Source organism: Melospiza georgiana, chromosome 15 (genome assembly GCF_028018845.1).
Source record: "Melospiza georgiana isolate bMelGeo1 chromosome 15, bMelGeo1.pri, whole genome shotgun sequence".
In the NCBI taxonomy this organism is placed as follows: domain Eukaryota; kingdom Metazoa; phylum Chordata; class Aves; order Passeriformes; family Passerellidae; genus Melospiza; species Melospiza georgiana.
Window position 1 is genome coordinate 8,054,512 of NC_080444.1, and position 124,612 is coordinate 8,179,123.

General features: G+C 45.8%; 4 protein-coding genes across 6 annotated transcripts in view; 2 read left to right on the forward strand and 2 right to left on the reverse strand.

Moving 5' to 3' along the window:
• MYOT (myotilin) overlaps window positions 1–2,938 on the reverse strand; it is a 12,962-nt gene extending 10,024 nt beyond the window's left edge. Inside the window, exons 1-2 of the mRNA XM_058034729.1 lie at window positions 2,841–2,938; window positions 506–1,111 (exon numbers count right to left, since the gene is read on the reverse strand). Coding sequence (XP_057890712.1) covers window positions 506–1,111; window positions 2,841–2,893 — 659 coding nt within the window. The 5' untranslated portion in view covers window positions 2,894–2,938. The remainder of the gene's footprint in view (window positions 1–505; window positions 1,112–2,840) is intronic.
• Window positions 2,939–42,468: 39,530 nt separating this feature from the next.
• Window positions 42,469–43,587, reverse strand: LOC131089953 (neuropeptide Y receptor type 6-like). Its single transcript, XM_058034984.1, has one exon. The coding sequence runs from the start codon at window positions 43,585–43,587 to the stop codon at window positions 42,469–42,471; it is 1,119 nt and encodes a 372-aa protein (XP_057890967.1).
• Window positions 43,588–57,611: 14,024 nt separating this feature from the next.
• On the forward strand, window positions 57,612–70,164 carry HNRNPA0 (heterogeneous nuclear ribonucleoprotein A0). The gene is made up of 3 exons (XM_058034821.1): window positions 57,612–58,701; window positions 66,655–66,720; window positions 68,932–70,164. Exons 1-3 carry the CDS (start codon window positions 57,932–57,934, stop codon window positions 68,969–68,971), a joined length of 876 nt encoding a protein of 291 aa, XP_057890804.1. The 5' UTR covers window positions 57,612–57,931; the 3' UTR covers window positions 68,972–70,164.
• Window positions 70,165–71,641: 1,477 nt separating this feature from the next.
• On the forward strand, window positions 71,642–120,741 carry KLHL3 (kelch like family member 3). 3 transcript variants are annotated; one of them, XR_009115263.1, is made up of 16 exons: window positions 71,642–71,717; window positions 79,324–79,440; window positions 82,463–82,569; window positions 87,555–87,676; window positions 95,312–95,474; window positions 97,999–98,108; window positions 102,913–103,029; window positions 104,020–104,169; window positions 106,679–106,796; window positions 107,498–107,695; window positions 108,587–108,688; window positions 111,516–111,644; window positions 115,317–115,457; window positions 115,668–115,811; window positions 116,054–118,043; window positions 118,078–120,741. XR_009115263.1 is itself a non-coding variant. In XM_058034515.1 (15 exons), exons 1-15 carry the CDS (start codon window positions 71,704–71,706, stop codon window positions 116,080–116,082), a joined length of 1,761 nt encoding a protein of 586 aa, XP_057890498.1. In that variant the 5' UTR covers window positions 71,642–71,703; the 3' UTR covers window positions 116,083–120,741. The 3 variants fall into 3 exon arrangements, 1 of the variants encoding a protein (XP_057890498.1); XR_009115264.1 differs by having other exon boundaries at window positions 116,054–118,025; XM_058034515.1 differs by having other exon boundaries at window positions 116,054–120,741.
• The last annotated feature ends 3,871 nt before the right edge of the window (window positions 120,742–124,612 follow it).

The window sequence follows — 124,612 nt, forward strand, 5'->3', positions numbered from 1 at the left end:
TTTAGGAAAGAATTTATTCTTTGCTCTAAAGGGGTGAAATTTTCAAGGGGCTGCCTTTCTTTTGCATGCATGATTAATAAAAGGGGTTTTGTCGGCGAGTTTAGACCCACATCATGATGTGGAACATGAAAATATTGCTGAGACTTACTAGGACTCTCTAAGTTGTGTTGGGGATATCACTGTCTTTCCCTGTTGGAAAGAAATTAATTTGAGATAGGTGCCTGTCTTCTGTTCTAAATAACCTTAAGAAATTTCTGTCAAATCCAACTAAACAACTCAAACCAGCTCCAGCAAACTCAGCCAGCAGCCTGTGCCATGCCCGTGGTGCAGTTTGACTCCCACGCGAGGGCGAGCACTCCTACCCTGACCTGCGCAGCTCTGCCTGGCACAGCGCAGTCAGTGGGAGCTGTGCAGGGCCACAGCTTTGCCAGGGCGTTGTTTTGGGGTGGGCAGCGCTGGGGCAGGCCGGGGGAAGCAGGCAGGGTTAGCAGCTGTGTGTACTTACGGAGCTTCCACGGGAGAAGGAGCCGGGCTGCTGTAGCCGGGCTGCGAGGGGAGCACGGAGCACAGGAAGGCTGCGGGGGATTGGTTAGGCATGGGCAGCAGCCTCTGGCCGGGTGATGAGCTAGCAGGAGACTGTGCAGATGCAGGAGTGATGGGATAGGTGGATTCCTTAGGGGCGCTACAGGAAGGCGAGGAGAGCGTGATTGAAGAGCTCAGCGATGACGAGGAGGAGAATTTCTGCCCGCTGGGGTTACGAGGCTGGATGAGGATGGAGGACTGTTTGATTTCTCTGCTTGGCTCTGTGGAGGCTGCTGCAGGTCCTGGAGGCTGCTGTTGCCCTTGGCACACGGTCTTAGACTGGATAAAGTGTTTTGGACGTTCGTAGTTAAACATGGTTGGTTGGCACATAGAGGAAACGGATGGGAGATTAGGGACACTCATAGGAGAGGTTTCACGGCTGTCCTGGGTTTTAGTTGGTGGTAACTGGCTTTGGATAGGTGGCTGGTAAAAGCTAGGTGACAGGCCACAAAAGTTTTCCTGGCTGGGCTCCTGGATAGAATGGAACCCTTGCCTTGCAGAATAGAGGCTTTCTTGGAGTGGATTTTCCCTTAAGGAAGACAATACAGATAAAATAAATTGTACGTCACAAGCTGAATCACCAAAATGCTCTGTTCTGAGCAGCCACTAGCAATCCAAACACACTATGAAGTTAAAGTTCAACTAGATTAAAGCTTGAACTTAAAATAAAGTTATTTAGGATTTATTAGAACTGTACCATGACTGTATGAGCATTTTGGGTCACAGAAACAAGCCACACAGTCTGCCTGCCTCAGGTGCAATGATCACCAGGCTTGTCTTATGTGCCAGAGCCCAGTAAATGCTAAAGGAAACAGCAATTGGTTACCACCTGCCTAAATCTATAGATAAACAGAGATACTACTGCTAAGCCAGGTAATTTCCCATGTATCATCTTAACTAAAGATCCCTGGATCCTGCTGCTTTGTGCCCTGTCAAAATGCTAAATGTACTATTTCCCAGAACCAGCTATCTCTGCCAAGAAATTCCTTGTACCATAGGGAAGCACAAAAGTTTCACTTTCAAGTCTAAAACGAAACTTTTGAAACCAAATCTGATTTCTTCTCTAATGGGTTTTGAATTCAGAGTTTTAATATCCAGCTGAGATTTGGGATTAGAATGCCAAGGACTTTGTGTCTCTGAGGTGATTTCCTGATATTTGCTATTAAGGCTGCTAATTGCCAGAAGGACATGAGCTGCAAGATAAGGTAGGGCAAGCTGAGCTGCTCAGAGTCCTGATTTATTTTGCAGGTAGGTGCTTGATATCTAAAAACCCAGGCTTTCCATCAGCTCAAAACCTGGGAGAGTTTCATTTCGCAAGCTTTTTAAAATGGACAAATTACTCCAGCTCCAGGATGAAAAAAATAATCCCCCAAAATAAGCATAAAGCCACTAATAAAAAAAAAAAGAAGAAGAAGAAGAAAAAAAAGGAATATAAATCCCCACAGTTACATGTGCTGGAAAAAATTGTAATCTTGCCCCACTGAGATCAGCTGTTTCACTGCTATATATACACCCAGTGTATTGTATTCCTCTCGTTGGAGAGCCCAGAGAAGGGCTCCACGAGGTCATAAATTCCCATGGGGGGAGATAAGTGGAGACGTTGTTCGACATTAAGGACTCAAGGCTTTCATTTCCTGCAGGTAATCATCAATATTAGTTGTGAATTAGCTGTAAGTAAACAGAGGCCTTATAGTAAAAATTCCCTAACTTTTCCCGTGTCATACTCTTGGAATTTGAAGCTGGCTCAAACTTCTGGAGCATGTCCACACTATGTCCCCATTCACTAGTGCAGAAAACTCGTTCAGTCTTGTCTTTATCCCGTTTTTATATCACTACCAGTGCACGGATTTGTGCGTTCACTGTACCACAGGCTGTGGACAGCAACCAGCGTTTGCTCCGTTTTTTTTTTAGAACGCTGCCCTTAACCAAGCTCTGGTGTGCAGCGTCACTTCTCACAGCAAGGGATAAGCCATGTTTTCCTCAAATCGTTCCACCTTGATTTGGGAGGGAAAAAAAATAAATCCCAAGAGATATTCGACCTTACAAGGTAAAAACAGTAAGTAATAACAGGGACAGTTTTCCTGCTGAAACTCAAACCCGTGTTTTGGCTGTGTTGCTGCCCACGTTCCCGGTGACACCGCCGCACCGTCCAGGTGCGGTTCCACCTTAGCGCTCCCAGCAGTCCCTCTCGCCACCTCCCTGGCCAGCCTCCGAGTGGAAAGTGACGTGGAGAAAAGCCCAACAAGCGCCTTACCTACCGCCTAGGAGCTGCCACCTGGGCCGAGGCCGGTATTTTGGGAAGGACGGTCATTCACTGTCATAGCCGCCCTCTGCGCGGCGGGACGAGCCCGGAGGCTTTAATGTGCTGCCAGCGGTGACACCGCGGGCCCGGCCTGTCCCCGGCCCCCGCCAATGTCACAATAAGAGTCTCCTTACACAGCCGGGGACCGGGCAAGGACCGGGGCTTGGGCAGGTGCCCGCGGGCAGCGGATCCGCGACGGCGGCGCTGGCGCTGCCCGGCTCCGAGCCCCGGCTGCGGCTGCTGCTGCTGCTGCTCTGGACCGGCTCTGTCCCGGCTCTGCCTCTGCTCTGCCCCCGCTCTGTCCCGGTTCTTCCCGGCCGGCACGGCTCTGTCCCGGCTCTGACCCTGCTCCACCGCGGTTCTGTCCCTACTCTGTCTCCGTTCTATCCTGGCCAGCCTGGCTCTGTCCCTGCTGTGTCCCGGCTCTGTCCCGTCTCTGTCCCTGCTCTGCCCCGGCCAGCCCGACTCTGTCCCTGCTCTATCCCGGCTTTGTCCCGGCTCTGCTCCGGCCACCCCGGCTCTGTCTGCTCTGTCCCTGCTCTATCCCTGCTCTGTCCCTGCTCCGTCCCGGCTCTATCCCGGCTCCATCCCTGCTCTGTCCCTGCTCTATCCCGGCTCTGTCCCGGCTCCATCCCTGCTGTGTCCCGGCTCTGTCCCGGCTCCATCCCTGCTCTGTCCCGGCTCTGTCCCTTCTCTATCCCAGCCCTGTCCCTGCTCTGTCCCGGCCCCGAGGGGCAGCGGTCGCTGCTCAGCGCTGCCGGGAGCGTCCCTAGCTCAGCAGAAGGCACAGAACCGCAGAAATGGGCAGCTTTAGAACAGAAAAGCGGCTGTTCTGCCCATTGCACCGCCAGGGAGCAGCAGCAAGGACTGCCACAGTATGCTCGAAAGTCCCGGAATCCCACTCTGTCATCCCAAGGAAATTCTTGTCCAGAGAAGCTGTGACTGAACCGCCACTGGTGTTCAAGGCCAGGTTGGATGGGGTCCTGAACAGCCCGGTCTAGGGAAATGTGTTCCTGCCCATGGCAGAATAAAGGTCATCTCTAAGGTCCTTTCCAGCCCAAACCATTCTGTGGCTCTAAATTCCTTGTTTAATTCATTTACTAATTTGTAGCTAATTACCTCTGTAGTGCTAAAGCTCTGGTACCGATTTTAAGGCTGTGCACATAGCACACACCCTAGAGCCAGGTTCAAACGTGGATTAAATCCCCGCAGCCGCGGACCCGAGCGAGCCCTCCCTCCCTCCGTGCCCAGGGCAGCTCCGCCAGCCCCGGGGCCACCCAAACCCCGCTCACACCCGGTCAGGAGCGGCGGCACCGCTCGTGGATGTGTCCGAACAGCCATAAACTGAGTAACACAACCAGCCTTGTGGGAAGAATACGATAAAAATACGGAAATATAAATATTTTGCTATTTGTGTTTGTTATTACACCTATTTTGCATCTATTTTGTTATTACATCTATTTAATATTTTGCTGTTTGTGTTTGTTATTACATCTGCACTTTTTCATCTGTTTAAATGGATGAAAAAAACGCAGCTGTGGTGTTTTCACCAGAACAGCAGCAGGTCCTGCTAGCAGGTTAGGTGATTCATATCCCTTTCATTACCAGCTTCAATGCCTAATTACATCTGAAACTGACATTATAGCGTTTTAAATATCTTAATTATACTTCGGCATAAGTATATGCCAAATATACTTTTGGCGTATAAATTTATTGCCTATTGTTTAAAACCACCCCAAGCCCGAAAGTTCCGCTGCGTGCGGGCTCTCAGCTGCTCGCATCTCCTTCTCTTGGGTCTGTCAGCACAGAGATCTTCGCGAGGTTGATCCACCTCTGGTGTTGGTGTTTAAACATCGTTTGTGAACGAAAACTACAGAGCAGGTGTTAATTGAGTGCTAATTTATATAAATTCCGCGCATGAAACTGATAAAGGGAGGGAATGCGTCCCTACTTGTCTGAGAGGTTGTTTGCTCGCAAGTGAAAAAGAAAAAAAAAAACAAAAAACCGGAAAATAATGAAAAAGAGGTGGTTTGCACAGAGAGGGGCGAGTACTTGAGGAAAGGTAGCCGGGTCACGATCACGGCCCTGCAGGCAGCTGTAAAGGGCAGGCTCCGTGCTCAGGCTCCCTGGCTTCCCACCAGCCTCAACTTAGCACTAAAATCAGCTGCGAGGCATCACTTCAAGGAGAGTTTTACACACTTACAAGAGTGGACACGGCCGGGACAGCTCGTGTGAAAGAGAAGGAACAGGAAACCGTGACATCCAGAAGGTAGGAGAAAAGGTGAGAGAACTGGAAGCTGAACTGCTGAAGGCAGAGGAATAAATCTCATCTCTGTGCCAAGTAACTCAATAGCACCGCGGCCAGCGCTGCGAGGTGTCAGAAATCAGATTTTCTGTCCTGCTTCAGTTTACTCTCTAAGAATGGTGCCCTGCTGCTTCTGATTGGGTTCTCTCTCCTCACTGCCTGAGTCATATAGCAAAAAATGTCTAGAAAAAGAGTTAAGGATCTTTTGCTTATTAATTAAGACACTTAAAAGCTGAATACTAAAATACCTGGCAGTATATTAGTGCCTGAAGCCTCTTCTTTGGCTTGGATTGAGTTTCTTTAATGAAGTTAGTAATCAGCAATGGTTTTATTCTGCTTCAAGGCTGTTGGGGACACTGCAAGCTGCAGGTGTAAAAGGCTCAGAAAGAAGTAGCTGGTAGTGACAGGCTTGAATTGCATTTTCTGGCTTTTGTAGAGTTCCTGTTGCTAGGCAATAATTGGGAGAATATGGGTACAAGGATTTCATTCATTTTACAGCTATTCCCAGTAATGGCTTTGTTCTGTCATCACTGCCTTTGTTGGTATCTGCCTTTGGTAATACAGTTGCAACCACACTCACTACATGAGGGAATTATATGCTAAATCTGACTAACAAGACAGTTATTTTACAGCCAGCCATTAGCCATGATTGCTGAGTTTGAGGTAGCAGCAACATTTACAATACTGAGTCACATTCATAATGATGTTTCAAAGCACCTGGCAGTGTGTCTGTGGGATTTAAAGGTATTTAAATTCTCATAGATGGGTATATCTAGAAATTTTAATAGTTTCTCGTTGTATTTTGAGATGTGTCCAAAGCCTGGACTAGTTAATATTTTTGTTTACATATATATATATACACACACACATATGTTACCTACATTCTAAAAAGCTATTACATAGCTGATTTTGGTGGCAAAGTAAATCCTTTTATGCATTAGGGTCTGCTTAGAGTCCCAGATGATTTTCCTGGAGCAAGCCGGGATTTCACAGAAGGGCTTGAAGCTAAACTGAGAGCTTCCTCTTAATGATCTGCATGCTGGTTATTGAAGAAAACTCATTTTTACTCAGTGATTTAGCAAAAAAGTAACTCTCCTGCATGGAGACATCTATACTGAAATATGATCTCTCCCATGCTAAAATTTGAAGGAGGCTGCTGAGAATTGTTAAAATAACTGGTTTAGTTAAAATGGCTGAGCACATCCAAAAATAATCTCTCATGCAGGGAATGGTGTGTGTCAGGGACAGCCTTTGCACAGCCTGTAACAGGATCCCTGCAGCTGCAGGCTGGCACTCAGCTGGGGGAGCAGGCACACCTCTGCCCCCACACAGCTCTCCCTGTCCCTGACACACTGAGGTAATCCTCCTCTGCTGGGCTTGGATGGCTGAGCTGTCACCATTCCAGGCCATCATTACGTCTATAACCCCTGAGAAGCCCTCCAGAGATGGGGATGATGTCACCAATCCATGCTTTCCAACCTGATTTGCTTCTCTGGAGCAATCAAACGGGATAACTGGTAGTTCAGTAAGTGCACAGTGACTTGAGAGCTGCATTTGGGATGGAAATTGGATCAAGTCTTGTTATAAAATGGAATACTGATTTACTGGGGGAAGATCTCCATCTCCTGAGGGGGGAATGTCCTGCCCTGGCATGGGACAGTTTTCCTTCCATGCAGTGGGTCACTGGCTCAGTGCTTTTCCTCCACAGAGCGCTTTGCAAGTCCTGTCTGCACCATGCTTACAGGATCTCAGGTTTTATTGCTGTCTTCCAGAATAGGAAACAGAAACATGAGGTGATGCCACTTGGCCAAGGCCACCAAGGAAGGCACCTTGAGATTCCCCAGGTACTGTGATCTCTGCCTCATGCCCTGCTGTGGAGCCAAAGGTCTCCTAGAGGACGACTATTTGGAGTGATGCTTTTAGGTTACACACAGACATAACTCCTGCAAACAACTCCAGGCCCTCCCCTGATGCTTTAGGGGGTCACACCCTTGGTCAAGTGGGGCCTGGGCTGTGACTGCCAGGCTGGTGCTGCACATTGTCATTGTCACCAGGCAAACAGCTCATGCTGCTGCCTGTGCCTGGTCCCTGTCAGGCTCACTGGGGTGTGCAGCTGGGATCCCTGGGCATTCATGCCCCAAGTGCTACACACAGCTGGCCCAGGGCTGTGAATTTCTCCCTCTCTTACCTCAGAGGCGAAGCCCGAGGTGAGTTCTCGTAAGCCCCGTGGAGCTCCTCAGCCTGGCTCTTGGAGCTCTTCTGGCCCAGGCTGGAGGCTGCAGGGCCCAGCCCGGGGCTCTCGGGGCTGTAGGAGGGCACAGCAGCTGCCCCACGCTCCTTGGCCCCTGCCTGGCTGCTCCTGGGGAAGCTGGGCCTCTTCATGGTGACCTGCACAGCTGGCCTGGGGGCAGCACTGCCAAAGCTGTCCAGCTCCTTGGCTCCTGCAAGTGGAATTGTCCCAGGTCAGGTGGGAGCAGTGATGGCTCACCAGGGCAGTGGAATTGTCCCCAGGTCAGGTGGGAGCAGTGGTGGCTCACCAGGGCAGTGGAATTGTCCCCAGGTCAGGTATGAGCAGTGGTGGCTCACCAGGGCAGTGGAATTGTCCCCAGGTCAGGCAGGGAGCAGTGGTGGCTCACCAGGGCAGTGGAATTGTCCCCAGGTCAGGTATGAGCAGTGGTGGCTCACCAGGGCAGCAGTGGGATGGGAAGCTGGAATGTCTGAGCAGGAGGATGGGGCTCATTGTGCTCTGCACTGACTGAAACCTCCATGAGCCAAACCTGGCTCTGGCAGGGCTGGGGAGCTCTGGGCACATGCCAGGGGCTGTGCTGGTTGCAGATGGCTTCCAGCACGAGCCAAACAGCTCAGGTGGAACCATAAACAAAGTATGGACACAGCCAATGTGTTGGCCAAGCTGGAATCCCTGGAGGGAGGAAGCTCAGGGATGAGAGTCCTCTGAGAGAGGGAACAGCAGCTCCACCTTGTCATCCTTGAGCCAGGAAGGAGGGGGACCAAAAGCACAAACACAGAACAATCTGCATCCAGCTCTAAGAGCTACCCAAGCAGAATGCTTTTTTTGGGGGGCATTTCTCTTCTCTTGAGCCTACAAAATTGTTTGGGTCTGGCTTCTGCTTGGGAGATATCTGTGATTCTGCCTGATGCTGGGCAGCAGCACAAATCCTTTTGTGCTTAGCTGCTCAACACAGAAGACCATGTGCTTACCTGGGGAAACAGAGAGATGTGCACTGGATGCTGCAGACCCAAATTCATTTTCAGCTACACATTTAAATATTCCAGAGTCTTCTGGGAAAGCTTCTGTAATAACCAGGGTGCAGACTTCCTCTGAAATAAGAGATTCAGGCATGATATCGTAGCACAAGAGGCAAATGTTAACCTGTGGGAGCTGCTCTTTACAGGACTCTACTTAGAGGTGGGGATTGGCACTAATAAAGTGCAAAAAATGATGTAGAGGGCATGGGAAGTCAAGGGGTTTAGAAGGAGAAAGATTAAAGAAAAGTCTTCCTGTGACATTAATGAAACAAAGCATATTTTTGTGGTGTATTGGTTTTGATTTTTTTTAGTTGGTTATGTTTGTTTGTTGGTGGTTTTGTTTTGGTTTTGTTTTTTTTTTTTTTTTTTCCTAAATTCTGTCATTTCTTGCACAAGTTTAAAATATTATAGGTCAGAATGGTAGATATGCTTTCTCTTAGCACAAGGTATTCTTCGTTGGCTGAATGTAAAAGGATTGATACCTTTTTCCAAGTGTTGTGTAAAAAATCAGGGTGCTTGCAGCAAAAATAAGAATTTGAATGCTCTTGGCCTGACTGACTTTTGTCTTCTGGCTACCTTTGGACATTGTTATTTTATTTTGGATGAGGTGGGAAATACTGAGTGTGGTGAGGAGTCTAACAAAAAATGCACAGTGTACTTACCAGGAACTGCTGATGAACAAGCCTCTGCTCAAGATAAGAGAGAAAGAACTTCAATTATTATAATGTCAGCATGGAAAAAACCCCAAACCCTTCATGCCTCACTCCCTTCCCCACCTCAGCTGTCACCCTGGTCACAAGGGAACCCTCTCCTTTCTGTCCATCACAAGGAATGGCATGTGCGTAGGGAAGGCTCAGGTGTGGCTGGGGAACCTGGTGGTACAAACAGCTCTCCACTGAGGTGATGCACAAAGAGCTACACTGAATTTGGAGCTGGTTCCTGTGTGTCACAGACAACTTTTATGGCAAATCCTTTCCTTAGGATTTCTTCCTCCTGAGAAGCTGAGAGGCCTCAGGAACAAAACGTAAACAATGGTTATCTGCTGCTGTGGAATGCAACAGGTGCATCTGTGATTGGTCTCATGTTGGATGTTTGTAATCAATGGCCAATCACAGTCAGCTGGCTCGGCTCTCTGTCCGAGCCACAAGCCTTTGTTATTCATTCTTTCCTATGCTATTCTTAGCTAGCCTTCTGGTGAAACTTTTTCTTCTATTCTTTTAGTATAGTTTTAATGTAACATATATCATAAAATAATAAATCAAGCCTTCTGAAATATGGAGTCAGATGCTCGTCTCTTCCCTCATCGTGAGGCCCCTGTGAATACCATCACAGCTGTGGGTTGGGCCCTCTGGAGCTCTGACCTTGTGCTTGGGAGTATAAGAAATGGTTTGAAATGAGGTTATGCCTTTTTCCCCTTAGTTCATCAGCAGTTCTAGCACATGGCAGCAGTGCCCCCATGGCTCAGCAGGGCTGTCATCAATAACCAACAGCCTGGAATCTGCCCCTGCTGTGCCTGACCCACTCAGGCAGTGCCAGGGAAGGGCAGATTGTGCAGCATCCTGTGGCTTGGGGCCATCTGATACTGTAAATGCTGCTCCTATGAACGTCTCCAGGGTTTATAGCAGTTCTCATTCCCATCCTGCCCCTGTCCCAGAACAATATCTGTGCCCAGGAGCTGCAGCTGCACCTACTTTTCCTCAGGGTTCGGAAATCAGCAGAGTCCAGGATCTGGTCGTACTCCCTGTACCAGTGAACCTGCAGGGGGGGAGTGGAGTGGACACGGCACTCAAACACCACCAGCTGGCCCTTGCTGGCCCTTATGTTTTGTAGACCCTGGAGGAGAAAATATTTGTGTTATATGGGGAAATACTTATATCAGGCGTTTAAATATTTCCCCACTGAGGCATTTATTAGGACATGATACACCCTTCAGGGAGGAAGATGGTCTCCCCTGTATTTTCATTTTTCTTGCAACAGTTGTCTGCATTCTAAATGCATTTGCAGTGGGTTGTGAGTGGAAAATTTTTTTTCCAACACTCATTAAAGCCTTGCTTGTGCATTTAAATAAGATACAAATACAGGAAAAGCTTCTATTCCACTGGATGCAACATGATAAGGGTGGTTACAATGTGAGGTTCCCACTTCAGCCTCCTTTGCAGGAAGTAAATGAGATTAATTCCTGTGAGTGTCTCTGTCTGGATCGTTTATCAATTAAGATGTTAGTTTGATAACACCACTGAGCAAGCATGCTAGCTTTTTTGAATTGTAAATGAACCAATATTCCAGCCTAGCAATACCTTCTGATGGAACAAGAAAATGCAAAATCTAGTGCTGGAAGTTGCAGGATGGGCTGTGTTGTTCTTGTGCTCTTTACCTTTGTAAACACAGGTGTGGTTCCATAGGCAGACCCAGACAGGATCAGCGAGGGACTCTGCATCTAGATGGCAAAGAAAAGAGATTTTTATAGATTGAATTTTTCACATGCAGAAACCTGGCTGCGTTGTTGGCACTTTCCTTTGAAGGAGAAGAAGATTCAGGGTGTTTTATCTGCTGTTCATGTTCTGGGCTAATAAATACCCCATGGAGAGTTTCCTCCACTCAGGTGCTTTAAAGGAAACAACTCCCTGGCCTGCAGACACCAAGTGAGTGGGAAGAGGAGCTGATAACCAGTAAATGCTGCTCAGAGCTTTAAGCCAATTAATTGCCCACATCTTGCAGGCTCTGTGTACAGATCAGTGCTGCTGCCAGAGCTGTTCCCTTCCACAGAGAGCCTGGCCTGGTTTAGCTGGTCCCAGGTCTGGGTCCCTGGCTTGGGTAGTGTCTGTGGTTGCTACAGTGAGGCTGAACATAAAGAGATGAACAGGATTTTTCTACTCTGTTCTGACATCCTCTGTTAAAGCTCAGCTGCCAGAGAAGCTCCAGTAAGGCCTCTGATTAAGCACGAAAGGCAGTTTTGAGGTAATTAAATATTTGCAGTGCCAGGTATGTCCTTGTTCCATGGTGGAGTGTTGATGTGCACTCATCTCTGTCTCATTCAGCTTTGGAACCATGTGTCTTGCATATGAATGTGCAACTGAAGTGCTTGGGTTTGTTTTGCTGTGACACTGGCCTTTTTTTACAGCCTTGTTTTTGAAACAACCCATGTTTTCATCTCTTTCCCTCCCAGCCTGGGTTAAGATGTGAATGTGTCTCTAGGTGCTCTGGCTTCCCCAGCTCTTGGCCACATTTGTGCTCTAACTCTCTGTTCTGAAGTGAATCTTTGAAGTGTAACTGTGGCAGCCCCTTGGGCATTTCCAGCCCTGTCACCTGCTCCATCAGTTCCTGGCAATTCTGACCAGGAAATGTTCTAAACCAGAAAACTCTTTTCCAGGGCTTAGGGTACAGACCTTGGTATTAATGCTGACATTTGCCTCTTACACTCTTGCTGAAGAAGAGCCTGAGCTGATCCTTGCAAAATATTTCTAGGATGCTGTAAATAATAATTTAAAACATGTGTAACTGCTCTTTGAGTGTCAGTAGATAAGGCTGAGTTAAATTGGTGTAACTCTGGTCAACTGAATGGTTGTGAGAGACTGCCTTGGCTGAGGAACCAATGGACAGAAAAACACTGGTGGCTCTCTGCTCTTACCTAGTGTGTGGGGAAAAAAACCAGGGCAGGACAGAGACAGAGGCTTTAGGAGGCTGAGAATACTTGATCCAATAATATTTGGATCACTTACTGTGACATTCCTCTGGCCCCGACAGGATGCTGGGACTTGCAAGGAGGCTTAGCCTTTGGATTGACCCTGAGAACCTGCAGAGACAAACAGAAAGCACTGTGTGTTTAGAGCCATCTCCTTTTCCTTACAGCGCAGCACTGACTGTTTTGTGAACTGGACATGGGCTGGTTGGGGTCACACAGAGGAAATAGAAGTGTCCTGACTATTTTAGAGTAGGCTCAGGTCACCTCCAGAACATGGAGACACCGCAACAAAATTATTGATACAGACCTCTATAAAAGACCCAAGTTGCATGGATGGCTCCTGTCCAAGGTTATAGCACGAGGCCATCAACAGGGCTGAGCTGTGATGCAAGGGCTGCTGGATAATCCCAAACCCTTGGATGTGGGAGCAGGGCCTGGGAATGTTTTTGAGTTGCCCTGGGTTCCCACTGCAAACCAATCCTGGCTGGACTCCACCACAGATTCCCGTGGTGCTGCTTCCCAGTCTATCAGGTAACACTTGGTATAGCCAGTGTTCATGACCTGGAATACTGGATGATTTGGGCTTTCTCTGTTTTGCCTCCAAAGAAAAGGGGTGATGAAAAATCAGATATGTTCAGATTGTGAAAGGAGTTCCTGGACTGATATATCTGTTTTAAAGAGTGTCCCATGCACCTGAGACACCATTAACAAAACTGCATTGGAGAATCATTGCCCCTTCCTTTTCTGCACAACAAAATACTTCATTATCCTCAGAACTGGCACCACTCTTCATGTTCCACTCTGTTTCCAAGTCCATGATCAGTCTGGGCTCACACAAAACATGCAGAGAGGCAGAGGGCACAGAGGTTTCCCTGTCAGAGGGGACTGTGGCCATCTGTGGTGTGGGACCAGAGCACAGGGAGGTGCTGCAGGAGGCATTGCACACACTGTGTCTGGGGCAAGGTCTTGGAGAGAGGCTGCTCTACTGAACTGGATAAGAGCAGCTCCTGACAAGTTTCCAGTATGATGAAAGAGGCACTGAACTTTAGCACCAAGCAGGAATAGCAGCAGCTCATGAGTTTGTGCTCAAGACAGTTCCTCGATGATCGCTCCTGCTAAGAGCTCCTGACGTGGCAGAGACCCTGGCCAAGGGATGGTGGCTGTCAGGGCTGCAAGGGTGCCTGGCCTGATGCCCTGTGACACACCAGGCAGCCTGTGTTCCCACAGCAAATGCAGGCAGCTCTGCGTGGGCTGCTGCAGCTGCCAGAGCTTGAGAAAGGCTGGGGTAACTCCTCATCAGGGCAGATCCTGTCAGTTCAGCTGAGTGAAGACCCCATCACTGGGAATTCTGCTTGTTCTTGGCTGCTGCAGGTGTGTACCAAAAAGCAGAGGCCATCCTTGAAATCCACGTTGCTGGCAGCACCTCTGTTTGTAGATAAGCTCATCCTTCACACGCATGGCTCACGTTGGATGCTCTGTTCTCACCTCCTCTTGTGTGGTCCCTCTGTTTCACAGTTTGCTTCCCATGAGTGTGTTGGATCTCACTGTTAATATTAGGTTTAGGTAAAGGAGAGTTCATGGGAACAGATAAAAGGCTTATGAGCTTCAGTGCTGGGACAGCCACTGCTTTAGTCTGAATTCCCTGATTTTGATTGAGACCTGAGGGCTGAGGATATTCAGTAAACCAGGAGACTCTCAAGCCTGCTGAACGTGATGGCTGGTGCTGCTTTAAAGGGCAGAGTGTATTTGGGAGAGTAAATGTCCTGAGAGCATTTGGGCACTGGCTGCAATGCTGACAAGCTCTGCCACTGCTAATTGGTTTCACGTGGTTGAAATAGTGGGCTTCTGTGGGAGCCCTCTGTGTGTGGCTCTCCAACTCAGCAGTACAAATGAGAGGAGGTCATTCAGCTTCCAAGAAAACACTGGAAGGTCACTCTGAGGGATCTGTTTTCTCTCTGGCACACGTCCTTTTCCTTATGAGTGATGCTCCAAGCTTCTGTAGCTGTCAGTTTTCAGATTCTGAGCTCCTGATCCCACATCTGAGGAGCTCTGTGTGTGACCTGCCCCTCTGCCTGCGTTTGCCTTGCTAAGCAGAGAGGTTTTCTACAGCAGGTTAGCAGACCTTGCTCCCTGTGAGGGTGATGAGGTCCTGCCACAGGCTTCCCAGAGAAACTGTGGTTGCTCCATCCCTGAAATTGTCCAAGGCCAGGCTGGATGAAGCTTGGAGCAACCTGGGATAGTGGAAGGAGTCCCTGCCCATGGCAAGGGAGTTGAGATGGTCTTCACAACCCTTCCCAACCCAAACCATTCTGTGATGTTACGAGTCTGTGAAGAGTCATCACCCTACAATTTACGCCCTTGAAAGAATATCTAGCCAAGGTTTTACCTTGGTGAGTCACTCTAGCAGTCCTGGTGTCTCATGTAAATGTCAACCTTTACTTAGTGTAACTCTAGATCTTTGTGAAGGGGACAGAATTAGAGTCAGCCAAATGAAGAGTCCAAGGACCTTTGCAACCCAACACCAGGATGATTACAAGGTACATCCAGATCATGCTGTTGACACAAACCGTGACGACGACGCTCTGGCATTACCTGAATAGCTGACATGGCTGCAGAATTATGCTATGGGCAACACTGGGACAAATTTAACACGGGGCCAGGAAAGTATTAAATCTGCACAGAGCCCCTTTGCCAGGTGTTTAGATCATGGAAAACACATCAGGTCTGTTTTAGGAACAAGACGAGCATCTGCTGGATCTGAAATACACTGCATTGCAAAGAGTGTGTGCAGAGGGGAGGAGCACATTGAAAATTTACACTTAGGAGTGAGGCAGAGTTAGACTGCAACCATCACACTGATGTACCAGCTTGTCTTCTATTTAAAAAACAACCTTGAATAGATACACGGGATAACAACTTCCAATCACTTTGGAAATGCTGCATTTTGCAAACCATCTGCACGTACCTGATGGTGCTACTCATTTTTACAGAGGTGTTCAAGCTTTGGGAGGGTGTGCCAGACACTTGGGTGTCTTGTGGCACTACTCTAGGGCTTAACAGAGATATGAATAGGTCTGCAGAGAACGAGGCTGTCCCAGTGGCAGTGGGCTGCAGAAAGCTCTGTCTGGAGCTGTATTTCTTCTGTGCCATATGGCTAAACAGGGAAATTGTCACCACTGAGCAGTGAGCTCCCTAGTTGTGAGCTCCTCAGTGGTGTGAATGTGTGATTATAAAGTGGCTTCTCTGTTGCTCCTGGGGTGTGAATAATGAGACTTCAGTAGGAAGTGAGAAAAGAGTGATTTTATTTGCTTCTCTTTCGACGCTCCAAGAATCCTGAGAGGATCAGTTGGACTGCAGAGACTGCTGTGATTTGTGGAACAATTTCTTAAAATCACTGCTCTTCAGGTGGGGAGTGGGGCAGGTTTGTGTCAGCTGGGATATTCAGAAAATAATCAAATAGCTGAAAGAGGTTATTGTAGCCATGGATGAGTTATTCACAGAAACTGCAGAATCCTGGTTGGACGTGAAGCTTGCTGAGAATCTTTCTAAATTGTGGAAATGCAGCTGAGTATGTCTCAAAGACCTCTTTTATTTTTGGCATATTTTCAGAACAGTTAGCACTGAAGAGCACAATGTCAGAGGCTCGTTTTCTGTGAATTCAGCTTTTAATGCCTGCCATGAAACAGGTTGGGGATTTGCATCTCAAAGTTGTGTCTGGCACTCCTGTGGACATTTCCATACACGTTTGGGAAGGGCAGAAAGGTGTGCTGGCTTTCAAGGACAGGCTCCCTCTGGAATTAGCAAGGACTGGCAAGCACGGACACCAGCATGGCAGCTGGAATGAGCGTCCTGTGCTTCATGCTTCAAAGCCACTGCTAAGTTTAAGCTGGGTCTGTCCATATTACAGAGCAAGTGATGCAAAGAAAAGAGCATCAGCTCTCAGAATGTAGTGGCATTTGAACAATAACTGCAATATAGGAAAGAGCACAGTGGAAAGCTTAATTTTGGAACTAGTTAGGGCGGATCCCCGATGAGATGGAGAACAAACGCGCCCAGTGTGTGGCTGACGTGGTGCTGTATTGCATGTGGGTGCAGGTGTGCACATACCCAGGGTGCTTGTGCTCACAGGCACGTGTCCCACTCCAAGAAGAGTGTGAAGAGATGGAGCCTCAATATCTGCCCACTCAAATCTCCTTTTGTTTGCCTGGAGGTGCCTGGGGCAGAGCAGGGCCCTGGCAGGGCTCGGGGGCCGCCTAGCGAGAGCTCACACCCCAGGGCCTCATCCAGCACCTGGGACAGGCTCACACCCCAGGGCTGGGGGGGAATTAATTTTATCCCTCGTGCTGCATGCCTCCTCTGAGCACAGCTGTTTCTCAGGGCTGGAAAATCCTGGCTTTCCCTCCCTTTATTTGGATAACAGCTGAACTGCCGACAGATATTGGACACTTGAGCCAAACTGGAGTTCCTAGAACCAAGTGACTAAATCCCCTTTTAAGCACCGACATTAAAAGACGCCTCGAGCTTATTTTAAGAGATGCTAAGCTTCCACTTGAAGTCATGAGGCTCCATACTTGTTAAAGTATATTCGTGTCAAACAAAAATCCTGCTAATTTCCTTCCTTTCTTCCCTGTAAGAAAACCCAGCCCTGCCCTACTTCATTGCATGCCAGAGCATTACAGAGCTGTAGGAGGATTTTGAGCCCAGACTGCCTGACATGTGAAGCTGCAGGCCCTGGGGTGAAGGCTCTGTGCCCGTGGCTGTGACCTGCAGAGGATGTGCAGGTGTGAATGCAGGCAGCAGCACTTGGGCAGTCTCTGGGCATCCTGTGCCTGCTGCTCTGTGCTGCATCTTTGGCATTCCCATGGCACAGGCACATCCCAGAGGTGGTGTTGGTGGAAGCTGAGGGTCCCTTATGTGAATCCCATGTGCCAAGAATGTTGTTTCAAGAACTTGTGAATGCTGTCTCTGCAGTTAGGATGCTGTAGCAAAGCTAGATGGAATTCTTTCCTGAAAGCTGCAAGGGAACACCCCCAGTGTCTCAGTCTCCAGGATTCCTGCTCCCTAAGACCTCAGAGTTAGTGTGAGTGGGTGCCCCGGGGCAGGGCAGGGCTGGCACAGCTCTGAGCCATCCACCCGGTGCTGTGAGCATCCATTGGCTCCTGCTGCACAGCCTGCCTGTGCTGGAGGGCATCAATCCCATCCCAGCCCTGCTCTCCCTGCACACTGCTGCAGGGTGTCATTCCCATTCCCACAGGATGCTGATGCAGCAGAGCCTTGTGGCCACGTTTCTCTTCACAGAGAAAAGCAAGGCGCAACTTCCCAAGGATATTTTATGGGAATAGCAGTGAGGAACCTCAGAGAAAGAAAACCCCAGTTCTTATCTCATTTGCTGTGCCTGTGTTTGTGCACAAATTGAATGCATTGTGGAAGATTGTTTACCTGAAGGGAATTGGTGATTGGATTCTGGTGTGAGAGTTTTGATTCACTGGCCACTTGGATCCAGGTGTGTGTGTTGGGACTGACAGTCACGAGATTCTAGGCAATTGAGTGCTTGGCAGATTCATTTTAGATGTAATGTAGTATAGTATAGAATAATATAGTATAATACAGTATTAATTAGCATTCTGATGTCAATGGAGTCCACCTCATCTTTCTCCCCTTTGTTGGCGTTGCCTTGCACTTACTATAGATCCTCAGCCATAAAAAAAAGCTCACAGTGTTTTATTTTAAGGTCGAAGTTGTGCCATGCACTGTTCAGGCAGGGAGTGGGTGACCTCCCCAGCCCAGTCTGACACCCTGCTGCATGTCAGAGGGAGGATCAGGTTAGCAGGGCCAGAGAGGAGGGAAGGAGCCTGTCCTGCCCCATGCTCCATGTGGGGCACACCTTCCAAGGAGGTGGCTCTCATTGCAGCAGGCTGAGGAGATGGGAATTGTGTGACCAGTGCAGTAAGTGTGACTCATGTCTTTGCTATCCAGAGCCCAGGGATGACTCTGCTGCCCCGGCTGTACCCTTACTTTGCATTTTCTGCAGCGAGTTCTGATCTCCACTGGCCCCAGACCACACCTGTTACATGTCCCTCCTTCAGGAAGAAGGAATTTTTGTGAGCAGCACTGCAGGAATTGCAACTGCTACAGCATCCTGTAGCACAGGATGTCTTTGCTATAGTAGTAATTACCAAAATGGAGAAAAAGCCTTTTCTGTCCCCAAACATCATGATTTTACTTAGCTGATTTCATTTGCATGGGAATAAAAGGAAAGTGTGTCCTCAGATGGGAACACATTCAAATGGGATGTCTCCAGAGTGACAGCAGCAGCTCTGTTGCACTCAGATGCAAATAGGAATGTGGGGTAGCTTTTGCAGAGCCTGCATAACATTTTTCTCCCCAGTGCTATGCAAAGCAGCACGTGCCTGCTGTAGCTGCTGTCATCTCCTGTCACACAGGTGTCCCTCGAGTGGTTACTGACTGGTGCTCTGATGCTGCTGCCTGTAAACCTGAAATCATCAAAGCTGGCAGATCCAGAGATGAGCAAAGCTCCTGAGCCTGCTGAAATGTCAGCTCTGCTGTCCCAGGGCACGCCAGGCTCCTGAGCTGCTGCAGGGAGGGCAGGCAGTGACAGTGCTGGTCCATGGGAGCTGCTCCCAGACAATACCCCAGGCAGGGGAGCTGTGCACAGAGCCCTCCATCACCTCTCTGCAGGGGGATGCAGTGTGGGTAAATGAAGGTGCAGTAGAATGTAATGTTGTCCCCTGAAGGGTTGCTGCTGAACCAATTCCTAAAAGATTAGGAGCAGGCCTGACGTTAATGGGCCACAGCAGTAGCAAATAAGAACAGTGTTATAAAAGAGGGGATTGGTGGGAGCTGTAGTTTCTGGTTGTGCTCTGAGGAAGAATGAGTCAGTGCTCAGAGGAGCAGCCTATGAGAAACATTGAGGAGGTATGATACTCTGGAGATATGGAACCTTTGCATAGAACTCTTGATATATAAGACATCACCTCTCAGCTGTGCCCTCAGTGAATTCTGGCCCAGAGATCCTGTCCCAGCTCAGCTCCATCAGCCCTGCTTGTCCTGGGACAGGCAGTGCCAGCCTCTCCAAAGCAGAGCAGAGTCAGGGGTGAGATCTGAGCCAGCACAGATAGCCAGGAACCCAGAGCCCCCTGGAGCCTGGGTGCTGAGAGGGGTGATATTTAAACCTCTCTGGTTTCCCTGACCCTCCAGGAGATGTTTTTAGCCCACTGGTCAGAGAATTGTCTGTCTGGGCTGCTGAGAGGTGGTGCCATGTCCCCATGGTGGTGGCGCAGGGTTCTGGCCAGAGGTGCCTTTCCAGAGGCACTCAGCAGTGTTGGGGTTCCCCCAGGAGCTGGGGGGTTTGTGCTGAGCCTGTGAGCCCCAGGAGCAGCTGCTGGGCCTCAGGGATGTGTAACCTGGCTCCCTCCATGCAGTGCAGCGCTGTGGGGAGTGGGATGAGAGCACAGGGTTGGGGTCTCTGGCCAGATCCTGCCCAAGCTCTTTCCTCTGCTCCCCCCTGAGCAGCAGAGCAACCTCAAGCCCCTCTCAGATGGTGCTGGAGCAGGCTGTGCTGGCGCAGGCTGTGGGTGCTGTGCAGTGATGCCGACACAAGGAGGATATTTTCTGTAATTTTTTCCTCTGCATGGGCTGTGTGTGGCTGCTGTGCAGTGGGGCAGAGCTGGGGCCTCTTAAATACTTGTTCTCAGGTCCTACCCCTGATTTCTTCACAAGAGGAGCTGGGGCAGCTTCAGCATCCAAAAGAGGATTTGAGTCTACACCAAATTTGGATCTGATTCAGCAGCAGGGCTTGTGGTAACTATCCAAAACTGCTGGGAGCCAGAATGCACCATATAACCCAGTCAGAGAGAACAGCCTGCTGCACGTGCTGCAGCATCACCACAAAACTCAGAGCAGGACATACCTCTTGCACTGGAAAATGGGGTAAAGAAAACGATTCTTGTCTGGAGGCTTTTGCACAGAGCATGAATTGTGCATTTAAAAAGTGTAAATAACCAGGATATTGCAAGCACTGTAGTTTGGAAGCCTGTGTGTAGAGCTGAGGTGCAGACTATGAAGCAGTTAAAGGTGCCAATTCCCCAAAACATCATTGTTCAAATTGCCTAAATTAACCTGTCACTGTACAATCAAAGGCAGCCTTTTATAGGGAAATAACTTTACAAACCCCAAGCCATTTCACAGAAAATTGAGCTGGCAGAAAGGATTGCATAAAATTAAATAACTTGTGCAGATGTTTCTTGTATGAAAAATGAGTTCTAATGGTTATTGTCTGTGCCCAGCAGGCATCAAGACTGCCATCCAAGCTCTCCAAACACCTCCTGTGACAGTGCCACGTGCCCAAGGAGGAGCAAAGGTTGGTTTCAATGAATTCTGTGGGATTTGGGCTCCCACAGACCCCCAGTGCCCAGCTGGTGCCAGGCAGTGGCTGCTCACAGCCAGCAGCCCATGGGCAGTGTCTGCACAGCCAAACCCCCCCAGAAATAGGAGCAGGCTAATTTTAGCTCCAGGGACAGCATTTGATATGGAAGCAGCTGGTGTCATACAAAACTCTGGGGCTGTGAGCAACCCGAGTGCTCTGCTGCAGCAAATCTGTTCATTTCCACCCAAAGGCCACCAGCAGCCAGGCCTGATTTTAGCCTGCACTTGGCTCATTATAAATCAGAGCTGTACATTCGTAACCATAGACATGCTGTGCCCAAACTCACAGATTTTAATGCCATTTCTTTAGAAAAGTGAGGCATGGAAAGAATGTCTCACTTTTTCTAAAGAAATGGAATTAAAATGGAATTAAACACCTGTTTCGGTCACCCTGTAATCATTTATGTTTTACCTGTTTGTGTTTGCCACTGCTGAAAAGGTTTCCTGGTCACACTCCCCTCTTGTGAAAAGGTGTTCTACAGTGAAAAGTTGATTTGCTAGACATCATGCTAATTGCCAAGAGCACATCTAGGCAGTGATCTCAGTGTGTGCTTGGATTGCCTTCTTTTTGGCAGCTAACACAAACTTTCTGGGTAGAAAACTCCTAAAATACAGAAGGGCTTTAATTTCCCTTCTTCTGGAGAGTGGCAGAGGTAGCATATGTGCCAACATTCAGCTCAGGTGTCCCACAAGCAATTGAAATTGCTTAATTATTGGAAAGTCTCTCAAAACCAAAAAATGCCTGATTTAATGTGTACCCAGCTGCATTGGGAAGTTGTCACAAGTATGGCCATGTCAGGGTGGCTTTGTGCTGCAGGCCTGGCACCCAGCAAGGGGCTGTCCCTGCCCTGTGCAACCTTTGGAAATTAGGAAATGCCAACAAAACGCATGTGAGGCACAGGAGAGCTTTGTGTCTGCCTGCCCTCCCTGCTACAAATGAGAAGTTTGCTTCTGCTTAGAGAGCTGGTCAGTAAATGAGTTTGAAATGTTAAAAGGTAAATTAGCAGCAGAGGTAGAGGAGAGTTACAGTTCTTGTTAATTGTGTTTGTGGGAAGTGGACAAAGTTCCTCTCTCAGGCAGTGAGGATGCACCACTCAGTTTTTTTGCTGCCTTTTGCAACAACAGAGATTAATTTCTCTAGGAGATAACAGTGTTAGGGATAAAGTTCTTGGATACAACAAACCTACTAATTAATGCAACCAAAAAGAAAAACATGAAAAGGAGGATACTTAGAAAACAAAGGGAATTAAGTTCATTTCAAGGGGCAAAATTTGTCTCACACCCTGATCTGCTGAGGAAATCCTTGACCCAACAGCTCCTTTGGAGGCTCCACACTCCCATCCACACTTGGCCACTGTCACAACCCTCTGGATTAAGCAGGGGGATAGAATATAAGAAAATAAAGATAGTGTAGAAAGCAATCTCACCCCTAAGGAGTTGCAGCTGGGTTAATTATCAAAGATTAGGAACAGGCCTGACTTTAACAGGCCACAGCTGTGAGCAATGAGAAGAAGAGTGCTGTAAAAGAGTGGTGTGGCTGGGTGAGAGGGGAACTGGAGTCAGTGGCTGCTTTGTGAGCAAGAGTCAGTGCTCTGAGCAGCTTCCCATGAGAAACACCAAGGAGGTTTGGAACTTTTGTGGTAGGAGACAACAGCATGGATCCCCTGCAATGAGATGGCAACATCCAGACCTGGGCTAGGTGTTGATTGTGCCCTGGGGCTGGGCTGTGGCTCCTGGAGGGCCCTGCCCAGCCCTGCCCATGGCTGAGATCGCCCTGTGCTGCTGCAGGGGCACAGACAGGCTGTCCCCCCCTGGCTGTGGCACAGGAACAGTGAACAGCCAGTGATGAGTTCTGGTGGCACAGCGCTGGACAGGGAACTCCTGAACTTCTGTGGCTGTAAATGATGCACTGGCAGAGAATCAGAGCAGCCTGAGCTGCTGCAGGGTGGAGCACAGGGGGAAAGGCTAAATCCACATCCCACCTCTGTGGTTCTGGTTACCTGCATTGCCTACAGCTCTCAGTGCTCTGAAAAGGCACCACTGAGAAGCTGTATTATAATATCTGGCCACTTTCTTCCCTGTAGCTCTTTTCTCTTTCCCTGTCCCCAAGCCACGTTTAGGAGCAGGCTGTGGAGCCCTGTGGGTGCTCTGCTGCCCAGCCCATATCACAGCTGAGGGTCCTGGGGACCATTTCATCTGCTCTCAGGGCACTGAATGGAGCACTGGTGGCTTGGCTGCTTGCAGAGTACCCCAAGAATGAAGTGAGACATTTGAGGGGGCAGAGCTCATTGTGGCTTCACCCCTTGTGCCCCTGCTGGGGTGCCCTGGTGGGAAGTGGAGTCCTCTCCTGCTCTGAAATCTTCCTGGGTGCCAGGCTGAGAGAGGCTGATGCAGGCAGCAGGACTGAGTCAAGGATGCTGCGGGCTTGGAGCTCCTGGCTTGCCTGGATGCTCAAATCCCCACCCTTGATGAGCCCAAAGGTAAGAGCAGAGCTTGGTGTGCCAGCGAGGGGAATGCTGCTCTCTGAAAAGGAAAATCATATCCCTGCTTCTGTTCCCCACCTCTGAAAAGCATCAAACATCCTGAGAACATGGTTAATATGAAAATAGAAATTAAAGTGTTACTCACCTCTGTAAGCCATCAATTTGGGTTTGGGGCTCCTGCTGCCAGCAGTTTGTGTCAGTGCTGAGCCTTGCAGTGGAATGTCTCCTCTCCAGCAGCTCCCTCTGAGGTCTGAGGCTGTCTGGGGTGGTGGGTTACATTTCTAATGTTCACATCCCTGCTTGTGAGTGATGGCACGGCGGGAATGTCAGCTGTATGGGAATAAACTGCAGCAATTTATTCCCTCCAGCCTGCTTGAAAGTCAACAGGGTGGCACCATTAGCTGAACAAAACAGGTCCAGTGTTGAGAGATACAAAGGTGGCCAGATCCATAATCGCCTGTAATTTGAAATGCTAATAGCCCTGAGTGCTGGAAAGGTGCCAGCTCAGGTCGATTGTGTCTCTCCACATTGAAAGGGAAGTGCAGAAAAACTTCATTAGAAGCAGGACTCTCTTATGCAGATCTGGAATGTCAAGAATTCCCCATTCACTTGGGATGGAAAGAAAACCTGAGCTTCTTCCCAGATGCTGAGGAATGCAGGGAGGTGTCTTGGTGGAGCCAGCAGGTGTCTGGCTGGCTGGAGCAGCCTCAGAGCCGTGGGGTGGAGTTTGTAGGGGCTGAGGGGATGTGGTGATGGTGGCAGAGCTGCAGGGCACTGCACACCTGTATCTCACACCAGGCGCTCTGAGGAATCCTGGGGAGGGAGGTTGGTTATCTCTGAAGGGGAGGGTTTTGTCCCTCAGTGTCACTGCAGCAGCTGTTGGGGGTTCCTGTGCCCCAAACCCTTGGAGGAATTGCTTTGTGTGATGATGCACAAAGGGCAGGATGCCCAAACAAAGCTGACATTGCTCTCTATCTATAAACAAATTGGTTCCTGTCTGCCCCCCCAGCAGTGCCCTTGCATGGCTGGGCTGGGTTCTCCTGCCTAGGCTTGGCTTGGCCAGCCTTCAGCAGCTCTGTGGCCATGGAAATAACCCAGCTGCTTTGCAAAACCCTGCCCAGCAGGTGAGGTACTGATAATTATTTACCTTTTGTGGGATTCCCCAGATTCCCAGTTTGAAACATGACTTGTGGTTTGCTTTCCTGCAAGCACAAACCCTCAGAGTTTTCCTGTTGCCTTCCCTTGCTTTATTCACACTGAGGCCCAGAAGCTGTGCAAAAAGGTAGAAATGACTTTTGGCTAAAGCATCACTCCTGGCACGGTTATTAATGGTGGTTTTTATGTTTTTTGTGTATCAAGACCATTTGGGCTCAAGGATGGGATGGGTCCTGCCTGTACCACTGGTTATGGTGTAGGGGTGCTCTCCCCTTCTTCTGGAAATTCTGCCACAAGCCAATGGGATTTACTTGGATCCCCTCACCAGACAATCCAGCCTGAGGAATTTAAACTATTATTCACCTCTTGGGGGAGTGATTCCCAGATGAACTTTTGGAGCTTTTTGAATGCAGGGGTGATGGGAAGAGACTGGCTATTCCAGCCATCTTAAACCTTTCCCAAAATGGAAAAGCAGCAGGTGCAAAGGCCACAAATGCTGGGGCCCTCCTTCCTGAATGGCTTTGTCAAGGGCCTCTGAAGTGACATTTCAATTTATACATCAGATTCTGAGGCAGATGAATAGGGACTTCTTTTTATTTTATTTTATTTTTTCAGAGAGCTTTCTGAATGAGGAATGCAGGTAACAAAAATCTTCTTATGGAAATGAAGAGATGTGCCCGTGGAGAGACTGGGTATCTGCAGTGGCAAGTTGGTGCCTGGGGTAGTTTTAACAGTAAAAATTGAATTAATTCTATTGTATTCAGAGTTCAAACAGAAACTCCTCACTTCCTGAGGAAACCCAGCTCATCTTTCACCCCTGTGTGTAGGAGCTGGGCACAAGCTGGTGTTTGTGTCACAAGGGATGTGGGGATGTGGCAGTGCTGGGAATTTTTGGAGAGAGGAGCTCCAGGTAGGCTGGCAGGTCCCAGCAGTGTTTCCCAAAGAGCTCCAGGTTACCTGTGGCAGTGACAGGCTGGGTGTGCCAGGACAGCTTCTGCACCCACTGCAGGGCTGGGCAGGGTGGGGACATTGCTGGGGACAGCCTGGGCTCTGCCTCCAGGACAGGGCAGAGAACGTGATTGCAAGTTGGACATCACCATTCGAGAGAGAGGAGAGCCTCTGGGAGGTTTCAGTGCATGGAGGTGTCATTGTCACAGCCTGGCTGATGGCCCAAGGCAGCAGAGGGGCTGTGAGGGGGTCCTGGCAGTTCTCCCAAGCCTCCCCTCCTGCCTTCCTACCCAGGGGACTCCTCGTGGTTGGCAAGCTCTGTGGGCTCTGCCAGGTTTGGCTGGTTGCACTCCATCAAACCTGTCTGAAACTGGAGTCGCCAGTGGACTCAGCCAAGCCTGGTTAAACTGAGCCAAGGCTGAGACCAAGGCTGGGCTGCCTTCACCTGCACCAGCACACTGCTCCAACCCCAAATTTGGGCTGGTGCTCTGGTCTCTGTCCTTGGGTTCCTCAGAGGAGCAGTGCAGGTTCCTGTGAGGGCTCTGTTTGGACAGCAGGGACACATTTGACCTTTCTGCTGACATTGTTGTTCCATTTAAGATCTGATGTTCTCAGTGAGCCAAACAGATCAGTAGTTTTAGCCTAGGTGCTTATCATGGGCATCTTGTAAATTCAGATTATCTCTGACCACATTGGCCAAATACTCTTCTAAATTATGCTGGTGCATATTGAGCAAGTGTGGTGGAAAAGGAGTGCAGAGGAGGAGGAGCAGTTTGGAACTTTGCTGTGGCATTGCTGGCAGATATCCTCAGTCATCTGTCAGTATTAACTTTTGAAAGCAACTTAGCAGAGGTGCCTGCTTGCCCTCCACATGCTGAATCCCAGGAACAATATTTCAGTGGGGAGACTGGCTAGGCTCAGATTAAAAGTGTTGCAATAAAGGCATTACTGGATGCTGCCTGGAGGCACTGCTTTATTGGGTGCTCTTTCAGCTCTCTTAGTGCTGCTTTCTGGCAGCATTCCCTGGGGTTTCATTTCATGTATTTTGATGTATCTAATGTATTTTCCACTGTAATTTAAGCCTGTGCCAGTCTGGGCTATACAGATTTGTCCATAGGCAGCTTGAGGAGGGGGGAACATTGTTGGGTGCTTGCCAGCCCTGGGCAAGCCCTGATATCTATATCTGATATCTATATCTATATCTGTGCTGATGTGTCCCCAGCTGGGTTCTCTGCAGGCTGCATCAAAAAACAGCTCTGTAAAACATGTCTGCGGCAGACAACTTTTATGGAAAATCCTTTCCGTAGGATTTTTTCCTCCTGAGAAGCTGAGAGGACTCAGGAACAAAATGTAAACAATGGTTATCTGCTGCTGTGGAATGCAACAGGCGCATCTGGGATTGGCCCATGTTGGTTGTTTCTCATTAATGGCCAATCACAGTCACCTGGCTCGGACTCTCTATCCAAGACAGAAGCTTTGTTTTCATTCTTTCTGATTCTATTCTTAGCTTAGCTAGCCTTCTGATGAAACCTTTTCTTCTATTCTTTTAGTATAGTTTTAATGTAATATATATCATAAAATAATAAATCAAGCCTTCTGAAACATGGAGTCAGATCCTCATCTCTTCCCTCAACCTGAGACCCCTGTGAACACCGTCACACATGTCAGTTTTATGTGAATTTCCTCTGTGGGTGTGGGTCTAGGTTTTGCAGCTGAGATATTTCCAGAGAGGAATCTTTTATCCTGGCCTTTCCCTAAGCAACACACTCGCTAAAGGAGACAGGGCCGCACTCACCACCATCTCCATTTCCCGTTGTGACAGTGGTTCCTACAGCTGGGTTTTCCCCTTGGTGCTTAGGAGATGGAGTTCAATTATTGTGGCAGAGAAGGCAGAGCCTTTCCCCGGGCTGCCTGGGCAGGGATGGTCGGGACACAGGACACTGCAGAGCAGGGACCGCGGCGCCGCCCGCGCCCGCTGCTTTTAGCCCTGGCAGGAGCTCCCAGCGTGCTCGGGATGCCAAACCAACAGCTGCAGCTCTCTTGATGGACACACAAGAACCTCTGGCCCCCGAATTTTCAGGTTTTCATGGCCATAAACAAGGACATTTGAAAGTTACATTGCCTGTGCTTTGGCAGAAATATTCCTCCTGACTCCTGTGTGGCACAGCACCTTTTATCAGCATTTGGAGACCAGCAGGTGTCGGAAGGCATGGAGGTTGGTGGGAAGCCTTTTTCTGGCTAGACAGCAGGCTTAAGTGCTTAAGGCAGAGCCCAATGGTCAGTATAAATAGCTGTCTGTAAGAACAGTGAAAATGGTTCTCATACAAAGCAGCTGAACTGGGACCAGCAAAATAATATCCCTGGTGAAACTCACACCGATGTCCTGAGACCTGCTGTCTGTGTCAGGCTGGGTGCAAACTGGGTATTCTGGAAAGGCATTTTCCAGGTGGGGACCGAGAGCCTCTGCAAGTGCCTTCAGTGGAGGAGCTGGATCAGAGGCTGGGATTGTCTCTGGTTTTTTATATGGAGATGGTTCTGTTTATCCTAAACAGAACATAATTTTTAGGAAACCAGCTTGGTGCTCTTCTCCTTGGATGGATTTTTGAGCTGCAGGTGTTAAACTCCTGCCTGAGGAGCTAAAAGTAACTGACTAAGCTAAAGCTAAAAGTAATTTCACCCTAAAATTGTCTATCTCTGTTTCTATGTCATTCTTTGCTTCTAGAAGGGCATTGTGTCTAATTTCATGCAGCATCAAGGATTATGTCAGCAAGGATTTGCTAGTGATGTTTCCCATGTCAGCAAATTTTGCCTAAAACCTCGTTGATCCCTAAATTGCCACAGGAGACCCTCAGGCATCGGAAGGATTTTCATTTATGCCGGACACGAATTAGCCAAGTCTTAATGTTCGGTGCTGCAGTTCCCGATGTGCTGTGGCTCCGGAGCAGCAGATGGCAGCAGCCGCCTGTGCTGCTCACAGCGCTCGGGCTCCTCAGCACGGCCTCGGCTGTCACCAGGCTGCTGAAACAGGACAGGGATTTCACCTCGGAAATCCAGCTCAGAGCAGAGGTGCGGTTTTTGCTTGCTTGGTTTTTATGTGTTTTTTTGTTTTTTTTTGTTTTTTTTTTTTTTTTTTCTTGCTGTTTTGTTTTTGGGGTTTTTATTTGGTTGATTGTTTTTTTTTTCCCATTTCTTCTGGTTGCTTTTTTTCGTTTTGTTTTGGTGTTTTTTGATGGTTTTTGTTTTGTTTTGGTTTTTTTGTTTTGGTTTTTTTTATTTTGTTTTATTTTTTTTTGTTTTGTTGGTTTTTTGTTTAGTTTTTTGGAGGTTTTTTGTTTGGTTTTTTTTTTTGTCTTATTTGTTTTGTGTTTGTTTTGTTTGTTGTTTTTTGTTTTGGGGGTTTTGTTTGTTTTTTGTTTTTGTCTTGTTTTTTGGTTTGTTTTGGTTTTTAGTTTTGGGTTTTTTTGGGTTCTTTTGTTTTGTTTTTTTTTGTTGTTTTTTTTGTTCTGTTTTGTTTTTTGGATTTTTGCGGGTTTTTTTGTTTTGCTTTTTGTTTTGCTTTTTGTTTTGCTTTTTGTTTTGCTTTTTGTTTTGCTTTTTGTTTGTTTCTTTTTTTGGTTTTTTTTGTTTTTTTGGTTTTTTGTTTGGGGTTTTTTTTTGATTTTTTTTTGGGTTTTTTTGTTTCTTTTTTTGTTTCTTTTTTTGTTTCAGTTATTTTTTTGTTTTGGTTTGGTTTTTTGGTGGGTTTGTTTTGTTTTTTTGGGTGTTTTTTGTTTTTTTTTTGTTTTTTTAATCGGTTTTTGTTTCGTTTTTTGGTTTTTCTGTGTTTTTTGTTTGTTTGTTTTGGGATTTTTTGTTTTGCTTTTGTTTTTCTTTAATCTAAGCATCTTCATAGACAGCTGGAGACTGTAGTTTTACCTGTAATTTCCCTTCCCCTCGCGGGTGCCTCACTGCAGTGGTCTGAGTGGTTTGCAGCAGAAGTGGCAAAGCTCTGAGCACAGCTCTGCCTTGTTGTCTAACAAACACTTCTGTACATGAGCTTTACCTGGGGCAAGCTTGTGGCACTATCAGTGAAAGCTTTTAAGCTGTCGGGTCAAATCAGAGTTGTTGGGGCCATGTGGCCTGGTTTTGTAGCTGGTCCTTGCCTCCCCGTGAGTGTTTTCCCAAAGCCATGGACACTGTCTGGAGCCTCTCCTTGGTGTCTTCCTGTGCATCTCTCATTGTGGCCTCGCCTGGGACCTTCCCCATGGCCTTGCTCCTGAGCTGGGTAAACATCTGGGATGCAGGTGATGGTGAGGATGAGATGCTATGCCTGGTGAGGATGCAGGGCTTGGTCAGGACTTGGTCCCCGTGGGCTGTGGGCACCGTCCTGGGTCCAAGGGGAGCAGCTCTGCCCAGAGCACATGGGGGAAGGACAGTGTTTGCAGCAGCACATGGGAGAGAAGATTGATCTTCTGAGGGATTCGAATACCCAAGGCCATTAGAGCTCCCTGGGAAATAACTCGGATTCATGCTGGCAAACCTTGGAAATCGTTTTAAATTAAGTACCAAAACCCAATGCACTGCAAGACTCCCAGCATGTAATTCTGAACCCATTAGGAGATTTGTGCTAATTTTGAAAATAATCTTCCTATTTTAAATATTGCTTTGAATGTATTTTGAACTTGACTATTTGGCAGAAGCGGAGCAATTAAATCAAAGGGAAGATTATATTGTGTTACTTTAATTGTGATGGATTGAGTCATTTGCTGAAGGAAAATATCTACAAAGCATGTCTAAGTGCAGAAGCAAAACTGAAAACTGGTCTTGGCTGTTCCCTGTGATGAATATGTATTTATGTAATGCATTCCTTCTCATACCTTGATAACCCCAGGGGCCCACAGTGATGAATGAACTCCACTGAGAGCTGCAGGGAGATTGTCTCTGAGCCAGTGCGAGCACGAGGCACCAACATCCAGGTCCTGCATGTATTCATTTGTGATTTACGGCTTTAAAGCTGCATTAGGGAGAGGAGGAACATCCCTGACTATGCATTGAACCGCTATCTATGCCATTTGGGGTCCAGAGGACTGTCCCATGGCTGTTGCCAGTGCTTGCTCCTGATGCCTGTGCCAAAGGCTGGCAAAGGAAGGTTGGGGCTTGTGGGATTTTGTGAGAGCCCTGCATTAGACAATGGGTTCCTCTTCAAGAGCAACTGGTGAACCCTGCCTGATTTCCCCCTTCAGAAAATTAGGCAACAAATGGTAGATAAGTGATGGTTTTATTGAAACTGTCCTTTTTGGAGGTTTAAATTAAATGTAGTTATTAATCTGTGACAGTGTTCACAAGGGTCTCAGGTTGAGGGAAGAGATGAGGATCTGACTCCATGTTTCAGAAGGCTTGATTTATTATTTTATTATATATATTACATTAAAACTATACTAAAAGAATAGAAGAAAGGATTTCATCAGAAGGCTAGCTAAGAATAGAATAGGAAAGAATGATAACAAAAGCTTGTGGCTCAGACAGAGTTCAAGCCAGCTGGACTGTGATTGGCCATTAATAACAAACATCCAACATGGACCAATCAAAGTTCCACTGGTTGCATTCCACAGCAGCAGATAATCAATGTTTACATTTTGTTCCTGAGGCCTCTCAGCTTCTCAGGAGGAAAAATCCTAAGGAAAGGATTTTCCATAAAAGATGTCTGCCACAATTAATCCATACAGCAGACTGTGGTTTTGGTGGCTCGTGTTTGGTGAGTGCTGGGCACTCAGTGCTCCCAGTGCCAGCAGCAGCCAGCTGTGAGTGCTGGACACCTGGGGGACCAGCACAGGAGGAGCAGGGCCAGCTCAGAGGCTGTGTGACCTGTCTGATGCCACCACGCTCACTGTGAGCTCCCCTCAGGGCGTATCATCTGTCTGAGCCTTTCCCATTCCTATTTCTGCCCACAGGCTGCTGGCAGCTGCTGTCATTAGAGCTTCTAACTCGAGCAGAAATGGTGCTAAATGCTGCTGGGGACAGGGAATGGCTTGGGCCAAGCTGGGGGGAGTTTTGTCCAGCAAGTGATGTCTTGTCATGAAAGGATCCTATGTGCAAAGTTACAGGAGCTTTTGCTTCTAATTAAGCTGCACCTGTGGAGCTCCTGGGGTTAAGGGAACAGAGCTGCACTAGAGGTTTTTAAATCTGTGTGCTGTGATAATAAAGCCATCAGTATTTGAGGATCGTGTTGGCTGTTAACTGTCCCTCTCTGACCCTTCCTTGGGTAATGAAAATAGCAGTTGGATAAAAAATGCAAAGATTTTGAGTTGTGAAAATGTGTGTTTGCACCACTAATCACTTGAAAAATCAATCTCCAGACCTTCATTTGTTAAGAGCAGCTGATTAGCTGCTCTCTATGCTTTTTCCCTTTTAATAAAACCCCTGAGTGGAACAACAGAAGGGCTATAATTAAGGAGCAGTTTTCCCCTTTCTGTGTGACATTCTGTCAAATGTTAGCCAGTGGGTAGCTGGCATACACAGGACAGAAATGCCTTTGCCCTGTTGGGGCTTCACCTGTGACAGGGAGATGGGGCTTTGCTCCTCTCTGCAAAGGCAAACTTGGGGCTGGAATGTGGCTGTGCTGGGTTTGGCAGCACTCTCTGTCCCTTGCTCAGCTGCCCTGGTGGGGATGATCCTCCTTTGCCACCAAACTGTGCCTTGGAGGGGACAAAAGGAGCTACAGCACACCCAGGCTCTTGGCTTCCATGTGCTTCTGTCTCGAGGGCCCAGGTTAGATGATGATGATGGTGACACAAAGATCTTTTGACATAGCAAAAGAAAACTCTAAGGTTAATACTCTGTCCTCCCTGTGTTTTACTCTGGAGAGTGATGGCTTTGAATGAAAAAGAATTATTCTGAATTGTAAAGATTTGTGTGTCTCTTAAATGACTTCCCTGCTCAAAGGCACACAGTACAATTTTTCTATCCAGGCTGCAGGTTAAAAGGAACTCAGTGAACAAAGCTGAGGTCTTTGTTTTCTGACTGGTACCTTCTGGTTTCTAAATGGCCACATATCAGCCATCTGGCAACAGGAAGGGTTTAGTATGAAAAATTAATTAGATACAATCTAAGCATAATTCTGCCTTGATTTTCTGCAACACAATAATAGTTTGTACCCATAAAAGACTAGTAGGAAATATGGTGATAAAATGACCACACCTCTTAAATTTTTGTTGATTTGCTTCTTTTTCAAAAAAAAGTGAAGAATTGTCCCAGCTGAAGATATGCCCTGTGCAGGTTCTTGCTGTGCTGGCCAACCCAGCTGTACTGCAGGTGTGCCCACCACAGCTGCTGCCTTGGCCAAACAAGGGTGGCAGATAATGACAATAATGACAATATATGGCAATAATGACAGACTGTGCCATGATGGGTTTATGGTGTGGATGAGTAATTATTATGGACTGAAGCAATTCCACAAGCCTTGTGACTGAGGCTCCAGAGATAACAAGATAAAATGTCAATACAATAAAAGAGTGAGATGGGGAGAGACTTTCGGTTTTCTTCCTTCTTTTCAAGACTGAGCCAAGAAAAAATCTGATTGTTGCATAAATTCAGGCTCTTCATATTTACATGGGAGCCACTAGGAGAAAAATACAATTTCAGCTTTACTCACAGGATAGTGAGCATGATGTGGAACTCAGAGCTCAGGGAGCTCAGGTACAAAGCTGGTCTGGATTCTCTCCCCTTAGACAAGGGTTTTGTCTAAATGCAGCTGTATCAATTAATTGATAATGCCCACTGTCTGGAGCAGCGTTGGTGGAAGGTGTGGCAATTTAGCAAACAGAGCTCTGGGTTTCTTGGGAAGCAGGGCTGGTGCAGGAAGAGCTGCAGGTACTCCAAGAAAATGCAGAAAGGGACTGCTGGGAGAGAAAGCAGAATGAGCAAACCTGGGCAAGGATCTAGAGCTGAGTTTGTCCTGACCTTTGGTTACACTTAAAATGAGTGAGCTGATCTGCAAATGTGTGTTCTTTGTGATATCCAACACCTTCACATTTTGGAAGTGTTTAAAGAGCAAAATTCATGCATGGGGAGAGTTGTCTGACCACGTTGGCAGGACACTGATTTCGCTAGGAAAGTTCAAGCTGATGTTGAGCTGGAGATCCCAAGGATGCTGATGCAAACTTCCAGCTGGTGCAGTTGTGCTGACCCAGCCCCTGTGCCAGGGAAGGTGGATGTGGGGTCTGAACCTGTTGGTAATGGTGGGAGGGGAGATTCCTTGGCTGGTGTGTGCCTCACCTCTCAGAGGTGAATAGGGTAGAAAATGTCTTTTGAGGAATTCCTGTGCTGCACTGCAGGCCCAGTGTTTCTCGAGAGTCTCAGGTGTGCTGTGGAAAGCACAGTGCTGCCAAAATCTCTGGGAAGGAAAAGGATGAGTCTGGTATTTGGCTGTTTAGTGTGCAGGAATTCTGCTGCCAAAAATCCCATTACTTGCTTAATAGTGCCAAAAATTGATCTTTGATTCCTGATGCTTTGTACTAGTGATTTTTTTAATTTTAAAAATTACCTAAGTGAATGGAAAAAACTTTTTCATGTATACATAATGGCTGGTACAAGTTCCAGAGTGTGTTGGTGCTTTGCTGTGGTTTTTGTCTGTGGGATTTATTATTGTGTTTTGTGGTTTTTTTTGTTCTTGTTGTTGTGATTTTTTTTTTGGTGGGTTTCATTGGGTTTTTTGTCATTGGGGTTTTTTTTGTTTGTTTGTTTGTTTTTGTTTGGTTTGGGAATTTTTGGGGTTTTTGAGGGATTTTTGGTTGCTTTTGTTCCCCCTGCAAATCAAACCTTCAATTTTCACTGTCTTTGAGAAGGAGTAATCCATTTCTCATATAAATTTCAGAATATATATATATATGCATGAATACATATGTATATATGACTACATATGTATATATATGAATACATGGGGGGATATATATATATATATATATGAAACATATATATATGTATTTTGGAAACTCAGCCCAGGAGAAACCTTCCTCTCTGTGTAACCATCCCAGATAATAACACATTTCCCACCTCTGGCACCAAAGTGGCTCATATTTGATGTACTCAGGGCTGTGTGAGCCAGATTTCTGTCTTGGCTGCCGCTGGGGACATTTAAGAGGGTTCCTTGCTGTGTGAAGGAGAAATCCATTGTACCTCTGTCACCCCCTGGGAATTCTGGAGCCTTTCAAGGCTTTTTGATTAGGACTGCAGAGTGCTCATTTTTGCAGGAGGATGACTGCTGAGATGTTAAAACTAGATGGGAGATTAACCTAAACGCTGAACAGTAGGGTTAAAAGAATGGGTTTTATACAGCCTGAATCATTTGATTTGAGAGGAATGTTTGGTCTACCAAAAATTCTTTAGAACAATTTATCTAGAAATGGATGCTCGTAGGGGAACTGTTATTTTATATTTAGTGCTGCCTAAAGCTGGCACTGGGATGTGGGCAACTTTTGATAAGAAGGAGCTGTCAGTACCTGATTTTCCACCTGACTTTATGTGGAAGCTGTGCCCAGAGGGCTGGGCAGGGGCTGGGGAGCACAGGGTGGCCAGGTCTGCCTGTGCTGGCAGAATGGGCTGTTCAAGGAGTGAAGGACTCATTTCATTGCCTAGAGTGTAAGTTAGCTTTCTTTCCATCTGGTTAAATAATGTCAGAGCCAAAGCAAGTTTAAATCCAGACACACAGGTTTGCAAGAAGAGCAGGAGAGAAAGCAAAGTGGGTAAAAGTAGGTCTGAGAACTTGGGTAAAGGAAGAGCAGGGGGCGTGAAACTGTGCTGTAATAGCACAGTGCTGATTCAACTACCTGCAAGGGAGGTTTATGGTGTGCTGAGCAGACATCTTGGCACCAAAGCCTTATTTCTAAATCTCTCCATCACAATTCCAATAGAGTTGGGAGCTAGAAATAGCGGAGGTGTAGCAGGAGCACCATATGGTGAGCAAGGCCCTCTCCAAGACAGGGCTGGAGCTGGGGCCAGGCTGTGAGCTGTGTTCACATCTCATTTCCATGCTGAGCACCAGGCTCCAGCTTCTGGAGCAAACAGGTGCTGATCTGACTGTTAAAGGTGGCATGTGAGTAATGCCTGCCTTGGGGACCCGCTGATTGCTCTCCTGGTAAAGCAAGTGAAGTCAGTATAAAAGGTTGACAGATATTCATGGAGATCAAATTTGACAAGCATCCTCTAGATATATGTAATATAAAATGCAGATGGCAGTAATTTGCAGGATTTCTGGATTCTGCTTGTCTAAGGTGGTTCTGCTGGTGTCTGTTTCTCTGTTGAAATATCAACTTCCAAACTCATCAGGATCCCAGAGATGAAGTGGGCAGGAAATTAATTTCTATTGATTTCAGCCCTGCTTTGGTCTCTTGCATGACAAAAAAAAAAAGGAAAACAAAATTATTTTTTTGCTTGGTACATCTGCCCAGATGTACCAAGCTCATTCCTCCTCCACCAGCAGCTCCTCTTCATGAATATCTGTCCACCTCTTACACTGATCTCTGCTCACCTCTGCCTTTGTGCTGCCACGTGAAGTGGTCTCCACTGAGAGATTTTGGTTTTTCTGAGAGAATTCAGCTCCCAGTTTGTCAGCAGCATGAACTGGGACAGAGGAAAAACCCCAATCCTTCAGAGTGGGGAGACCCTGAAGCAGAGCAGCACCAAACATCTGGTGGGGTCAGTGGTGGTTCAGCTACACCCACCCAGAGCAGCTTCCTGGTGAAGTTTTAATTATGTGAATTGATGATTATACTTCAGAAAAAGCATTTTATCTAACTGAGCATGGGGGTTAGATTAGATGATATCAAGAGGCCCCTTCACATCCTTAACAGTTCAGTCATTCTGCATATTTTAAAATTCTACTTAATTGTTAAACTAGCAGCTGACTTTTTTTAGCTTTTCCAAGAAAACAAGAGGCAGCTATTATTTCTTAGCAGCAGATGTACAGTAACCCTTGATTAAATTAATTTGACTGTTCATAGTTTTTCTTTGTTCATAATTTGTTTTTGCTCATAACTTGCTGCTGCTATTCTCAGATGCTTTTTGTACAGCTGCTGCAGATCCCCTCCATGCAGAAACACACTGAAAATATTTTAACACTCACCTCAGCCTTTTAGCATGGCTTGACTACTCCTAAAATCTTAATACACTGTATTTTTCTTTAGAAAGAGGCAAGAGCTCAAAGCAAAAGCTAATCAACTCTGTAAATTGATAAGTCACCAAAGTAAATTAGGCTAACAAAAAAACCCCAAAATCAACTTTTCCCTTGAAATAGTTGATTTTTGTGTATCTCAATGAATAGTTTAACAGGATACTTGGACTTCCATGATTGTTGGGTTTTTCTTGCATAATGCCCTCAGTATGTCTCTGTCTGGTCTCTTTGCATGATGGGGATGGGAAGAAAGAAAGTTTTTGTTATCATTCATCAAAGGCTTTCTTTTTAAATTTAGTGTCAGAGCTTGGGTTTCCTGGAACATCAAGCAGCAATTATCCCCCTGTGTTTGCTGACCTTCCAGTCAACTCAGATTTTGCTTTTGGATTCAATGCTAATTCTGGGGCAAATTTTGAAAGGAGTCTCAAGTTCATCTTTAATGGGAAGCCAGGAATCTTGTTCCCAGTCAGTCACAGGATTTCCCTTCCTTCAGCCAACGACTCAGTGCAGTATGCCAGTGGTTTTCTTTGAATGCTTAAGTGCAAGGGAAGTTTTAGCAGGTTTTAGTTGATAAAGAACATTTCAAAAAGATGGTTATGCCCTCAGTGTGGGTCAGGTTTTGGGGGCTCTGTCTGCCAAGCATTGGAGTTGTGGAGAAACTGTTCTGGGATCTCCTTTCTTCTATTTACACAAAGATTTTTGACTTTTGCCTAGGTTTACTTCTCACGTGTAAGGATTTATGCAACACGTGATTGCATTTGTCTGAAAAGCAAACAAAACCCCAATACAACTCCCACCCCCAAACCCAATAATCTGATGGAGACTGAACAGCTTCCACTGGCCAAATTTGGGGATTTGATCAGGCTACAGTCATGGGTTGGCTTTTAATAGTTTTCATTTTGGCAATTCCTGAGGTGGCTTCAAAGTAGAATTAACACATGGACTCATCTGACACAACTCTACCACCCAAATAAGTGCAGTCCCAAAATAAATAATTTTGTAACTTGTTAGTAGACAAGTCTGTTGGCCCTTACTGAGGACAGGAGAGATTTGGGTGCCCTGGGAGATCTGTGCCTCTGTACTGCAGGTCTGAGTCCATGCAATTAAACACTGCAGGAGTCTCCAACCAAAAATGGAGCTGCCAAGGGGGGTTGAGAGATTCTCTTTAGAAGGAACTCGAATTTTCAGAGTTTCTTGTGGCTCTAGTAGCCATTCCTGGCTGGAAGAACTAATTCACGGAGTGTTACAACCCTGACACCTACGTGAATTAGCAGGTTTTCCTCACCAGGTGTGAGGGTGAAGTGAATTCTGCAGAGAGCAGCTCCACACGTGCCAATTCCATCACATTATGTAAATAGCCTGTGACTAATGGAGAAATCTATGAAATGAAATGAAAGAAATGAAATGAAGTGAAATGAAATGGAAGTTAAATAAAAGGCATCAGTCAGTGCATTTGCATGGAAACCAAAGGAACCTTGTTTAAAAATGAGTGATAGTAGACAAGATAATTCTACAGTTGCCATTGTGGAATATTTCTAAGAGTCTTATTAGCATAGAATTGAAGGGACAATGTTGTTTATGGAGTCTGTGAGGTTCCACTCAGTTCTGCAGCTGTCTGACCCTTCCTTCATTGTGAGGTTTCTCAAAGCTTTGCTACAGATTCATTCTCCTCTCCTTTTTAAAATTGCTTTTCTGTGTCTACTTTTATCTATTTTTCTGTCCCTGTTCTCATTTTTTTTCCTTCCTCTGCCTTGTACCTTTTAGCTTTTAAAAGTTTTCTTTCTGTCTCCTTTAATTGAGCTGGCTTTTCCTATTTTTTAAGGTTTTTTCTTATTTGTCACATACCCTGTTGCTTTTTAATTTTATTATGTGTCTTTTTTTTTCCCCCCTTTTCTCTCATCCTGATGCTTTAGAGGATCACCTTAGCACACTGCTATCTTTGGAGTGTGCTTTGTACCCCTCTGGGTTTGTCAGGACATCTCTGGAGGTCACCCCTTCTCCTCAGAGCAGTCTTTGTGTCCTCTCCTCCTCCTCATTTGTCTCCTCTGGGTCAGCAGCTCCCTCACACACCTGAAGTCTGCTCTGGTCCCTTCCTGAGTACCTTTGTGCCCTCCAGGGCCATCCCTTTGATCTGCAGCAGGCTCTGCTTCTCTCTTGGAACTCTGGATCTTCCTTTGGACCTTTTGGTGATTCTTGGTGCTCTGGTGCCCTGTTTGAATGAGAAATGTCCTACCCCAGTTACAGACAGTACAATTCACAATTCACCAGCTGGCCAGGGGGATGGTTTTACACAGGGCAATATTTATTTGTCAGTCAATGGGAGAAATCAAAGTCTTTAAATCACACACAGCACTGGCACTGCCTTTGTCCACAGACAGGATTACAGTCAATAATCAACTGAGCTCTTTGCTCAATGGAATAATCTCCACAGTGAATGGCAGTTCCCAAGTATCTAACCCTAGTTATAAGGTTATAGGTGCTTAACGTGAAACCAATCCACCATAAAATACAAAGACATATAAGGACACAGTTCATTTACAAAGATGTTTATAAATACATTGGTCTGGTCTGCATGACCAAACCACTCAAACAAAGCTCTGACACAGTTTTTATTTTTTAAAAAACAAAGACTTTCTATGCTGGAATAGCATTGGGAGTTCAGGCTCCCCCTCTAGGTTTCTGTAGTTAGTTCCAGGGTGCTGCTTCTCCAAGGCAGCTCACGGTTCTCCAGCTGGTTGCATCAGGGAACAACTTTCTGCTGAGAAATGCTGTTAGTATATTTTCTACTTGGCTATACCAATAAAACAAAGGAAAATAAAGTCATCAGCATTACCCAAGACAGGGCAACATTTGCCAGTTTAGCTTGAGCAATCTTTAGTATCAGGTATTGCAGTTCCATTTACTGCTGTCACACACCATGTTGGAGTCCATAATACTTATGCTTTAAAAACAAGTGATTCCTCTTTGTTCCTATTCCTGTCACAGTCAATTGGCTCCTCCTGACTGGCTTGGAAGCTCAGGACCAGGATGCAGAGGAAGGCAGTGGATGAGGGAGAGAATGTGCAGCACTGAGAGCGGCGTCTAGGACAGTGAGGATCCTCTGCTCTGTTAACAATGACTGCTGCAAGTGCAGCTCTGAGGAGAGATGCTTGATGATTGAATGCTCAGGACAGAAATGGAGCATCCATCAGCACTTGAGTCAAGTGAAATTGTGAGAAAGAAATGAGAAGGAGAAATCAAGGCACAAGTATTATTGTTCACTTTTGATTCTGAAGCAGTGTCATTGCTCAGAGAGCTCCCACCTGCTAATGAAGAACCCTCTTATGCCAAGCATTTCAGACTGGAAGGAAAAATTGAGTGCTTAACTCTGATCAGGATGTCAGGAGTAGACAATTGCTACTACAAAAAGTGATGGCAATCTCCTTTTTTTTGCCTGTCTAATACATACTGCCCAAGCACTTCCATGGAGAGACAGCAGAGAGACCATCCATCAGCATCACATTATCTGAACCAGAATTCATTTCATGGCTGCTTTAAAACCACTTGGAACATGACACTGAAACCACCTCTGCTGTAAAAGTAAGCACACCTGGGCTTGGGGACGGGATGGGAGCCACTCAGGCCAAGCTCACACATGGGAATCTCAGCTGGGCCTGATTCAAACTTTAAATACTGTCTGAGACATTTGCCAATGAGAGTAATCTGAACTGCTATTAATAAATTAGAGTAAATTGTGAATGTCATGTGCTTGTAAAATGCTTTAAGCACGGGCCTTGAAGCTGTAAACAGTGGACTTAAATTTGAGGAAGATGGTGATAGAGATTTGTGTTCCAAACCCAGGGAAATTCAGTTGATAGCCCAGCCTCTGGCAGGTGTGACACCAGCATTTGTTACAACACTGTTAGGAGATGACCTTCTGACAGGAGTAGATGGTTTTCAGTGCAGGCACTGGGATCCCCAGGAAAAGTGAAGTTCCTGGATCAGATTTGTTTTCAGTTCACCCCAGTGCAATGAAGATAGTGAATCACTTTGTTACCCAGGGGTCTCAGGGGTGAGAGCAGCAGCTCCATCCTCTCCCCTTGGCCAGAGCCCAGCTCCTCTGGCCATGCACAGCCCCAGGGTCACTGACTGCAAGTTGCTGCTCTTAACTCAATGAAATGCCTGTTGTGCTGAGCACACAGATGAAGAGTATCAGCAATAAAGGCAGCCCAGTGAGCTGGGTGGAAGTTCACAGGAATAGTCAATGCTGAGATACTCTCAGCAGTCAGATCACTGGGCTTTTTTAGTATTTAGCTGTCTCCTGGTTTCTTTTCTATGATGTTAAGGTTTGTGTAATCAATTCCAAATGCATGATATTTGATTTAATTAGAAAAACCCCCTAAATTATGCCAAAGCTAATCCATACCTATCACTCAGATACTTGATTACCATGTCACTGATTCTGCCAGGCTTGCTATTGTGACGGGGCTGCCCTTATGACTTCTAAGGGCTCAGACATGAAGAAATTTAACACTTTTCCCTCAGTGTGGATCTGGGGGCACTTAACAAACCTGAGCATCTGCAGGAGCTGCTGGGGCTCTTGTGGCAGAGCTCCTGTGATGAGCAGGGTGGTGCAGACACTCTGAACTAATGCTGGAACAACAGAGCTGTGCCCAAACCCTTTAGGAACGTGATGCCTGTGGAAAGCAGTGTTTCCTCTGCTAGAGAACCTCACAGCCTTAAGGTGAGTTCCATCACAGCTGAGTCATCAAGGAGATCACTGAAATGTGAATGTGAATTTTTTTTGCTAAAGTGGGTATTCATAAATTGCTAAAGTTAGAGAATACTTTACAAGGGACCTTATGTACAAGTGTTAGAACGAGGGGTTTTGAAACTCAGAAGAAAAAATAGAAGGGGCTTTAGCAGTAGAAGTAATTAATTATATTTAATTTGATCAAGAGGAAGCATGGTGAGTTTTTGGACTAAAGTGTTCTAAGTACTGTGTTTAAACAGCTCAATATTAACTGATTAATTAGGGTGCCACTTTATCATGGATGAAGAAGAAGTTTGGCTACCTTTTTATGGCCACATTGGAAAGTGGTTTTTAAAATGTTTTAGTTTAAAAAGAGTTGTGTTCAGTATTATCCCTTTAGGCTTCTCTGCACTCTGTTACAAAAGAAAATGTTTTCAAATACAGAAATTGTGTTTCTGCGAACAGAAACGACCACATCTGCTCGAGTGTGCCCTATTGCTAGTGCAGAAATATGGGGGAAAATATTGCTGAAATTTAAATGCAAACTTAATTTTCTACTGAAAGAGAAATCTGAGTAAGTAGCTAGAATAAAATTGATTCTGAATTCAGAGTGAGTTGTTTTGGTAACGGAGATTCTAAAAGGTCTGTTGTGAGGAGCAGTGATGATGGTAAGAGAGAAAACAATGAATCTTTACTGGTGCTTTGGAGAATGCAATGCTTTTAGGAGAAATGCTAAATATATATTTCGTCTTGAACAACATCATTCTGAGTGAAACTTGCAGTACATCAAATGGGTTCTGGTTTAGTGTTCATTAAAAAAAAATCCAGCTCTTAGCTTTTCCCTTGTTAAAATACAATTTCTGGACTGAACTGGTACTGAGCCAAAGCAAACTGCATGAGGGGGCTGAAAGGAAGGTGGTGGAGTCTTAGGATAACTTCCAGGGCCTTCCTTACAGTGTGAACTGCCTCTAACTGCAGATTGGTGTAGGGCTGGAAAATAAAAATGCCTGAAAACAGTGTGTGAAAGGATGCTGAAATTAGGAATAGCAGAGTGTTCAGGGTTTACCTGGGGGAAGCCAGATGTTTAGGAAGGACAACCCCACCAGTGGCTGAAATGGAAACATTTTTATTGGAGTTAAGGTAGCATGCCAGTGACTTCAAAACTGGATTAAAAAAAGTAAGATGTTAATACTGTTTGTAATTTATTATGATTGATCTTTAGGGCTGTTGGAAGTGGTTTTACCAGCATTAATACTATCATAAAGTACCTGCTAAGACTGTGCCTATGGGAGCATAATCCTGGTTTTGCTGAACTAAATGGCAAAGACCTCCTCTAAACTTGGTGGCAACACGACCAAGACCTGCAGGAAAAGGCCATCTGCAGCAAAATACAGAATTTTGGAAGCTGCAATTAGATTATTTTATATATCCACATGGGGATTATTTAACTTCAGAGATCCCTTAGATGCATCTGTTTGCAGGTTTGAAAGGGCAATATTTTCATATTCCTCTTGTGATGCTGAACACCTGCAGCGGTGAGCTAGCACTACCAAATCCTTCTGAAAGTTCCTGTTCAGAAATCCATAAAAGATGGGATTGATACATGTCGAGATCATGGCCACAAGGTGGCAGATTGTAAATGCCAGGTTGTGATTACAGCTCATTAGTGCCTCGTAGTTCCAGTCAAAAACCACATTGAATATATTGAGAGGCAGCCAGCAAGCTGCAAAGGTCACCACGATTGACACCAGCATCATATTGATCCTTTTGTTTTCACTCAGCCTGTTCTCATTCTCTCTCATCCTGTCTATTTTACCCCTCCTCCTTCGAAGACACACGAATATCCTGAGATAGCAGATAAAAATAAAGCCCAGTGGGAAGCAGTACTGGAAAACCAGCAGGCTGGTGGTGAAAATCAGCCTCTCTGTAAGAGATGGCCATGCCTCGATGCAAGCCACCTTGTTCTTGTAGAAATCACTGAGGAAGGACAAATGTTTGAAGGGCTCATCTGTTATTTGGTGGAATACTAAAAAAGGAGTGGATATGATGAGGGAAAGCCCCCAGATGAAAAGAATTCCCCAATAAGCATGTGAAATATTGGGCTTCCAGCCACGGGGGTTCACAATTAACTGATATCTCTCAATAGCAATGAGTACAAGTGAGAAAATGGAGACTGAGACAGACAGGCTTTGTATGAAAGAGCCAATTTTACACATTGCCTCCCCAAATATCCAGTGGTCCATTAAGGTGTATGCCACTGTGACAGGAATGCACATGATACAGATCAGGACATCTGATAAAGAGAGGTTGGCAATCAAAATGTTGGTGACATTTTGAGCTTCTTTCCGTCTCTTTATTATAACAATTAAGCAAAGATTTCCAACAAGCCCCACCAGTGTAACCAGTGTGTAAGCTGTAATTAGCAAGAATTCTGCAAGGGAGGAAAGGTGGCATGTATCAAAGTTCAAAAACTGGGAGAGGCTAATGTTAGAGATAGTTTGGTTCAGGATCTCGCTGGGGTGCTGAACAGCTTTATCCATCCTGAAGCATCTTCCAACCTATGGACAAAACCTTGCATTATTTAGAATGTAATGCATTTAAATTTTAAATGTATTTAAAATCACCTTTGCGTGGAGATTTTCACAGCAGTGAGTACTGTGGGTCTATCATAGTCAGCGTCCTTAAAGTTTGGAGCGAATCTAACATGATTAATTAGAGAACTGGAAAAGCAGATGGTTATCAGTGGGTTTATGCATCCCTGCGGAAGGAGGTTGGTGTCACCTCTCTGAGGTTCTGCACTCTCAGTGCTACAGACCTATAACTGATGCACAAGAAACAGCTGTGATAGCAGCTCTGACTGAACTTGAACAGACACTCTCCCACAAATCCTCTTTTACCAGCTGAGGATGAAGTTTGCTTTTCAGAATAAAGTATTCTAAGATCTGTCCCTGCTGAAGATTTAAGAAGGTTTAATGGATTCCAGTGAGGATAATCTGTTGCTTTTGTATTACCAGAAAAGAAGAATTGGGTCCTGCCATCACTCTGCTAGCTTAGACATCACACTTAGATTTTCTTTAGAACTACAAAGCACTGTGAGTTAATACACTCAATCCTCCTGAATTAATCAAAGTTATGTGTGCTTGAGATCAAATGGCATTCAAAACCTCTATGAATGATAGCTAAAAGGGAGTTTCCTGTTCTACTGATGCATTGAAGATAGTATGTCCTTTTTCCTAGATCTGACCTGAGAAAAATGTAAACAAAATAAAGCTCACATTGTAGTTATACAGAAAATAACTCCTCTTTCAGCTCTAACTTAAACAGGAGTCAAGCAAAAAAATCTGGGATTAGAACAGTTCTGTGGTTTTAAAACTTATATTAATGGGAAGAGTTATGTTCAACAAAACATCTTGATGGGTTTGAATTTATCACTGAGTGCAAAACTTAATTTAAAGGTTCACCAGCTCTCTGGCCAGAAAGGGGTTATTTCCAGCCTGAGAAAGGAAAAGCTAAGTATGAAAAGAGGCATTTTAAAATTTAAAAATGGATAATTGATGTATGTTCTACACATATATCTTTCAAAACTCAAGTTTAACTCACCTTAATTGCCCTGTGAAATTACTGGAAAACTAGCTGGAAGGAGATCATTCTTCACTCCCAGTAATGGTGTTGAGAGCCTGTGGAGAAAGGAGAATGAAGAAGCAGTGGGAAGTTAGAGGATACGCAAAAAGAAGGAGAGATGGGTGGATGTTTTATTATTACTAGAAAAAGATCTGCAGATTTGTCAGCCCTTTCACAGAAATGGTTGCCATTATTTAATCACTAATGATTCTTAAAAGTTTGGTTGCCTGTTGCATAATTAAACACTAAATCCAGGTTTAAACTGGAATTATGATTCTGTAGTTGTTTTCCTACCGACAGTCAAAGAATATTCCAGCCAGAGTTATATCCTGGTTTGCTTTATCCTGATACTTTTCTTTGACATAAGTTTGGGTGCTTCAAATTAGGATCCTAAAAAAATCTCCAAAAAACACCATGCTCCCCTTTGGAGCATCTATTACCACTTTCATTCTGATTAAAATAATCTTTTCAATCAGCTTATTCAAGTGGGAAGTGGCTGTAGATAAATGTGACTGTGTGTGGCCCTGACATCCCAAAAATTACTTGAATTGTGGTCAGGGCTAGCACTAAGCCCTGTAGTCTCCCTACAGAATGTACCTGGCTTGGTTAAAGCTATATTGGGGTACAGGAATGTGCTCTCTGTTTACAGAGTGACAAAAGTATCTTCTGTCTCTTTAAAAAGGAAAAAAGCTCAGAAGTAAAAAAACACCTCATAAGACTTTGGGGACTTCACTTCAAACTTAAGGGTAACCAATTGGACAGGAGCTAAGTCTCACTTAAGCAATTTACTAGAAAAAGAAAGAGAAGAGAACAAAGAAACTAATCACTTTTGTGAGGTGTTTTACCAGGAGCAAGAACCTCTTGCACCTGGCTCAGTTTTTTTTCTGTAGAGTTTTGTTATTTTGCCTTTTATTAAAACTTTTCTGTTTCCAACACTACCACAGAAGCTCTCCTGCTGATTTTCTGCCTCCTAATGTAGCTGAGCTATCTTGGGTGTGATATAAATCTCCAAGAGCTTATAAGACCTGGCTTGAGGAGACCTTATATCATTGGGGAATGACATGGAAAACTGTACAATCCTGCTGCAAAAACTACGGAATTCTGGAGGCTCTGATAGATTTTGCAGTCCCTTGCAGGTGTCCCTAGTTCAGCAGGGTCAGAACAAGAGCTGGGTACTCCACAGTGTGCCCACCAGGCTGCACAAACTGCTCTGCTCCTGAGGCCAGGAGAGAGGCCAGGGACTGTGACTGACTGCCACGTGCAGAGCCTGATGGTGTGGCTGGGTATATATATATACACACATATATATATAAATCACAAACAGACTGAAATACATGAGAAGCAGCCCCTTCAGGAGGGCCCTGTCACCCCCTTTCCCTGGGGCAGCACTGGCTGCCTGGCTCGGTTTCTCACAGCCAAGGCTGTTTGTGCTGCAAGGACAGAGGCACTCAATGGCAGATTGGCAGCTGCTCCCCGATGGGATTTGCTGCCACTTCAGAAGGATGAGGATCTAAAGCCTGGCTGCTTTGCCCAGGGGTGATCTGTCTCTGCAGTGCCTGTGGTGTCCACCTGGCTGGCACAGACCTGATCCTTCAAAGACAAACTCTGCTCTTCCCTGCTTTTTATGTGAGCAGGAGAAGCTGTGGGGGACTCAAAAGGCCACGAGGCTGAGCCAAGTTTGTAATATTTTATGCACTATTTGCTAGGCTTGTTTATTTCTCCGTGGATGCACAACACAGTTTGATAGCAAATTCTGAGTGTCCTCTCCCAAGAATTCAGGATGGTAGAGCTTCTCTGGCATTTGGGAAAAGTCTCTGTACTGACCTAACCAGTTCACTTGCTGCATCAGTTTGAGGCACACTCTCCATCTACACTGTCCTTTTCTCAGGAAAATGTGCAATTTCTTTTCATTCTTTGGTTTGTGCTGGGAGTTAAAGAGTGCAGTCTTTAGTACACACCATTCTGTGAGGCAATTTAAACATTTCCTTGGCAATAAAACAAATCCACCTGTCTTGGTAAACATCTCATAGCATTAAAAAATAAGTTACTCGAATATTTACTACAGCATGTTGAACTATATTGTAATATATATTGGCATTTTTTAATCTAATAAATAAATGTTATTGGAATCAGCATCCTTGGATCACAGCTGATACCAGAATGGAAGTGTTTAACAAAAAGAATTAATTGCTTCAAGCCCTAATCCATGCATTTTGGAAAAGATTCTCTACCACAGTAAGAGTTTAACACTGTAAGATATTATAAACCCCCAGTCTTGTTTCATTCCTCTGTCTACAGAAACATTACTGAAATGTTCATAAGCAAAAGAAAGGTTTAAAATAAAATGAGTTTTAGAAAGGCTTTCTTTCCTAAGTATTTTCTTACCTGTGTTAAATATTAACAGTCCCATTCTTTCAAGGTGACCAACAAATGTTTCAATTACAAACCTTAAGTTCCTAAGTATTGCACAGATAAAATGTGGAGGAAAATTTACATTCAATTTTAAATATAGGTTATAGAGAATAAAATAATGCTTTATAAGATATTTCAGTAACTTTTGCCATAGTTCCATTGATTTTCTGACTTCTTACCTGATGAAAAATTCAAGTCATATCCACACTGCTTTAACAATTTTTCTTTTCCCCCAGAGCCAGCAAACACATCTTCTTTCTGTATGAAAGAGTCCAGAGCAAAGCCATGTCTCCTAAAGCCACACTTAAACTCTCCTTCCTTCTGTGTGTATCAAAGCCCAGATCCCCACTTTGCAGCAGTGCTGAGGCTGCCAGGCTGTGGGAAGGCAGCTGAGGAATAAAACCAGCTCTGGAATCCAAGAGGAGACGAACAGCAGTGAGCAGGGAGGAGGAAGGACCAGTAGTCATGGGGATGGATTTTCCTCCACTGTGCTGCTTCCCTCCACCCTGTCAAACACCTTATCATGCAATTTCATTTTCAATTATTTAATCTGTTCTCTAGTTCAAATGTTTTCCCTCTGCAGGGTTTCATACATAAACATCTGCAGATGGCATGTTGCTTTCTTAACTGATACAGCAATACACTGAGCTGCTTGGAAAGAGCATGCACATGCTATTAAGTGTATAATTTGCTTTATTGCAATTAAGATAATCAGATTTTTATTATAAATCTATATTTTAGCTTGCACTCCTCAGATAAAACCAGTATTCCTGAAAAGCAAGGCATGGCACCCTGCACTAGAACATGGTGAAAAGGGGCTTTATTTTTCTTAGTGTTTTTTCAGTAGGAGTCCATATGTTTTGTAGACATGTTTATAAAATAGGCATTCAGCTTACTCACTCAATATTTAGAATGAACATTTATGGAGTGGGAAAGGAACTGCTTTTCTTAGGATTTGCAATCTGGGAAGTTGCTCTATAAACTTGCATTTTTACCTGGGTCCACTTAACTTTCAGTATTTCAGTCAGTTTTTTAAGAGAATGGTTTTTCAAAAAGCAGTAGGATTTTTGGGATGAGCAATACTGATGCTGTACTGAAGTGCAATTCAGAACTAATTATCTAAAATATAGTTGGTTGTCATTCTGTAATATTTGAATAAAATAGGTGCAGGGGGGAAAGAGCCTTTGTGACCCTGTGACCAGATGAACATCCTGCTTTTCATGTATTTGAGTCTATTTGAGATATGTTTGTCCAGATTTTTTTTTAACCATCTGTGAGATCTTGGATTCAAGTGCCCAATTGACTGCTAGGAAGACTGCCTTAACACCTCCCCATAAAACTTCCTTCTCTGTAGTTTAACCCAGTGCTTTTTATTCTAGGGATGGCTTGGGAATTCTGATATTTTCAGAAATGTGAATATATTTTTCTAAAGCATTTCTAGAGCTTGCTGGGTTTGATTATGTCAGTATTACTATAAAAACAAAGCTTTGCCAAACAATTTTAGAAATTCTGCTTCTGGTTTTAGTGTAACCCCAGGAAGTTAATCAGGACCTGAACATGCAATGTGATAGATAAGCATCAGAACAGGCCATAAAAATGCATATCTACTTATGAAGCAAATAAGTCAATAAAATTAAAAGATGTTCTGATTCTATTTCTAAATTTCAAAGGTCATTTTGCTTATTTACACATGCCTCTGTTTCCAATATAATTCTGCATGCAGTCCTTCATTTGTGGAAAAAGTGGGGTCTTTAACATATGATCCATTGCTTTTTACAGTTGTATCAGCCTGCTGCCTCGTGTGGACTTTATTGTGCTGTAAGCTGTTGTGAATTAGATCATATCCAGCATCAGAGGCTTGTGGGTGTAGCTGCTCCTGGTGTGTTTAATCCTGATGTCAAAGGTATGTGTGCTGAGTGGGACCCATGGCTCTGGAGGAGGGATCACAATGTGTTTTTTCAGCCAAATGCTGGAGTGTCTGTTTGCAAAAAAGGTTAATGGATAGCAGAATTGTATTTACTTTTTATCAATGGTCTTGTCATTTCTAAATTGCTCAGTATTAAGTGACAGGTGAAGTGCCATAATAGGTTTTTAAACTTAAAGTTTGTAAAATAACTTGTGTAGCATTGGCAATAACCTGCTGGTGGAAAATAACATTTAACTCCTCAAATAACATTCAACTCCTAAGTTCACCCTTTGCTCTGGCATTTACATGATTCCTTGGCCAGCAGGAATCTTTGCTGATGGTTGATCACTCTCAATTTTTGCTTTTGCTTAGTTGTTTCTCCTATGTCCCTGTGCAGTCATCCTTGTTTCTGCCTGTTGCATTCTCCTTCTTCAGAAAGCAAGATCTAGTAGAGATGTACATGTACAATTTCTCAGCTTCCCACATGAAGGAATTCTTTAACAGCAGATTGGCCAAGAGCTGGTGCAGACACCTGTAACATCTCTGAAGGGTCATGGAATCACAGACTGGTTTGGGTTGGAAGGGACCTTAAAAATCACCCAGTTCCAATGGGTGGGATACCTCCCACTAGATAAGGCTGTTCCAATATCCATCCAACCTGGCCTCGGACACTTCCAGGGATGGAAGTCACTTCCAGGACACTTCCAGGGATGTGGCAGCCACAGCTTCTCTGGGTGATTTCTTCCATTGACTCACCACCAATACAGACAAGAATTAGTCCCCAAATCCCACCAGACTCTGCCCTCTGTCACTACAAAGCCATTCCCTCTTGTCCTGTCATTCCAGGCCCTTGTCCAAAGTCCCTCTCCAGCTCTCTTGGAGCCGCTTTAGGCACTGGAAGGACTCTCTGAGGTATCCCTGGAGCCTCCCCTTGTCAGGCTGAGCACACCCAGCTCCCCCAGCCTGGCTCCAGAGCAGAGCTGCTCCAGCCCTTGGATGCAGCACTGCAGGTGGGGTCTCACAAGAGTGCAGCAGGGAGGAAGAGCCCCCTCCATCATCCTGCTGGTCACACTGCTCCTGATGCAGCCCAGGACAAGGTCAGATTTTTCAAATGCACTTTGCTGGCTCGTGTTGAACTTCTTATCAATCAACACCTGCAAATCTCTCTCCTGGATTATTGCTTCCTAATAAATACTGTTCCTCATAGCACTTCAAAGAGGCATAGAAAAGTAAATAAGAATAATTGGAAATCTCATATGTTAGTGTTGGATGTGCTGGTTAATGCCATAAAAGTAAGATAATAAGCTGTGATGGAGGAAAAACACACTCCCCTCACATTTTCCTGTTCTGTGGAGAGATCAACAGCCCAGTAAGGGATTCTCAGTAAATAGCTCATAATGTGACCAAACTAGCAACAGCTAAGTATGCACTGGGACTTTTTCTCCACGGATGTACATGTGTAAGTTGAAGCCCTGCTCCATGACTCAGAGGTTTTTTCCTAATTGGAAATAATTGCCACAAAAATAATTCATGTTCACTACCTGGAGTTTAGGTTTCACTTCATTATACTGCACAGCTCTAAGGGACACCTTTGCAATATCCTTGATGCCTGGTCTCAATTTGGATTCTCAATTAGCTCATGACTAGAATGAAAAGTCAACTGTTTAAAAATCTGATATAACTATAAATGAGTTACTTATAATAACATATTAATTCTTAAAATTGTGTCATGCCATGAACTGTTGGCTAATTTCTGGAGCTTATTCAGTTGGCATAGAGCTGAGATGGAGATGAATAAACTCCCTGGCTGAAAGGTTAGCATCTTAATTTTTTGGGTCAGCCAAGTTACTTTTCTCACTGAAAAAGAGATAAGATATATGAGTAATTGTAATAGGAGTGTGACTGCATAAATTCATATTTTATAATAGGTTCCACTTTCCAAACCCTGATTCAATTCTTTGTAGTTTTCTAGAACTTCTTCAAATCACTTTTACCAAAAGTCATCTCTGCCAAAAAATTAATTATTTCAATAGCTCACAGATTTGAGGGGAATATGACAATTTTTATTTGTTCTTTCCCATTCTAGAGTCTTTTCATAACAACACTGTGAGCACAAAACCCTGCTGTTCTCATGGCATGACCTCTTGCAGGGTCTTAATTGTTAATTAAGAAATACTTAAATAATCAAAAGGTTTTTCCCATTAATCTTAGTCTGTTTCAGTTTTCCAGCATGTTTCAAACTGTAACAAGCATTTTGATTTTCTGGATTAAAACCAGGAATTCTAGATTGCTATTTCTTGTCTAGAAAGTCTTACTTTACACCACCTCATTTAAGATTCCTTGAATAGCATGGATGTCTGTCAGCTAATTTCAGGCAGGTACTTAATGAGCTTCAGAGCTCAGCTCTTCCTGCTATGTTCAAACAAAGTTCAACATCAGTCATGCAAAAGCACCACAAACCCACTCCACAGAGGTTCTGTAGAATGAGAAAGAGTTGGAGTCTAGGAACAGCTAAGGGGAAAAAAATAAAAGCAAGTAGATTTTCATTTAATTGGAAAATACATAATGAAAATTTTGCAGGTGAAAAAGATCAGAGTGTGGCTGAGATTGTTGCTGGCTCCAGGTCTTCCTTTGGCAAAACTTAGGATTGGATCCTGGTCTGTCTCAGACTAAGATACAGTGAAAATTCTCCCCTCTCACATCTGTGACAGCATCACTACATTCTTTGATCCTTCACAAGAATCTTGACTTTTGAGACCGTATTTTGCTGCCTTGCTTTCATCCCATCACTTCAAATTATGGCCAGCTTTTATACAAAATTTTAGGAAAGAGAAGAAAGGAAATAATGAATTATTAAAGAAGAGGGAAAAGATGAAAGAGGAAAAGAGAAATTGAACTTCAGAGGGAAGGGGAGGGAGGGCAGGGTTTAAGGAAGAATGGTAACTTAAATCCAAAGAAAAGGATGCAAATTCAATTCTCTGATGACTTTCCACTTCACCCTTCACAAAGGTGTGTTTCTTTCTTTAGCAAAGTCCCCTTAAAAAGGGCTCCAAGAAGATTTTGTTTAACAGATAAACTTTGATACTACTTACTGAAGAAATAGTAGCTGTGGGTTATCATGTTACCTTTTTATCTGTAGGTTATCTTCTTTTGCATTAAGCAAATACAAGAGAGGGGTAGTGTTTTATTCCCCATCTGAATTTACACAAGGCAGAGATTTTTATCCTGAGGAGTGTCATGTTCAGACTTTAGGGGGGTGAAAGTCTGTCTAGTTGCCTCTCAGTATTTTTTAATCTTTTTCAACAAAAACCCCTCTCCTGGTCACTTCTAATTCATGAAAGTCTCCAAAGTAAGATCACAGGTTTGATGTTTATGCAGATGAAAGTGCAAACAGTAGTACAGAGTGAAAGAGAAACTTTCGCCAAAAAGGCAAGACTTCCCAAGGACAGCTGTACATCTTTCAGAAGTTTTTGCACCTGTAACTAAAGCAAAGTGCCAGGCTAGGAATGCTCATGGTGCTGCTGTATTTTTGCAATGCTCCCTGTGAACAACACAATTACACTCTGCCTGAGGTGTTGGTTTGGGTAGGACCGAGCCTTCCAAAAGTATAATAATTATCTCATTGAAATGATGAAAATAAAAATCTTTGCTTCTGTGTGTATCTCAGAGTGATGTGGGAAATTATGGTTGAATTCCTTGTATTCCCAACTGTTCCCACCTATATACAGTTAGAAAAATCTGGGTGAAATGTTTGTGTAGCTAAGGTGATATTATTACAGTTTTCAATGTGAATGCAGAACTAATCCAGCAAACAGTCTGCATGAAACTTCAAAATGCTTTCTGTCTGCTGAAAGGTCAAACTAAACCTAAGTCTAGAGCCTTGTACTATACCAAAAAAATAGTTAAACTCATTAAAAATTCAAGTGATACACATAAATTGCTTAAAAAAAAATCAGTGCCTGCCAAGAGTAGAAGCCAGAGATGTAACTAAAGATATTGAAGCCAGTTAAAGAGATATGACTTTGCGTTTATATGAGGGTTTAGATATTTATAACTTATGAACTACTTCTTACTTCATTATGTTTTTCTATTGCCCTTCATGCTATTTTCCAAAACTTAATTATTCCTTTTCCATCCTGGCAGTTTGGACCCATTAAATAGAGTGAAAAAGTTATGTTTCTTGAATGACAAAAATTGATACAAAGAATTCCTTAATAGTTTATTCTGCATCAGCTTTTATTGAGAATATTTGGTAACACAGGAAATTATGTTGGAAAGCTCAGCTCTCTCTCTGGTTTTCAATCGCTTAAGCAGCAATGCCCTCCTGTGGACTCTGGGTAGAATAAGTTCTTCTGAATAACTAAAAAGGTGTATGGATGAACATGATTTGGTTTTCCTTCTTCCTAACACATTAATTAAAATGTCCCATGAAGACATTTTATTTGATTGGCATTATTTGGCCAATGTTTCTGGTTTGAGAAACACATTTCCTCTAGGTAATGATACAGGTGGAGCTTTTATCTGAAAAAGCAGCTACTTTAGAAACTTCAGCTGCTGATTTTTTTATTCTATAGGTTGCTATGAGAATTGAAAAAATGTCACGCTGCATCTGCCTTGTCAGAAAGTGAAAAGCATGTATTTCTTTGGCATGACACTTTCCTATGGATTTTTATATCCATAGGCTGATATTATGCATTTACTAGTTTAGAGCAAAAAGCAGTTAAAAATTCTGTGGGAAGCTGCTGTGGCTGCTGCAGTGTTTCTGGTTTACATCTCACATTGAGGCTCATCTTTGCTTCTGCACTCACACTGTGGCAGCACCTGGGTCTTGTTGGCTCATGTAGCTTGAAGGATGTCTGGGTTTTGGAAGGACAGGTTTCTGCTAAGGAAGGCGGGAGCCTGTCCTGAAATGGAAAATGTAAACCTCCCCCCTCCAAATTGTTAAAAATTTGAAATGAAGGGTCTCTCAGGCAAAAAGTATGGGAGCAGGAAATAACAGTTCTTTAATAGGGAAGAAAATAAAAAGATAAACAATGCAGTAAGCCAAAACAACAACTGACAGAGTCAGAACTCAACCTGACACCCTGTGGGTCAGGGTGTAGGTAGCAGTGCAATTGGAAGTGTGGCTGCAGCCTTCCTGGAGTGTCAGGTGTGGTTCTGCTGGAGCAGGGATCCTGTAGAAAGATGCAGTCTCTTCCTCTGAAGATCCAGTGGAAGAGGCAGCTGCTGTTTCTGTGGGAAATCCAGTGGGGAAGCTGTGCTGGTGTTCCAGAATCTCAGATTTTAACCAGGTAGGAATGCTTGGCTCCTCCCTCTGGGTGGAACATCTCCCAATGGGATGCTGTAGTTCTTATCAGCCACGCAGTGACAATCAATAGCCTGTTATTAGCTGATGTGGAAGAGATAAGGAAAACTGCCCACTTAACAGAACACAACTGCCATCCAGATGGCAAATAGAATACAATTTGCTTGGCAATCCAGGACAAAGGAAAAGCACATTCCAGGAGCACAGAAAGGCACCTAACTCCTAGGAATGTGTGCACCAAGTGATGACTGGCTACCTCAGCAGGTGTGAATCCAGCAGAATTTGAGAGGACTGGCTGGAGCCTCCAGGCAGCTGGGGTGACCTGGAGGACTGCAGGTCTGTGGGGTGTGCAGGAGAAGCTGGTGTCCATCTGGCTGTTCTGCCTGCCCCAGAGCCTGGGGGATGTGAGCAGGCTCTCAGCCCTGCCAGGCAGGGACTGAACTTGGAGCAGGATTTTGAGTGAAGGTGTGAATGAACATGAGCTCACTCTGGCAGCTGGGAAAGGCAGGGGCACGGCAGGACAGAAGGACACCAGGCCAAGTGCAGTCTGGCCTTTGTGCATTTCCAGAGGAGACGTTTCCACCTGCAGGACATGGATATGTATGTCTTAAAGGTGTTTTCCTTTCATTTACCAACCAGTTAAAAGTGTAAATGAAGAGGAAGAATTTGGGCTACACCTGAATTGAGTCAGCAGCTGAGTTTTCCTACTGATTTTCTCACATCTTAAAGAGCCTCATCTGCTCCTGATGCAAGCTGTGACTGTTTTCTTTGATCTGTTCTTGGCCTACTTGCCTGTCTTGCTTTCAGGGAGAGAAAGTGCCTGAACACAAGCTTTGTTTTCTTTGTTATCTCTTGAGGCCATAATTTATTTTTCATCCTTTTTGCTCTCAATTACTATAGGACCATAAAACTCTCATGGATTATTTTCCAGGTGACACGTACTAATTTATCTTGGGAAGGGCCATACAGCTCTTACAATAACTAGTACACAAAATAGTTTTGTATTTCCTGTAATTTATGTTCAGCTTGCAGACAGCCTCTGGGAAGATTTTTATTTAATACAGTAGGATGTGTTTGTTTATTTTAAAGCCACAAATATTTCAGTGGCATTATGGGATATTCCCTTTTCTTAAACTACATGAAATGATAGTGTCAGTTTATGCATGGAGATAAATAGATTTAAACATATTTGCTTGTGACTGTCAAACACAGGCATTTAATAGGTTACTCTTACTATGCACATGGCTATAACATAAAAAAATCCAATCTGAGTAAAATCAGATTTCTGTATTGCAAGTACCAATGCTACAGGCAATGATAATCATAGCCTGTGAGACAAAAGCACGTTCTGCTTCTCTGGATTTCCTCTGGGGCTGCGGTTAACCAATGTTCCTCTTGTGTCTGTGTCTCCAAGGGAGCATTTCCAATTGATTCCCATCAAGGGGATGCTGCAGTTCTGCTTCCTCCCTCCTGCCAGCACCAGCAGGTCACATAAAAAAATGTTTCAGAAAGCTGGAGCAGCTGAAAACCAAGTCCTTTGTCGTGATAAAACCATTTATGCCTGTCTCAGTTCTCTTATGTGGATCGCTGTGTGTTTGCAGAAGCATCAAGGCTGGCACATGGGAAAAGGCAGGATCAGTTCAGGAAACTTGGAGTATACATCCTGACAGTGCCTAATGCAAAACAGCAGCCATTCTTAGCTCCTCGTGGCTGCAAGACCGAAAAAAAAAAATCTTTCTAATGAAAAATTCACTTAAGTTGAAAGTAATGCTGCAGTCTTCATGACAGCAATGTTTAATGCACTATAAAAGTAAGAGGAAAAAAAGGAAAATTATCTCATTATTTGTCATTCCACAGAGCTTGCACAGTCTTCAAAAGCTCTAATTGTTTTTCTGAGAATATGCCTCCTTTTCAGAACTAAGGAGAGATCTAAGGCTGAGTAGGCTGTGATAGGGTTGGAAAGAGAAAGGGAAAGCAGGGGAGGAATCGGTAGCAGGAATAGTGAGTGAGAAGGAATCACAGAAAGGTTTAGGTTGGGAAAGCCCTTCAAGATCATCGGATTCCTTCAGCACTGCCAAAGCCACCCCTGCACCGTGACCCAAGCGCTACATCCGCGCTGCCTTTTAAATCCCTGCGGAGACGCGACTCCACCACTGCCCTGGGCAGCTGTGCCAGGGCTGGACAGCGCTTTCCATGAAGAATTCTTCCTTTATATCCAACCTAAACCTTCTCTGGCACACCTTGAGGCTGTTCCTGCCATCCTGCCCCGTTGGGAGCGGGCTGCCAAGGGGACGGGGGACACAGACGAGGGAAGAGCCGCGGCCGCCAGGAGCAGACAGAAGCAAGGCGGAGCGCAGGGTTAAACCCCGGGGAGGGCTGGGGAAGGCGAGGGCGTGGTGAGGTGTGGGCACGGGAGCGGAGAGTTAAATCCTGAGGAGGGCAGTCCGGAGGGTTAGGGAAGGCAAGGACAGGGTGAGCAGGGCGGCGGCCCAGATGTTTAAAGCCCGGGGAGGGCAGGGTGAGGTGTGGGCACCGGGGCGGAGGCGGAGCCCGGCCGGGGCCGTGCCCAGCGGGTACCAGCAGCGTCCGTGTCCCCAGGGGCGGTGCCCAGAGGCGCTGGCCGAGCTCCGCCTCACGGTGCCAGCCACGGCAACACGAGGCAGCGGCAGAAATGGATGCACAGAGAGTTTCAATGAACGTGAGGCACTTGTTTACAGAGCAGTGACGAGTGCTGGGACAGATGGGGTGTTGAGTCTGCCTCCCTGGGGACACCCCAGAGCCGTCCGGATGGGTCCATGTGCCGTGGCTGGAGCTCGGGCCAGCAGCGCCCCGGGGCTCTCGCCGCGCTCTGAGGGGAGGCCCCGAGCCCCTGGCGGGCTCCGCCATTGGGGGCGCGCGCGGGGGGCGCCCAACGGTCCCCGCGGTTCAAACGCTCCCGCGCGCCCCGCCCCCCGCTCGCTGCCCCGCCCCCCGGGGCGGGCCCAACCGGGAGGGAGCGCGCGCCGGGTCGGAGGCGGCGTCCTATTGGCTGCCGGCCGCGGGCCCGGCGCATTAACGCAGCACGCCCCGCCCCCCAGCCCGGCGCGCGCGGAACGCGTCCCGCGTCCCTATTGGCTTTCCGACGCGTCCGTCATCGGCGAACCCCGGGACTTTTGCGGAGGTCGCGCACTTTCATTGGTTGCTGCACACGTCCATCGCTGCTTAAGCCACGCCCCTTAAAGGTGAGTGGCGCGCGCAGACGCCGCATCGCTCTCATTGGCTGCCACGGCGGGGGAGGAAGGCGCGGGGGGCGGGGCTCCCGGCGGCCCCTTTGTGTGGGCACCAGTCGCCGGCCGCGCTCCCGAGAAGCTGCTGCCGCCATTTTGTGCGCGCCTGTGTTCGCGCCCACCCCCGCCCGCCTTTCCGGGGGAGCGGCGGCACCGGGGACGGCCCGACTGTGCTGCCGGTCAGGTGAGGCGGAGCGGAGGCGCCGGGCCGCGCCGAGGCAGCTACCCCCGGCGGCCGCCGCAGCCGTGAGGTCCCGTTGCTCGCAGGGGGAAGAAGCGGCAAGACGGAGCAGGAGGGGAAAAAACCTCCGGAGCTGCCCCCGAACAGGAGGAGGAGTCTCGGCGCCAGGCCCAGGCGCGGCCCCGGAGGCAGCATGGAGAACTCGCAGCTGTGCAAGCTGTTCATCGGCGGGCTGAACGTGCAGACCACGGAGGCCGGGCTGCGGGAGCACTTCGCGGCCTACGGGACCCTCACCGACTGCGTGGTCGTGCTGAACCCGCAGACCAAGCGCTCCCGGTGCTTCGGCTTCGTCACCTACTCGGCGGTGGAGGAGGCGGACGCCGCCATGGCCGCGTCCCCCCACGCGGTGGACGGGAACGCGGTGGAGCTGAAGCGGGCCGTGTCCCGGGAGGACTCGGCCAAGCCCGGCGCTCACGCCAAGGTGAAGAAGCTCTTCGTGGGCGGCCTCAAAGGGGACGTGGGCGAAGGGGACCTGGTGCAGCACTTCAGCCAGTTCGGCCCCGTGGAGAAGGCCGAGATCATCGCCGACAAACAGAGCGGGAAAAAGCGCGGCTTCGGTTTCGTCTACTTCCAGAACCACGACGCCGCCGATAAGGCGGCCGTGGTCAAGTTCCACCCGATCCAGGGCCACCGAGTGGAGGTCAAGAAGGCCGTGCCCAAGGAGGACATCCAGGCGGGCGGGGGAGGCGGCGGCTCCTCCAGGCCCTCCCGGGGAGGTAGAGGAGGAAGGGGTCGGGGCGGCGGCGGCTCCGGCAACCGGGATCACAACGGGCTGTCCAAAGGAGGCGGCGGCTACAACAGCTACGGCGGCTACGGCGGGGGAGGAGGCGGCGGGTACGGCTCCTATGGCAGCGGTTCCTACGGAGGCGGCGGCGGAGGGGGAGGCGGAGACTACGGCAACGGGTACGGCGGGTTCGGCAGCTACAGCCAGCACCAGTCCTCCTACGGCCCCATGAAGAGCGGCGGAGGAGGTGGAGGAGGGGGCGGCAACTGGGGGGGCCGCAGTAACAGTGGACCGTACAGAGGAGGCTATGGTGGGGGAGGCTACGGGGGCGGCTCTTTCTGAGCTGGAGCGCCCATACCCATTGATGGGGGGGCGTGCAGAGCCCTCCTTTCGATACGGGGCAGCTTCCAAATGGTTTCTCCCCTCATTCGCCGAAGGGCAGCTCCTTTTAAATGCCTCCCTGCTGTGGGAGCGGCTCCTAAATGCCCCCTGAGGGTCGCCTCTGCTGCCTGTGCCACTTCGTTCTCTCTGAAGATGGACTGGGCCCCACATACACATATTTTGTGTTACAGTCATTGATGGACTCTATTTTTTTATTATTACTTGGACCTTGGTCGTTTTTATACTAGCAACGAAAAATGTCTTGTTATAATTTGTTTTTTGGGGGGTGCGGGGTGGGAAGTGTCTTGCTGATCTGGAGTAAATACTGGGGAGGGTTGGGGGGAAGTTCCTTTGTTGTAAGGACTCGATGCCTGGATACTACGTTTTTTTCTACAAAAGCTACTCGGATCCCATGACTGACTTTTAACATTTCTGTAAAGGAAGAAAAAATGGTTTTTACGTTTTTTATTTTTTAAATAAATCATTGTGTTCATTGACCTTTACACGTCTAATTTTTTTTCCTAGGATCAATTCCGTACGGTTTTAAGGCTTTTCTAGGTTTGAAGCAAGTGTTCCTCTGCTTTAAAATCTCTGTGTACTTAGAGTAGTAAATATTTTGTTGCCAGTAAAGGTCCTAACTGACTTTTTTGCTAGTGGCTTTCAAACACTCGACAGAGAAATTTTTGAAGTACTAATCCGTGGATGTGGTCTGTTTTTTAAATACTCGTTCTCACTTTGGGAGTTTGTGTGCATCCACCATCTTGTACTAGGCAGTTTGACGTGCTGACATGGTTGGTCAATTTTTTCTATAGGACTTTTCCATCAACGTATGTACTGTGTAGTTTTGAAGAAATAGTTTGTGTTAAGCATGTGCTTCATTCATATAAAATGTTCAGAATTTCTTATTGCTTAGTTTTCAAGTCCTTGGTTTGTCTTGTGTGTGATTCCTTCCAGGAAAGGGTCGACATTTATCCCTTCTATTAAAGGTGTACTTGTTTTCCTAGCCCCGGGTTAACAGATTTCACTCGGAACTCTTGTCCTCCCTGCAAGTTCCTGAGAACCCTCGCAGCTCCATCTGCTGTCAGCATGGCAGCCCCGTGCTGGGGCTTCCTTAAAGCAGGAGTAAAACTGGCTTGCTGACCATTCTACCAGACTTTGGAAAGTTATTTTATGCCACTAGATGACTGGTGTAGAGTGCAGTGACATCTGCATGTGAATAAAGATGGAGTCCCTGACTGCTGGTTGGCTGGGAGGGGGAAGGAATGGATTTGCAATACCTGCCTCAGCACATAATTGAACAAACAATAATTGCAGTTTGCCCGTATTTCAGAAAGTGGTGATCTAAACTGGGCAAAGAGCTCTGAGAAGTGAGCCAGCAAGTGTACCACTAACATAGGTGCCAGTTGTAAAGCAAAGATATCTGTGTAGTCTGCTTGATTAAAAAATGTATATTTGTAGCCCTTTCACGCAATAGAATTCAAGTTTGTTGTTTATTAAAAAGCTTAATGTTTTAGGGGAAAACTGCCTTCCTGCATAGAAATATAGAATAGCAACGTTTATGGGTTTATGGATATCAAATAAAAGATTTGAATTCCTTATATGCTTGAGTGAGAGTATATATGATGTAGGGCATGCATTTAAAAAGTACAAAGTTATGTTGACTTCAGGTTTCTAAGCTCTTAGAATGCTGATGTTTCATGGGGCTGTATCTTAAAAGCTGCTTTTTGCTTTCCTCCAGATATGCAAGATATTAGGCAAATAATTCCCACTGGTTCCAGTGCAAAGTTAAATGTGTAGGGCTTGGTGCTTCTGGGCTGAAGAATTTCCAATGAAATTTCAAGGTATTGTTACTATTTGTTACCAGTCTAACTTGATGATTTAAATTGAAATGAGCTTTGTTGTTATTATTAGTGAAACTGCATCACCTTAATTGCCTTTGTGAGCTTAAACAGGGCAACCTCTTGGTATCATCAGGATTTAAACTGAGCTGTTTCCTCCTGATTGTGGTTGTTTGTGGCTCTTATGGAGACTGGCTTTCTTTGGCTTAGCTGAGCTTTTATGAATGAATAGGTTCCAAATAACTTGCTGTTTGCAATTATACTGTAATTTTTCTATCTCAAAAGCCTCTTAGTCACTGTTGTGCACCAGCATCTCTTATACATTGTTGTAAGTCAAGTTTCAGAGTCTGAGTTTGTAACACACTGCAAGTGCCAGCTCTTGCCTGTGCACACCTTCAGGTGGTTTTATATCATTGAAGGCTTTTTCTGTACCTTTGCACTTTACAACCATGTTGGACAGTCATCCTTGAACTTCATTTGAAGCACAGTTTTCATGTTCTTAGCTGAAATGAGCAGCAGAGTTCTGGGTTGTGTGTTAGTTCTAGTTTGGGGGTATGATTTAGTCCTTTGCAGTGTTGTTGCCTTAACCCTATGAAGGAACAGCCTGGCTTGCAGAGAAATGGTTAAATTCACTTTTGTGATGTGTCTTGTCATTTGATTTAGGAAGTTAAAGGTTTATGCACCAGCTGTAGCTTTATGGTATTTTCATGTTATGTGCTGTGACAGAATATGTTGATACTAGGAACAAGTAGGTTTTAAAAAAAGTGACTTTGTGAAATCTGAGGATTTGGGAAGTGCTGTGCTGAAATGTGCTGTTACCTGTGTGCAATAGTCCTTGTGAGACTAAAGTCTGCTGGGACAAAGAGCTGATCCCAAAAATCACACATGGATTAGGGAGTGGGCAGCCTAGTGTCACCCTCAGGAGACTGTCACCTGTTTAAGCATGTGGCTTGAGTAGGTGGCACCTGCTCTGTGACCCCTGGTGTGAGTGGTTGTGACCCTGCAGGTGCCATTGGAGAGGATCCTGTGAGGGGCAGCAATGCCAGGGTGTACCAGGAGTACAGAACAGTGCAGATCTCTGTTGGGTGGCATTAAAGACACTGTGACTTCAAGACTCTTGGAATATAAACCTGTTTCTAGGACAGTGATTTGTTGATAAAGCTTTGTTCATGTGTTTAAAGGTATTTAATGATTTTCTGAGCCCTGGGTGTGCATAGAGGTGCATAGGAAGAACTGAGCTGAAATGAGGTGTGTGGCTGGCATGTAAATAAGTTTGTGACTTCACAGTTGCTTTAGGAAGGTCACAAAGATAGAAAAAAAGTAACTTTGCTTTCCTTAGTTTGTAGTTGAGTTCTGAAGTTCCTATGTCTGAAATAATCTTAATGGCCTTCTGTTCAGGATGAAATGCTCCTTTGTTTTGATGTCACCTGTGAGAAATAGAAAATAAGAGCAATTAGTTTGCTTTCAGCATTTAATAAAGTAAAAACGTGGTAGTTTTCTTAAAACACAGATGTCCTTTTATTTTTGTAATCTGCATGACCAAAATGGAATTCCCAAAACCAAACTTTCCAGGCTACAGTGTCACTGAACTCTGTGTTGTGATGTACATACAATTTTTTAATAGTAATGGGTGTTCATGTCTGCTCTAAAATATAATTTGTTCTTGACTTGTAAATTTTATTTGGCTAATAAAACTAGCCTAACTTAAACTTTCATAATACTGACTACTACTGCATTAAAAAGAAACATGCTAAACACCTGTACATGGAGTGCAGAGATACTTGCACAAGGCTGTGCAAGTACCTCCCACGTGTTTGTTGTAACATCAGGTGCTGGAAAGGTGGTTTAGAGCAGTGCTGACAGCTCAGACAGCTTCCATGGCAGTAAATCTCTGTGGGTCACTGATGGAGTCACACACAAAATAAAAGCTGTGTCGTGTCCTGCAGGCTCCTGTAGCGTAACAATCCTTACCCTCCAGGGCTGGGCAAGCTTTTGTGTTGAATTTACAATAGCTGCAGTCCAGGCTCCAGTTCTGGCTCTGGCAGTCCCGTGCTGCTCCCAGGAGCTCCGCCCTGTGGGGAGGTGGCACTGACAGGAGGTGTGTCTGAACCCTGCCAGATACTCTGCACATCTGGACTTAACGACCTGTGAAGCAGAAATACTTAAAATGGCTAAAAATGTAAAGTTCTCAAATGCTTTATGGTGTCCTCCTCCCCCCCACCCTCAGCTGAGATCTCTGTAAAGCAAATTTTGCTTTCATTTGGCATTGGAAGGTCTAATTGGATGGTGTAGGTCAGAAAAGTGTTTTATTACCCTGCTCTGCCAGCTGATACTGCCATCCCAGCATGGCATTGCCACTGCTGCCAGAAAGGCTCTGAGTGGTGCTGAGGACCTCAAGCTCCCATCTGAGTGTGAAAAGAGAGCAGCTTCCTTTCTCTGCATGCCTCAGAATGTTTATTCTGAAATGAAAAAGCTTGGTTTAAATCATTACATTGTTAATTAATCCCTAACAAATGGCCTGAAGGACACCCCTCTGATGTGCACACAGTGAACAAAACACGAGGTGTTCTGTGAGAATGGGGTTTTGCTCCTACAGTCTGTCACAGGGCTGGGTTCCTGATAGAAGGCAGTTCATTCAAACCTTTAGATTAGGATTGTTTGACCTGTTGTAGCTACTATGGATTAGTTTATCATGTAATCCAACAGTTTATACCACATTTATGTGCTTTACATTGTTACAGACCTTTACTTTCTGAGGTATTTGGAAAAAGGCATTTTCAGTGGTTTTTCCAACTCTATATGGGTAATACCTTGGATTAATATTAGGTGATTAAAAGTGTAACACCCAATTTTCAGTCTTTCACACTAGCCAGAGGCATACTTTACAAAACAATGGGTTATTTAACGTGTTTTGCATAACTGATTCTGTGATCTGGTGTATGTGTCCCTTAAAAAGGAGTTTTCTGGTTGTTATTTTTGTATTTCTTAATGAATAAAACAGTTGTATCCCTGATTCACTTGAAAATGTATTTCACAATGCAAGCACACCACAAGGAGTTCTGAGCTAGCCTGAACAGGCACTTTTGCTTTTGTTGATGGGCATTTTTTTGGTCTCCTGTTGAAGCATTACTGCTCTGTTATTTCTGGAATGTGCATTTATACAGACACACAGATGTTACCTCTACTTCCACTTACCTTTAATGAGTATTTATTTGTGCTGTAATGTAAGCAGTACTATTGATGAGTGTCAGATGTGTATTTCTCATTACAAGATGAAAGTCTATCTGCTATGTATGTTTTCCTGGGAATTTTGTATATTTACCTGTATATGAGGACTTTTAAGGGGGTGATGACGTTGTGTGCTTTTCTTGTTGCCGTTCACTTTGACAAATCCTAGTCTTTTTACCTTCTCTGCTCCTAGAAGTCTCACCAATTTTTATTATATATAAATGGGTGGAAATAGTCACTTTTGAACTGATACCTCTTGTTCATATGGCTCTCAGTGTTTTAATCCTATAAAATCTATATTCCCCTTAAAAACATCTCTCTGGGAAAATGGGTAGTGGGAACTCAGAGGGAACAACAGCTGTAAAGCTGTAGTTCACTGCAGAAGAGAGAAATTCTTCAGATTTTTCTGTTTCCTGTATTACCTGCTGGGTAGACTGAACAGTTAAAAAGATGGTACAGTTCAGGTCTAGGCTGTAGCAAAAAAAAAAACAGCCAGCTTAAAACCCAAAATTCAAGTTCTGTTCTCTGTGGTTCAGCCTTTGCCAGTAGGAGTCCTAACCTAAAGCTGCAACAGCATTTTTTCAAGTATATTCTGAGTGTGGTTAATCTTGGTGTAACTTCTTTTTGCTAAAAGTCTTTGAGGCAAAGCTGCAATGTTGCCTGTTGTTGTTACAGTAAACTGAGGCTTAGAGCAGAGCTATTCTCAGATTGTCAGCCATCCAAGGAACCAAAGCTCCTTAACTTGGAAAACTAGATGTCAAGCCCAGGCAGACTAATAATGCCATCTGTCTGAGGCATCTGGATATTAACCCTCTTAGCATGATGCTTAGGGTTTCATTCCCAACTGCTTTCGCAGATGGAAAGTACACAGATTTGAAAGAATAGCTCTTCTTTTTTAAAAAAAATTAAATTGGGTTCTGTTGAGCTGTGTACAATTTTGGTGCATATTATATTCATCAAACTACTATAAATACCTCTTTTCATGAGTAATGCAGTGAGGAATCTATGCCAATTTAGAAGGGAATTACATTTCTGGCTGGAAATATGTCAAGATGCACATTTGCTCACCACCATCAAAGTACCAATCACTGATTAACATTGCAGAAAAATTCCTTAGAAGCAAAATGAGCTGACGAATGTGAAAGTACATAATTTGTTCAAATGCTACTTTGTACCATGGAATTGCCAACTGGTTTGTCTCAGAGAAGCCCTGTTCTCCTGGGAATGCTCTTTGAATTTAAAGACATGCAAAGGCACACATCTGAAAACACACTGTCAGTCTGTAATCTAGTCAATATAAAAGATGAGTACCATGTCAGTCTCTTCTGTCATTTCTGTAATTTTTGTTGCTTTCTGTAGCTTTACAATGGACTTTCCCTCTTTTGTTAGAAAATTTGCTTTCTACAGAACCCTGAGGGGAGGGAAGCATGAGTGCAGTCACTCATGTGACTGACAAAGTTCAGGAATGCTGAACCTGTTTGCAGCACAGGTGTGGATTAAAGCAGTGCTAGGTAAAATGCACAAGTACTTTGGGACTGGAAGTTGATGTGCTTTTTACTTTTTCTCTGTGGATCAATAATTGTTTTCTGTACTGCACGCTAACCCAGCTGCAGTGGGAAGCCTCCCTCTCCCAACCACACACCCTGATGAACAAATGGCAGCATGGGCAGGGCATGGCCCTGGGGGAGGCTGTGCTTACCTTGTTATTGTATGCAAGCACAGCACTATCAGCTGTGTTTTGAAATACTTTACTCCAATTTCATCCTCCAGATCCCCTCCCTCCTCAGAAGAGCTGTCCTCTGGTTTCAGGCTCACTGGCTCTCCCTGGGCTGGGTCACAGCATTGTGAAAGATTGCTGATGCTAAATCCCCAGTTCTCTCCTTGTGCTTATTTAGTACCTCTTTAGGTTTTAGTAATCTTTTAAGTTTACTGGGTAACAAATTTGGCCAAAGTCCATCACTGTGAAATTTCATTTGGAGTTGTTTGTTTTCTTTCCACCACTGTAATAATGATGCTCTGTTTATTGGAAGGGGCTCCTTTGAGTCCTGATTGCAAGGTCAGGACTTCTCCCCCAAGATCACTGCTGGATGTTTGGAGTGGTCGTTGCTCATGCTCTTGCACAGGGTGGTTAGCAGCTGCATTCTGCCAGGGTAGTGCCACCTTTCTCCTGTTACTTTCATGGAGGAGTGTCCTCCTGAAAAAGAGAAATCCCCAGCAGCACAAGGAGCTGCAGCCCTTGCAGTCACTGTGCCTTTTCCCTCTAGGCCCATCCCTCCATTCCTTTCAGCAGTCTTAAATGCAGGCAAATTATTTTTTTCTCAAACGACATCATTTAGATGTTATGGGAATTTTCTTTTACTCACCCAGGACCAGTTAAAACCTCAACTTCCTCTGTGTGGTATCAGTTTTACTTTTAAATCTTCGAGGCGTGAGCTTGGTGGTGAATCAGCACCAGTGTGTTTTGGAAATGTTACAGTGGCTTGGGGTGTAGGTGGTGGCAATGGGGAGCTCTTGTTTTTGATATATTGGGGAGTCAGATGAGAGGGAGTTGGGAAACATCACCTTCAGAAGGAAGAGCTGGGCTTGTTTTATTGCTGGAGCTGCTCTGTGCCAAAAGTGTTGCAATGAGCTGATGCCACACACTCTCTAATGCCTTTCTAAAGTGTGGTTTTTTTTCTTTCACAGGGTGCACTTCTGTGTGAATGAGAGGATGGGAAAGCTGAGCCCTGAAAAGCACACCACAAAAGTCGAGTAAGTGAACAGAAACCTGAGCTGAGCCCCTGACATACAGTTCCCACTCTGAATAAACTATGGAATATTGAACAGAAAAAGAGGTTTGTCCAGAAAATACCAGGCAAGATAATGAAGGTCAGTTACCTGTGAGGAAGATATGCTGCCTGAAACAGGTTTTTCTGTTCTGGTAAAATAATGTGCCTGCAGAAACAATCCTGTCTAAACTTTTGTGTATGACATCTGTGGGTTTCACTCATTTGTGTTGATGTTGCAGCACATTATGTTACAATATGAGGGTGGTGGGCTGTGTTTCTTGGCTTTTGCAAAGAGCAAGAAATGAAATGTTTTAAATAATTCCAAGAAGAGAGCAAGACAAATGAGTGTGCAGGGAATAAGAGTAACAAGAGACTTGGGTTATGGTGTTGAGATCCTAAATGGGAATGGCTTTGTTTATGCTGTTCTCTCTAAGTTATAGTATACAAATATTAATTAAGCCATACATCTTTATGAAGCATATGGATAATTTCCCCTTATTACAGAAGGTAATAAGGAAGCATTAAGGGTTGGATTTTAAAGATGAAGAATCACATTAAAATGATATCTAATTAAAAAAAATGTTGGTAAAAATAATCCCACTTTTTGGTCCACAGCCTAAATTTTTCTCAAGTTCAGTCTTTTTCTGAAGAAAAAGTTTGTTAAGTTTGTTACTTTTTTCTGAGCCCGTGGCAAGAACTGTACACTCAGTAGGTGCAGACTCTATGGAGGCAGAGAGACTTGGTAGATTTAGGCAACCTTTGCCTTTGTTCCAGTGCCCACAAGAGTTGTTTTTACAGCCTTCTTCCTGATTTTCTTTTCATTTTGAGCACTAAATTCTAAACAATAAAATCAATCTGAAAATCTTCCTGCAAATTTCTGAGAAATATGTAATGTGACTGCAGGGCAGGAAGTGTGTGCCTCTGACACAGGTGACTGCAGTGACATCCGTGACTGATGCTCCAGGAAAGAGTCAGGAGGGCAGCAGGGAGAACATTTTCAGCTGGTGGGTAACTGCTGGGTAGGTGAGCAGTGGAATGGCTCATGCCCCAGGAATCACAGATGGGGGTGAAGATGGTCAGGGGTTGTTGCCCTAAAGGTGGTAATGTTATTGTAAAATTGTTGCAATAAACCCACTGTTTGTAGGAATTGTGATTTGTACAAAAGAGTAAAGGAAAATAATGTTCTGAAGGCAGATTTTGCTGGTCTGCAGGAGCTCAGGAGTGGGATGTGTGCCAGCAGAGGGCAACAGCCCTGAGCGCCGCTGGACAGGCTGGTGCTGCTGCAGCATCCACCGGAATGCTCATCCCGGGGAGTGCTCATCCCGGGGAGTGCTGGCATCCACAGGAATGCTCATCCTGAGGGAATGCTGGCATCCACAGGAATGCACATCCCGGAGAGTGCTGGCATCCACAGGAGTGCTGGCATCCACAGGAATGCTCATCCCGGGGAATGCTGGCCTGGCTGCTCCTGCCCTGCTCTCCCAGTCACACCCTTCAGAACACAGCCCGCCGGTGGGGCTCTCTCACTGCCAGAGCATCCCTGGGTCCAGCCCTGGGAAGGTCCTTACCTAGGAGGTCTCCCAGAGCATCCTTGTGAGAACTTGTGTTCCTGTGAGCTGCTGCAGTAGGTAAATTGTAGCTGCTGATTTGGGTTTGTTACTGAATTCTAGCAGCAGCAGGGCAGCAGATATACCCTCAGGTCTCCTCTGCTCAGGCACCTCCATCTCCAGGTCCCTTGGGAGGCAGTACCTGAGTACCACCCCCAAGTGACTGCACTTTGTGCTACCAAGGCAGCTATTCCAGCAGATACCCTATATATTGCTTTTCTTACATTAATATTCTTAGAGAACCTTTTCCAAGAAAACATATGGTCTAAATACAGATCTATCTGAGTATCTACTTAATTAAGATGACAAAAGAAGTTTATTTAGAAGGGACTCCTGGAAATAGTCTGGTTCAAAGAACACTCAAAGCAGGACCAGCTTCAGGGTGAGATCAGTTTGGTCACTCAAAGATAAATATATAACTTAATATATATGCATTAAAAATAAATATGTTTTTATATATATATATCAACATATATTTTTATCGAAATATCTGTATCTCTAAAAAAACAACGAAAAATAATTTAGGCTGCGAAGATGTAGCTTTAGAATCTTCTGTAAATGCAGTGTTATATTTACACCTTTCCCAGCTCTTCAATGCTGAAACCTTTTTTGGAGGAAGATTTTTGAAGAAGATTTCTGAAGGAAGTTGATGAATAATTTCAAGGAAGAGATTATGCAACTAAACAAGAGCTGCTAAAGATAGGAATTTCTTGATATAGGTCTCTGGAGCCTGAACATTGGTATATACCTGGAAACAGGTATGTGCAGGGGAGTAAAGTCTTCCTGAATTGTTGTTTGCACTGTATTCAGGCTGGATGATCCAGTGATTCACAACTCTTGCAGTTTGCCTTGCAGAACTAGAAGGATTTTTCCCAGTTTGATGCCATTTGCTTTCTGCTGGGTTTTTGGGAGGTGAAGAGTGGCCTTTCAGGCTTCTGCAGAGACTGTGGAGATTGACAAGGTGCTGTCTGATTGTATTGGGGCTCTTCACAGAATTAAATTCTTGTAAGCACTCGGTGTCCTTTCCTTATAACCTCAGCATTAAATCAGCTGCTGGATTTTGGGCCAGGAGAGAGTTTTGGATCAGATTGGTAGTGACTGTTTTTATTCCCTCCCTTTGTGCCACTTTTATTGAAGAAATTCCTTGCTGCTGTGGAGACACTGGCAATGCTTTTCTCTCCCATCTCCCTGTGGTTCCTTGGAATTGGGGGCTTTGGTCTTTCACTGTAGATCTGAAGATTGTCACAGGAATCTGTGAAGGTTTTGATGGGCTGAGGGATGGTGGGACTGGCTGGAACAGGTGTTTGGGGACCTTTCTGCTCTGAGAATTGGTTATATGGTTGTCAGTGATTGAAGGTTGATTAGATGTAAGGTAATTTTTGGCTACTTGAGACTAGAAATTTTTGAAAGAGGCTGGAAAAATTCCACCCATCAGGTGTCACTAATTCCTTTCAGCTGAATGCTTTTTCATGCTACCAGTCTTTGCTTAAAAATAAACAAGAAGTTTTTGCCTTGGGGTTGTTACCAACATGATTATTTTGCAAGGCTGCTGTAAAGATAATCTCTGATTACTGGAACATGCTTTTGTTCCACTCCAGCAAGGACTATTCACTGTTTTGCTTGTCTGTCACTGAACCTTTCAGGATTTGTACACAAGCCTGTGGGGCAAAGCATGTAAGAAGGTATTGCTGGTTTGGTTCAATTTAGGTGCTTTGCTCGCAGGCTGACTGGAGTGAGATGTAAATTTTTAAGGTGAAAGCCTAATATTTTGTTGTTGAAAAACTTTGTGTTAATAAAAATACACAGGCACTTTGCAGCAGTTTCAGGACTTGCTCTTGTATCTGGACTTTTTATGATTACTGAGGGATTTACTCAGAGGAAACAAGTTCTAGCCCTCATTTCCGAGGTAAATTCTACTATTTTTATATAGTTGCTTTTTCTCTGGTTTGAGCTTGTGTCTTGCAGTTTTGCATGTTGTGCATCAACAGTGTAAGACTGGACATGAGGAAAGTACTAAGGGATCTGGATGTTTTAAACTGATAGTTTAACAGGATTGTCTAGGGAAAACGAAGGAATTTTGCCTGAACTCTGTGTGAGGTTTGACTTCATGGCTTTATCTGTATTTCTTCTCTTTAGGGGTAGGCTGCCAAATGGTGTTTAAATAGCAGGACTCTCAATCCCCATGTGTCTTTGATAAAGTCCTTCAAGTTTCAGGTGTGTTAAGTTTTCTTACCTGAACAATTAGGGTGATGAGTAATTAAGATTCTCAACAAGCTTTTGAAACACTCCTGTGGAAGGCACAATAGCATCTGTTCATCATTGCTGATAGGTTTTAAAAAGATGTATGAAACTTGGGCTGAGGACATGGCTTGAGGAGAAACATACAAGAGTGAGGTAATTTTATTTACAAAAGAGATGAAATGGCATCTTCAAAGAGAAATCTCTTGATACTTCTAGTTATCTCTTCCTTTTGCACAAGAACATTTTGTGACTGGATGAGTAATGAATAAGGCAAATGTTTCTTGTCTTTAATACAATTAACCTCTAAGGCCTCACTGGTGCAGAATACAACAGAAAAATTCTTTTAATAAAATGAAGGGGGGAAAAAAGATTTATGTAGAACTCTGTGCATTTGTATCAATTGGAATAAAAATGACAAATGTAATTTAGTGTAGTGCTTTAGGCTAAATAGCACCTGCAGTTGAGGACCCATATTGCCTGTGCAGGGTCTATCTATAACAAATCTATCTATTTGGCCTGATAGATTGCATAAAGGACAGGAAGGCTTTGATAAATTGGGGAACCGGAGGCAAGATCCTGCTTTCTGCCGTGGGAGTGGGGAGACTTTGGGGGACTGGGACCCCCTCCTTCCTCACCATCAGCGCTCCTCTCCTGCGGGCTTGCCCTCGGCACGGGGGATGCTCAGCCACTAAACTCCTGTCCGGTCCATAGATCGCAGGGACTGCAGCAGTTTGGGCCGCCCGGAGGACAAGTCCCGGGCAGCGGGGATGGATGCGGTGCCCGGGCGCTGCCCCGGCGGGTCCCGCTCGGCCCGGCCCGGCCCGGGGCTGTGCCTGACCGATGTCGCTGCGGCAGCGGGGCCGTGCCGGGCCCGGAGGGTGCGGAGGGCGGTGCGGGGCGGTGCTGGCGTTGCCCGGAGACGCTGGCCAGCCCCGCCGCGGAGGGGAGGGGGCTGGCGGCGCGGGGAGCGGCGGCACTCGGTGCGGAGCGGAGCGGAGCGGGGCGCGCCCGGCACGCAGCGCTCAGCGCTCCCGCAGGAAGCGGCCCGCGGCGGGGGCGGCCGCTCGCAGCCATGCCGGGCCCGGGGCGCTGAGCCGGCCCCGCCGCCGCCCCGCACAATGGAGGAGGAGAGGTGCGTACGGCCGGCGGGCAGGCAGGCAGCCTTTGTGTGCGCCCGGAGCGCGGCGGGATCGGGATGCCCTTGCCGGGGCTGTGCGCAGGAATGCGGGGCGCGGCTGCGGGGACCCCGGCGGGGATGGACGGCTCCCGCCGCGGGAGCCCGCCGAGCCCCGGGGATGTTGCAATGTCATGGTGACAGCGGCGAAGCCGAGCAGCCGAGGGGCTTCCGTGCGATGTGCTTGGGGTGGAATTAAGGACGTGAGGGAGGCGGGTCGGGGGGTGTTCGCTAAAATGGAGGTGCGGGGCATGGGGCTGGGATGCCGGACAGGGGGGTGGCATGCCGGACAGTGGGCTGAGATGCCGGGCAAGGAGGAAGGGTGCTGGACAGAGGGGTGGAATGCCGAACACAGAGGTGGGATGCAGGACAGGGGGGTGGGATGCAGGACAGGGGGGTGGGATGCAGGACAGCGGGGTGGGTAGCTGCCCCGCCGGCACAACGTGCTGGGTTTGTGTGTGCCCTGCCTGCGCCTGGAACCTCAGGCAGCCGACTTCGGCATTCTGCTCAAGACAGAGTCGCTGATATTCGCTGCTTTTCTGAGTCACGAGTGAAAATCCCTCACGCCCGTGGGTGCCTTGGGGTCGGTTTCCTGCCGGCGGTGTGCGGTGCTCGGGCAGCGCAGGGCATCCCGTGCCTCCCTCGCACCGGAGCTGGGCTGTGTAGACTTTATTTCCTGCCAGGCAGATATTTTGCTCCAAAACCTGCGTGAAGAAGTGTTTACAGAGTCGACCTAATGTCCACTGAAGCCATAAAAGATATTATTCTGCGCAGGGACCTCGTGCATGCCAGAGATGTTCAGTGTTTTGGCTCTGCCCTCTTTGCTTCCCTCTGTCAGGTGCCTTTTGCACACCAGAAGCTACTTGTGCTTCTTCAAATGAAACGTTAAACTGGTCTGGGGTTTTTACAATATTTTTTAAGAACAGGATATGCTGAGTGCTTCCTCTTGTGCTGGTGACCTTGCAGGGAGTGGGGGAACAGAGAGGGGGCTTGACCTGCTGGTAGGACTAAATGTCAGGGCTTGACAGGAGTTTTGTTTGAATATGATACATTAGAAAATTAAGCTGGAGTCAACCCCCAAATTCTGGAAATTTTCCTTCTGTTGAGGGAAAACATTCACAGCAGCCTGTAGGAGTTGTTTTCCAAGCTCCAAAGGGCAGCTTTCTACCCTTCTGTGACTCAAGGGTTGCAATTGTTTGTGCATTTAATGTGCAAAACCTTTCATCCTGCCACGTTTCTCATTGCAGGGCTTCTGCTTCCCCTAATGGTGTGAACAGTCACCTCTGAATATTAATCCAAATAATAATTAATTTCAAGTGCCTTGAAATCTTAGTTTGTCACGCTAGATGCCAGCTCATGGAATGGGATTTCCTTTTCTTGTTTTTTTTTTTTTTTTTTTTTTTTTCTTTTTTTCTCTTTATTTGTATAAATGAGCCTGTGTTTGAGGAAATGGAACTGAGCTGTTTTGATACCCCAGGCTGGGCTCATCCTTGGCACAGTTGTTTGTTAATTTTTTTTTTTTTGATGGCTGCCAGCAATGGTCTCATTTTGACTGGGGGCCTTTTTCTGGGGATATAGTGGTGAAAAAGCCACTGGGAAAATACCTGGAGTGTTTTACCTTATCCTGTTTTTTCTAGACCATCTGTTTTTAGGGCATAAAAGGCTATCCTCATCAGCATGTTCTCTGCCTCTGGAAGTGAGGAATGATTACCCAAATTGTTGCTTTCATTTCTAGTTTTTGGGAAGAGGAAGGCGGTCGTGAACTGGTTGTGGGCAGTAGTGATGTGGGGTTTGACTCTTGGCAAGAAAAGCTGGAAATATTCACCTGCTTTCTGGTTAAAAGGGCACAGTGTGTGGGGCTGTGCTGGAGCTGCTTTGGCTGCTCAGAGGAAGCCCTGGGAGGAGGTGCTCAGAAATGAGCTTGGGGGGCTCGGTCTGTGCTTGGTGCTGTGCCTTTACCCCCCATTTAAACTCAGACCTGTGTTGGGCAGACTGCTCCTCAAATTTTACACTTGGTGGCTTTCACTATGGCACAGTTCCCCCTGGTTTTTAATATTATTGCATTTTCCCTTTTCGTGGTTGCTGAGGATCTGTGCTGTTGGTGCTCACTTCACCTCTGACTCTGGTCTTGAGCCTGGCCAGACTCAAATATCCTGTTAACTTGCACACCAGGACACTCAGTGGTATCATGTGCCCATGGCATTGCACATGAGCAGAAGCACCTGAGGGCAAGGGAGATTTAACCTGAAACATTCACATGAGGCAATAAAATATTTCAGAATCCTGCTTTTCTTTTACTGAGCTCATAGTAAAATGATGGCACTTCTACTTTATGGAGGAATTGCGTAAGGCTTGTAGTTAGGCGTGATACTCTGGTTCTGAATTTGCAAGAGTTTGAATAGGAAAAAACCCTCTGGAATGCTAATTTTTGTTAAAATATTAAAACACCTGTGGTTTTATATTTAAGTGAAGGTAGTCTGTGGTATCTGAGAAATACAATACTTGTCTTTGAAAGCCAATGGTATTGTCATATTTGACTTATTTTGTGCTGTTTCCATTAGTGTCAGCAAAGACTTTTCTTCTCACTAGTTCCCAAAGTCTTCTTTCCCCCTGAGGTCTTGTTTGATATGAATACCCTTTTGGGGATCTGCTGTATGCCAATTGTGTGTTTTCCTAAGGTAATGTTTCTATGTTGATCTAGGCACTGAAAAAAATCAACAAAATACGAAAATAATATTGCTATTAAAAGAAAAATAATCCTTTCCATTACGCTGCCTCCCATATGTTTTAATGATAATGCATTTCTCTGAAATCCTCTCAAAACCCAGTTCAGTATGTGGATCCCTTCAGTCACAATTTTTTTAATGTCTTTGTATGTACCTAAAGACAAATTCAGAAATTGAGATTTTTATAAATATGCCATTACACTGACATGTTTTCCTTACTGTGTCTGCCTAAATACAGGCAGACACAGTAAGGAAAAGAGGAATAAAATACAGGAATAAAACTATTGGGCATAATGTATTTGTCCTGTGATTTGGGGTGTTGATTCTAAACAGAGAATTAGGCCAGTTAAAGTAAAATGATTTTTCATTGTGCTTAGACTAAAACTAACACTAATTCTGGTCTCCATTGATCTTAGTAGAGGTATTCACGTTTTGAAAACTACTAACTGCTACTGGGCATCTGTCAGGTTTTTAAGCCAGAGTGATGTCAAACCTCTCAGAAACTGTAGATTAACGTTTTCTGGTGATGATTCTTACATATCCCCAAAGAAGCTCCACAGGCTTTGGAAATTCATGGTTAGCAGGCACTTTTAAGTGAATCCAGGGCTATGAAGCTGCTACAGAGGTGCTGGATTGCCCGTGCAGGGCTCTGAGCCTGGGTGACCCAGCTTGTGGTGCTGAAGCTGTGCAGTGTTGGGGACCAGCCAGGAGAGCAGAGCTCAGCCTGTGCTGCTGAGGCAGGAGAGGAGAGCAGCGCCAAGGGATGCACAGTGGGATGGAGCTGGGCTGGACATGTCTGGTGTCCCATCCCCAGTGGGAGAGCCTGGTGGAGGGGGGCTCTGTGGTGTTCCTCTTGGGTTGGGAGCTGAGCCTGGAGGCTGTTCTCCCAGAAACATGAGCAGAACCTTGCCCCTCTGTGCTCTGAAGGAGACTGCATTGGAGATCTGCCCTTCCTCCAGGGTGAACTCCTGGCGCCCATAAAGCCGGTGTTAGAACTGGATTTGGCAGAGCTGGGATTTTTGTTCCTGGGGTTTACCAGCTCTCTGCACGGTAATAATCTTGCCAGGGGACACTTTATCTCTAAGGAAGGCTTTTATTCTTTCACATAATCTACAAAGACATCTGTAATTATTGCTGGTAACTAAGGCAACCCAACTTTACAGTTGGTACGTGCGGGCAGCAGAACGGTGGGGTATGGCTTTTAAAATACCTTCCTGTCAGCTGGGTGGTGGCCACACTTGGGCTGGGAACCCTGGCAACCTGTGCCCAGCCCTGCTAGGGGGTCCTGGAGAGGAGGAACACGGTGTCAACAGGGTGGTGATTAGCTTCACTGCCTTAATTGGGCGCTCTCAAATAGGGGTTCATTTGTTCTACTTGGGGACATCACTGAGAGGCCACGCAGGAGGGGGCAGCGGGGCTGGCACTGTCTGAAACTAAGAGCCTCTCTGCTCATTTTAGGAGCATCCTGCTGTGCCTGTAAAGAGGATGTTCATCTGGCCCAGGGAAATTAAATCATTTGTCCATTCACTGAGTGCACGGCCTCGGATAGCCCAGGAATAGAACAAATTGCCCTTGGCAGCTGCTCACGAGTCCTGCTGCTGTGGTAGGACATCAGCTTGGCAAATGTGGGGACAATGTCCCTGTGCTCATGGGCTGCAGGGACTCTGGCATCTCCAGTTGGTCTTGGCTGGCATCTTTGATCAGAGGACCCTATTCCTCCTTTGCTTTAATCCATTAAAATAACAGCAGTGTAATAAATGTAATAATTCCCAGCCTTGTGGGGGGACAAATCTCAGACAAGGCTGTGAAATGTAATGGTTTGGTCTTCTCAGGAGCAGCTTTTGCTTTCTGTCAGGGTGCATTTGCTTGGAGCATTCAGGTTCTTGCATTTTTATGTTGGAAATGTGTCAGTGATCTCTGAGAGTATGTGCATGGGAGTGTAAAATATCTCTCCCAGATAAAATCATCCTCTCTCTGTTACTGGAACACAATTCTATCGGAGCTGAATCAGTCTTAGAGATGAGTTAAAGGCTCTAAGCCATTAATTCTTCAAATTTGGTTTTTTGATATGAGTCACTTGGAAAAAACTTTAAATAGCATATCTTGATCTTTTTTGAAATAAGTTTTCAACCAGACATTCTGCAGTATTTTCTCTTTGGCAAATTCTGAAATCTGCCCCTTTTAATTAAGCTGAGGGTGTCTCTTAGGATGATTTTTAAAAACTTATCTTTCCTGTTTTTTAGGAAGAGCTGATTGATCTTCTTCCAAAATCCTGAAGCAAGTTTTTTTGCTTTTAAAATACACAGACAAATGTTGGTGCAGTTGAGGCTTTATGAAAGCTTGACATTTGACCTGACATTTACTTTGGTGTTCAGTGAAACTTGCTGTGTTCCTTGAACTGTATCTTTTGCCAGCAGAAAAGTTTGAACATCTTTGGTCGCTGGCACTGGAGAGCTAATAAACAAATCTCAGCAGTGTGCTTGTTCTTATTAAAGAGCCCCCATGGTGTCTGTGTGCATGGTTGGGTTTTGGGTCCCTGAGGTGTCTGTGAGGCTGCCCAGGGCAGTGTCCTGTGGTGATCCAGCTGTCCTGCCCTGGAGCAATGGGAGTGGCTCTCCCTGATGCTTCTTTTGGTTTCACTTTCTTTTTAATTTTTTTTCCCTTTTTTGTTTACTCTGCTTACTTCCTGTACGTGTTCCAGCTTTGGAGCCTGAAAGCTCCATGAAGTCACTTCCAGCACTTCCAGAGCCTTTTTTTCCCTTCTTGCCTCAGTGGTGCCACATGGGCAGGTTTAGCTGTTTAAAAATCAAGGTTTTATGCTGGGGTATTGGAAGCTGTGGTCACCTGGCTTAAAGTCCCAATGAGGGTTTGTGACAGACCCTGCACTGAGGCTTAGCTGGGTTTGGCTGTGTCCCTGCAGCAAGCAGGATTCCTCACTGGAGTGTGCAGAGCTGGGGAAGAGCCAAGTGCCAGCACAGCTCCATGGTCAGGGACACCTCTGGCAGTTTGTGTGGCACAGAATGAGTTCAGTGTTCCTCAGGGACAGAAAAGCTGTTTGTGTCGTTGCCTGGTACCAGTCCCTTGAATGCTGAACATTGAACACGAGGAATTCTTTCTGATTTTTCCTCTTTTAACCCAGCCACACGAAGCTAATTGGATGATGAGTGTAACGGAGTTGGGAAGTTGTCTCCCTCCCTGGGACATGTGCTGAGGGATGTTCTGCTCAGCCTTGTGGCTTCACTTATGGCTGAGAATATTCCACTCGCTCAGCAAAGTGAAAGAATTGGCTGGTTTGTGGCATTAACCTTTGTCTCGGGCACAAAGCTGGAGGCTGCTCAGTATGCAGGCTGGATCTGAGCTGTGTGCAGCTTGGCTGCTGCTCAGCCTCTGGCCTCTGCAGGAAGGAGAGTGCAGCCCCCAAAGGCTGCTGGGGGGCAGAGAGCTTTGTGTGCTGTCAGGGGACACGGTGTGGTGACAGCCACTGGCCAGGAGCAGGCAGGGTGTAATGTTAGCCAGGGCTTCACACTGCAGGGGTTGTAAATAGTGAATGGTGTGTTTTTCAAAGGGAAAGTCAGTGTGTGTAAGTGTGCTTGTGTATAGAGATATATGTGCATGCATGCACACCTTGACAGGAGCTGACAGGGTGTTGTGGGAAGGATCCTGCCACACTTCCCTGCTCTGTGCCCTCCTTCAGACATCACCCTCTGCTCACCAGAGAGCCAGGATGCTGGGCTCTCCAGACTGCTGGTTTAGCCCAACTCAGCCTTTTTTATCAAGCCAGCCCAACTAAGAAGGGTGGTGGGGAGGAGGGGACAAAGGTGAAGGAGACTGTCCCTTGGAAGGAAAAGCTCTGAGAAGGTCTCCAGTCAGGCACATGGGGCAATGAAGTTGTCTCCTGAGATCTACCATTCTCTTGGGGTTGGTTTTAGACAAGGACAGCCCTCCTTGGCTTGTCTTGTTTGCCTTTGCTGCCAGGGTTTGAGGGGACAGCAGAACAGAGACCTGCCTCAAGGTGCTGCTCCCTTCTCAGGTGGGAGCCTTGAGCTCTGAGTGATTTCACAGGCTCTCAGACCAGGGAGGTGGAGATATTGACCTGCTGTCAGTTGTGTGTAAAGAGCCAGTGCTCCCAACAAAGTAATGAGGCCACGTGTGTGCCTTAGGCACCTGTTGGCCTGGTTAAACACAGCACAGAGCTGAGTGCCTCTGGTTTGACATTACCTATGGAGCTGGTGCTTCTGCTAGGAAGGTTTAATAATTCATTCCATATGTTTCAGTGGCAATAAATAGACTATTTCTGAAATGGAAAGCAGCTTCACTAAAGCTTTGAAAGCTATGCAGGGAGATTTAATAGCCCTTTTCTACTTGCCTCTAAAGAAGATACAAGTAATGTATTGTGTGCTTGCCTTTTTCAGATGGGACATTGAAGGCTAAACTTCTTTTTCTCGGTATGAATGTTAAAAAAATCCATGGTACTCTTGTAGTTCCCAGTGTTGAAGTCCATTTCTATTCAGTGAGGCAATTATGTTCTGGCTTGAATTTCAACTTATACTGCTTTCCTGGCCTGAAGCCTGTAAGACTGGGCTTTGTCCTCAGGTGTTTGGCACTTCTTTCTTTTCTTCCCTGCTGGCTGAAATGTGGGCTGAGTTGGCTTTCAGCATCCGTGCAGAAGTAGCTGCATTTTTTGATGTGCTTCATGTGGGGAACCTAAACTGACTGACTGACTTGTGAGTAGCTCCATGCTTAATACCCTGTGCTGCAGTTTTAGGATGCTTGTTTTTTAAAGTGCCATTGAATCAAACCTTCTGCTCCTTTTTTTTTTTTTTTGTCCCTGTTTTTAGCATTAAGCAGAGTTCCCGTTCCTCTGAGGCAGCTGAAGATGAAAAGGACCAGAGGACAGTGACAGTCAATCCCTCTCACATGAGAAAGGCTTTCAAGGTCATGAATGAATTACGGAGGTACACTTTTGACTTACTGGGCTCCCTCTCTGGTTTGGCAGAATTGTGCTGATTGAGGGACATAGAAAATAGTCTGTGCCATTTTTATTACAGCTAATGGTTGCATGTGGAGGATTAATCACAAATAATGATTAATCCTAAAAGTCCTTTTGTGGTGGGCTGCTCTCCCCAGTCTCAGACCTCTTCCCAAAAACGTTATCTGAGCCATGGTCTTCATTTATAGATGATAATTCATTTAGTTTTTCCATTACTTACAGCAAATTCAGCTGTAAACTATGTCCTTAACTGAGATAAGGGTCTGAAACCCAATAATAGAACATTACAAACATTAAGACACCTACACATAATTACAGACCAAAGATTATTAATGTACTGTTCTTAGCCTCTTTAACTAGCAGCATCACTCAGTCTGGGCTCAGCACTCCAAAGTAAGGGGTGAAACAAAGCAAGTACTCAGGAAGAATGTCAGCTCTCTTCTTGCAAATTGAAAAATCCCCATATTAGTTAAAAGAGAACACCTTGGTCTTTACACAGCTGTGTGGGTACAGGGAGAACAGAGGCTGAAAAAAACATCTGTGAACACAGCCTTGAAAACTGCTGTCATCACATCAGCAAGGTGGTGGCAGTGGTTCAGCCTCAATTGTTTCTTGGTGGCTGTTATCCCACTAACCAGACAGAAGTTCAGTGAGCATTTCTCTGACTAATTCATTAGACTTTTCACCTTTCTAGTTTTAAAAAGAATTCTTATGTAAAGTATGTGTGTCACACTCATGAATGTACGTGCTCCCTAACTGCTGAGGGGATGTGATGAAAGCAGGTAACAAACACCCTCTGCTCTTCTGCACACTCCAGGTAATCAAAAGATGCTCTAATAGCTAACTCTCCATGGATTAAGTAGTTTCCTAATACACACTTCTCTAGTGTGGAGAGGGATTGGAAATGTTTCCTTCCCCAGATATCTGACAGCAATTCTCTGTTGCATAGGAACAAAATGGAAATATTGTAACTATTATATGAAGCAGGGTATGTTGTAATTTTTTTTTTTTTTTTAACTTTTAACTGGCATCCTTCTGGTCCTTTCTTTGTACTGAAAGCAAAGGATCTGAAGCTGAAGTTTTGTGCATCTATATTCAGAAATCTATTGTGCTACTGTTATTCCTTTGTTAATTGAAGCAGAGTGGGAATAACTGGAGATAGACAATGTTTCTTAGTGCCTGTGGTTAGGTATCTTGTGCAATACTGAAAAGATAAAATATAGAAGAATGAAAGCTGCCATTAAGCACCTGTATGATGTTTTCATCTTCTGAGTACTGTTTTGTTTTGTTTTGTTTTTTGTTTTTTTTTTTTTTTTTTTTTTTTGTTGGCTGCCGTTGCTGTTGTGGAATATACAGTTTTCACATCTCTTGAATGTGCACTGAGCTTGAGATCTGTTAAGCTCTCAGCAATCAGTGTTAATAGACGCCTTGAATAATAGTTTCTCCCTTTACATGCATCCAGAAATCTCATTCAGAGGGTCTAGAAAAATCATGCTAAACCTTTAACCTATATACTATATAGAATCATGGAATTGTTTAGGTTGGAAACACCTCTAAGATCATTGAGTCCAACCCTTAACCCAGCACTGCCAAGGCCATCACTAAACCATGTCCCTTAGGCTTTTAGTTGGCAAATGTAGATGAAATTAATTTTATGAATGGTACTTTAGATTACTATAGCCCAAAATGGAATTGAGCAGAGCACCTTTTACATAAGCTAAAAGAAATGAGGAAGCTTCCATTAAGAGGCTCTTAAAGAGGTCCCATCATTGCCCTTCCCCCTTCCAAACTGGAATGAATGTAGGGTACAGACTGCCAGTTCCTACTTTCTTCTGTATTCCAACTATAACCCTCCATTTCACAGCTGTTTTTTCACATATTTCAATATATGGAGAAGAAGAGACATAGCTGGTCCATTAGAAGCTCTGTGTATGTTTATTTGATAATGCAGTTTCCTAAAGACAAAGTTCAGTGTGGAGATAAGTATTTCCAAAGAGAAGGCAACATCTAGATTTACAGGACTGATCCTTTTTTGGGCTTGACATTTGAAAAGAACACCCTTAGTTTGCATTTGTATGCTTAAGCATCTTAAACCAACTTATTGGGAGGCTGAGCACTTCTTGCTGTCGGCATCTGCGGAGCTCTGTGCAAACATTAACTAATGAATCCTCAAAGGACAGACGTGGGGCAGGCAGAAAAGGTCACTCCTTAATGAAGTGACTTTTCCAAAGCTCTACAATGAGTCAGTGGGGGAGCTTACAAGGTATTTTTTTTTGGTTTCTGTCTTGAACCCTGTTCTTTATCCCAGTGATTCTTAATCCCAGACTAATTCATGAGGTAAATGAAGTCCTCAGGCCCATGGATAAACTCCAGTGATTGATACCTCTGCTCTGGCAGATCGCTGAGGCAGCCTCTGCACAATTACTTTATTTCTAATTTTTGGACATATTTTGGTGGCCACTTTCCTTTGTGGCAAGCATGGAAGGGAGTACAGAAATCACTTCACTTTCCACTCCACCTTTTCCCTGTGGAAAGACAGAAGTGGTGCTGGTGTTCCCTTGCATGGCTATTTCTTGTCTTACAGATGTACTAGAGCCTGACCAAATCTTGTAGTCAGTAGTGCCCAAATCTTTAAGCTCTTCTGTGCCTCCTCCAAGCCCTGCTTGTTTGAGAGGTGAAGGAGCTGCTTGTCCTTTGTTCTTTGAGCAGCATGTATGCCTCATTTGGCTTCCAGGTTTTTTTCCCCTGAGGAAAGCAGAAGCACAGGCAGGGCTGCAGCCTCAGGAGGATTCAGGCTTTGCTGTGTAGGCAAACAGTGACAGGAGCTGGTACTGAAGCATTAGAGAGCCTTCCCCTGGGCTTTGGCAGAAGCTCAGGTGCTGTGTCTGTAATGGCGGGTCTTCCATTCTTTTGGGGCTGTGGTGATGTAGCTTTTAGCCTGACAGGGAGTTCTGAAATGATCTTTGTCCTCTCTGGTGTCTCCCCAGCAAGCGGCTCCTGTGCGATGTGGTGATTGTGGCCGAGACCGTGGAGATGGAAGCTCACCGGGTGGTGCTGGCAGCCTGCAGCCCCTATTTCTGTGCCATGTTTACAGGTACTGATTGTGACACCAGACAGTGTGGGCTGAGCAGGCCATTGGGCTGTGTCTCTGTCAGGAGCTGCAGCACAGGCTGCTGAGGTTTCCTTGAGAGAGAAGGGGCACGGATGGGTCTGCAGTTTGCTGTACTTGATGGGTGATGCTGGTCACCCTTGACTAATTCCTGTGGGGTGAGTAGATAGCATGTGGGGCACTGTAAGGTTACTGGAGAATTTGGCTCACTCCTTTGTGTGTTATTTTTTTTCCCCCTAACAAGACCTTGGATCATGAAAACATTACCACTGAGCACGTGTTCAGTGCCCTAAATGTTCATGGAGCACATCAAAGAAGTTGCTGGCACAGGAGTTGTGGTTTCAAGGCTCAGTCCTGCCGATACTGATTTGGCAGTCACAGATGTTTAATCTCCCATGGCACTTTTTTCTGCTGCCTGAAATAACACCGTTGTTCTCTTGATCCCAGTGTGTTTTAGCAGCCCAGCTTTTTAACAGGGTGAGTTGCTGCAGCCCAGTGTGTTTTGGTAATGACAGAAAGGAAGAAGAGGACAAAATTCCTGCTCTGATCACCTGATCCTTGGAGCAGGTGCCCTTCAAAGGCTGTGACCAGATGGGTCAGCAAAAAAACCCAAAGAAAGCTGGGTCAGTCCTGAAGAAGGGGAGTGAACAGCTTATTTAAGTCATTCTAGTAAAATTAGTGTGGTCAGAAACTCCTGAGCTTCATTCCCTTCTTTGCCCTCATTTTCAGGTTAGGAACTGACAAATACAAAGAAAATTATTGTACACCCCAAGGAATGGTTTTTACTGCCCCTGAGCTCCAACATTAATAAGGTTCAGGGTTTTTTCCCTGTTTCATGTTCATTTGCTTGTGGTCTGGGCCTTTTAAAAGCCTTGAGATTAGACCTAGTTTAATTCATTTTGCTGGAAGCAGAATGCAGCATTTCTCAGGAAAGAGCTTGTTGTTAGTGAAGCTTTTTTCCTTTCTGTGATGGAGGTGGAGAGAAAACCTCAGGTGTGAGATGTGACACTGCCCATGGTGGCTTTAGCAGTGTGGTGAGCTAAGGTGGGGAGCATTTGTGTTTTCTGGTACTGGCTGCATGGTGAGGCAGAGGAGCAAACGCTGCTCAGAAGCAGCTGTGTGTGTGGGCAACTTGTGGTGCTTGTTCCTGATGAAGAGTTTAATAAAGAAAAACCCTTGGAAAAACCCTCTGATCCTTAGAGGTCATCTGAGTGGGAAGGTGGTTGTGCAGGGCTGCTCATGTTTCCATGCAGGAATTCTCTGGGCCGTGTAATCCCTCACTCTGTGAGTTAAACAGTAATCAGCTCACCCATCATGTGGCTGCCCTGGGCTGGGTGACAGCCTGGCAGCCGCCTGTCCCCTCCCCCTGACCAGTCCCCCGGGCCAGAGGGTCAGGCCAAGAGCAGCTCTGCCTTTGCTTTCAGTCTGCCTAGCCCAAATTCCCAAGGATGGCTCGTGTGATCACACAGAGTGTGTGATCTCCTTCCAGCTGCACGGGGACAGTTTAAAATCACACCTTCAGCACCAGCTGGGTGTTGTAATTTGGTTTTTTGCACTGTACAGCAGTGAGAGAGCCAAGGGCTCACGTTCAGCTGCTCTGTAGGGGTATTTGCAGGAGCTGCTTGTGCACACTGAATTCCCTCTGGAGGGTCCCCCAGCAGTGAGTGATCAGTGTGGAGCTGTGAGCACTGGGAACCACACTGGGACCCACAGCTCACCCACCTTCACCACTGCTTGCCCTGCAGGCTCTGACTGTCAGCTGGCCCTGACCTATGAGCCATGAATGACCTTGTGATGATCCTGGGGTCTTTCCTAAGCCATGAGTGTCCTCTGGTTAGCCATTCCTCTTTGAAGTATTCCTGGAAAGTCTGAAATGGGGTAGGCACATTTTCCATTTGTATCTTCCACTGCTGAAGGAGAGATGGGACCAGCACTTCCTGAGTGTCCCTTTCCATGCTGGCTTTCTAGAGCATTGGGAGGTCCAATTCTAGAGCATTTGGTTGCTGGTCCTTATTGGCACTATGCTGTGGGGAGGATTTGGGACAGTGATGTCTGTCCATTTAGAAGAAAACAAAATCATTTCAGAAAGGGTGACAAATACTCCAGTGACACTGCTAGGACTGCTTCTGTCAGATACCTTAGGAATTTTGGAAGTGCTGAAGGAGGAAGCAGAAACCTCCCTTGCAGGTTTTATGCGCTGCTTCAAAGCACTCACCCCATGTGTGAGAAGCTGTGGTTTTGTTATCCAGTGCACTCATGCACTCACATCTGTGACTTAGGAAACAGCCAAAGCTGTGGCTTTGCCCTGGGAAATGCAATGTGTAGGAGCAGGGCAGGCTGCTGTGCTGGGTAAACACAGCACTGTGGGCTGCTGCAGTTTGGAGTGTGGTTCATCCTGTGACAAAACAGAGCTCTGCTCTCTTCTTGCCCTGATGAACAGAGGGGAGTGGAAAGGGCACTGCTGGGGTGCAGGAAAGGAATGCCACCAAGAGGGGCTGGTGTGTGCTGTCTGTCCCCTACAGAGGTCTGCTCAGAGCCACCCTGCCTGTTTTGCCTGCCTTTGCTCCCTCTCACCTCATCCCTGGTGTCTGCCTGGCTGCAGTGTGCAGGGATGGGGTCTGTGCAGTGCATCCTGTGAGGCAGCCCTTCCTCACGTGTGAGAGATGCCAGTGATTGGAATTATCCTGTAATTATGGTATCAGGTAGGGCTGGAGTCTGACTTATGAAAGACATCCTAGGAGTTGTGTTTTGTGGGGTTTAAGGTGTAGGGTTTTTTTTCTGAAGAGATGTGAGATGAGATGCCCTCAATGATCCAGCACCCAGCTGCCCACAGTTTGCTCCCCGGCCTTGCCCTGGGTCTGTTGCCTGCTCCTGGTCTGCACCAACCCCAGCCTTGGTTCCCTTGTGGTGTCTCCAGGCTCTTTCCCATTCGCCAGCCCTGGAGACTTGTCCCCCTGTGACAGTGGGAGTGGCTGGATGGCTCTGGGTTGGGTCCTGTCCAAAGGTGGGCGCAGCGCACGGGACCCTCCCGGGCTGGTCCTGCAGCAGAGCCAGGGGAGGCTGTTGGTATGCAGGGCTGGCAGCTTGCTGGTGGGTGGGGAAGCCCACACAGCTTTTATTTTTGTTGCTTGTGTCACATGGATGCCACCAGGAGAGATGATGTTATCAGATTGGTCCCTGCAGGCTATTTCTGCATTGATCTGTGTGTGTGTGTGGCTGAGCCCCTCCCCAGACCGAGGGTCCTGCAGGGCTGGGGGTCTCACTCACCCTCCCCATGCAGGGGGGTCACTGGTTGCTCCTCACAGGCACCTCCAGCACCACAGGGCTGATAGGGACTGCTCTGTCCTCAGAAGCACCCTTTCATCTCTGGAGATGTTTGGGCTTTTTTAGGGGGAGGAAGTATGTGAAGATGACATTTTGTCAATTAAAAAGTCCTACCTGCTTTGAAGGCCTCCCAAATGTAGGCCATTTTTCCCTTTGTACTGGTACATTTGTATTCCTGAGCTTCTCTGAATAACATTTCATTATTCAATTTTAAAAACTGAATTTGGGGCAAATATTATTTCAGTTCTCGGGATGTTGTTGACTGTTCTAACACTCATGGTCCCACCCCACTCCTATTATTCACCTCCTTATTCACATAGGGAAAGTCAGCAAAGTTCAATTAGCAGGATCCAGGTTCTGCTCAAGCTTGGGCCCTCTTTAGCATCTGACTGTGCTGTGCACTTACTGTGCCTGGCCACGTCCTGTGGAATGCTGCACGGAGATGTAGGCTGTAATTACTTCTATAGGCTGCAGGAAATATTTTTCCACTTAATCCCACAGCAGTACTGAGTCACCGGATTTCTGAGAGTAGTGATTATTCATGCCCAGGTTGAAGAATTGACATTTCTTCGTGCTCTCCTTTGTTTAGCTTTGTTTTTCCACCTATCATTTTCTTTCCGCTTGGGAGTTTGTTCTTTCTTTCCTGTGGAGGTCCTGGTGATTAACTCCTGGGTGAGGTCAGCATGTGTGGGGATGCTGAGAGGGCCTTGGGGAGTCCTTTCTCCTCCCCACTGGATGTTTTTGTTATTCTGATGTGCTCCTGTTGCACGGGGAGTGTGGAGGTGTGCATAAAGCTCTGGGTCATGAATAGGCTCTTACACAGCTATGGGGCTTTGCTTTGTGTATTCAGGGAGGAAATTATTGCTCTAGTTCCATGTGCTTCTGAGTTATGGGTTTGGGGAAGGGAAACAGTTTGCATCCAAAGGTGTGAGGTTGGGAAGGGGAGAGATGAGAACTGCATCTTTCAGTGTGGATGCTTTGCACAAGGTGTAAGTGATGGATAGCTTACAGCAGGGTAATTTAGGAGAGAAGCTTGCTGCATGCTGGGTGTAACTGCTGGTCTGTGTGCTTGTTTTTCTGAGCAGGTTTCAGCTTCTTTCTAAAGAAAGAGAATAACACTGCTTTGCTTTTAATATAGGGTATACAAAAAAAATACCCTAATGTTGCTGTTGTAACATATCAATTCATATTCATTCATGTTCATTCATGTTCATTCATATTAATTCTATCCATTTGTATATATATTACAAAACATTAATAAATAGATATAAAACTATTTTTCTCAAAGGCCTTTGTAAGACACATCCACAGTCTCTTGGAGTCTGTCCCTGTTCTGAGACATGATTGAGGGACATACTGGGGGTTTATTTTTAGCTCTTATATTTGTTTGAACACAGGTGAACCATGGCAGGTTCTTTTCTGTCAAGAAGCTGAGTTTTTTGCATTTATTGATTTATGTTTACACCAGTGTCCTCAATCTTGAGTTGTTTCTTAGGTGGCATTAGGAGGCTTCTGGGAATCTCACTGGTGGTTCCTCAATGGTGAGGGACAGTGCCAGCAGTCAGACAGCAGGAGCATGTGCTGGGTGTGTGGGGAGCAAGGTCCTGCAGAGCAAGCTGTAACTGTCCTTCTGAACTGAATTCCAGGAGACATGTCTGAAAGCAAGGCCAAGAAGATTGAGATCAAGGACGTGGATGGGCAGACCCTGAGGAAGCTGATAGATTACATCTACACGGCGGAGATCGAGGTCACCGAGGAGAACGTGCAGGTGGGTCTGCTCCAGCAGCTCCTCTGCAGAGCCCGGTGCAGAGCTTGGAACTCAGAGGCACAGGTTCTTCGAGGGTGAGGGATCTCCTCAGGCTGTGGAAAGTAAAAGGTTGAGCTTGAAAAGAGCTGCTTCCAGCCTGTGTTTAGTCTTGAGGCACTTCAGTGCTTTCCCCGCGCTTCAGTCATGTTGCATTTGGCTTTTGTGTGGAGCTGTTGTAACAAGAGCAGGCATCTGCCTTCCAAGAAGCTGTGCTGACTTGTGGGTCAGTCTGTCGAAGGTCAGAATAGACTCAGACAAGCAGTGAGTCAAATGTTTTAAGGCCATGGCACAGGAATGTGGCTGTTAGTTTTGAAATTCTTCTGGGTAGTTTGAGTTGTTTCACAGAGCTTTGAGTGGAATACATTGTTCAAACGAGGACATTCTTCCTTTTTTTTGTGTATGCGCTCTGTCTTGAATTTCTTGAGAGGTAAATATTTGTTCACAAGTGGAAAGAGTAATTGAAAGGCAGCCTTCAAATAAAGCAGGGTGCTCAGGAAGAGTGTTTTGCTGTGTCACGTGGCTGTAGCTGCTGGTAGAGCTCTTTCTTTGACTCTGCTTGTATTTGTGGTAAGAAAAAGGCTCTGCACTTAGCCACTGATGTCTGGGAGGGATGCTGAGGGATGCTTGTGTGTGGACATGCTTTTCACTTGTTTGCAAGTGGCAGTTTGAGCCTGTTGTCTTCCTCACTTTGCCTTGGACATTGCCAGGGGAGCAAGTCTGTGACAGTGATGCTGGGGAGAGTTTTGTTGACCTAATTAACACGGCAAAATTAGAGTGGTTCTGCTTGAAACGAGGTTCTTGCTGTGAGCTCTTCTGCTCCAACCCCTCAGGCAGAGTGCAGTTCTTGCTGCCCTGTCCAGGAACTTGGCCAAACCCCTGAGCTGGTCCCACTTTGCAGTGCAGCCCTGCACCATCCTTCATGACCTACATCTGTGGGGGCCTTTTCTTGCCCCTCCTGCCCTCTGGTTTCACAGATGTGGCTGTTTGGTGTGCTCTCAGCCTGGCAGTGTCCCTCTGGGAGGGGTGTGCAGCCTGACTGCCCGGCAGTGAGGAGACCTTCAAGGTGCATTATGGCAAAGGAGCTGAGACTCAAACCCAGCCCTGGGTGGCTTGGCCTGGCTGATGCTCTGTGACCCACGTCAGGGTCATCAGGAGCTGGCACAACATCACTCACTGGGGGACTGGGATGGGGCTTCTTCCACCTCTGGGGTCTCCCATTGCTGGAGGAGAAATGACATTTACACACCCTCAGGCTGTAAATTTCCCTGTTTCTGTGAGGAGTATGGAGGCTGTATCCACGTGCTTTGTGAAAGGTTTCCTTTCCTCCCATGCTGCTGGGTCTTGGGTGCTCCAGAAGCTCCCACTTGGCATTTGGGATGTGCAGAGCTTGGGATCCCATCTGCTGAGCCTGCCTTGGATGGGACTGGGGCAATAACCTCAGCTGCATTCCAGTTTTGGTGCTCCAGCTGCACTGGGGTGTGAGCAGTGCTGTGGGAGCAGCTCCATCCTGCCCAGAAGGTCTCTGAAAATCCAGGTGTTGCCTTTCCTGAGCAACTAGACAACCATATTTTTTAGTAAAACATAACCAATGCCTTCTGTGGCCCAGGGATTACAGGGAGTTAAAGCAGATGTCTGGCTACCTTATGGCTTTCATCTCTCAGACAGTAAGTTAAGAAAATATAAGTTTTGAATACTAATTTTTTTTTCTGTGTCTAGTAAAGCAGGTCCTTTTACTGCAGGATTTATTTCAATGTCCACTCTGTATTAACTCTTCAGGCTAGAGGCAAATTAATTCATAGGAGCTAAGAAATGAAGCTGATCTACTGCAAGATTAACTGACTACTTTAAATTTTATGACATGTTTAAAGTGTTCATCCTGAAAATGTTTTATGGCATTTAATATAATTGTGTTATGAAACCAATAGAAAGAGAAATTTGTATCCTCTCCCTGGGTGTTTTACTCTGAACAAAATGCCATAAACAGGTTAATATTCACCTTTGGCCACAAGAAGAAAAGTGAATATTCTGTTATTTATTGGAAAGTTTCACATGAAGGCTAAAAACAACAAAAATTAACCTTCTTATAGTCTTTCATCTAAATTAGTAGTGTCAGTGTTAGAAAGAAGTGAGCAGGTTTGGTCCCTTGCATCTCCACATCCTCCTGCTGCACAGCTTTGGGTCATCCATCCATCCATCCATCCATCCATCCATCCATCCATCCATCCATCCATCCATCCATCCATCCATCCATCCATCCATCCATCCATCCATCCATCCCTCCATCTGGAAGGACACCTCAGCAGTGTCTCTCTGTGCTGTTTCAGCAATGTTTCTTTGCAGCCCTGCTTGGGCACAGTGAGAATTTCTCTTTTCCCAGCAGGTATCTTCTGAGCTCTCCTGTTTCCTTGTCACATGTTCTGAATCTGTAGCTGGGCAAGGATGCTTTTTTAAAGGAGTTCTTCAGACTTCCTCAGTAGCTGGAAGAAGCAATTTCTGGGTACAGGTGCCAGGTGATGTCATTATAGAAATTATGAAAAGACAAAAAATTTGCTCAATGGCATTGACTGAGCAGGTGCAGCCAAGGTATCAAACCTTGTGAATAAATGAAAAGACACTGTCTTGTCAGTAAGAAAAATAAGATGAGAGCAGGATAGAAATGAGAAAAAGATGAACAGCAAAGGTAGCATGGAGTGCAGAATGAATGTTCCTAGGCTTGTTTGAATGCTGAGCAGTGCCCAGACCTTCACAACAAGAAGCCTTTTAACAACCTCTTTTGTTGTTTCTTTCCTAATGGAAACCTGTAATTTTTTTTTGCTTTTATAGGCCTGGTATGGGCTCAGGAAGTGAGACTCTTTTTCTAAGCACGTATTTCTGTAGCTATTGTGCAATGGAATGACACGGTGTCTTTTGTTTTGTTTTTTATGGAAGGATAGATATGTGTACAGGGGCCAAGCCTGTGTGGCCAGTTCCAGTCATCATCTATGTAGTGAGTTCCTGGGGGTGAGCATCCAATTCCTTCTCACATTATGTCCCAAATGTGCAGGCAAAGGGGATTTTCAGCTCATCCTGAGCCTATGTGGAGGGAATACTCTCTTCTAACCCTGCAGGGGTACCTGGGTGAGAATTACCCCAGCAAATGCAATGTGCTTTATCTATTGGAGCTTCATTCTTGGAGTGGGATTTCAGGGCAGTAAAGGTGCAGCAGTAGGAGGGCTCAGGGCTGATGGATGATAGAGAAGTTTTACCTGTGAACATGTATTTGGGATTAAGCCTCCCACTTGTTTGGAAGGCATGGAGCAGAGACAGAATTTCTGTCTTTATTGCAGTCGTGTTGTAGTTTCAGGGAAATCCATCCTGGGATTTCTACACCTGCTGCCTTCTGTTGTTCCTCCTCTGTTGCATCCCACATCAAGGTTGGTTGTAAATTTTGATATGCATGATATAAAGACCTCATTCATTTGAAGGTGGAGTGTGATACATTTATTTAGAAAGAAGTTGTATCATGCAGTTTCTGTAAAAGGAAGGAAAACTGAAGTGAGTGTCTCAGGGAAATTCAAAGATGCTCAGGTTCCTGGGCTGATCTCAATGGAAATCATAAACACACATCAGAACACAGGGTCTGCTGCTCCCTACATGTGTGGGGTAGCTGGTGATTTTAACACATTAATTACCTGAATTTTTCAATTAGGTCTTGATTTTGCAGCTGAAGTGGTTACATTGCTGCCTGCTTTCCAACACTCATATCAAACCTGCCAGCTCAGTGATGGAGAAGCTCTGCATGGTGTCCTTGAGCAGAGCTGAATGAAGAGATTTGGGAGCAGGCTCCTCCCTGTCCTGGGCAGGGAAAACACCTACACCTCTGGCTCTGGACAGTGAATATCTTAGTGCATTCACTCCTCAGTGTGCCCCAACCAGCCTTACCTATGACACCTCATTACTGGCAGGCAGCCTGAGAATTACCCTCCTGATTAAGAAAGTCATTATCATTGGGGTTGTAATGATTCCCTGGAAAAAGTCCTGATTAACCTGGTTTCACAATTAAGTTGTTAGGAATGATGTGCCGTGGACCACATGTGAGGTGTCCTTGTGCACTGCCACAGTTTGAGATATGGCTCACACAGAGAACAAATCTGAAATCAGCTGTCTGGAGGAGGTAGATATTGAACCTGTCAGCTTTGCAGGCATAGTAATTGTCATAAAAAATGTCTCAAGAAAAGACGAAAAAAGATTTGCTAGGAGCTGCAATATTCCTGTTTCAGAAGTGCTTCTGCACCTCAGCTTTCCCTGCACACTTAGGAGTTCAGAGCAAGGAAAGAGAGTTCTCTGGCAAGGGCAGTTTTGATGATAAAGGGTTTATAATGGATTAGTCCGTCTCTCTTCCCCCTGTTCAGTCCCAAAGCTGCAGCTGTAGTAGGTGCAAGCCCAGGGTGGGGCAGAGCACCTTTCAGCAATAAATCAGGGCTGTTCCTCCCTGGAGCCAAAGCTCCTTGCTGTGCATCTCCCTGGGGTGCAGGGTCCCTGGGCCATTGCAGGGCTGACCCCTCTGGGCTGGGAGCCCTTCCTTAAACCCATAGGAAGACTTTAAATTGGCTCAGCCTTATAGAAAGCTGAGGAGAAACTTGTGGATGTGGCACCAGAGCACTCTGTTGTGCCTGATGCATGTCTTCACTTTTTTGTTTCACTGTTTAACCAAGGCATGGTGTGTCTGAAGTTGGAGAAGGCAGCTCAGGAGGGAGGTTGCCTGTTGTTCCCCTGTTTTCTCTCTCATCTCTACATCCTTTGTCCATCTCCTGCTCCTGACAAGGTTCCTTGGCTCCCTGATGCTGTCACACCTTCCTCTGTCAGGGCTATTTCACCTCAGGTGGAGCATTTAAGTGGAAGCACAGTGATCAGCCCTGATGTGCTGCCTGGGAGCAGCTGGGCTGTAATAAAGCCTGATTGCCACCCTTGCACTCAGAAGCCACATTAAGCTAATGCCATTTTATCTCCACTATTTGTGCTGTTCAGAGCAGCTTGTTTAAAACTGAGCATTTTACCTGCCTTGCAAGCACAAAATGCATTTGTTTCTCTGGGCAGGTGCCTGGGAGCTGTCTCCCTGTTTGGGCAGATGTGCAGTCCCAGCTGTGGCCCTGGATGTGCAGCTGAGGCTTACAGCCAGCACTTTTATTTGGCTCCAATTTGGTCAAATTGTCAAAGCTGCTTATGAGCTTTAACACATCCCCTGCCTGGGGGAAATGCTCCTTTCCCAGTTTTGCAGAGCAGGAATGATGTAAGTTAAGTTAACTTTTGGCCAAGGCTACCTGTAGGGCTCTGTCACAGTAGGGAATTAACCCCAGCCTCTGCAGTCCAGCATTAATGAATGAGCCTTATATATACAGAGCACTTTTGGCTGAAAGATGTTTCTAGTTTAGAGACATCAAAGGTCTCTGGAAGTAATTGCCCAGGAAATGTTGTGTTAAACTTGAAATTTGTGTGGAGTCTGCAGAGCACAGCTGGTGAACTAGATGTTATATGTATATATAAATATATAAAAATATCTCTAGACACACACCCATAGATGAAGCTCTGGACATAAATTAGGCAAAGCAGTCAGTCTTAGTAGTGATAGCTGATAATTTTGGCATAGTTTCAAAAAATGAGTGGGTTTTGATTTGGAGGCAGATCTGGTAGAGAAGCCAGCTCTCACAAAATTGTTCATGGCTGTTGAATGCAGATATTAAGAGCCAAATCCAGACCCATGTGAGTGACTTGCCTGGATATTAATGGGGTTGCAGTTTGGTCCTGCTGCCTGTTTAGGCAGGGCATTTCCTCTTGTTATTTCTAAAGGAAACAGACTTTGTTCTCACGGAAATCCTTTGCTTGCTTTTTGCCTTCCCTGGTAAAAACAAGAGGAGTGTTGAGACGTTCAGCTGGGAAGTAAGAAAGAGAAAAATCCCCTCATTTCTTGATAGGCTTTTTATATCCTATTTCTGAGAAGTGCTGTATGACAGTGCCCCTTTCTGAAGGCTGAAGTGGTGTCAGGCCCCTTCTGCACTGCTTCTCGAGCCAGCACAGGCCATGGCAGCAGCACTGGCTTGTCCAGGGGCTGGTTCATGTGGGGATGGTGGTGAGCCCACCTGGACTGGCAGGGATGCAGCCTGGATGGATGGGGGTGCACAGAGGAGGCTCTGGCTGTTTGGTACCCAGAGATGGCTTGCATGGAGGCTGACTGGGCTACCCAAAGCCTTTATGTAGCTCAGGTGTTCAGAAATGGTTCAGCTAGAAAGAAAGTGGTTCCCAGCCAGGTTTAAAAATCCTAGAGCACTGCTATCTTGACTTAATCAAAGCCACAAACTAATCTGCTCCTGGCATCAAGAGGCTTGGGCCAAAACAGGCTCCTAGGTTAATTGACTTCTCTCGTTATTGTTGCCTGCTGGGGTGGCTGCTTGGCAGGCACTGTACAGCTGGGCTGGAGTGGAACACAGGAGTTCCTTAGAAAGACCTGGAGCAGGCTATGAGTGTCCTGCCCTGGTGTGAAATGGGGCTGTGGTGGCAGGGACAGGGAGGGAACCTCTTTATCCCTTTGCTGCCATCAGGATCCAGGGAGGTGAATGCTGTTAACCTATTTGTTTTGTTTAACAGCTGCTTTATTTTTTTGAGTTGGCAATAACTGTCCGGAAATGTGTGCTCAGATGGTGAGCACAGATGCCCAGTTGGAAGGACGTGTGAGAGGCAGCCAGAGCTATGGAAGGGCTGGAGTAAGACATGTCTGCAGTTGCTGTTGGACATAAGAAAGGAAGTAGCTGATGTCACGGGCTGTAATGTCCTGATGGATTTTGTTTTCTACTTCCTGTCCTTCTCATTGGCCTCAAAGGTGTTTTTTTTTCCCCAGTAGATGTCACATTCATCATCCATTTCTGTCTCCTTTTTCTGTGCTTAATTTTGGAGGTAAAAAGCAGTACCTCATTTTCAGATGCAGCCATGATCCACAAGTGTCCCCAGGATTTTGTGTAAGTGCAAATGAGAGCTGCTGATTTGAACAGTTGGACCTGTTTTTCCCAAGAGCCTTGCTGTCACCAAAACCTGCTTGAGCTTCTGGGAGCCCCCTCTCTTACATGACTGCTTGGGCACTCTCCTCACAAGCAATAAGCTTTTGTTGGAAGTAACCAAGTCCAGGATTTTGAGGACTGCTTGGCTGCTATGGGCTTTGAATCTGGTGGCAACAAATAATACAAATCTGGCTTATAAATAATATAAAGCCCTTTGGGCGAAAAAAAAAATAAATCTTTGTGCAGGACCTACCTGCAGCAAAGCCAGAAATTCAGGAGCATCTTCGGTTGCTTCTACCTTGTCCTCACTTTGCCTTGAGGTCTTGTGGGGAGAAGCTGGGAGAAGCTGTGAGAAGAGTTCCACTTATAGCCCAGTGTAGGATAGCTGTTTTCATGTCTCAGAGCATGAACAGGGATCTTCTGCGTATGGGTAAAGCCAAGACTTGAACCTTCCCTCTGATAACCCCACAGGGACGTGTCCCTGTCTGGAAGGGAATTGCCTCCGATCTGTGCAGGCTGTGAACCACCCCTCGCTGCTCACTTTCATTCCCCTCTCATGCCTTCGCAGGTTTTGCTGCCAGCTGCCAGTTTACTGCAACTGATGGACGTCAGAAAGAACTGCTGTGACTTCCTGCAGTCCCAGCTGCACCCCACCAACTGCCTTGGCATCCGCGCCTTTGCCGACGTGCACGCCTGCAGCGAGCTGCTGCAGCAGGCCAACGCCTACGCAGGTCAGGGCACACGGGGGAGAGACAGGGGGTCTGTGCAGCTCAGCCTGCCCCAGGCACTGCAGCTAGGGGCTCAGCGTGTCCTGCTTGGGCCCTTCACGTTTCTGGTGTTGGAACAGGAAGGGAATGATTTGTTTAGTTCAGCGGTGCTGTGAGTTGTGAAATGCGCTTTGGTCACAGGGGAGGTAAAAAAGGAGGAGTTTAGGAGGTAAAAAGGTTTGATCCTCTGGATCTCAGCTCACAAAGCAGTTCCTGAGTGTGGTGCTAGCAAGCCCTTGGTGTGCCTGTTGAATAGCGCAGTGTTGGTGCTGGTTCCCTGCCCTGGGAGAGCAGCAGGCACTGCTGGGCGCTTCCACTGTGGGAATAAACAGCAACGGGCAAAGTCAAATCCTGGGGTGGGAGCTGGAACACTCAGCTGAAATTGCCATGCAGCCTGAGGCTCTGATCTGTGCAGCAATGGCCCCTTACCCCAAGGGAGCATAGATAGGCTCATGTTTCTCTGGGAGTGGATGTGTTTGGTGGCAATAGGCAGGTGCAGGCAATGGCTTTCAGCATTTCTCCTCTACATCATTAATGTAAAGCTTTTTTCAGCCAGCCCCAAGCTCTGATTTGCCCAGCACTTTCCAGTCTCCTCCAGCAGAGTTGCCCTTGACCTCTGCTGAGAAGCTGATAGTTTTCTCCCAGTTTGTTTTTCTGTTTTCTGATAATTTGTATAGGGACACATACACCTGCTCTTTCCCAGAGCACCTGCTCTGTCCTACAACATTTTCCTTTTTAACAGTTTTGCCCTTAATTGGACCATAAGTAGGCTCAATGGAATAAAAATGTATCCACTGAGTCCTCCCCTATTCTCCTGCAAATAAAACTAAAACCTTTTCAGCTGCTCTGGCTGTATTATCCCCTGGAGAAAAAGGTACCCTGGAAGGAATGGTTAATTGTATAAAAGCTTGCTTGTAATATCTCATTATCCTTGTTTCCAGGCCCTGTTTAATCTTTAACCCAACAAGCAGTGCATTCAGTGTATATTTATTTGGTTGTTTGGCAATTAGAAGGTCTGCTTTGTTGTTTTATTGGCCTTCATAGGTCCCAGTTAGTACAGCAGCCCATGTAATGTTAATGGGACTCCATTAATAAAAATGCCATTAAAATTCTTTTCACTATGTTGTTTATGTAACAGCCTTAAACCAAGACAGAAGTCCCCAAACTCAAGAGTCCATGCATTCATGAGCTCAGTTACTTGAGAAATGCTCAGTTCTGGCCAATGGATAACTTTAGTAGGTGAAGGAGCCTTCTTGATGCAGGCACCAGTTCCTTTATTAAAATCAGTAAATATTCTTCCCTGCTTCCAACTAATAATGAGAGATCAAATACCTTTCTGCTGCCAGATGCAAGTCCAGAATGAATGAATATCAGATTTGGCCCAGAAGTCAGAGTGCATCCAGCTTATTGTGTGGGGAGTGTTTCCTGCCTCTTAAATATTTAAGGCCTAAAGAGTTCATTAGATCATATGTATATTTCCAGTATTAAATTTTATCCACATGCTGCTATTTCTAATCAGAGCCTTTGCCTTAGCTGTGGGGTTTTGTCCTCAGTAGAGCAAGGAGGGTCTGGGACTGGGGAGTCCAAGTCCAGGGTCCAACTCTGCAGCAGCAGCTTTGGTGAGGGGGGCTCCAAAAATCTCCTCTCTGCAAGTTATGCTACCTCATGTCCCTGTGGAGCTGCTTTTTGTCAGGAAAAGCACTTTGCAGATGTGAGAACTCGAGGCAGATCTTGCTGCAGAGAGAGCTTTTTGGATACAGGAGTCTGAGCTTCTCAAAGCTACAGAATTAGAACTTGAAAGAAGCTGCTTCAGATAAAGTGTCTGAGATTCATGTTTCTGTAATTCAGCCAAAGATAAACGGGACTTAGCAAGTGACAGGTGAGATTAAATTGGCAGTATATGTAAGAAATTCTTGCAAAGCTAAAATTGCTGCAGCTGGCTAATGACATATTTGACCTAGAAATTATTTTTTAGGAAGTGATTATTTCGTGTGCCTTTTGGCTAGATATCAAAGCTTGACAGATTTGATGATGCTCAGTCATTATTCTTCCAGTTTGGGGTTATATTCATGCTTTTTGTTTCCAAGTGGCTCCCAGAGTTACAGTATGGAGGGATCTGGAGGTAAAAAAGGGAGAAATAGAAATTTGTACAATTAAGTGGAAAGGGGAAAACTACTGGGAAGGCGGATGCTCTGGTGGCCAGGTTATTCACTACTGTGGACATTGGCCCTTGTCTCAATTGCCACTTCTAACTGTGTCTGCCTCTGGAATATTCTCAGTGGCTTTTCAGAAAGTTTAGCAGCATTTATGAAAGCATTTCATGGGGCTGGTGCTGCTTGGAATATCATCAGGTTTCTCCATGCTGCTCTGGGGCTGGTTTGTGTCTGTGCTGCACTCACAGCTGCTGTGGGTCTGAATGCTCCTGCCACTGACTGAAAACTTGGATTTCATTATAATTTTCTGTTCCCCCTTTTCGTTTGTTGAACAGAGCAGCATTTCCCTGAGGTGATGCTAGGAGAAGAATTTCTTAGCCTTAGTCTGGACCAGGTTTGCAGTTTAATATCAAGTGACAAGCTCACAGTCTCCTCTGAAGAAAAGGTACAGTAAATTGTATAGCAAGAGTGGATGTGAGAATGCTGGAATGTTTCTAGATCTTACACCAGGAACTGTTATCATGATATGCTCCTTTGGGGCCATTCTCCAACAGAGGTCATGTGGAAAGGAAAATTAAAATAATGTGAATCCTAAAAGCACATAAAAATGACCTTCACTTGGTTGTTCTTGCAGGAAGTTATGACTCTCAGATCCATATCAAGCTAAAAGCCCTGGGGCTCAGAACCAACTACTTTCCTTCTCTGGAAAACTAGGAAACTCCCATCTGCTGTTGTGTAAAGCATTTAATACCTGCTGTAAAACCTCAAAAAAAAAAGTGAATTTCATTAGGCGGGGGAGGAATATTGGCTTCTGTTACATGTTGGCTAGAAAAACAAAAGGAAGCCCAGAACCAAAAGGAAGGAAGGAAATATTTTTCTAGTATCTTCAGTGTTTTTATTAAAAAAGGGGAGAAAAGCCTGGTTGATACTGTTTTTGTGGTTGAAACGTTCAGCACATCTTGTGTAGTCTGGGCTCCTGGGGAGGAGGGTGAGCAGGGTTTGTGGTGCTTGGTGAGCTCAGCCCCATTCTCTGCTCCGAGTTTCTTGTGTGGCCTGCTGCAGGTTCTGGGGACAGGCACGTGCCTCCAGTCCTTCAGCTCATCTCCAGGTTGTCACTGTGGGGAGATTGTAAAGTCACAGGATCAGTAAGGTTGGAAAAGGCATTTGAGATCGTTGAGTCCAACCACTAACACAGCACTGCCAGGTCCACCACTAAACCATGTTCCTAAATGTAAATGGTCACTTGTGAGAGGCTACAGAAGAGCTTGGGGGTTGTGTGGTTTGTAATTTGAGGGCTCCTAATGAATGCCTGCATTTGGGTGGGCTGGGGCTGGACCTGGGTGTGGTGGTGCTGCACATCCTCATGGGTGCTCTGCTCCTGCTCAGCCCCTCTGGGCTGCAGACACACGAGTGCTCGGGCCCAGAGGGGCTGTAAAACTCTCCAGAAATCCTGCTGCATGTGAGGTGTGGCCTCAGGGGCGCTGCCTGCTGATCCTGAGCCAGCAAACCCAGAGGCTCCAGAGGCGTGGGGCTGCGAGGTGCCCCTGGGGCAGGGCCAGCAAGGGAAACAGCAAATGGCACAAACTCACAGCCCAGTCCCTCTGCCTGAGCCAGGGAGCCTGCAAAGGGAAGTGCAAGTTTAGTAACCAATTTTTTCCAGCCCTGTGCAGCATTGTTCAAAAGCTTTTATTGGCCTTGCGCCCAGGGGAATCAAAATGCTCCTTCCCTCATCTGAGCTTTACACAATCAAACCCAGTATTTCTTTAGCTGACTGTAAAAGAACTTGTAAAAGAAAAGATTGTTGAGAATGCAAGGCAGTGGAAGGCAATGTAAGCATAAGTTGCACGTTCAAAACAACATACCTGAATAACAGGAGAGAGGCAGAAAATGAGAATGGAACATAAACATGAAATGTGCTGGAGTTCAAAGAAGTGCTGGAAATTGAGGACAGACTTGGAGGCTGCTGTTTCATGTTAACTTCATGACAGACAAGCCATTTTGCTCACTTTTATTCTTCCTATCTGCTAATGTTTCAGTTATATATTATATAAAAGTCTATATGTGTGGATTCCAGTCTATACATACACATGTATATCTGTGTGTATGCATGTGCAAAATATTTCAGAAATCTGGCAGCTTAATTGTCACAGCCAGATTTCACAAGGAGTTTTCTCGTTCCTCTCCTTGCTGTGTCTCATACCAGAGCATTGCCATCCCTGGATCAATGGGAAGTGTTGGACCCAAGTCCTGCCAGGATCAGGGAGGGAGAATTGCCCTTGGAATGCCTCAGGAATTTGTGTGTTCTCCCCTTCCTCTGCCACCCCACAACTAATACCAATTGGCCTAATAAAGTATATCCTTATCTTCACCAATTTTGGTTTATTTATACCCCTAGGCCATCAGGAGGACAAAAATTCTCTGCTAGCACAGAAATCTATTTTAATTCTCAAGTGGTGACAGCATTTTCTCATCACTCATCTCCTTTCTCTTCTGTCACTCTTGTTGTACCAACCTCTGGAGTTACACAAGCCTTTTAAGAAAAGGGCAGAGGTTTGCTGTCCCTGCTTGCTCTTTTTGCTGTAGCCAGTACAGTACCTGGAAGACAGTTTTATTAATGTTTTCTGTGCCTGACCCAATTGGCTCATTTTACTGTTTGCAAGCTAAAAAAAAATAACATATAAAATAATAATTATTTGTTATTTACTAAAGATGTATGAAGTGGAGGGACTTGACAATGGTCTCCTGCCAACTCAGAACAGTGGCTAAAGAAATTTTTTAGAGGGTTGGGATTTTTTGCATTGGGGATTCTACGCAGAGTCTGGTAATTGATTCATTGCCTCATGCTGCTGACATGCAGCAGAAGCTGATGCAAGGTTTGGCCCTCACTCTTGGGAGTCTCTAACAAATAGATTTTTGGCTGAAGAGACTGGGAAAACATCTGGGCTTGCTCTTTCTTTAGGCAGCATGCAGAGAGGGGATATTCCAGGCTTTTACCCTTCTCCTCCACAGAGTGGGAAATTTACTTCTCCCAAGCTCGGGACTGCTCCTGCAGCCAGGCAGGTGCCAGCTGCCACTGCAGCCCGTCCCTCAGCTCTAAATCAAGCTGTGTGGGCAGCTGCTGTGCCCATCCCAGCCTGGCAGCAGGTCCTGCATGGCTGCAGGGTCCCGGGGGAGCGGCAGCAGCTGCTCAGGGTCTGCAGCGGGCACGGCAGGACTGCAAACAGATGTGGCCTTTAAATAGAGATATTGCTGTCTTGGATTAAAGCCTTTTTCCCTTCTCTGAAATTAGGAATCAGAGCCAATGGATGGTGCCAGAATATGATTTTTTTTTTTTTTTAATAGTTATTTTTAGAGTAGGCACAGCAGGGAAGCATCAGTGCTTGCCTGACTCAGGAGTGGACGCCAGCACCGAGGAAGCAGCTTATTCCTGGTGCACATTCCTGGTGCACACTTGCCTCACCTTCCTTTACACTTGCTCACTGTCCTCCTGACCTGTAGCTGGGTATGCCTCAGCCTTGTAACCCATTCTGCAGCTCAGAACTTTCTGCACACTCTCTTTGTGCAGAAGAGGTTAATGAAAAGCCTGTTTGTCGGCTAAACGTTTGCTTTATCCTCCTTCCACATTCATTTGCAATTAAAAAAAATCTCACAACAACCCAGTTTCTACTTTAAAGGCCTCATAGCCAAAGTTGAAATGTTTGTTTGCTTATTTATTTTAATTTTAAAATACTGAAAGTCTCTACAGTATTTATTCTCCTCAGCATTTGCTGTGGTTTGATTACACCGCTCCCTGTTGGGTTGCTTAAATCCTCATTGCAGTGTCCTGAATTCCAAGCAGTTCAGCAGGAACTTTGTTGGCACAGGAAATGAGGCTGGTGCTTTACTGCATTTTAAAAGTATATAGCTTAGCCTAAGAGGAAGAAACCCCTTTCTGCTCTGCGTCTCCTTCATGGCAGGATGTGTCTGCCAAGGCCCCCTGCAAGTACATTTACCAGCAACAATTGGGGACTGAAAGATGGTGCCCTCATTTTTGGTTGATTTTGTCAAATTAGTGACCTTGGACCAAACAAAATGGTCTCTTGGGGAGTGATGGGCGGGATGGAAAGAAAGAAATAATTATCTGTGCAAATTGGCCTGACCATTTGGTGACCCTGGAAGGAAGCTGAAACCAAGGGTGCTTGCCTGGCATGCTGGAGGATGGGCCAGGGATGCCTTTGGGGGAAGCATGGACAGATGGAGTCTCTGCTCAGCCCCCGAGTGACTGGGCAGTGAGAGGGCTTGGGCAGTGGTGCCTGTAGATGTGGTTTATGTGTCAGAATTTAATTTTATCTCTGTGGGGATGCTCCACTGCAGTGATCCAGATCCTGCTGTGCAGCATCCGAGACTGCATCAGCCCCTCTTCCTGCCTTGCTGGCTGTTCCAGGAAGCCTTTTCCACTGCTTGTGACATTTTTAGGCCTTTCTTTTGTGAGAGAGGCTCCCAGTTACATAAGCACATGCATATTCATCCAGGAGCCCACATAGGAGGCTTCTCCTGGGCCAGGGCTCTGCCCATGGGGCTGTTTGTGAACACTTTGTCACGGGCTCCAGCTCTGGATGCTTATCTCAACCAGCTGGATCTGGAAGTAAAACTAGATTTTGGTTCAGACCAGAAGCCCAGTGTGCCCTTGTTCCCCAGCTGGAATATCTGAGTATTTTTAGCAGGGAAATGCAGGCAGTGCAGAGGCCCCATGGCTGCAGGCAGGGCTTGCCCTGTATGTGTGGGGAACTTGTCCTCAAGACTTTTTTCTTTCTGGGGGCTGGTGGAACTGCTGCAGTGATTAAATATGAGTGTAGTGACTTTACTGTGTGGCCAGGCTCCTGGAGGAGGGAGATCTCTGTTATCAGGAGTAATTGTTGTGGCTGATTTCATGAATAATGTCCAGTGCAAATGTCAGCAGGCTCATTAAGTTTCCTGGCTGCCTTCCAGTGCTCATGTCCAAGAGGTATATGATTGTTCTGGACATGCACTTAGCTCTGGGAGTGATACAGCACATCTAGATGTGAGGCTGCTTGTTAACATGCATGGTCAGCTCAGCTCTTTGCTACAGTGCTGCTTGTGCTCTGTGCAGCCACAGCTTTTTCACCTGTTTGATAGAGATCTTGCCCCCCCTTCCTCTGATGCTCTAAAATCACTGTGCTGCTGATTTTGGGTGGGTGACTCTGCAAGGAAGCTGTCTCTTCCCCGTTTAATTGTATTTATCTGTGCAGGTGTTTGAAGCAGTTATCTCTTGGATCAATTATGAGAAGGAATCTCGCTTGGAGCACATGGCTAAGCTGATGGAGCACGTTCGCCTGCCCCTCTTGCCCAGGGATTACCTGGTACAGGTCAGTCTGCAAAGAAGGCATCAATGCTTGCACTTAAGCTGCTGGCTGCTCCTTAATCAGTGGCTGGGCTGTTTGTGTCTGAGATGGGTAATTTGGTCTGTTGCTGAGTCTGTAAACAGAAGAATAAAAGCAAACAACTGAGTGGACTCTGAAATCAATGTGTGCTTCAAAAACCTTCTTGAAAATGGGACTTGTGCTCTGCCAGGCACTGCTGAGAGCAGAGCTGCTGTCCCTCAAGGGGAAACACTGATAAGTGAATATCTTGTGATTTTTCACCCTGAAAATACTCAAGTGGTGGTGTTACAAGCTCGTGCAGCTTTTTTCTGTCATACACAGGCAAAACATCATAATGGAAACACATAATGTGTGATAATTTTGGTTTGAGACGTGTGCTGTGCATGCATATGGGTCTGTGTGGCTGGCAGGGGAGGCACTCTCTGACTCAGTCTGACTTGGAGATTGCTCTTCATAAATGAATTCCTGGCATCTGGGCCTACATAATGAGCTGAGAATTCCCAAAGAAGGGGTTGGCATTTGGGCTCTTTGACTATGATGCTTTTATCATACATCTAAAAAAAATCAATACAATTGGTATAAAATTGGTATTCACAAGACGAATCCATCATGGGTTTGCTTTTCTTTCATCTGTATCTTCTAATGGAATAAAAGATACTGCCTCTCCTTAAAAATTCTGACTCAGATAAAAGAAATCACTTTGTATCCAGACTCCTGGTGAGTCAAGCGCATCAAGTGTTTGGCAGAGGGTGATAAAATACTCACTTCTTGTGCATGATCTTGGGAAAAAGTGAGAAATTTGGATGTTACTGCATGTGCTTCTTTGGGAGGAGCTGGAAATCTGTATTTGTCTCCTGAATTTTTTTTTAATGTTGGTACATTTGAAGGGAAATTCCAGGTTACAGGTTCTTTCCCCAAAGCTCCCTGTGACCTGTGCCAGTGTAAATGATCTTTGTTGTGTTTGCATGTTCTCAGACAGTCGAAGAAGAAGCTTTAATCAAGAATAACAACACCTGTAAAGACTTCCTTATTGAAGCCATGAAATATCATTTGCTTCCTCTGGATCAAAGGCAACTAATAAAGAATCCCAGGACAAAGCCAAGGACCCCTGTTAGCTTGCCAAAGGTAAGCTGAGCTTGTCACTTGGTGTCACCTCACCCCTGTGCCTGGTGCCATTTTCAGTCCTTTGACAGGAGATCCACAACTTGCTGTGTTACTCTTTGCTGACTCAGTGGTTGTGCTTGGAAGTGTTTTACTCCCTCTTCTGGCACTGCCTGTGCCCAGCAAGGAGACATAATTAAGTTGAATAAGCTTAGATAAGCCCTTAGGGGAAGGAGTTTTGCTCTTGAAGGGTTTTGTCAGCCACAAGTGGCTGCTGGAGTGCTGGGAGGGCTGCCTGAGCTGCTGCTGCCTGGTAAGGGCGTGTGGAGCTCTGCTGAGGAGGTCACAGTGGGTGTCTCTTCCTTTCCTGTATCCATAATCAGAAGCCAGGAAAGCAGGAAACAGCACCCAGCCCCGTGGGCAGGAAGTCTGAAGTGAATTTCAATGGACTCAAAGCAGCAACTGAATAAATAATCCTTGTTACTCCCCACGTTTATCCTGCAGGCGTGGGATGCTCCAGCACCACTTTATTAGTGAAGAAAAAAAACGACCACAGGAGCTTTTCTCTGTGCCCCAGAGATAAACACAGTGTGGCACAGTCTCTCAGCAGACTGCCACTGAAGGTGCTAGTAAGCAATTGGAGATTCCAGGACATCAAAAGCACAGTGTGTTATTTTTCCAAGCACAGACAATAATGAGGTAGCTTTGTGGGATGGTCTGTGAGATCTGTGCTGTTTCTGATGTTTGGATACTGGACTGCCCTTTGAGAAGTCGTGGTTTTGCAGCATGTGGCAGTGTGTGTCAGTGTCCTATCTGCCTGCTGTGGCTGAGATGAAGTTGGTAGAGCACAGCTTTGGGGCTATCATGGAGGGCTGACATGGCCCTTGTTCAAGGACTAAGGTAGTTAAGGATAAAAGGAACAGCAAATCAGTGAGTTCAGAGGTTCTCAACGTCTTTTATAGCATGACCTGTGAGTACAAACCCAAATCCTTCTGCAGGTTTCTCCTCCCTTCTTTTGAACTGTGAAGAAAGGGAAGGAGGTGATGATCTTTCAGCAATCCTGTTACTGAGAAACTTTCATCTGGCCTGTTGGTCCTGCTGATGAGGGATTATTGTCTGCTGTGGAATCCCTTAATTCTGTAATCGCATGAAGCCCTGTGGCTTCCATGGGAGACTGTTACACAGCTATAGTCAGGCTGTTAATTTACACTTAATTTGGTTCCTAATATCATGTTCTCATCTTTGTAGATCAAACAGGCCACTATTTCCGTGCTCTTCAAATTCTTGAAATTGCTGTCTAGCTCTCTACTTTTAAAGCAACCTTGCTTGGAGTTGAGTTTATCTGAGTGACCCAAGTGATGATCTTATCCCCTCAGCTACTCCCGGCTGCCTTGCAGAGGCTAAAGCCAGTTTTCCAACCACTCTTTATCTATATTTGAAGGCCTATAATCTTGTTTCTAGCTCCTTGGCCTTGTAAAAGTCAGATTGTCTTGGGTGATGTTTGATTTGCTGTGGTAAGGGGAGCCAATCCTCCCTCCTGATGGCTGTGGAGGGTTGAATGAAATGTGTGCTGAACCAAGTGCAGGTCCAGCTGCTTGCCAGTGCAGGTGTTGGTTTGCAGTGCCCATCTGGGGCTCAGAGCCATGGGGCACCCTCGAGTGCAGAGCTGCAGGCTCCTGGCACCCGTATCCATGGGGAATTTGTCTTCTGGCAGCAGATAGGGCAGATTTGGGAAGGATCACACTGCATGCTGCCCAGATCTTCTGATCTTCTCACTTTCCCATCAGTGTCCACCCCTTGCTGTTGCTGGTCGTGGAGTCTGGGGCTGGATGAACCCTTAGCCTGACCCAGCAGTGTGGTTCTTCCACTCCTGAGGTTGCCCTTGACCACCTTGACATAGCCTTTCCCTACCTGTAAGGAATTCAGGGTTTAATTCCTGCATTTCCTGCAGTACCTGTGGCAGCCAAAAGCCTTAATGCAGCTGACAAATCACATCCTTCAGCAGCCCAGACCCCCCAGGTCGTGACAGTTGTGGTGATTTCCCCGAGTGTCGCCTTCCCCGCAGGTGGCACCGCAGCTGTCACGGTTTATTTGCTGAGTGGCATTGATTATTTTTAGCACCACCATGGAGATAATGACTAAACAGTGGGCTGCCAGTGGAAATTATGCTGGAATCTTCTTCACTTAAAAATACTTTTGCAGTGAGTCTTGGGTATGCTGTGGTGCCAAAAGGTTTTGTATTTCAAGGGGAAATTGGGCAAGTTGCCCACCTTGGACACAGTGAGGAAGGGTAAATGGGGTGGCATTTAGCATGCATTAAATTGGAGAGAAATTTAGCATGCATTCAATTGGAGAGAAATTTTTCCCCCTTGAAATATAATTGCCTGAAATAAGCGTCCCTGCAGAGGCTTCCAGCTGACCTTCAGCACGTTTTGGCAGCTGCTCTTGATCGGGTTGTGTGATGGTTTCTCTGCAGAGCCCAGCTGCCCAGGGTCATGTCTGAGGTTTTCTAGCTCTCCTCTTCCCCCTGCAGGTGATGATTGTGGTGGGTGGGCAAGCACCCAAAGCCATTCGCAGTGTGGAGTGCTATGACTTTGAGGAGGAGCGGTGGGATCAGGTTGCTGAGCTTCCCTCACGGAGATGCAGAGCAGGTAAAGGGAACTTTTGCTGCCACCTTCTTTGTTTCCCTAATGCAGCTCTTCAGCTCTGGATAAATGTCCTTAGTCCTCCCTTTAGCTTCCTCTGTGCCCCTGGCCTCAAGCAGCTCTTTCTTTTTGCCATGCCTTCTCCTTTCCCTACAGCCATCTTTCCTTTCTTGTTCAGGTGGATGTCCTGCTCTCTAGTGGGGCTGCTCCTGCCTGTCAGCCCTCCCACTGTCTCCCCTTCTTCATCTCTCTCTCCTGGCTGTTCCTCCATCAGTGTTTCCCCTCCTCCTCCCCTGTTGCTGTCTTGGCAGCCCACAGGGGTCCAGCTTTTCTTGCTGGTTTCCTTGTGAAAATCAAAGGAGCTGAGTCAGTCCCTCTTGGTGCGGAGGAGTGGGTGATGGAGAGCAGATCTTTAAGCTGAAAACATCTGACAGGGCTGTGAGTGTGGCTCACCATTTGGTGTTCCCTCTGGCTCACAGAATTACTCACTCAGGTGTGAGCTCCATCTGTGCCTTGTGCTGCCATGTTTTCATGTGCATTCCACCTCCCACATGACACGCATGTTTTATCACGCTCGGCGTTAACCGGCAGAAAACGCCGATTGACATCGACCCGCATCCCGCTCTCCCCCGCCGCCTTTCACACCCTGGTGGCAGCATGTGGGCAGCTCCAGAGGGCTCGCTGTGACCCCCCTCTCCCCTTCCCAGGCGTGGTGTTCATGGCTGGCAGTGTCTATGCCGTGGGAGGTTTCAATGGCTCGCTGCGGGTGCGCACGGTGGACGTGTACGACGGCGCCAAGGACCAGTGGACGTCCATCGCCAGCATGCAGGAGCGGCGCAGCACGCTGGGCGCTGCCGTGCTCAACGACCTCCTCTACGCCGTGGGAGGCTTTGATGGCAGCACTGGTAGGTGCTGGGCAAGCACCAGGCACTGCCTGGCCTGGCAAAAGGGTTTTTGGAGGCCCTGCAGAGACTGCAGGGCTTTAGAGAGGTTCTTGTGCTCTTCCCCTGGGGTTCTGTAGAGAGGGAGCCAGAAATGGGGTTTGGTGTGTGTTGTAACTATCCATGTGCACGTTCTGACCTGTCAGTAATTGCAGAGAATCTCACCCTTATTTTCTTTTCCTTATTGTTTTCCCTATTTCTCTGCAGTAAACCAAAATTATTATATTGCAGAGAGTCGCACCCTTTATTATTTTCTTTCTTCTTATTTTTAGAACTGTGATACAGTTCTTTCAGCCTCATTCTCTGTGTGATTAAGCTTTTTCTGGGCTGAAAAGGGATTTTTTTCCTTGTTTCAGTTAAATTTTTCATAGCAACATGAATAAAATACTAGCAAGGAATCTTACAGGGATTTGTCTTGGCATGGCTATGTGTTTAGATTCACACCTCTGCCTCTGCTGTAAAGCTCTGCCACTTGGTTAAGCCCTGAACTAACTATTGCAGCAGGGGCTGGGGGAATTTTTAAACCTTTGCATGGATGTTTTGGAATGCTTGAAAGGATGTGGGGCTTTTGGGCTTGGAATTTGGACTCTGCTCACCTTGGTGGCCTCAGCACATTGGAGGGGCAGCAGTCCCAGGACAGAGGTGATGGGGTAACAGTTTTCCCAGCCACTGAAGAAGTGGCATTGCCATGCTGGTCCCAGCCTGAAAGGCAGGGTGTTAGGAAGTGGGATTGCAGGAGCATGGTGGGAATTACGGGCTTGGGAGGAGGTGGAAGGCAGATGAAAGTGCAACACCAATCTTTTTTTCTTCTCTTTTTTTTTAATTAGAAAACCTGTGTATCCCCTTTTTAACTAGGTCTGGCATCAGTTGAGGCCTATAGCTATAAAACCAATGAGTGGTTTTTTGTGGCTCCCATGAACACAAGAAGAAGCAGTGTTGGAGTTGGAGTTGTGGAGGGTAAGAAAATGAGCAGCCATTTCCATCAAGCAAATGTTACTTGTCAAACAGAAGCCTGAATGGTTAAGTGCAGTAGGAGGGAATGGCAAGAACTGTTCCCTACCCCAGTTGGGAAAGATTGATTTTATATGATGTAATTGCTGCAACTTTTTCCATTCTCCTCTTTATCTTGGTGAAAAATCATGTGTAGCTTTCCAAGAGCCTCAGACCTGTATCAGACTAGCCCATGCCTCCTGTGAATGCAATCAGGTGTGTGCAGGTTTCTTTGAATCCTAATTCTGCTGGGCTGGTTCTGGCTGGTGAGAGCCAGCACTGCTGTGTGCTGTGTGATGCTGCTGCTGCTGGCAGACGCTGCGTGGATGGAATACCCAGCATGGAAAATCTGCTCAGCCAGAGGAACAGCAACAGAGTTTGTCCCACAGCCCCAGGCTGGTGGTTTGGCAGGAATACTAAAACCTGTGTTTATTGACATCAGGCAGAGCTCTGCTGGGGTTCCTGAATGAGCAGGGGTGATGACAGCACAGGCTGTGGCAGTTCAGAGCGGGGTGGGAGGCTGGGCAGGAGGGTGGCAGCTGCTGGCACCTCTGGGTCAGCACCAAACTTGGGGCAGCTGGAGCTGAGCAGCTCGGTTTGGACTCTGGAGAATGAAAAGTTTAAGTAGGAATCATTTATTCCTTTACAAAGTCTATTCTGAAGCAAGTGAAAGGCTCTATTTGAACTTGTCTTTAGTGTGGCATAGCACTTTCCTTAGTGCAGAGCAGCTTTGGCACAAGACTTATTATAAACCATATAAACCATGATTTACAGTGCTTTGGTTGGACCTGTTTGAGTGGGAAGTACATGGAATATGTTAGTGTACATGAAATATGTTTATGTGAGAAGAACAAGGGAGATAAAGTCAAAATAAATAGTGGTCAGTAACTTAAATTTGCATGTTTAAGAAGCACCTCCTTCAAAATTGGCCCATGCTTGGGAAGTGCTGGGCTGCTATCAGTCATTGGAATTTATTCAAGTGACTTGAATGCAGAAAAAGTATTAAATATGGACCTGAGAGATGCATTTTCTACTGGAGACTCATGAAATCCTTTTCCTTTCCTTTTTTTGAAAACACAAGTAAATGTTGCATATGTTGGAGTCCATGATAAAAATAATAAGGGCATGTGATGGGCACAAGAGCTGATCACACTGGTGTAGGGAACAAGCTGCAGCCTGCAGTTAATCCACAGGGTTCATCTGAATGTGACAAAAATTGATCTGATGATCAATTATACACAGAAAATACCTAATAACCTATGTCAGCCAGGGAAATTGATCTTGTCTTGCCTAGATTGGCACTCTTGTCTGATTCACTGACAAAAACCAGGCAGGACCAACAGCACAAGTAAGAGTTTGAAATGTTCCTAGAGACAGGAAGATGCAGAAGGAGGTCATGAGTGGGCCTGAGGGAGAAAGAAAAGAGCCAGCCTGTTCTTGGAGACTTGCAAACATCCAGAATCAGGAGGATGCAAAAGCGTGAGGCTGAAGATAACTGCTGGTGGGAGTCTTGTGCATGCAGAAAATTGCACAGCTCATTCATGGCCAGATTTTGCTGTCATTGATTGAGAATTTATATTATTTCTAGGTTTTGTACAAAAATTTAGGTTAGAATTTTTCTACATGTTTGTCGAGCTTATTTTATTATATGATATTATATTAAAGAATACTATACTAAAACTTCACTAAAGAGTAGAGAAAGGATACAGACAGAAGGCTACAAAGAATAATGAAAACTCGTTACTGCTTCCAGAGTCCTGACCCAGCTGGCTGTGATTGGTCATAAAGTGAAAACAATTCACATGAAGCCAATCAAACAACCACCTGTTGGAGAAACAATCTCCAGACCACATTCCAAAGCAGCAAAACACGGCGGAAGCAAATGAGAAAATATTGTTTTCATTTTTCTCCGAGGTTTCTCAGCTTCCCAGGAGAAGAAATCCTGGCAAAGGGATTTTTCAGAAAATATGACAGTGACAGGTTTAGACATGTCCCCTAGAACCACCTGAGGCAGGGCTGTGCCTGTGGGTGAGCCTGGCTGTGTAAGAATGAGAGATGTGGGACTCCAGGCAGCTCTTCAAAATGCAGTTTATTACATCCAACAGGTTACAGCAGTCCAGGGTCGTGGGTGACAGAACTGTGCCTACAGCTGTCAGCTCCAGCTGCAGGCAGGCCTGGAGCTATTTTTGGTTACCTTGCATTATATACTTTTCTTTCCTGAGCATCTTAATACAGTAGAACCAATCGATACCTTAACTTTTATCTATAGCCTATCATAACTGCTATAATTACCATATTCATGTTACTGTTCTCCAATGGCTAAAAGTATGTCACAGTTCAAGCCAGAAGTTGTTTTTCAGTTTTCTTGCAGTGGAAAATTCTGAGACCTTTTTTATACCTGCAACTTTGCTGACTTGTTTGTCTGTGCTATCTTTCTGCTTGGCGAAAACATCTTCTTGTTTATCCTTTGCTCTAAGTCCTAGAGGTGGGTTGATCCTTTGCTCTAAGTCATAGAGGTGGGTTTATCCTTTTCTCCAAGTCATAGAGGTGGGTTTATCTTTTTCTCTAAGCCATAAAAACCCTTCCTAACTAACACACCCTTTTCCTCCTTGGTTATCCGGTAAGACCGTCTCAGCAATTCTTTCCTTCCGCATCAAAACTTGCTTCCATCTCTACTCCTCCATGAGACTCCACATTCACAAATCTTCCTGCTAAGCATATCGGTGGGACTTTGTTGCCACACGTGCACCCTTGCCAGCGTGGGGAGCCGTCACCTTTGCCGTGTGTGTTGCAGGGAAGCTGTACGCGGTGGGCGGCTACGACGGCGCGTCGCGGCAGTGCCTGAGCACGGTGGAGCAGTACAACCCCGCCACCAACGAGTGGACCTACGTGGCTGACATGAGCACGCGGCGCAGCGGGGCAGGTACTGCTCAGCACGGGCTCCGCCGTGGGCTCTGCAGGCAACCCCGAGACGAGAATCTTGGCTCTTTCAGAAGGCTGATTTATTATTTTATGTTATATATTATGGTAAAAGAAAGTGATATAGCAAAATGGCAGTAAAAGAATAGAAGAAAGGATTTCATCAGGAAGGAATGGTAATAAAATCTGGTGACTGAGCAGAGAGTCTGAGACAGCTGGACTGTGATTGGCTGTTAATTAAGAACAACTGTCGCAGACATCTTTTTATGAGAAATCTTTCCTTCTCCTGAGAAGCTGGGAGGCCACAGGGACAAAATGTAAACAATGGTTATCTGCTGCTGTGGAATACAACAGGTGCATCTGTGATTGGCCCATGTTGGATGTTTATAATTAATGGCCAGTCACAGCCCAGCTGGCTTGGACACAGTGTTGGAGCCACAACCTTTGTTATTCTTCTTTCCTTTCTATTCTTAGCTTAGCTAGCCTTCTGAGATGAAACCTTTTCTTCTATTATTTTAGTACAATTTTAATGTAATATATATCATAAAATAATGAATCAAGTCTTCTGAAATATGCAGTCAAATCCTTGTCTCTTCCTTCAACATAAGACCCCTGTGAACACCATCACAAACAACCACATGAGACCAATCACAGATGCACCTGTTGCATTCCAGAGCAGCAGATGATCTTTGTTTACATTTCGTTTCTGAGGCCTCTCAGCTTCTCAGGAGAAAAGATCCTAGGAAAAGGATTTTTCATAAAATATGTCCGTGACACACCGCCTGCTCTGCTCACACACAGGGAGGGAAAGTGAGATTTTCCATTGCTGGGCTTGCAAGTGCCACCTCTTGTGTGCCCTGCTTCCCATGAGGGGTGAAAATGTAATGGCTTGGAATCTTTCAGCAGCTCTCGTGGCTTGTTGTATTGCAGTAAATAGTTATTTAGTTGTTTGCACTGGGTGTTTTGGTAGTTTGCGCTGTTCACATGATTTGTATCCTGTGACCTCGTGGTTTTCCCTTTTCCCCCTCATTTGCACAGTGTGTAGGATAATAAAATTAATCTCAGATTTTCCCTTCTTAGCTAGTTTTTAGTTGATTTTTTGCAAGAGTTGGTGATCTGGAGTATTAGAGGAAAGGATCTGTTGTAAAATGATTGGATTCTAGTCTTGATGGTTTCTAATTTCCTACGTGATCTTGGGCCAGGTAGTAATTTGTCTTCTCTGTGATTGTTCCTCTCTGAAAGGGAGAAGAGCTCTTATCCACTGCATTTAAAATCATCTTCAGGAGAATGGGCATTTGTCATTGTTGATCTTAATGCTCAGTGTGTGCTGTGAGTCCTCCCTGATACTGAATTGTGCAGGTACCCACAGGAAAGCCTGGGGGCTGCCCTTTGGGGCTGAAATGGCCCTGCAGGTTACGCTGTGGTGGGAGTTCCCTTTTGAGCCGGGCAGGTTGAGGCTGCTCTCTACACCCTGTGTCTCTCTCCTCACTCCAGTATCTTTTCTGTAGCTCCAGGTGAGGTAAATATGGACACACTGTTGGTTTGAGTTCTGTGTAAAAGGTATGTGGTATCTGCTTGATGCTTAAACCTAGTCCAGTGCAGCCTTCCAGGAGAGCAGAATGAGTTTCTCCTATTGCTGGCAGTGTGTTGAAACAGCAAGAATTCTGTGGCTGTAGTGAGATGGGTTTTATTGAGTTGTTGGAAACACTCTGAGCGCTGCTTTACAAGTGTTTCTCCATGTAGCCAAGTCCTTTGTTAGGAATGCTCATACTCCCCTGCCAAACTTGGCAGTTTTCTGTCCCCACCTGACAGCTGAGCTCCTCAGGCTCTGACTGTCCTGCAGAGGCTCCTGCAGCAGGGATGGAGGGGACTGTCCAGTGCCACTGCCACCAGCAGTGCTGCAGCACAGTCTGCTGTCCAGCCCCAGCAATGACACCGTGCTCTGCTGTCCCTGTGCTGACATCTAGTGGGGCTGGGGACAGGTGTCCCCAACTCCCTGGAGGCACTGGGGCTGAGGGGATCTGCAGGTTCTGCCCAGCTTTTGTAGAATCATAATTTTTTTAGATTGGAAATGACCTTTAAGATCATCAGGTCCCACTGTTAACCCAGCACTGACATGTTCATGCTAAACCACATCCCCAGGTGCCACATCTGCACGTTTGTTGAACACTCCAGGGTTTGCTGGACCAGCTGTGTGGTTCACTTCCCCTGTCCCTGCATGCCCTGTCTCACTGCACAAGGAGGCAGTTTCATGGGAAAAAACTTGAGCATTTCTGGCTCTTTTATTCTCTTGCTTGCTAAATTAGTTTACTCATTAAATTATTTCTTACAAGTATAAGATTTCCACTAACAGCTGAATACAATCATATGCCAAGGTGCTGCACAGCCAGGCTGCTGGGCTCAGATGCAGTTAAGTGATTTTCCATTTCCCAGTGACCTGGGAGACAGCTGCTCCAGCTCAGGAGCCAGGACACACATGTGGATGTGTTCTGCTCTTCCCAAGTCCTGCATGTTGGAGTACTGCAACCACACCAAGGATGTGGCCCAGTAATGTGGATATTTATGGCAGTTAGAGATTAATTGTATGTTTGCCAGAGGTGAACCATGAGTCCCAATGTCATATTAGGATTTCAGCACCTCCTGGTACAGTGCGAGATGGCTGGCCCAAAACCAAACCCAGCAGTAGCAGGCTAAGATAATTTGGAGAGGGGAGAGGTGACACTGTACCTGTGTACCTGTCCCCAGATGGGGATGCTCCTGATGGAGCTGCAGAGCCTCAGTGGTGCCTGTTCTCTGGCTCAGCAGCTGTTCCTGCCTTCTCCTTTCCTGACCAGGAGAGATCCTTGCACGGGCTCCAAGTGAAAAACCTGTTGCTATCAGCCTGGCAGGACCCCTCCCTGCACACTGGTTAATGCCCATGGTTGAAATGATGTGATTCAGATCTGTTTCTGTTTTACTAACATCCCACCTTGTTAATTTTAATAGAGGCCTTTGAACCTATTAACGAAGATATGTTGCTGAAAGTTTTAACTCTCATGGATTGGTGAACATTTTAATTAACTAATTTACTTAATATTAGGCAGAAGTAGCTTTAAGAACCCTATCATTCCCACAGTGGCCAGGGGCCTTCAAAAATGGCTGAGAAGGTGGCATTGGCGGCACCTTGTCTGTGCCACGTGCTGCCAGGTTTTGGGGTGGGAGTGGGAGGAGAGGAACCAGGTGGCAGCTTCAAGAGCTATAAATTGTTGAGGAGAGGAACATCATCCAAGGGATGAAGTTGTGTGTCACAATGGCAGCAGGAAAAACAAATGTCCTGGAAGGGGAATCAGGCTAAAAGCAGAGGGTCCCATGGTGGAAAATATCAGGCAGATGGAAACTAAGAGGGGTGGGAGGCAGAGAGGAAGTCAGTGCAAAGAGATGGAACAAGGGCAGAGGAGTGTCATGGGACTAGACTGCTGGTCTCGGGTAGCCTGACAGCTTCCTGGGAGGGGACATCTGCCAGGCACTACTGTGCAGGGTGCTGTGGTGCCACGGGGTGGGTGGATGCAGAGCTGACCATGTGATCTTGGTGCACATGTGGCCCATGCTTTTGGAAGTGCCTTGGAGAGGCCAAGGCCATGCCCAGGGATGTGCAGCCCTGTCCCTGTGCTGTGGCTGACCTGGCTGTGCTTGGCAGGTGTTGGTGTGCTCAGTGGGCTGCTCTACGCCACCGGGGGCCACGACGGGCCCTTGGTGAGGAAGAGTGTGGAAGTCTACGACCCAGGGACAAACACCTGGAAGCAAGTGGCAGATATGAATATGTGCAGAAGAAATGCAGGTAACCATGATAAGCCTTTCTGTGGTGGTTGGCTCGGTTGTCTGTGTGTGGTTTTTAATGCAGTTGGTGTGCTCGTGGTGTATGTGATCAGTGTTGTAGAAGATAAAAATGGGAGTTGAGGGATCTGCTTGGGGGTGAATCGGAATGTGGCAGCAGCACGCTGTGGGGGATGAGTTGGCTCCTGTCTCACCATCTGTGCTCTGCTTTGAGGGGTGTGTGCTGTGAATGGTCTCCTCTACGTGGTGGGAGGCGATGATGGTTCCTGCAACCTGGCCTCGGTGGAGTACTACAACCCCAGCACAGACAAGTGGACGTTGTTGCCAACCAGCATGAGCACAGGGAGGAGTTATGCAGGTAAACAGGCAGTGGGGGGAGTGGGCAGCAGTGGGGTCATCCCTAAACTTGAGGGCTGTGCCCCCAGAAGCTTTAACTGTACTTTTTTTGTATGTTTTATGTTGATTTCAGTAGGAGGAACTTTCACAGAAGTGGTAGACACCTCCCTCATTGCTGGCCTTAGGCTTTGCAGGATGATTGTAGCCACGTGGCAACCCAGGAGCTGCTCCCACCATAACTGTGTCTGTCTGTTCTTACAACAGGTGTGGCTGTGATTCACAAACCCTTGTGACACACGATCAAGCCAATGTGAGGAGCAGAAGTGAAGTGGATCCAGCTAGGTGGTGTTGGGAAGATGACTGACCTCTGACTTGACCCATCTCATTGCTGTTAATGTCTTAGCATGACAAGTGATACGTTGCAAGCATCATCCACTCTGCAGTGGATTGCATAGCCAAGTGAAAATCCCTCTGGGGACGTGTTCCATGCTAGACACGAGGTGTTGCTTGTTATCTGTGGTGCAATCAGCTGTTCTTCTCGATGGCATGTGTCCTGAGATAAACACTGTGCTTGGACTGCAGGCACGGGATTTTTTGTGTGAAACAAAACTGCTACGTTTGGGCATGTGAGTAAAAACGAACGTTTCTGGATTTCTTCCCTACTGATGCTCCGTGCACATTGCTGGTTGAACTACTTACTCACTGTGCCTGGAGGGTGGACTTTAATACTGGCAGGGGAAACTCCTGAGTTCCAGCAGAGAAAAAACAGCAGAAATGGACTGGAACAGGGTGGTCTGGCTCGAGTGTGACGCTGTCTCAGCCGTACGTTTGTACATGCCACTGGACTGCTGTGTGTATCCCTGAAATGCTTGTGGAAATAAACACCATGTGGTTTTTCTACTTGCCATGGATGCTGTGTGCTGTGCGTGCCGGGACCTGCTGGGCAGTGCCTTCCCTGGGGCTGAGCTCTCTGCACCTGAGCCACACTGAACCCACAGCCCCACACTACACATGCTGCTCCCACGGGCTTTGTTGCTCCTGTGAAACCAGTGTTGCTTGAATAGAAAATGTTCCCAACCCACACTTTTCAGCTGTGCTGAAAGCTTCATTCTAGCTCTGTCCAGCATCTCAATGCCATTTCATAATAGAGCATTTAGATGTAAAAAAAAAAAACCCTTATGGTGCCATTAATGTAGAGACATTCTGTGCAGTGAGAGCCCTCTGTCACCCAAGCAGGGATTAATGAGCCAAGTAAAATACCTGCAGTGTTTTAATGCTTCCAGAGCAGGGAGATTAACTAATCACTGTCACTGTAATTGCTATTTTAGTCTTGCCCTTACTAAAAGCATTCCTCTGTTAGTATGAAGAACTCAAAAGATTATTCCAAACAGACAAATCTAGATCCATATGTAAGAGACCTGTCTTGCTTATATACCAAATTCTTAAAGTTTCCTGTTTAAGAAGATGTTTGACTTTAAAATACCTTTTTGTGTCTCCCTATGAGCTCTGACCTGCTTCTGCATACAGAGGTGAGCTCCAAAAAGCTCCTCAGCTAAAGGGAACTAGTGAAGAAAAATATTTTCTCTACTCTTTTTCTTGTTGTTTGGGTTTGGTTTTTTTCTGTTTTCCACTTGTAGATCAGCTGAGGCTTTTTGTTGTGGGCAGCTGTCCAGAGCTGTTATGCTGGTTTCTGTCTCCATAGATCTGCTCTGTGTGACCTTTGACAGTAGAAGAGAAAAATACTTAAAAATTTATTTCAGAGGGATCCAAGCTGCATCATCTTGTGCTGCTTTTGGAGAGGAGTGGGTTTCTTCTATAAATATGTGTTCTTTGGTGTTTACACAGTCCTTGCTAGATGGGTGCCTGCTCACTGTGGGGAAACAGCCCCTGCCTGTGTTGTGTCACTGCCTGCAGAGGGGCTGGCATTCCCTTCACAGGGAATGTGAGGTAGCTCCCACTCCTCTTGGGATGTTCTTGTTCACAAACAAAGGCAAACTGTCTAAAGAAAATGCATTACTACTCTTTATGCTACCCTTCCACTGTATGTGAGCTCAGAGGTCTTGAAAATAATAATTAAAAAAAAAAAATTAGTCCTTTCCATAATACCCGTTAAACCTTTTGCTTTGAGTTTTACAACCTGCAGTGAAATGTGCCAAAACCAATACTGTGACATACTGCTCTCCTGTGAGATGTTGCTTACTGCAAAAGCCATTGAGGCTGGTAGGAATGTACCCTGGTAGGAATTTACATCCCAGTAGGAATGTACATCCCAGTAGGAATGTACCCAGTAGGAATGTACATCCCAGTAGGAATGACCTGAGTAGGAATATTCCCCTGACTGCAGCTGCCTTGGGGTCAGAGTCCTGAGATGCACCTTTATGGTGGCATCATAAGGAAGGTGATGAGGCCTCAGCTGGGACAGAATTCCAATTAAATTCCAATTCACTGTCCCAAAAAGTGCTTCCCTTCCATGCAGCCTGGTAATAAAGGATAAAATGGGACAGACAAAGCATTTCAGTGCAAGGTAGCATCTGTTGTTAGGCAGAGGTGACTGGACAAGGCTGGACAAGCATTTGGGCACTTGTTACCTCTGGTACAGACATAAAGCTAAATAAACTCCTCTATAAGCTACTGTGCAGCCCAGCTGCAGCTCAACAGTTGGGAACAGCTCCCAGCCAACATTCTCACACCTCTGGCTTCACTGGAGTAGAGGCCAATATTACCCAGAGACTATGAGTTTATGTGGGCTGGAGATAAAAATTGGTAGGTACTGCTAGAGAGGGGCAAGGCTGCAATTTGCTGTGTTTGTCAGGTGGGCAAAGTGGGTACAACTGGAGGTGGGATAATTTTATCCCCTGCTCTCCATCTGTTCACAGACCTTTCTTAATTACTAGGTTTTGGTGGTTCTCTGCTCTTGTAAAATGGCATTTCTGCCCAGTGCTGGCCCAGAGCTGGCATGCTGGACAGGGCTAGGACTCACAGCCCTTGCCAGGGGTGGGGGATGCTGTTCCCAGCCCAGCCAGTGCTCCTCGTGGTGTTCCCTCCCTTCCTTCCCAAACGTTGCAGTGTTATGCAAGTCAAGTGACCTCGTTCTCCAGCTATGCAATACAAACAACGTGTGATGAACCAGCTGTGCCCCCCCACCCCCAAAATGCTTTTGGAATTTGTCTTTGATGCGTGGTTTCGTGTTTGTATTGTTCATTTTGAGCACCTGAGCCAGATCCTTTACAGATTGCCTTTTTCTAGGACTGAAAACGTAGCATTAGTACTAACAAATTTTATTGTAAATATTTTTATAAGACGATTTAAAATAATATTTGGATTGCTTTTTATGGTCTTCAGTGACATTTCTGGATCTAATTCGTGCACTCCAGTGTGGTTTCTGCTGGCTGTGGTGTAGGTGTGACTCTGTATGTTCTCTGCACAAGAAGTGCCATGTTGTAAGGAAGATCTGGGATAGGTGCTGTGTTGGTTTGAATGTTAGAAGGACAGCCTGGGCTCCACATTATGAGATAAATTCAGACCCATTACCTCAGTCACCAGTAGGCCCTTAGATTATTGGTTATTTTACAATGATTCCAATACCCTGATTTAATTTCCTCGTGCCATGAGTTTGGTTCCTGGGCAGTTTGGGGGACAAGCTGTCACTTGGTCGTTCTGTTTCTTGGCTCCTGCATGAGCTGCTTGAAGACAGAGATACTGCCCACAACAGCCTGGGCACAACCCCCAGAATGCCAAAATCACACAAATTATTGCAGGAGTTTTACTAAAAGCTTTACAGACCAAATTTTAACCTCTTCCTCATGTTGGTCCTTGGTGAATATGCACACTTTCCTCAGCTTCATTCTGTTGTAATCTCTTTTTGGGGTCACCCTGTGCTTGACTCCTGTGGGTTTGTGGCCCAGGGTTTCCTCAAGGGGATTTTGCTGCTGCAGAAAAGCCCCCGGGATGAGCCCCAGCCCCAGGAGCATCATGTGTGGTGCACACCCTGCTGGGCTCTCAGCAGATCTAACTCAAGCAAGCTGTTGTTTAAACAAGTCTGAACGAAGTCCATCTTTTCCATTGGTGCCTAATAGATAAATTGGGGGTGTTTAAAATCAATTTTCAGTTCATTCAGTTTATCCAAACAGTGTCTTTTTATGGATGTGTACAACAAGTAATTACCATAAATACACTTGGCAGTGTTTGCATGTCACCACCATGAAAGTTTAATACTCTTCTCTGGTTTACAGTGTTTGGAGACCAAAATCCTTAATATCCAGTGAGGTGTGGTGCCTGTTCATCAACCAATGATGGCTCAAAGGATAAATGCTGTATATCAGGCTACTGTGATGGTTCAACAGATGAATGCAGCTTGGTCTTAACCTTTGGGATTCATTATTCATAGATTGTCAAAGCAGTTGCTCCCTTTGCCCACATCATGCCCAAAAATCACTTTCATGTGAGCATTGTTGCTCAAAGCTGCAGTGTTTGGGAGTGTACTAGATATTATGGTCTGAATATGGGCTCATCCACTTTTTTTCATCCTCCTTTATCTTTGTTTATGGGTTTATAAATTATTTTCCTCTTCAGTGATAATAAATAAATAAATATTGATAATTTTAATTTGTATATTTTATGTATAAAGACCCTCAAGGGTAATGAATGATTTTGAAGTAATTTACTTGGGTGTGAAAAAATTTTGGTTTTGTAAACCAGACTACTTTGGTTCAGTAGCTGACAGTATACTCTAACAAGTTGGTTGACTGTTTAGGCTCATTTTTTAAATTAGAGATTTTTGCATGAGTGTGGAGGACAAAGGACTTTGCAAAGTAACTCTCTTGACAGCTGTCTTGTTCAGAGCGACGAACAACTCAAGAAACATTCTTCACTGACATATTTCTATTATGAAAGAAAATCACACCGTAGTTCCCCATAATTTAATTTGAATAAAAACTGGACTAATGAAACTTTTCTGGGTCTGTTTTGACTTTATTGACTTCTGACAATGAGGAGCAATCTCATTATTCCACATGGCTTTATTTGTCCCCTATTTAATCACAGCAGGTGCCAGCCCTGGGTCACTCTGCCCCTTGCTGTGGGGTGGTGGCACTCACACGTGCTGATGCTGAGATGCTGCTCTGATGATGTGTCCCAGATTCTGCTCTGCTCCTTTTCCAAGGCAAGTTAAAAGCATTTCTCCTGGGGCTGGGGAAGCCCTTGGTTCAGGGCATGGCTGGTAGAAGACAGAAACTTTTAGGGAATGCAGCTGGGAAGAGAGAAATGCAAAAAGTTTAGCACCAAGGGCTCAGTATTTCTTAATAACACCATAAAATAACACATTAGCCAAGCCACCCAACTCATTCTGCTTTATGCTCACAAAAAGTCTCACTGAGCTCTTTGGTTTTCCAGAAATGCTCCTTGTGCCTCCCTTGTCTGTTAATACCAATGTACAACATCAAATCTACCATGTGGGATCCTGAAATTTAATTACCTGATGCACAGATAATGAACGACATATTGTGGGTTGCTCTATGCAGCTGGGGGACTTTGCAATTATTCCTGATTTCATTTCAAAATTACTTTTCTCTTGTGCAGCTGGCTGCTTTTTATTCATGTTTAAACTGATGAATCTATGAACCTGCAGCTAAAGAAAAGCCTTGGCAATCCAGGGAGAAATCTCACTACCTTGACTTTGCTGCCTGATTTTTTTTCTGCTATTATTGTTTCTTTTTTTCACCTTATATTATATATCACCAATCTTATATTTTCACCTTTGGGCATGTTTTCCACCCTACACTTCACCCTTGACAGGGCAGAAACTCTATAGCAGTAGCTGCCCCCTTGCTTCATTCACCTCAGAAGGGTCAGGGTTTTGCAGTGAGGAAAGGAAAGAAAATGGGGAAGACTCCCCCAGAGAGTTTATAAGGTCAGAGGAGCAGCTCCTCTCCTTGCTGTTGGGTGTCACACATGCTGGAATAACCCAGGGTGTGATGAAGCCTCCTCTGCTGCAGAAAGGTTTTGTGATTTGGTGCCTGAGTCATCTGGAACCGGAATCAGAGGTAGGGCAGGAAACTCCAACAACTTCAGCTATGGAAACTCCAACACCTGATCAAAGATGAACCTGTCCATTTGTGAATAAATAAGGCCAAAGAGGAATTCCCTGTGTCCCTGAGCTGCACTGATGATCTGAGTTGGAGATGGGATGTGGCTGTGGAGGGTTCAGATGGCAAAATTGCCTCTGCTCCGGCTGGAATCTTGTTCTTTGGCTGTGCTAAGGGTGGATGGCAGAGAAAACTGCAGTTAAAAAATAACAGAATCTGTTGGATACTTTTGAAAAAGCCTCTAGGAGGCAAAGGACCACTACAGAAACATTGCTAAGAGCCACCCAGGGTTCCCAAAGCATCCCACAGTTGCTCAGTGACTGATGATATTGCCTCACAAAATGTTATTCTGCACTGCAAACAGGCACAAAATCACTTAACTACTCAGTGACACGAAATATTCTAAGAAATTTGCCAAAGTGATTAATGTTAACGTTCTTGTTCAGCAAATTGAATGAGATTTAATTGGCACAGCTGCTGAGACTCAATGCATTTGATTTGGCCTTGATTTACAAAATATGTTATCATGAGCCTCCTCCTTCTTTCACTGCAAACCTCTACAGCCTCTGCTAAGCACATTGCTCAGTGAATTACTGGTCTTAAATGCTAGAGGAATTTTTTCCTCCACTCAGTAAGACTTCTGAAAGGGCCCTTTGAAGTATGAGTATCTGTCCCAAAGGATCTGTTCTTCTTACCCAACCACAAGAGGTTTAAATGTTACTTTTCAATGTTTTTCTTATACTTTGTTACATTATATTCTTTTTACAATATTTTGTCACTTATTATAACTTATTGTTCTTAAAATGCTCCTCATCTTTGACTTAGGATAGAGAAGATGCTGCAGGATACGTGGTGCACTATGGTCTAGTCTCAATCCATGGACAACCCAAGAAAAAGGGGTTTTAAAATCCTGCAAGAGCAGAGATTTATGTCTCAAAAATCAGTCGAGTTACTTGTTACATAAGTTGTTTTTAATAGCTGTATCTTGAACATGCTTTTATTTTTCAAAGCATATGTGACACTGGGAGTAGCTTGGTTTATCTAACACAAAATGAAACCAATATCTTTACAATCTTAGTTAAAGAAAAAAAAAAAGGTGGGAAGTCAGGTGGAAGCAAGTGACTTAAAGCAGGATCACCTGCTTGATGACTTAACCTTAATGCCATCAATTGGTTGAAGCACAGGAGTTGGCTGCTCGCTTGTACCCATCCCTCCACCCTGGGAAAGCAGGGAAGCTTTGATCCCTGTTCTGGGCTGTGTCCCATTATTCTCTGCAAGAAATACCTCAGACACCCAGCTGGTCCCAAAACCCTTGTCCCAGAAGGTGCAGACAGGGGCTGGTTTCTGTGAGAGCTGCTGTGAGGTATAAATTCAGTCGGTCCCAAACCCCTTGTTCTAGCAGGGGATGGTTTCTGTGGAGCTGCTGTGGTGCACACACCAGATTGGTCCCCAAACCCCTGTCCCAGCAGGTACACACAAGTCTGGTTTCTGTGGAGCTGCTGTGTGGAAGCTGTGGGAAGCTGTGCCCACTACGAGGAGGATTTTGGCAGAACAGGTTCCACAGGACATCATACCCCAAACCAAAGGAGAGCAGGGTGGGTGAGGATGGAGCTGCAGCAGAAAGGGCAGCCACAAAGCAGGGGGAGCTCTCAGCCCCACGGGGGCTCCCTGGCACACATTGGGGTGTTTGGCAGGGTTGGTGGTGGCACCTGTGCCAGGTCACAGAGAATTCTTGTGTTCTCTCCTTTGTGCTTCGTCTCTGCATCTCTGATGGTCATGCTGTGGGATGAAAAAATTCTGGGATATTTTCCTAGAGGGAGATGATGCACTGAGGATACAGCACCACAGATTTCTCTTGGCTTCATCTGTGCTTGGAGATGGATATTTTCTTGAAAAGCTATTCTGTGTCTAATGAGTTCCAGCATTTGATATGTTTGTTTATGGCCAAATATTGCAGCCTCAGGTGCTGGCTGCAGGAATGTGATGCTGGAATGTGATGGTCCCCAGTGCAATCCTGTGGCAGCAGGATGCACTGAGGGGCTGGATGCAGCCAGGGTGCTGGGCTGAGGCTGCAGGTTCAGGTGGGACTCCTGGCCTGGCTGTCCCAGCAGGGGTGATCCATCAGTGCCATCAGCCTGTTTGCTGATACAGGGCTCCTGGGAAGCCCTGGGTGATACATCAAGTGATAGCTCTCTCTGATTCCTTTCCAGGCTGTTATTTATTATGACTTTTTTTTCTTTCTCTCTTTCACAGTTCAGCACTTTCCCTTTGTCCCCTGTGTGTGCACGGTGTCAATGTCACCAGTCCTGCAGCTGGTGTCCTCCGTGCTGGTGACAAAGGGGACCCAGGGGGGTGTCCCTGCTCACAAATGTCTCTCAGCTGCTCTGTAGCTCAGGGCACAGTGTCAGCCTGAAGGGTGCTGCAGAGCCAGGCAGAGACTGGGGAGCACCAGAACAAGAAAGATCCTGTCTTCACAGAAGGGTATCCTGAGACAAAAGAGATTTATCAGGTTGTCATTTGCAAGGGGGCAGACAGAAGATAATTCCCATCTGGGTTGTGAAAAATGCCCGTTACCTGAAGACAAACTAATTTTGTTTTTTCTAGACTGAAGGTCGCAATGAGCTTTAAAAGTTAAAAAATTGTGTAGGTATTTTAAACTTGCTTAGAAAGCAGCTGCAAACCTTCATCTCAAAGGAGACCTGAATTTGGATAAAGAAAACTCTATGATTTTTCAGTGCTA

What these genes read in the sequence shown, in the direction of transcription:
- LOC131089953 (XM_058034984.1), bottom strand. Translation starts at nt 43,587, where the DNA reads ATGGATAAAGCTGTTCAGCACCCCAGCGAGATCCTGAACCAAACTATC.
- HNRNPA0 (XM_058034821.1), top strand. Translation starts at nt 57,932, where the DNA reads ATGGAGAACTCGCAGCTGTGCAAGCTGTTCATCGGCGGGCTGAACGTG. An exon ending in GGCGGAGACTACGGCAACGG is followed by an intron (nt 58,702 to 66,654) that starts GTACGGCGGGTT and finishes TTTCTTTCACAG; the next exon opens with GGTGCACTTCTGTGTGAATG. An exon ending in AAGCACACCACAAAAGTCGA is followed by an intron (nt 66,721 to 68,931) that starts GTAAGTGAACAG and finishes CACCTTTCCCAG; the next exon opens with CTCTTCAATGCTGAAACCTT.
- KLHL3 (XM_058034515.1), top strand. An exon ending in TTTCTGTGCCATGTTTACAG is followed by an intron (nt 82,570 to 87,554) that starts GTACTGATTGTG and finishes ACTGAATTCCAG; the next exon opens with GAGACATGTCTGAAAGCAAG. An exon ending in CCAGGGATTACCTGGTACAG is followed by an intron (nt 103,030 to 104,019) that starts GTCAGTCTGCAA and finishes GCATGTTCTCAG; the next exon opens with ACAGTCGAAGAAGAAGCTTT.